The sequence below is a fragment of the Apodemus sylvaticus genome, chromosome 7 (assembly GCF_947179515.1).
Source record: "Apodemus sylvaticus chromosome 7, mApoSyl1.1, whole genome shotgun sequence".
NCBI classification, from domain to species: Eukaryota; Metazoa; Chordata; class Mammalia; order Rodentia; family Muridae; genus Apodemus; species Apodemus sylvaticus.
The window spans coordinates 105,916,621-106,060,176 of record NC_067478.1 but is presented as its reverse complement, the minus strand read 5'-3'; the positions used below and the strand labels follow the sequence as shown (position 1 = coordinate 106,060,176).

At 47.0% G+C, this 143,556-nt stretch overlaps 1 protein-coding gene across 1 annotated transcript; it reads left to right on the top strand.

Annotated features, from left to right (window-relative positions):
• The first annotated feature begins 61,359 nt into the window (after positions 1–61,359).
• On the top strand, positions 61,360–112,968 carry Igsf9b (immunoglobulin superfamily member 9B). The gene is made up of 20 exons (XM_052188776.1): positions 61,360–61,616; positions 71,637–71,834; positions 73,841–73,987; positions 78,904–79,055; positions 79,358–79,475; positions 80,442–80,583; positions 80,760–80,905; positions 83,358–83,500; positions 83,802–83,942; positions 84,022–84,138; positions 84,358–84,508; positions 85,359–85,470; positions 88,142–88,317; positions 89,738–89,964; positions 90,811–90,895; positions 92,936–93,097; positions 93,765–93,810; positions 94,332–95,987; positions 103,767–103,888; positions 107,012–112,968. Exons 1-20 carry the CDS (start codon positions 61,553–61,555, stop codon positions 107,218–107,220), a joined length of 4,314 nt encoding a protein of 1,437 aa, XP_052044736.1. The 5' UTR covers positions 61,360–61,552; the 3' UTR covers positions 107,221–112,968.
• Positions 112,969–143,556: the final 30,588 nt, after the last annotated feature.

The following is a 143,556-nucleotide window of genomic DNA, read 5'->3' as shown; positions in this document are numbered from 1 at the left end:
GCCATAAAATATTTGCATATTTGAATGTCAGATTTTCTAAGTGCTGGAAGCAACAGGCTTTGGTATATTCTTGAGTTATTTTGTATAGCAGCATCTGTCTCGTTTCAGCAGCCATCAGAGCTGTGAAGTGACCCAGGAGCAGCCTGGCAGGAAGAAAGAACGTTGGATCTTTGGAATACTCCTTACAACGCGGAGCCAGCAGAGGCCTGGAGGGGCCCATCAGTTCGCGGCAGCTTCAGGACACATTTCCCCCAGCTGATTTTTCAGAAGGCAGATTAGCAAAGGAAACAAATTCTGAGTGTTGACTACAGAATGTATCTTTGGAACTTGCTAGACTAATTACTGAAGCTCCAAAATCACTTTAAAAGCAACACATTTTGTTTTGCAATATACATTCTTGTTGCCAATTTTTTTTTTCCTAATTTCAATCAGAATCTTCCTCACACTGGAGAGATGATGGTGGTAGAACTGGAGCTTGGTAGAGAACACTCATATCAAAACATCATAGTTCAAAATACTTAACTTTTCTGTCTGTAGAATGATGTCAGGAACATCCCCCTAGGAAACGTTCTCAGAGTTTCAAACGGCTTCCTTCTGAAGTGATACCTTCTGGTTAAGTTACTATAGTAATAGATGTGTATTGTGTGCCAGGTAACAGGTTGCTAAATCCTCACAATTCCCTTCAGATCCGGGTGCTTCAATGACCTATATTTATAGAGGAATAACCTGATATGTTTTTATTGCAAGACATTATAAAGGGTGGACACTGGGTCTGAGTTGTGATATTTTTTTTTGGTATTTATGATGTGTATTATATTGCTAGTATTTATAAAGAGATAATAACAGCAAGCTTCCCTAATCCAGTGTTATAGTTAGTGTTAATTGCCAATATGACACAATCTTGAATAATCTGGAAGACAAGCCTCAAGGGATGCCTATGGCAGATTATCTTGGTTATTAGGAGCAGAAGGACTCATCCACTGTGGGTGACACCATTCCCTTGGCTGGGATCCTGGACTATGTAAGTAGAGAAGGAGTGCTGTGCAGTAGCACACATTCAACTCTCTGCGTCCTGATTATGTATGGGATACAACCAGCTGCTTTAATCTCCCACTGCCTTGAATTCCTGGCCATGATGGACTGTACCCTTCAACTGTCAGCTGGAATAAATCCATTCTCCCTGAAGTTACCTTTCCCATGACATTTTATCATAGCAACAAGAAAGGAAGCTAAGATAATGAATATCTTGATATTTGAATGCTCAGGCTCTGGCCTATCTATGTTTCACATTTTCTATTTTTCCTTTTTCTTTTTTTTTTAAGATTTATTTATTTGATATATGTGAGTACACTGTTGCTGTTGTTGTTTTAGACACACCAGAAGGGGGCATTGGATCCCATTGCAGATGGTTGTGAGCTACCATGTGGTTGCTGGGAATTGAACTCAGGACCTCTGGTAGTGCAGCCAGTGCTCTTAAATGCTGAGCCAGCTCTCTAACCCTATATCACATTTTCTGAGGAGCTTTCTGGTAATTTACAGACAATATTTTACCAACTCTTATTTGATAAAAGAGATGAAATTGTAGCCTAAATACAGAAACATGACTGCTTTGAGAGCATACCAACTGGAAACATTAATTTCACAAAATGTATTCTACTTTGAAGTGTGCCAGGGCAGTTGGTAGGGACCACATCATTGCAAAGAGTACACCTTTTCCTTTACATTGAGGTGGTGGCAACTATTTTTAAAATTTACCACGTGATACTGAGTAATCTAAGTAGACACAAGTCTTTTGCTCTTTTGTTTGTATTCTCCAAGATATTTGCCCTTGAACAAGTTATCTCAGAATCCAAATAGGGATCTTACTTAATTTAGGCATACTGCTTTCAAATCCTTCACTCATTCATTCATTCATTCAGTCAGCCACAGAATTGATTTATTTTGTATCTAGTATGTGCTAATGAATGTCATAAGTCTGGTATAGTTCCTGTTCCCTCTGGGTCTAAATGGAATATCAAACAATGATAAGTAAATACAGTCATGATTATCATTAATGCTAGCAGGACAGAATGGGGCAACGGGAGGCACACTATACAAGAGGCCTGGCTCCTGGTAGGTTATCACCGTGAGACAGTGTGCTATAGTCTGGATCTTAATTGTCTCCTAATGGACACATGCTTGGTGCTTTGGGGCAACCACAGTTGTAGAGAGAATCTCTTGTGCAATGTATGGAAGCATCACCTATCAATGAAAAGTCTATGGCCAATGAGCTGAGTCAGGATTAGAAGGTAGGACATCTGCAGAGAGAGAGGCGGGGGAAGCATTCTGGGATAGAGTGAGAAATCGGACATTTGCTGGGACACAGAGGAAGTCAGTTGCATGAAACTGAGGACCAGATAACCAGCCATGTGGCAGGACATAGAATAAATGGGATAATTAAGTTATGAGCTAGTTGGGGAATGGGCACATATTTATGGCTTAAGCATTTATTCATAACTATAATTAAGTCTCAGAAGTGTTATTTTAGGGAACAACAAAGAAGCCTGTTGGAAAAGCCCATGGTTATACACAGTAAAGACTTTTAAGAGGTTGGATTTATGTGAAAGACTTAGGTAGGATGGCAACAAAGTCAGCTCACAGGGTAATGGGTGAACTTATTTCTTCTCTCTCTTTAACACTCAGGTGCAGGGTGAATAGTCTTCCTCTATCTTATGCTCCCAACATATGTACCATTGTGTACAACAGAGACAACTGGACTGTGGGTCCATGTTCTGCCCTGACACTGGGGTGTGGGACATTTGGCAGAATGCAGAGGGGCCAGATGTGGGTTTGTGTTTCACCCTGCCACTGGGGTGTGAAGGGCTTGATTGTGTCTCCCTGCATCAACATCTTTGGGACGCTCTGAGACATTGCTCAGGGCTGGGAAAACACATCTGAGATGAGGGGCCAATGGGATTCCCTGACTCCCAGACACCCAGTTACCTCTGAGGTGCTGCACAGAGGAGTCAGGAAGGAAGGATCAGAGGCCAGGACAGTTAGGTGGCCGCTGACAACTAGCCTGGGGCCATGGGGAAATGGGAGACCCAGCTTTGTCCTTAGCTTGGCTTAGGCTGAGGCTGTAGGCTGAGGTTCTGTAGATGAAGGCCTTCTCTGTGATCCCCACAGCGGTTTCAATGGAAGACACAGTCTGTGTTTATCTGTACTGTTTATTGACCGTTCATCATGGGAAATGGATGTGCACCAACTTCTCAGAGATTCAATATCTTCCGCGGGGAGGAATGTCTGGGAGGGAAGTGTATGGGCTAAGACCTGGGCCTCTAGATGCCTCATTAGCATGGAGAACTCTGCCACAGGTCACAGTTCTTTATGGGGGAAGTGTGGCAGGCATTCCAGGCCAGGAATCTGGCAGGGAGCAGGGAGGTGCCTGCTGTCTCACATAGGTACGTGGGTACCGTCGTCTCAGGCCAACTTTACCTCATCAAGTTTCCTGGCATGGTCCACTGTACCACATTGGACATGAAATCTCCTAAATTGTGAGCGGAGTAAACCTCTTTTGAAGTTGACTAAGCACTTAGGTTTGTTAAAGTCACAGAAAGCTGACAGGCCATGACTAGATGGATGTCTAGTAAGAAGACACATGACTCTGAAGTTCAGCCTGAGGCTCTGGGATGCTGTCTGTTCCCTGGACACCAGGTGGTCATTATGGTCTTGACATCAGGACAGCTGTAATTACCTAATGAGACTGGGCCCGCTACCATTCTCTCCCGAGGAAAATAGAAGGTGGCTCAATGTAGTCATTGTGTTACAAGCCTTGGGCTCTTATATCCACATCTTTGCCTCTCTAGTATACTCAGATCCAACCCTGGTCGTCCCAGTAACTCATCCATAAACAGGGATCAATAGCATCTCTCCCAAGGCTTTAAACATTTCTTTTGTTTAAAAATCAGAGAGGGTGACACAGCTAAAGTCCATATGAGAATTCTTTTTCCACGCTCTCCGAGCACAGAAGTAATATTAGCCAAGATTTATAGGGCGTTTCTGAGAGCCAGACTTCCTAAGAGGCTGTCTTGTTTCTACACATCTAATCTGTGTGAGATTCTGTGGGCTTCCTCTCTGTGGATTCCTGTTTCCACAACACCAGAGCCGAGGTGGGGGGGGGGGGGAGCTCAGGGCCATGGTGCCCTAGCTCGTGAGAGGAGAAGGGAAGAAAAACCACAAGTCTCAGCCTGTGTGGACAGTTACCAACACTCTCCATCAAGGGATGTCCTTTACATTCAAAGCAAGGACTGTCACACATGCTTCCTGATTGCAGGAATTTGAGGGAGGCCACATTCCTACTGTTCGCCTTCTTCCTTGAGCGGTAGCAGGGTGTCATTTCCATTCTTAACACTGGGGTTACATACCCCTTCTCATGTGGCTGCTGAAAGCTTCCTTGACTTGGAAGAAGTCTGGAAAAAATGGAGCTTTAAAAGTGCTCACACTTCTATTATATTTTGGTATCTGTCGGGAGGAGCGCCGGTATTTAGAGACCTGCTGTGTTCATGCTGACAGCTCTGCAGGTAAAGTCTGTCTTGAAAGGTATTTCTTCTGGCTTCAGGCTGGGTTTAGTAGTCTAAAGTGAGGGCTCTGGAGGTGGCGACATCTGGGCCCTGTCCCAGTGACATCTGGCACTTCTCAGGTCCTTGGTACCTGCAGTTTGGTGTTTATCTGAACATGTGTGACACTTCCTCCTCATCTGGCCAGAAGATCCAGAGTCTTCCCGTCTACTGCTTAATGATGCTATTTTCATGAATAAAGTGAAATAGGCCAGAGGGAAGACTGAGCAGAGAACTTGGGTCTAAATGTAGTTCTGCTGTGACCTTGAATGGATTAGGTTCCTAGGAACTCACTAGGTTGAAGAGAGGATCAAAACAGACTCATGGGTGAGCACTTAGCAAAGCTTAGAAGGCTCTCAGACTTGAAGACAGCATGACGCCTCAGATACCATTTCTAATCCAGCAGTTCAGAGTCTTTGGGGTGGATGGCAGGGAGGGGAGGAGTCCTCTACTGGGTGGATATTGTCCCCAGAGGCACAAAAGATGGCAGACCCAGGAAGGGGTGTCTGTCTTGCTTTTGTGTCTAAATTAAATGTGTTTCTGTCAAAGCTGTCAGCAGGATGTCATCTCCTTCACAAGTACAGTGAGGGAGATAGGAACATGCAGAGCCCCAAGGGGGTAGAGTTTGGGGGGCTGGGCCCAGCTTTGTCAAAAAGTGGGTGGTATTTCATTAATGAAATGGCTCAGGGACTTTGTCTGGCTTTCCTCTACGTCTGGATTCTTTCTGCCTTCATCCCTCATCCCAGCTCAGCTTCTAGAAATACTAGCCCTGTCACACTACATCATTCTATGTCCAGCTTCTATGTCAGGGTAGCATGGGCCTGCCGTGGGAGGATAGTGAGAGGTGGAGGAGCTGGAGATTTTCTTGGCAGGTGGAGGGATTTGAGACCAGAAACTGGTTTAGAGCATGGTTGCCTGCCTTGTTGCTGAGCACACACAGCTGGGAGAGATTGAAAATTCATCCTAGTGTGTGTGTATGCAGTCCTGGATTTAGCCTTGGGTCCAGAGAACCCATGGCCCTTGGACACCAAGATGGACTATCACCTTAGAGGAGCCTTGCAAGGGGTTGGAGATGTACCTCAGTTGGTAGAGCACTTCCCTAGCATGTACAATGTCCTGACTTTAGTCCTCACTACCAAATAAACCAGGTATGGTTATACATGTCTGTAATTCTACTACCTGGGAGGTGTGGGTAGGAGAGTCAAAGATTCAAGATCATCTTGAATATGTATTGTAGTTGAGACAAACCTAGAACCCATAACACCCTGTCTCAAAAAAGAAAAAAAAAGGAGTGTGTGTGTATGTGTGTGAGTGGGGGGGTTGGGGAGGTGGTGGAGGAGAATGAGAGGGAGGAAGGAAGAGGAGGAGGAAGAGGAGGAAGAAGAGGAAGAGGAGGAGGAGGAAGAGAAGGAGGAAGAGGAGGAGGAAGAGGAGGAGGAAGTGGAGAAGGAAGAGAAGGAGAAAGAGGAGGAGGAAGAGGAGGTGGAGGAGGAGGAAGAGGAGGTGGAGGAAGAGGAGGAGGAGGAAGAGGAGGAGGAGGAAGAGGAGGAGGAAGAAGAGGAGGAGGAGGAAGAGAAGGAGGAAGAAGAGGAGGAGGAGGAAGAGGAGGAGGGAGGAAGAGGAGGAGGAGGAAGAGGAGGAGGAGGAAGAGGAGGAGGAAGAGGAGGAGGAAGAGGAGGAGGAGGAGGAGGAGGAGGAAGAGGAGCCTTAATGATAAAAGAGAATCTTCATAGAGGTGTAACATGGGGGTGCCCTCTTGCAAATCACCTTGATCATGAAATCTTATAATAAGACATCATCTTTCATGTGGGTGTCTGTGGTGCCCTCACCACTTCTACACATTTTCACAGTCTCCCAGCAAAACTTCTTACCAAGCAATAACACATGTACAGGCCTGTGCCCAGCTGCCCCCCACCCCCTGCCTCCTTCCCCTCCTCAAAATCTAGATCACTCCTGGTTTGAAAGACTGCCAAGAACTTCCAAGTAGTCCAGGAAACAGATAGTAAGGCCAGCTTGTGTACTTGGGTAAGTGGCCAATGTGTGTCTTGTTTCCCTTTTACCTGGCTGCATCCCTGAAAGACTTGTTAGCGCCTGCCTCTGTGTCCTCTGTGGGAGGAAGGGAACCTTCACCCACCACTCAGCAGCATTGCTGTCTTCCAGGTTCCTTCTCCATTGCCTTCAAGGTAATGTGGTTGGGGAAGGCACTCAGTGGGTTGATGGCAGAGCTGATGCTGGAAATGGATCTTCTGATTCCCAGCGGAAACTCTTCTTTCCAAAGACATGAAACCCTTTGGTGATTTGGCAACGTTACCATAGTAATTTCCAGGGCAGGACTTAAGAGGCTTGCTTGGGCTCAAATCCCCCAGGATGGTGTCCACACCTCTGCTCTCCCTCCTCTGACCATAAGGCTGCAGGGTCTTTCACTTCTCCATCCATGTTGTGCACCAGGGGCTCTGGCTTCTCCGTTAGCTAATCAGGTGCCCCATCTGTTGCTGTCCTCAGCTTTCACAGTCCCTTCTTCAGGTGTTGGCAACAGATTAGCAGTCTCCATTTTTGAAAAGAGGTCTCAGTCTGGCATGTAGAGATCCCAGGCAGCAGCAAATGGTCTGAAAAAACAAACAAACAAGCAAACAAATAAACCAAAAAACGCCAAAAACTCTAATCATATATTTTTAGAGTTCCAAAGGCAGCTTTGTCTCACCCATTGTTTAAAGTCTCCATGTCAAGACTTACATCGCCTGGAGACAGGTCACGAGAAGGCTGTAGCCAGATGACCTGGGCTACTGCAATGGGTGACCATATTTCTCTTGTAGTACCAGAGGGCAAACTTAAGCTTTGATTCAAGACTGCCCATCATTTGTTGAGCAACAAAGGATGTATTTATTCATATATGTATGGATATGGTATATATACCACAATATGTGTAAGCTTCTACCATGTGCAGGCATCTTTTCTATATGAGGCCATTTTTTTTTTACACAAAGCCTCCTAAGGTACCATCATGAAGCCCTCCATGAGTTCAATGTTCTAAACAAGTGCTCAGACAGAGGCAACTGTGAACTCTCTGTTTTTATGCTAACCAGGGGCCGCTTGCTTCCTTGTGGGGCTCAAAATGGGAGAGAGGAGGTGCTGTGAGGCAGAGGGACAGTTATGCTGAGAACCCCAGAAGGAACCAGGAAACCAATGAAGGTGGTGTTCGCTTCTACAGTTCCCCGAGGAGGGACTCTGGCATCTGGAGCCGGGAGTGCTGACAGTATTTCCCACCTTTGTTCCCCAGTATGAACCTCCACCTGACACCCAACATCTGTTCCACCCAGAAGGGCTCTGCAAGGCAGCCCTGAGTCAACAGTTGGAAGATCACAGCTGTAGCCTGGCAGCAGGGATGAGCAGGGAGAAGAGGAAGGTGATAGGCTGGGAGAGTCCCCTTGACTCCGCCCTCCCTCCCTCCCTCAGGTGTTACATACCCCTTCCCCCTTCCTGCTCCAGGTATTGGAAAGAGACAGGAAAAGAAGGTTCCTATCTTCATGGAGTTTTGTTACCGTTGGAAAAGACAAATACTAACCAGATCACTAAACTATCAAGTAGAGACAAAGGGACCGGATGGGGGTGAGAGTGTGGGGTACATGCTTGTCTCTAAGGTGCCATCCCTAAGGGCTTCCTGGGAGAAGTGTGTTTTTTGAGAATGTATTTTAGTAGAGACCTGAATGAAGCGCTGGAAGGAGCCAGGTGGAGCTGGGGGAAAGAGGACTGCAAAGGAAATGAGCAGGAGTCAGTGTGGAAGCCCTTGGATGAGCCCCGTGCTCTGCATGTTGAAGGGAGGGCAGGGAGGCTGGGTGACTTTAAAAGGAAGGCAGATAAGGAAGCCATCAGACCCCAGGGGACCCTTAGGGACTAACAAAGCCTTCCTTCTCTGTTCAGAGGAGGCTCCTGGCAGTCTTAGAGGATTATAGAGCACAAGCTGATTTCAGCTGGGGTTACATTTAAAAAGCTCCTCGCTGTAACATTTTCTATTTCTTCCTTCCAGAGGCCATTACTGCGCAGTGAGTGCTAGGGTCTGGATAAGTATCCTGTGAAGGCCCATATGTTTAATGGCCTTGTCCTAGTCCACAGCCCTGCTAGAAGGTGTGACATCTTTAAGGGATTTAAGAAGCCTAGGCAACCTTTCCTGTCACTAGAGGCAGCCTTCAGAGGGGATGTTGTGACCCAAATTACTTCCTCTTTTCTTTTTGCATTCTGGCTAGGAGGTGAATGACTGCCCGTCCACATTTCCCAGCCCGATATGCTGTCTCACCACAGGCCCCAGCTAACCATAGGCTGAAAGTCAGTTTGTCTGTACAAGTTGATGTTTGGTGTTTGTTGGATTATGGGTGGACTGGCTAGCAGTGAACACTGTCAGGGGACAATGCTTATGAGTGTCTGTACAGTGATTTGCCAAGGAAGTCGCTGTGTCCCAGGGAGCCACATCTGTGTTAGACCTATAACCTTTCCTATCTACTGGAAGGAAGAGCTTGCCACAGCTTATGTGTCAGTCTTCTGCCTTCTCTCACTTCTGTGGTTTCCGCTCATCAGACTGTTATTTCAGGAACTCGGGCTCTAGCTCAGTTGGTAAAGGACTCTGTGTAAAATTGGGTGTGGCGGCGTATACCTGTAGTACAAGATCTCAATGGAAGCTAGGAGTGCAGAGGTTCCAGGTTATCTTTAGCTCATATATCTCATATATCAGATCCAAGGCCATCCTGGTCTCCATGAGTCCCTGTCTGAAACAAAATAAAATAAAGCAAAAGATCATAACAACAACAACAACAACAACAACATGTCATTTCAAAAAGCAGTATAGTTTCTTGCTGGTTTCTGCCAAAATCCTGACCAATAAAGACTCCCAAGGAATACAAGCTGATCCCTGTGGTTGGGTGTCATGCTGAGAATCCCCAAATTGAATTCTTTTTCTCCTCCCTTTTTCCTACCTCTCCCTCTGTCTCCTCCTCATCCTCTTCTTCCTCTTCTCCCTCTGTCTCCTCCTCCTCCTCTTCCTCCTCCTCCTCCGTTGCCGGAGATTGAACCCAGGCCCCTTTATATGCTGCACAAGCACCCTACCATTGAACTGCAGTCTCAGTCCTACTTTCCTCATCTAGACTTTTATTTATTATCATTACATGTGTGCGACTGTAGGCACACATCTACTAAGACATCATGGATGGAGGTCAGAGGACAGCATTTGAGAGTCAGTCCTCTTCTTTCACCATGGGTTTTGGGGATGAAGTTGAGGTCTCCCGGCTTGTGTAGCAGTCACTTTTGCCTGCTGAGCCATCTTGCTGCTACTCCTTTTCTCCTTTTAAAGAGTCAGACTGTGCGTTTGACCACATGGGTCTTTGAGCAGAAAATTGAATTCCCACTTTCTGTACTGGCTTATCTAGGGTATTTGGGTAAGGTCTCCCTCCAGAGTACGGGTCAAATTTGTTGAGGTCCAAATATAATACTAAGCAATGTCAGGCAAGTTGACTGCCCATTATACAGGATGTGTGTTTCCTGGGTTTCCCATCCAGGCACCATTGCCTTTTCCTATTGTCTTGTGGAGACTTGGCTTCAGGAAATGTTGATCTTTGGCCACCGCTCTTGTTTCTAACCTGGGAGTCATGACTGTTTCCCTCATTCATAAAGCTAAAGCTATGGTGGTTGCCATGCTAGCTCATAATTGGAGCAAAACTGCAGACCTTTCATGATTCTTAACTGGAATTTCCCCTGTTTATGGCAGGTTCTTTAAATGCACTGCTACCATATTTTTTTAAACAATCTTTTTTATTGAAGATCATGGTTGTTCATCCCCCCATATCCTTCCTATCCACCCAACTCCATGCCCTTTCTTTCTCTCTCTCTCTCTCTCTCTTTAGAAAACAAATATCAGGAAAAATCAAATCAAATCAAACAAACCAGAATTGAAAACAACAAAATAAAGAAAAGAAACACAACATCACACACCACACACGCACGCGCGCACACACACACAAACACACACACACACGCGCGCGCGCGCGCGTGCGCGCGCGCGCGCACACACACCTAAAAATATAAAGTCAGAAACCAGTACAAGCAAATGACCAAGAAATAAAACCACATACCTCTGGACACTTGAGTTTTGACAAAGAAGCCAAAACCATACAATGGAAAAATGAAATCATCTTCAACAAAATGAAAGCTGGTCTAATTGGATGTATGCTTGTAGAAGAATGCAAATAGATCCATATTTATCACCCTGCATAAAACTCAAATACAAGTGGATCAAGGACCTCCACATAAAACCAAATATACTAAATCTAATATAACAAAAAGTAAGGAATAGCTTTGAACTCACACCCATAGCTCAGGTACTAAGATCAACAATTAAAAAAATTGGACCTCATGAAACTGAAAGCTTCTGTAAGGCACAGAATACTAGCAGTCAGATAATGACTGGGAAAAGACCTTCCCCAATCCTACATCTGACAGAAGGGTAATATCCAAAATACATTTAAAAAAAAAACCCTCAAGAAGTTAAACACCAACAATCCACATAGGCCATAGGTACAGAGCTAAACAGATTTCTCAATAGAGGAATCTCAAATGGCTGAGAAATACTTAAAGAAATGTACAATATCCTAGTTATTAGAGAAATGCAAATTAAAATGACTCTGAGATACCCCCTCACACCTATCAGAATGGCTAAGATAAAAATCCCAAGGGACACCACATGCTCTTTGAGGATATGGAGCAAGGGGAACACTCCTCCATTGCTGGTGGGAGTGTAAACCACTCTGAAAACCAATTTGGCACTTTCTCAGAAAACTGGGACTAGTTCTTCCTCAAGACCTAGCTATAGCACTCCTGGACATAAACACAAAGATATTCCACCATCCCGCAAGGACACTTGCTCAACTATATTCATAGCAACTTTATTGATAATAGCCAGAAACTGGAAACAACCTAGATGTCCCTCCGCTAGGGACATTTTAATGGATTAAAAAATGTGGTTCATTTACACAATGGAATACTATTCGGCTATTAAAAACAAGGACATCATTAATTTTGTAGGCAAGTGGATGGAACTAGAAAAGATCATCCTGAATGAGATGACCCATACCCAAAAGGACATGTATAGTCTGTATTCACGGATAAGTGGATATTAGTCATAAAGTACAGAATACCCAGATTACAACCCCCAGACCCAAAGAAACCAAATAACAAGGAGGGCCCAAGAGAGGATGCTTAGATCTTCCTCAGTAGGAGAAATAAGGCAGATTTTCGAGGGGGGACAGAATGGGAGAGGAGATGGGGAGGGGTACTGTGCAGAGAGGTGGAAATCAAGTGTAGAAAGAGCAGGGAAGGGGCTGGAGAGATGACTCAGTGGTTAAGACCGTTCTTCCAGAGGTCCTGAGTTCAATTCCTAGCAGCCACATGGTGCCATCTGTAATGAGATCCAATGCCCTCTTCTGGAGTGTCTGAAGACAGTAACAGTGTACTCACCCACATAAATAAATATTTAAAAAAGAAAGAAAAGAAAGAACAGGGAAGAGAGAATGGAAACCGGAGGGGAGCATGGACTGCATCTCCAGGATGAGACCTGGAACCTGGGATGGGGTGGTGGGAGTGGCCTTGAGAGGGGTGAAACTAGCTGAGTCTCCTAGCAGTAGGGGAGATGGAGCCTGAAATGGCCAATTCCCAGTAAGGATTCCCATAAGGACAGAATACCATCCACAAACCCTCCAACAACAACAGCAAAGAAAAAACACGTCCTGCTTACAAGAAGATGTGCAGGGATAGAGATGGCACTGAGAAGGAGGGAATAACTTATATATTCCCCAACCAAGAACCTGAGACCCATCCCATGGACAAGAACCAATCCCTCACACTATTAACAATACTCTGTTAGGCTTGCAGACAGGATCCTTGCATAACTGTCCTCTGAGAGGCTCCACCCAACAGCCCATGGAAACAGATGGAGAGACCCACAGCCAAACATTACCTGGAGCTTGGGGAGTCATGTAGGAGAGTTGGGGAAAGGAATGAAAACCCCAAAGAGGACAGGGCCTCCATAGGAAGACCAACATAGTCAACTAATCTGGACCCCCAAGGTCTCCCAGAGACTCAATCCCCAACCAAAGAGCTAGCATGGGTGGACTAGGTCCACCCTCCACACATGTATGTAGTAGATGTGCAGTTTGGTCTTCATGCTAGTCCCCCCAACAACTGGAAGGAGGGCTGTGCCTGAATTGGTTACCTGTCTGTGGATCCTGTTTCCCTAACTGGGCTGCCTTGTCCGGCCTCAGTGGGAGAAGATGCACCTAGACTTGCAGAGTCCTGATATGCTAGGGTGAAGTGATACCCCAGGAGGGTGGGAGAAGCTCTCCCTTCTCAGGAAAAGGGGAGGGGGAAATGGGTGAGAAGCTGTGGGAGAGGGCATTGGAAGGAGAGGTGGGCAGATATTGCGATATAAAGTGAATAAATTAATTAATGGGAAAAAAGACCAATATGACAAAAAATACCCAAACACAGTAATATGAGACATAGACTACAAAAAATACTGAGTTTGTATTGTGTTCACTATCTACTGCTAGGCACGGGGTCTAATCTTAAGTGTGACTAATATGCCCAGTGAGACTCCACCGGCAAAACCTAATTCTTTCTTTACACATGCTCCCATCTGTAATGCTGTATGTTCAAAACCAACCCCGCCCTTATTCGCACGGCTCCCTTACTATAGCATTCCTTTTGCATCAACAAACCTTTGTCACATTAACTTTTTCACAGGAAACAGTACCCATTCTCTGTCTCATCTCTTACCATGTCCAGTTCTTTAGCAAATTCATGGGTCACTTTCAAAATGTCAACCACCACCACATCTACTTTCCCAGGCTAGGCCCAACCTGCAGTATGTCCAAGCATGTGAACCATTACTGTCCCATCTGCCCACCAAACTGACCTGGCTCTAGGCTAGACTACACACCTTGTGTTCATAAGTGTTTTTCCTTTCTTTCTTTCTTTTTTTTTTTTTTTTAAGAATTTCATTTTGGGGCTGATGAAATGGCTCAGTACATAAAGGAGCTTGCCACCTGCTGGCCTAACTATGATAACCTAGGTTAGATTCCTGGGACCCACCCGATGCAAACCGGAAGCTGACTTGTGCTGGCTGGTTTTTGACCACACAGATGTGCATGCTCACAGGCACACATAGGCTCATAAGTACACACACACACACACACACATACACACACATACATAGACACACACATGTACACACATACATACACACAGGAAATAAGAAGTAAATACATGTAAAGATGAACAAAAGTGAGAATGTGTAGAGCAAATAAAAGCCTATATTGTCAGAAAATTCACTTAGAGTCCACAGTGTGATTTATTTATCTTAGCAGACAGTACTGCCTTTGCACCTGTAAGTTGCGTTCATAACATAATATCACAATAGGATATCTGAAGATTTAGTAAACATTTTTAAAAATTTAGATGTTTTGCTCAAATGTGTTAGGTGCACCGCAGGCATGCCTGCTGCCCACAGAGGCCAGGAGTGGGCACCAATTTCTTTGGAGCTGGAGTTAAATACCCTTGTGAGCTGCCATGTGGGTGCTGGGAATAGATCCAGACTTTTCTGCAAGAATGGTACTCTCAACTCTAACCCATCTCTCCTTCCCCTTGGCAATATTTTTATTGAACAGAAGCTTTAAATCCTATAGACACCCAGAAATTATTTCAGTAAGCAGAGCCATGCCTACTTGAAGAAGGTGATTTGACAGTCAACCCTAGATGTCACCTGCAAATTCAACTAACTATAGATAGAATATATGAGAAAGTTAACATACACGGAACATGTACTTTTTTTCCCTTGTTATTATTCTTTAAGCAATCTGGTGTAACAACTGCTTTTATAGCGTGTGTGTGTGTGTGTGTGTGTGTGTGTATGTACATGTAATTACGTTAGAGACCATTTAAAATCTAGAAGAGGATTGTGTAAGTTACCTGCAAATATCATACCTTTTTTATATGAGCCTTTTTATATACAAGGTTTTGGCACACACAGGATTCTTGCAGCCAGTTCCCCATGGATACTGACGATGGCTGTTTATGGCTTCTCATTGTGACTTTTGCCCCTTTTATTTTGAGAATTCTTTTTGAATAATTTCCACCGTGTATCATCTGATCTGAGACAAAAGCAAGAGTTCACCCTTTGCAGAGTTTAGGGATCAGATTAGCTTCCCTAAGGGGGAGGGTCTGACATCGGGTGCTTCCACTCTCAGAGAGCCAGGGCGCCCAGGCAGCTGACTGTGAAGGCAACCAGCTGGGACTAACATTTGGAGATCCCTTCTTGCATGGGGTGTTCTCCTCCAGAAAAAAATATCACAAAGGTGTGACTTGAGGTGAAACTCTAAAAGAAGAATCTTTGTTTCTAATACTTCTTTCCTTCCTTCCCCCCCCCCCCCCCATACTCTGCTCTGGCTCCTGTCTCCTCAGGTGTCTGATCTGTTAGCGTGATGAAACACTGCTGTGGCAATGCTGAGACTTCACCCCTCCCCAGCTGCATATTAATAAAAGCATTTACATTTTAAACAAAAAAAAGCTTCTGGAGATGGTGTCAGAATTAAAGGCAGGGGCTGGCGATGTGACACAGTGGTAAAGAATGTGTTTAGCATATGTAAAGCCTTGGGTTCAATCCCTGTGCTGAAAGATGATATAAAATGAAGAAAAAAAAAAAAGGACAAAACAAAACAAACCCCCCCCCCCACAAAACCCAACCCAAACCAAACCAAAAAAAAAAAACAAACAAACAAACAAACAAAAAAACCAAGCAAACAAACAAACAAAAAACAGAAAATAAAACCAAGCAGTAGATACCACAGGTTGACCCAAAAGGACTCTTAGGTGTGGAACTGACAGGTCTGTCACTGACATTTCTGAGTGTATGTTCATATTTTCTTCTTGTTATATTTGTGGTCTCAGGGTTCTTCAGATAGCCAAAGAACTCAGTTTCTAGATATCCCGTCATGTAAAAGACTTGCTGATGAGCTCGAGAGACTTGGGTGATCATGGAGCCAGTGTGCTGGACAGTTTTTGTCAATTTGAGACTAGTAGAGATACCTAAAAAGAGGAATTGCCTGTGGGCGTGTCTGTGGGACGTTGTCTTGATTGATGATGGATGTGGGAGGGTCAAGCCCACTGGTGGCAGTGCTACCCCTTGCCTTGTGGTCCTGAGCTGTGAAAGAAAGAAAACCGATCCATTGACATCAAGTTAGTGGACACTATTCCTCTAGGTTCCTGCCTCGGCTTTTTTCTATGATCAGCTCTAACCTGGAAGCACCTTTCTTTCCCAAGTTGCTTTTGCTTGGTGTTTTATTCACAGCAACAAAGAAGTAAACTAGGGCAGGTAGTAAGGAGACAATGTCTGGGGTCAAACTGACGGTCAGCCCACTCTGGAAACACTTTTCTTGTGGCAAGTCTTGGAGCAAGGCTGGTCAGTCCATCCGAAGCTAAGATGGTCTGAGCGCAAGACAGGCTGGGTCTGGAGACCTGATTTGTGGGGGGTCTTGAGAAGGTAAGGGGGCTAGTGAGCATGCTCCTGTTTAGTGCTACTGAGAGGTAGAGCAGTTCGAGGTTGCTCTGGAATGACAGTCACAAGAGGCTTGGGCTGATGGGACCTGACCTGCTGTGGTCACCAGTACAGTATCTGCCAGGGTTCTGGAGACAACCAGGGTCCAAAGGAGACAGGATCAAGCCTCAGGGGAAAGAGCCAATGACACAAGAGCAGATGGAGAGCTGTTTCTGATATGAAGGCTGGAGGTGCAGAGAGGCCTCCAACTCTGCTGAGAACAGAGGTAGGGGCCTGCCACAGACAACCTTGTGAAGGCTCTGAGAAAGAGCCCAGTGGTCTTTCTCAGAAATGCCAGGGCCGAGATGGCTTGGATAAATGTGTCCGAGAGTCTACCTCTCCCCTAATGTCGGATCCATCTGCTTGTTCTGCTTTGCGTCTTTAGATGCCCAGGACAACAGTAGGCACAGTATAGCTTCTTGATTTAGGTTTAATGGACAATTGCAGACTTCCCTCTGGGGATACAGAAATGGTGACTCAATGCACATTCTCATGGGGCTTACGTTCTAGGGTAGCAGAGGGATAACAATGAGGTCAGAAGCGAAGATCATCTTCTGGGGAACTGAATGCTCTGTGGAAGGGAAAAGAGAAGGATGGATTGATTCTGTGATGGGGGACTACTTTGAAATGAGTAGATCGGGTGGTGATGTTGGAGCTGAGGTCTGATTGAGAAAGAGAGAACCAACTGTCAACCTAACTATTGGGGCTAGAGGGTTGGGAAAGATAGCCCCAAGCAGTAAATGCTAAACCCTGGGCAGCAACTACTCGAGTGTTTGAGAAAAAGAAAAGCAATCAGGATTGCCATGTGGCTCTGGTAGGGTATACCGTGGCAGATGTGGAGGGCCCGAGCTTGGAGAAGATGGCAGAGGCTCCAGCCACACTGTTTTAGTGGGGCCCTGTTGACATTTTGGGTGAGACAGGCACAGATATTAGGTGATATTTAAGCATCTTTAGCCCTCGCCTACTAAATGTTAGTAGCACCTCCTCTCCCAATTCATTCTGACAACCAAGAAAAATCCCCATAACCGTTTCCATTCCCACACACTGCCTCACGAGGACCCTTTGAAGATTGCTGTATTAGTCATGGTGCTCTCAGAAAAACAGAACTGAGAGTGTGTGTATGTGTGTGTGTACTTACAGACCAAACACACACACACACACACACACACACACACACACACACACACACACACACACCACATATGGTCACAGCTTCCATGGTTTGACTTTATAAAGGTGTTAAAGCCATATGCATTTAGTAGAAGTGATTTTTCAATTTTTTCAGGGCTAGTGATATGCAGTAGAATACTCTTGAGATAGCTCCTAGTCAGCTACATAGTTGGAAAGGCCCTGTTGCTGAGCTGTGATGTGGAGCAGGTTATGTGTTTTAAATGTATTTTCAGCATACTACTTTTTACCTTACAATAGATTTATGAGACATAAGCCCATCGTAAGCAGAGAATCCCTCACATATCGTGTGTGTGTGTGTGTGTGTGTGTGTGTGTGTGTGTGTGAACAGATTAGTTGGTGCAATGTGCTGAGGCATCCAAAGATTTGCAGTCAGTGAGCTGGAAAGCTAACTGGTTAGTTCCCATCTGAAGGTCAATGGTGGACTGGCCAGAGGCTCAGAAATGGCTGCTGTTTCAAGTGTGAACATAGGAAAGAGACAGTGTCTCTTTGCTTTGAAGAAAGTCAGGTAGAGGAATTCTTTCCTATTTAAGTATAGTCAATCTAGTTCCTTTGTCTGGTTTGGAGAAAGTCAACAACACTGGGGCATGCAGCTTCCTTGACCTAGTCTGCAAGTTCAAATATTAAGCATGATCAGAGTCATATCAAGACTCAAGAAGAACAATGTGTCAATGCTTGACCTAATACGAGGTTCTTTAAAAATCATTACACTGATTGATTGTGTGTGTGTGTGTGTGTGTGTGTGTGTGCTACAGTGTGAGTGTGGAAGTCAGAGAATGGCTTACAGAAGTAGGTTTTCTTCTTCTACCATGTAGGTTCCAGGACTGAGCTCATGCTTGGCTACAAGAGCTTTTACCCTATAAGCCACATTGCCAGCCCCAAGCCAATCAAATTCATGCATACGTTTATGCTCATGGGAGGCCTTAAAGTTCTTCCTGTGAGGTTGAGCATTGCAGCCAGCTGGGAGTGACTCAGTTGAATCCCATGACAGAAGGCAGAAGACAGTCCTGGGTTATCAATAATTCTTCTATCTTAGTTTTATCATGACCAGTTTGGGGATAAGTTATAGTCTGAGTAATAACCATGGTAACATTATCTTAGACTCTTCCAGTACTGTTCAATTTGCAAAGCTGACATCTGTCATTCACATGGGCCAATTTCACCTCTAAGGCAGTCTTGCAGGCAGCCAGGTAGGCACAATGATTACTGTTCTCAAGAAGAGAAAAGCTGCTTGGACAGGTCAAGAGATCTGCCATGGTTATCCTCGTGGCTATGGCGAAAAGAGTGCTAGAGTGAATCATGTTTCCCAGGTGGTGGGGGCCTAGCAACAGAGAATGTGGGGCCACTGAGGGTAACCAGAGCTGCAGCAGATGGGCCAGCACAGCATACACTGTAGACAGATGAAACTCAAGGACACTGGGTGCTGCCTGGCTACAGTAATATATGGCAGAACTGTCACTTAGCGAGGAGATGGTGTGGCTGACAGAGCCTGCTGCGAGTGGCAGCTAGGGTCAGGGTGACTCAGAGGGAGCCAAGACCCAGTGCTGGCAGGGAGACAGCCAGACGGTGGGTTGGGAGGTGGCCAATCTGTCACCAAGTAAGGGGCAGGCTTTGACTCAGTAGGGAGGCTAAAGTGGCACACAGGCAGGCATCTCTGTCTCTTCAGCCTTTTCCTAGAGACTCCACAGGCTTCTGTCTGAGCCTGCTTTCCTGCTAGGTTGCCTGGCCTTTCTGTTATTGATGGAGAAGGGACAGAGAAGTCAAGCAGGCGACAGTTTGTGCATCTCTTGCTGAAGCAATCCATCAGCTAGGATCTGAATAGTTCACACTGGAATTCCTGAAACCAGTTGCTGTGCCGTGGAGACCCTTGGCATGTCTCACTGTGGAGGGGACTGGATCACCTTGAGGATAGACATGTATTTCCACAGGACTCATGAGATCACTGTGAGCGGGATGAAGGAAGCTAGGCGTCCCAAGAGAAAGAAGATAAAACCCTAAAGGAGACACATGTTATTGGAAAATAAAGACACAAAGAGAGAAGCATGTGGAATGGACAGGACTGCTCTCAAGGCCAGAGAATGGTCATCCAGGTCCTGCCTTTGGATGTGGTAAGGGGAGATGCAAAGACAACAGAGCTGAGGGCAGCAGCCTTGCAATACAGTCCATCTTCTCTCAAGAAAACATAGTCAAATTAGGTGTGGTAGCACATGCTAGTAATTCTAGCATGTAAGAGGTTGAGGCAGGAGGATTGTGAGCTTGAAACCAGCCTGGGGCAACATAGCAACACCATGTCTAAAGAAGCAGGGGGTCTGGGAAGGGTGGAAATGACAGCCCATTTTTCTTTGCAGATATTTGAAGTAGCCTGATAGATGGAGATTTTGAAGTCAAACTTAGACTTGAGTCAGGATGTTTAGATCTGAGCCCACTGTATGAGTTATGGATTTCCTGGGCACAGTGTGGTGGCAAGGTAGTTCTTCCCTGTCCTGTCTCTCTCGTCCCTACGCTGATGGTTTCCTCACTCTTGTCTGTGGCTCTGTAGCAACCTTGCATCTATTCCTGGCTTCTGTTCACAGATGGCATCCTGGTCTTCTAGTTCACTACCACCAGGTCCTGGGTGTTTAATGCCACTCTGGCTACTGTGATAGCCTTTGCCTTTCTTCCTTTTAGCTCAAAGACACTCACAATTGGGTTATGATTGACTCTAGACTCTTGGGGTTTTCAGGAGAGTGTTTACTGTTAGATAAATGCTTTGTTTTTAAATACTTTAGATGGATAAGATTGCCGGAAATCTCAGGTATATAATATCTGAGTTAGGACGACAGTCCATTTTGTCAAAGCTCATGGTTAAAAATTGGAAGGCTTACCATGCCTTTGAAAGAAAGGTGAAGCAGAAAAAAGGGGAAATGCATGTGTGTATGCATATTTGTACATGCACATGTGTATGCATATTTGTACACACATGCAGTTTATACAGGGCTCTACATGAACTTCAACATCAAATTTTGAGTAACATTTGAGTTCATTTCAGCAGTGAACTAAATATATCCCTTTTAAAACAAGAATATTAATTAATTAATTCTTGTTTTTCAAGAGAAAGTTTCTCTGTGTAGCCCTGGCTATACTGGAACTCACTCTGTAGACCAGGCTGGCCTTGAACTCACAGAGATCCATCTGCCTCTGCCTCCCAAGTGCTGGGATTAAAGGCATGCATCCCTACTGCCCAGCATAAGAATAGAAATGTAAAAGAATAGAACATACTCAGATTTTTAAAAAAGCAAAATCTCCTTTTGTTCTCAGATTCATTTTAGGATAATTGGCATATAGAAATGTATATATTTAAATTTTGCTACATGATAGAAGGTTATTAATTGTGAAGTGGTAACAACAACCAAGCTGATGGGCGTGTTCTCTTTGGGTTTCAGACAATGAAACTGGGTAAATGTGTACAGATGGTTTTCCTCCATGGACACCAAGCTCTGCACACTCTGCCCTACAGATGGAAATGATGGCTCAGATCTACTGAAGACCTGTAGGTTAGCTGAGTGCGGGCTTTCTTGTCAGTTTATTCTTGGGTTCCAGAGTCTTGGAGGTGAGTCAATTTAGTAGAGGCCTCAGGAAACATGAGCGAAATATAAGAAATGTGTAAGGTGGGATTTCTTAGGAGGACTTGGCACCACAAGTCCCACTGTTACCTGGAGGCTCAAGAAAGCCAATGGAATAGTTCCCCTCTAGGCACAACTCTCTGGCAGACTAGGGAGTGAATCGCAGCCCAAGGGCAGGAGATGAGAAGCAATGGGCCATCCTGGGCAGGCAGGCAGGAAAGGCCAAGTTTCTTTTCCTCTATTTTGTATTCTGTTCACATTCAGTGACCCAGAGAAGGCCTGCTCATATTGGAGAGGCATTTACATTACCAAATCCACGTAGTGCTAAACCCACTCAGAAACACCCTTCTTCCCAGGCCTGGGAGTAGGGTCCCAGTCGTACCTGTCATCTGAGGAGGACCCATCCTTGTAAACTGTCCTCGAAAGACCATTGTCAGAAGGGGCCAGTACTGGGCCTGACAAACAGGAGGCAGCAGGGACTTCAGCACTGCCTCCACTCTCCTCCTCTGTAGGGATCCTCAGCCTTGCAGGGGACACAGCTTGTTGGTGACAAAGCCTGTTAATTGTGTGCACCACTCAACAAGGGATACTTAAGGCTATTTCCCCTGATTCTTATGTTTAGGCTTTTTGGTTTTTTGTTTGTTTGGTTTGTTGTTTGAGTTTTTGTTGTCATTGGTAGTGATGGTGGAGGTTTTTTTTGTTTTTATTGTTGGTAGTGGTGTGTTTTGCTTTGTTTTGTTTTGTTTTTTGAGATAGGATATCACTATGTAGTCTTAGATGGCTTGGAATTTGCTGTGTAGACTAGGATGATCTTAAACTAACAGAGATCCTCTTGTTTTAGCCTACTAAATGCTGGGATTCAAGGCATCACCAAACCCAGCAATCATGTTCAGTTTTTGTTCTCTAAATAAGCATTTATTACCCACTCTCTGTCATTTCTATTGTAAATGTTGACTTGGTACGCATGTGAACTCTGATATCCTCAGAAGCAACAAAGACAGTTGCTAAAAATGGGCTTCCAGGCTTAGGTGTAGTTTGGTCCTAGAGCATTGGCCTGACATGAACAAGGATCAGCAAGGTCTCTCTCTGTAAGAAAAATTCAATCAGTAGATTGAGGTTTCCCTATCTTCTGAATTGTCCAGCACTTTAGACTGTCATGGACCTTGGGATACTCTAAAAATTAGAGAGGAGCCAGTTGGTTCTCAGCTCCACAGGAGAATACTCCACAAGGTCATATAGTTCCTGCAGGGACCATGTTCTCACTGTGTTCTGTCCCTGCCATCACCACTGTGTTTGAGCTTTGTGAGTCCGAGGCATTTTGCTCTACCTCCTTGCTCCTTTGGGACTGGAAGACAGTTTTCTATAGAACTGCCCAGCCTCAGAGCTGGTGCAAAGGCTCAACTGGTAAAGGTGTTTGTTGTCAAGATTGATGACCCGAGATCCTCGGTATCCACATGATAGAAGCAGAGAATTGACTCCTGCAAGATTTTCCACATGTGCTGTGGTAGACACTCACTCACACACACATGCACACACACACACACACACACACACACACCAGGAAGAGAGGAGAGAGAGAGAGAGAGAGAGAGAGAGAGAGAGAGAGAGAGAGAGAGAAGAGAGGAGAAGAAAAGGAGATGAGGAAAAAGAGAGCAAGAAGAATGAAGAGGAGGAGGAGGAGGAGGAGGAGGAGGAGAAGAAGAAGAAGAAGAAGAAGAAGAAGAAGAAGAAGAAGAAGAAGAAGAAGAAGAAGAAGAAGAAGAAGAAGAAGAAGAAGAAAAGAAGTCCTTAGTGTCAAAAATTATCCCTTGATAATAGCTTTGATAAGAGGCTAGCAGGACTCAGCAGTCCTCACAGGGAAGTGGACAGACTATACTTCTAGGCTGCAGTCCTGGCTTACAGTGCTAGCTCCCCTTGCCCCCTTCACTCACTGTCTTACTTTTTCTGCACATTAGCAGCTAGGGAGAGAGGAAAGACACCCTGGAAAGAGCCCAAAGTGTTCATTAGGTGATTGTTATTATGTTGGTGCCTGTTGCAATGATATAAGTCTGAGGTCTTAATAAAATCTAACGTTTTCCAATTAGCTGTTGCTTAATTAGTATCATGAATATTCAAAGTCCTTATGCCCTTTTGCATCCTTCCTCTCCAGTCTTTCCTCCCACCGGCTGCTACATCAGACTGCAGTAGTGTCATTCTTCAGGAGTGGGGGTATGAAGACCTCCATGTGCAGAGGACCACGGTGACTCTCCCGCGTCTCCTCTACTTCCTGGAGCAAGATGCTCAGGCTGTAAGATTTCTCCATTATCAAACATGTAAGACACACTGGGTTCCTTACTTGCCATGACGTCTATGAGAATGGCCACTTCTGGAAAGTGCTTGTCCTGAACAGTGAAAGATGGGGCGCTCTCAGCACAGATGAAGGGAGCAGTTAGAAGTCTGGTGCTTCCTCACTCCTTCCGACTTTTGTGCTCTCTCTTTCCTCCCTTTTCTTTCTCTCTTTTCTCTTCTTCCTTCAAGCCTCTTCTCCTTCTCCTTGAAGAAAAATTGTGTGTGTATGAGTGAGTGAGTGAGAGAGAGGAAGGGGGAGGGAATGTGTGTGTGAATGTAAGCATGCACATCACGCTAGTGTGTGTATGTAAATGCAAACATGCACGTGACATACATGACACTTGTCATAACATGCATGTGGACATCAAGAACAAGCACAGGTGTAGGTTTTCTCCTTCCATAGGATCTCTTGTTTTCCTGCTATGTATGCCAGGCTAGCTGTCCCTTGAGCTTCTGGAGGTTTTCCTTTGTCCCCGAAGGGAATTCTGGGATTACAGGCACACGCTTCCACTGCCTCCGACCTTGCACCAGTTTGTGAGATCTGAACTCGAGTCCTCACATTTGCGTGTCAAACACTTCACTCCATAGACTTTCTTTTTCTATGAGCAAAAACACCCTCTCCTTTGCAAACCATCCTTAGAGCCTCAGGTTTGTAACATGAAACAGCACAGCTCCAGTTTCTCTGGGGTTGACACCTGCTGCCCCCCCTCCCCCCACTCCCATCTCCTGTCACATCACCTCTGCAAACCTAGGCACACAGCTTGAACATCATTGATTCTAGCCTCTTGTACCCTAGGGAAGCACGTAGAGAGTCAGAAGGGGGAATGCGTTGCCCACTACAGAAGACCTCATCAGAGACAGAAGGAGGGATTTGAATTCAGACTTACTATCCCTGTCCAAGACATCTTCCAAGCCACTATACCTTCAGGAGAAATGATAACCTCAGGTTAGATCATGGAGGCTCTCTATTGGGACTAACATCCCCACCAGGCAATAGTACCTCGTTCCACTTCTGAGTGGAGACTGAGAGGGGAGAACGACATCCGTTATTTGCCCTCCAAGCTTCCCCTGGCTGCCTCTCCTCCACCGAGGCTGGAATATGTGGTACTGGCTGTAATTTAGGCTTTAGTTTGGAGGATTTCCCAGTAGTGCCTGCAGCTTCGTAATGCGGGCTGTCAAAATGATGCAGAATTGTGCTCTGCCAGCTGCCCGGCTGACTTCATTCAGATACATCTAATGTGACAATTTTGTCAAAGCTTGTTTTAAGGAGTTGTTTTGACTGGGTGTTAATGTGGCCTTCTTAATCAGCCAATTCCTGCATCTGATTCCTCCACACCAGCCACCAGATGATGAAGATTTCTCTGAGGTTCAAGTCTGGCCTGGTTTGCTCTGGGCCAGGGGTAGCCCATTTTGTCTGTGGGACAGTGGCTTCCCTGTCCTCTGCTTTGCTGTGACAGTGACAATGCTTGGTAGAAGGATAAGTCCTGAAGTTCGGGAAATGAGATGAGAAAAGCAAGCTTAAAGTGGAGAGGACACAAGAAAGGAACTTGGGTGGGCATAGTGTGTGTGTGTGTGTGTGCTAACAAGGAGGAGTATTGTGATCTCGAAAGAGCTTATTGAGATTGAGCTCAAACAGAGGAGGCTTTGGGAACTCTAGAGCACAGTGAGCTGGCAGGAGTGAAAGTTCTCAGCTGATTGATGGCTTCCTTACAGATGCAGAGACACACAGCCATGTGTGTGTGCAAGAGTTGGGTGACCAACAGAGGGACCCGCAGGGATAGGGACATCATAAGGAGGCCAACAGAGTCAACTAACCTACATCCTTGGGGGCTCCCAGAAACTGAACTGCCAACCAAAGAGCATACCTGGCTGGACCCTGCACACGTGTGCAGAAGTGTAGCTTGGTCTTCACACGGGTTCCCCAACAACTGGAGCAGTGGCTGTGCCTGACACTGTTGCCTTTCTGTGGATCCTGTTCCCCTAACTGGGCTGGCTTGTCTGGCTTCAGTGGGAGAGGATGTGTATAATCCTTCAGTCACTTGAGATACCCCAGGGTGTGTTGGTATGGGTGTGGGGGTTCCCCTTCTCACCGTGGGAGGGTAGGGTAGGAGAGGAGCTATGTGACAGGGGGCTGCAATCAGGATGTAAAGTGAATAAATAAATGAGAAAAGCACCCCCCAAACAAAACAAAACAAAACAAAACAAAACAAAACAAAACAAAACACTCTTAAGAATTCCCAATCCTACCATGGGATTCCCAATCCTCACTAATAAGTGGATATTAACCTAGAAAACTGGAATACCCAAAACATAACCCACACATCAAATGAGGTACAAGAAGAAAGGAGGAGTGGCCCCTGGTTCTGGAAAGACTCAGAGAAGCAGTATTCGGCAAAACCAGAACGGGGAAGTGGGAAGGGGTGGGTGGGAGGACAGGGGGAGAGAAGGGGACTTACGGGACTTTAGGGGAGTGGGGAGCTAGAAAAGGGGAAATCATTTGAAATGTAAATAAATTATATTGAATAAAAAAAAACAACAACTAAAAAAAACAACTAAAAAAAAAAAGAAGAATTCCCAATCCTGGTCAAGTTACCAAATCTGAGTTCTGATTGGTCCATCTAACAATGAGCAGTGGTCCTTGGAGGTGGTGGTGAGGATTGAACCCGCATCATATCTAGTCGGTGGCAGTTGGTTCTTCCTCTCCTATTTGTGCTTGCTTCCTGACAGATACAATCAAGGGAGCAATGCCTCCTGGGAACTCGTGCACACAGTCTCCGAGGACCACTTCGGTCACGCTCAGTGGATTGCTTACAAACACTCCTACTAGATTTTTACATTCTGTATGGATAGGAGTTGGAGTTTATTATTTCACGATCCAGTCATGTATCACTTACTGATGGGGACAGCTCATTGTTAAGTGATTCTGTTGCTTCACAAACTTGAGGGTACTAGATGTCCCAGATGACTCAGTGTGGCCTCTGGATTCAATCACATGACACAGTAGACAGTAGATTCACGAAGATGCTGCTACACCACAGCTTACTGAAAACTTTTAAAAAACAACAATAGAAAGTATAGTATAGGGGAGCACACACACACACACACATACACACACACACACACACACACACACACCACATCATGTGGTGATAAAAGAGGATATCTGGCATCAACCTTTGACCTCTGCACTTGCACATACACATGTGAAACACACACATACCAGCATGCATGCACACACATATACAAAGTATAGTGAATGACTACATAAGCTAGCAATGTAGTTCTTTATTATCATTAGCAAGCCCAGGCTGGCCTTGAACTCCTGATCCTCCTGTGTGCTGGGATTATAGGTATATGCTACCATTCTCAGCCTCATCCTTAGATTTCATACAGCTGGACATGAAGTTCATTAGCTTCATAAATTTGTGAGGAATCTCCTGCATGTGGCCTTACAACAGCTACATTACTAGGCAAGGGGAATTTTTTTTGGCTATTATAATTTTATGAGCCCAGTGTTGTGTTACGCATGTAGCCTGAGATCAACTAAAATGCAGCTAAATATGTCAAGGCTCACATATATACCCATAGAATTCTTGATGCCTACTGTGTACCTTTTTCTGGGGCTACATGAATAAACATTTAGTCACCCCAGATACAGCATTGATGACTGACTGACCAAAGAAAATTTCCCATCCAAGTGTAGTTGGTGAAATAATGTATTTATTGGGGGTTACATTTGGGAGCATGGATAACTCCTAGATGGCTGTATAATGGAAAGGGGTGACCTCAGCATGGAGATAACTCACAAAATACTTTATTCCTGCTTCCTGTTTATTTTGCAGGCAGCTCTGCTGCAAAGTCTCCTCCCCAGCAACAGTTTACTGCTTTTATAATTTGAGTGGGTGGATGGGTCGGCAGGGAGATGTGAATCTCAACTTTCTAAACTTCCTGAGTCTTGTAAGCTTCACAGTCTTCCTGAATCCTATGTGTTTCCAAGCCCTTCCCTTTCCTTCAAAGGGAATGTTTTGATTTGGAAGAAATAACTGAACAATATGCCTATTGAATAGTATGCTAAACGTATCTTACTTGATGTTTAATCAAGAATTGTACTGCCTGCGATCTAAATTAATTTATGTAAATATGTGAAATTTGTGTTTTGAGGAAAAATAGAAAATGAAGACCGGAAAACAACTTGGCTGAGTGGTACTGTGTCCTGGGTATCACTCAGGATTGATGTACCTTCATCCTATCATCTCACTGAGGTTCAGGAGGTGAGAAGGGATAACCCTTAGACTTGAACTCCTGTCTTCCACTCACAGTGCTTGTCCTTGAAGCCTGTACTATCTGTGGATGTCCCATATGTAACAAGCTCCTAGCCTGGAACAGGAACAGTTGCCATTACCTACCTGGTCCCAAGAGGTGTGAGGTCTGGGTTTGATGGCCAACAGCTCTGCAGACCATGTGTGCTGTGGGGCACTGGGATTAGTGAGTCTCCTGTCTGGCTTTGGGACTTCCTAGCTCATTTGCATTTCAAAATGTCACTCCTTCCCCCCCTGCTGCTGGTCATTCATGTTTATTTTTAACTTGCATGTGATTAAGATGAATCAGAGTTCTTTCCACCAGCTGCAGATGGGTCTAATCGGGATGTGGGGGTTCAGGTTTCTTTGTCTTCTTTAGGGGTTCTCCCTGCTCATGATTGGATGATGAATATCTTGGATATGTTCCTATTTTGTTTCTGGAACCTGGTGGCAGAGACTGGGGATTCTTGATATCTCATCTGAATGCCTTGCCCCTCCCTCTCTTTCTCTCCACCCTTGGGGACAGCTATGCATCTGAAGATACTTTACTTGTCTTCATGAAACAATAGTTAAAAATAAATACCAACAACCACCAGATTACCAAGAGAAGATTAATTCCACGTTTGTAAATGCTAATGAGATTTGGAACCCTTGACTATGGGGCAGGAGAGGCTTAGAGCCCTTCTGACTGGCTCTAGGAGGGCTTTAGGGGAGTGCTCCTGGAGGACTTGGTAGACACAGCTGGACTCTTCCACCTCTTTAGTCTGTGACTCCATCCTGCATCCTCTTTTGGTCCTCCATGGAGAGGCAAGTAAGAGACAATGGCCCTGCAGCACTGGGAGTCACAGTGACCTGATGGACCAAGTCTGACATGTCCTGAACAGTTCGTTTTTATTATTTCTCCCTAGCAGAGGCTGTAGCCTTGTCCTTCCTGGTACTTCTGCCCTGTGGGCTGCTCTTTTGAGTTCCAACCATGTTTGCTTGCTCTTCTGTAAGGGTTCTCTTTAATGCCCCCTTTTCTACAAGACCTTACCCTGGTGTTCCATTTCCAAACCACAGAACCTTTGATGCCCGAGTACCCTCTCTGTCTCCTCTGTAGCCTCTTAACACGACATGCTATTTGCATATTATAGAATTCCTGTCTCTTCCCACTAGAACTGAAGCTTCACAAATGATTGTTGTCTGTTTGGTTCAAATGCGCATCTTCAGTCTTGGAATTAGTGCCCAGTGCAAGGAAGGAGCTCCATAAACACTCACTTAATGAGGGAACGAGGAAAAACCAAGGTGCAGAGAAGAGGGGCCAAACTGAGAAGACGTAGGATATGTGAGATGGGCCAAAGGGCAGCAGAGAGAACTGAGGCCCATCTGGGGATACACAGGATACTGCTTAGTGGGGGAGCTGGGGTGGAGCAGAGATGATAAAGCCAGTTGCCTTAGGGAATGAAGCCAATTTCAAAAGATCACAAACTGCAGAACTCTACTTATTTGCTATTCTAAAAAGGATAGAATTATTCAGATGTAAACAGATCAGTGGTTGCTGAGAATTACGGATTCTGTGAGGGCTTGAGAATACATTAATAGCAATTTTAATTCATTAATTAGAAGGAGGATTTTTGGGGGACTATTACCTATCCTGATCTTTGGAGTACTTTCATAACCCTGTGTAGCTGTAAAAATCCATAGAACTAGAGAAAAAGAGGATAGTTAATTTTTCTGTATGATTTGGAAATTCAAAGTAAAATGTGCCTTTGGAAATTAATAAAAAATCTTTTAATTGAAATTCCTCTCACTCTAGACAAAATGGCTATCATCAAGAAATCTAATGCTGAAGGATGGGGAAGGAAAGAAACCCCTCTATGCTGTTGGTAAGAATATAAATTAGTACAACCTCTACGGAAATCATGTGGGGATTTCTTAAACAACTAAAAATAGAACCACCACATGATCTGTACATCATCCATGGGTACATGCCCAAAGGGATATAGTTCGGGATAGCACAGAGACACCATACACCCATATTTATTGCAACATTTGTTCATAATGGCCAAAATGGAATCGGCCTCAATAAGCTTCAACAGACAAGTGGATATAAACTGTGAGGGCTAGAGAGGTGGCTCAGAGGCTGAGACTGCTCGCTGGGCAAGATTGATCATGGGAACCCCAGCACTCCTGTAAAGGCTGTTGTGATCCTGTGCACAACTGCAGTCCCAACATGGAGGGAAACAAAGGCAGGATGGTTGCTGGGTTTGCTGGTCATCAGCCTAGGCAAAATAAACAGTTTCAGGTTAAGGTAGAAACCTTGCCTTAAAGGAAGAGGGAGAGCAAGAGTGGACACCCTCCTCTGGCTTCTGCAGGAGTTCATGTGTGTGAGTACACACACGTGTGCGCACACACGCGCATGTGCACACACACGTACAATGCAATATGTATCTGTATATGTGTGTATATATACATGTATAAGCATGTATATATATATATGTATGTATGTATGTGTATACACACACATACACACACACACACACACACACACACAATCAGTGAAATTTTACTCCTCATTCATAAAGAGGGATGAGATTATGTCACCTGCAGGGATATGGATGGGCTGGAGATTATCATGAAAACAAAAAAAAATTTAAAAAGCCAGATTTAGACAGATTTCATATATTTTCTCTCAAATGCAGAACCTATATTCAAGGACAGAGATGAGAATAAACAGAAGGAGATGAGGATCAGTTTGGGGGAGGAAGAAAGGCAAGGGGTGAATATGATCACAGCCTTAATGATGCTGTCTTGGTAAAATTCATTATTTGGTAGAAGTAATGTGCGCGGATAAGAAAATTGAAAATAAAAATAAAAACAAAGCTCTTGAAAAGGAGGTGACTGAGTTTGTATAGAACCCAACATCTCAGGATAGCGTTTAAGAGGGCCCAGCTATCCTGACGAGGGAGGCTTTCCTGAGGAATCAAACATCCTCACCTTGGAGCAAGGGGCCCTGTGTCCTGAAGAGGAGGGCTGGCTGTGTTTCTCTCTATGTACACAGGACAGATAGGCCTTGGAGTCTGCACAATTATGGAGGGACAGCAGGTTTCTACCACAGCAACACTACTCTGTGGACCATTTATTCCAACAGGAAGGAAAAGGGCTTGAAATAAAATTTTCTTTGCAAATCCCTTTTCTCGGCCTCATACCCAGTTATGGATTTCCTGCTGTTAACAGATTTCAGTTCGTTCACTGTGCCCTCTTGGAGCTCAGCGCCTGCCTCCTGACGGCCCTCATTCCGCAGTCGGGACTGCCCTTCTCACTCGCCCACTCAGCACTGGGGCCTTGCCTTCCGTTTAGCTGGAAAGCAAAACCGAGCAGGCATAAATGGCAAGACCCCTGCAACAAAACATTTTCTTTTTTGGTGCCAAGTGCCCTGTCTGCAGCCAGTCCTTCCTATGTGTCAGTGCCCTTTAGGAAATGCTGCAGGGCAAACCACAGACATGCTGCTGTCACCTCCAGCAGGGCAACACATTGGGTTCTATTGCTTTCCCTGTCTGCCATAGTGTTAGTCAGCTTTGGGTCACTGTGACAGAATACCAGACACCAATAACATGGTCTTAGACCATGTTATTTGACTGTATTGTTTCTGGGCCTATGGTATGGCAGAAAGTCGTGGTAAGATGCTATGATAACATGGCTGTTGACCTCAAGGCCATCAGCAAGCAGGAAGAGTGAGATGAGAAAGGACCAGGAACAAGATACCTTTCAAAGACACAAGTCCAGTGACCTACTTCCTTAGCCAGGTGCCAATCCCTGCTACCTCCTCACAATGCTGTCAGACCATGAACCCATCAACCAATAGATGGATGGACCCATTGGGGAAAGCAATGCCCTTATGATGTAGATACTTCTCAATCATTGATCCGATAGCTGGGAGCCACACCTTCCACACCAAAAGGAGCATGTGTGAAGCACATCCGATCCATAACAAGCACTTCACATTCTTACCCTGATCACATATTATCAAACATCTCCCGTATGGTACTCTATGAAAGGTGATGGTGAGTTCACCATAGCCACTGCCTTCCCAGGAGTTGTGTTCTGAGTTTTCTCCTTCAAACATGCTCCTTCACCCTCCAAATAAGACAGAAGCCTAAGATCTTTGCCTTAACACCCACCCTCTCTGGCTGCACTAGGTCACTGGTATTCTATCATAGACTTTGTTTACATCTTTGCTCTCATCTGCAAGCCTTGCTGCGTTGCCTCCGTGGGTGTTGGCAACGCCTGGCAACCTGTACCATTGATCTAGACTCCAAATGTCTAAATTCCCTCTTCATAGTCTTTCTCTGCCATAATCTACCCTTACCCAACTCTGATGTATTAGTGGCTCCTGTTGTTCTGACAAAATGCCAGTCAAAACAGTTTAAAGAAGGGTTTAGTTAGGGTCACAGTTAGAAGGTGCCATCCACCATGGTCACAGCAGCTACTCACATTGTAGCCAGTCAGGAAAGCAAAACAGGGGAATGATGGTTAGATGTTTCTCCCTTTTTATTGTATTCTTTTAGTCCCAGACCCCACCCCATGAGATGATGCCTATTCATGGTGGTTCTTCCTTCTCAGTCAAATTCAAAGGTGTGTTTCCATGGTGATTCTAAAAACGAGTCAAGTTGATAATGAAGACTGACCATTACACCTGCTGATGGCAGGGTGGTTTTGCTCAGAATCTGTAGGCATATATATATATATATATATATATATATATATATATATATATATATATATATATATATATAAAGTCCCAGCTTATGAATTTTTAAAGTGGGGAGTGTGTAAGGTCTAAGCTCTGGTCCCAGACAAGAAGGAGGAATGTGAGAAGAGCTAGGAGATTTCAAGGAATCATAGGCAGATGAGAAATATTTTTTTTTTCTCTCTGGGCAGAGGCCACTAGGCAGGGAGACACTCGCAAGCACAAAGGTACATACCGGCACATATGGACACAAGGCACAGGCACACGTGCAGATCAGGACACAGGCTGGACAGAATTAGGCATACAGGTGTACAGATAAACGCATAGGACAGGCTGACAGAAACAAAGGACTCTGACCTCAAAGCCCTTTCTATACCAAACCCACACAGATGTGCCACTCTTCTAGAGACAGTTACATAACAGATTATTTTTCTATTTACATTTGGAGCTTCTAGACATCTGGGGACAGCCATTTCCTGCTGATTCATGGCACCTCTGGACATCCAGTTTAGTCACATTTTAGCTGACTCATGTTTCGTGTCAACACTATGGCCACTAATCGTAAACCTTCATGACTTTATGTTCCCAACCGTATGATGCTGTAACTCCATAATCTCAAACTTGAGACGTGGAGGCAGGAGGATCAAAGTTCCAAGTCAGTCTGGGCTATGTGAGAGACTGTCTCACAGGGGAAGAAAATAAAGGTTAAAAACGACTTAGAATGAGATGCAAGCTTTTCTATAGAGTCTTCAGCGGGGACGCATGAGCCCAATTCCTAACCTCATTTGAACCCAGTTTTCTCACCATGGCCTGTCCCTGACAGCTCCATGGACTGCCCTCCGAACACACACTGTGTATCCTACTGTGCCTGCTGGCTCTGTGCACTGTCCCCCATCCGTCTTCATTACTATTCTCTTGCTGTGAAGAGGCATCACGACCTAGGCTGTTTATAAAACAAATAGTTCAACTGGAGGCTTGCTTATAGTTTCAGAGCATGAGTCCATGACCATTTTGGTGGGGAATACGGAAGCAGACAGGTGAAATAGTGCTGGAGCACTAGTTAAGAGCTTATTATATCCTTGTCCAAAAATTGTGAAGTAGAGAAACACTGGGCCTAGTATACATTTTTGAAACCTCAAAGCCCACCCTCAGTGACACACCTCCAACAAGGACACACCTCCTAATCCTTCCCAAAATGGTTCTGGAAACTAGTGACCAAATATTGAACTGTTTAAGCCTATGGGGGCATTCTCATTCAAACAACCATACCATCTCAAGATCACTTGCTGCTTTTTAAGGGCTATATACTCCTCCATTCTAGGTTCACCAAGTAGCAATGTTCTTTTATAACTCTGAGTACCAGTAGAGTTGAAATGGTCCCATCATAAACTTGGCTATGCTTCTAGAGAGCATTAATTGTACTTTATTCTATTGACCTTTCTAGCATCTTCCAGTCATAGTACCTGGCATACAGGAAAATGCTTGGTGCATACACTTGCCAAGTTGAATTGATTTTAATTTCCCAGATGCTGTCTAAGTTACATTTCTGTTGTTGTGAAGGAATACCATAACCAAAGCAACTTATAAAAGGAAGAATTTAATTTGGGGCTCATAGTTTCAGAGCATAGTAGAGTACATGACTAAATCCACCAGCATCCCAAAATCACCAGTAGGGAGAGAGTAGGGAGGGGAGAGGGAAAGAGTTAGCTGGATTGTCATGGACTTTTGAAATCTTAAAGCCCTCCCCAGTGACACACACCTCCTCCAACAAGGCCATAATCCTTCCCAAACAGTTCCTCCAACTGTGGACCTAGTACTCAAATATATGAACCTATGAGGCCATCCTCATTCAAACCACCACTCTATCTTCTCTGGAGGTGTGCATGTGCATGTGTTGGATATGGAGTACCAGACAATTAAGAGAGGTAAAAGACAAAAGACAGAAACAAGGTTTCTTTCTCACTATTTCTCTTTCGGGAGCTGGTCTGTTCTTCAGGGTTGTTGTTTTTAGGAATGATGTTGAGTGCCACCATGAGCTTCCATTCAAATTGTCCATCTTTAAGTTTAGAACAGCACAGTCATACAGAGGTCAGTGCCCAACACTAACTCTCTTGGAGACAAATCACCATGGCCTCACATTTCTCTGAAATTAGCTCCCAGAAGCCTCCCTGTTAGCTTCCATGGGTCCAAATATAGGCTGGGATCAGGGGGCAGTAGTGGTGCCAGGATGGGAGCTCTGGTGAGTAGATAGGTAGTCTCTTGCTTTATGCACTCTGATTGGCCAACCCATTTTGGACTGCTTGCAGAAGGGAAAATCTTATGGCCAAGGTGAGGAGTCTCATAGTTTTTGTCTGGAAATGAATGTAACGTCCTAAGTCAAGAAGTTCTGAAAATGATGAGATGGTTCCCATTTCCCCTCTTGTTCTTTTTCTCACCCCCTCACATTTCTGAAGACTCCCCACCATTGGGAATGGGGATTGCCCTTTCTGAGGCCCTTTGTGTTTCTTAAAAATTAGCATTTCTGCAGAAGCCACCAGATCCTCTTTCTGTATTCATCTACTTAGAGTGTTGAGCTTTGTGAAACCCCAAGAGAAGTAGCTTACAGAGAGTCTTCCATCCTGGCTTTTGTTTCTAAAGTCTGGGCTCTTTGGAGAGCTGGGGGAGGGGGTTAGAAAAGGCGGAAGGAAACTTTCCAGTAGCCAGTGATGCCCTAATGAGAAATGGGGCAGCTTGGGAGTCATGCCAGAGCCCCAGCCGTCTGGAGAACATTCTTTGCATTTGCTATTTGCTCGGTCTCAGATGTTTCTCCCTAGGATATTCAGAAGGCTTGCTTCTTTGATACATTCAGCTCTCTGTTCCATAGATGTTACCTTTTCAGGCTAACTTATATAACATAGCAGCCTTCATTATTTCCTTCTTTTCATCAGTGAGTGTGTGTGTGTGTGTGTGTTGTACATATTCATATACACACTGGCTCACACAGTTGAAACAGTAAGTCCAAAGTCCTCGGCAGCATACATTCAATCAATCACACTGCTTCATGTAGTCGAAACATCAAGTTCAAAGTCATAGGCAGCACAGAGTAGGGACCCAGGTAAGCCGTGATGTTACGGTCTATCAGCAGAATTCCCTCTTCTTCAGAGGAGGTAAGTTTTTCCTTTTTATCTACAACTTTTGATTAGATGAAAGCAGCTTTCAGTATGGAAGGTTTAACAGTGTGGATCTTGAAAGTCCTAAAAAGTCACATGCATGCCGTGGCTTGCATTTGGGGGTTAGAGGGCAGCCTTGGGTGTTAGTTTTCACCTTCCGCCTTGTTTGAAGCATGATCTCTCCCTGTTCACTGTTGAATCACTGGGATAGCTGACCTGTAAATTTCCAGACATTCTCTTGTCTCTGTCTCCCACTTCTTGGAGGCTTGGTATTACAGATGTGTATTACTGTTCCTGGATTTACATGGGTTCTGGGGATTTGAACTCAGGTTGTTACACTTGTGTGACAAGTGCTTTACATACAAAAGTATCTCTCTAGCCTTCGTTACTTTTTTTTTCTGATTTATATTTCATCTCATCCTCAGTACTACTAACATACTATATCTATATGATTGTGTGTGATTATTTTCCTGCAGCTAGACTATAGATGCTTTAGTAGATCAAAGGCTTTCGTGCATCTATGTCCCCTTTTGAGTCTCCATGTCCAGGACTGACTGATGACAGTGTACAGCAAGTTGTGCAATAACTTGGATAGGCCACAATGCATAGTAAAAGGTAATATGGATGTTACCATTAAGCTATTTTTAAGACAATATAAATATTTAAATAAGTAAGCTTTAAGTAAAGCTGTTACTCTCTGTGCAAGTCAGATTTTTATCACAGTGACAAAATACTTGAGATAATCAGCTTGATAATAGGGAATGTTGGGCTGGAGAGATGGCTCAGTAGTTAAGAGCACTGGTTGTTCTTCCAGAGGTCCTGAGTTCAAATCCTAACAACCACATGGTGGCTCACAACCATCTGTAATGGGGATCCAATGCCCTCTTCTAGTGTGTCTGAAGACAGCTACAGTATACTAATATGCATAAGGTAAATAAATAAATCTTAAAAAATAATTAAAAAGGAATAGCAAATGTTTCCATTGTTTCTGAAACTTCCTTTGGTTTTAGACTGATTTGGTCCTGCTGCTTTGGGACTGTGACAATTGCAGTACATCATGTAAGGAAGGGCTCATTTCATGACAACTAAGAAAAAAAGAGGGGTAGGGAGGACAAGATGCAAATTTCTCTTCAATGGTGGCTCTCAGTGATACAACTGCCTTCCAGTTGACCTCTATTCTTAAAGGTTCCATATCCTAGAGTACTTGGTACAAGCTGATGACCAACCTTCAATACATGGGCCTTTTGGGGCACATTCAAGATCCAAACTGTAGCACTCTCCACAATGTGGGTCTTATCTAATCAAGTGGATAACTGAAGAGAAAAGAGACAGCAGGGCATGGTAGCCCATTCCATTCATCCAGCACTCCACTCTGATGACAGAGATAGGTAGATCTTTGTGAAGTCAAGGCAAGCCTGGTTTACATAGTGAGTTACAGGACAGCCAGAGCTATGTAGAGAGATTCTGCCAATTTTTTTTTATTTAGAGAGAGAGAGAGAGAGAGAGAGAGAGAGAGGAGAGGGATAGGGAGAGCAGGAAGGGGAGGGGGAGGGGCAGGGGAAGAGGCAGGGGGAGAGAGAGAGAAAGAGAGAGAGAGAGAGAGAGAGAGAGAGAGAGAGAGAGAGAGAGAGAGAGAGAGGGAGGGAGAGGGAGAGAGAGAGTACTTATTTATTCTAAAGATGATGGGATTCTTCTGTCAGACTGGAGATACAGCATGATGTCTTCCTTGAGTCTCTAGTCAGCTGGCCTGTGCTTTGGACTTTGGACTTGCTATTTCTATTGCATGAACCAGTTCCTTAAAAATCAGTCAACCTGGGCTGGAGAGATGGCTCAGCGGTTAAGAGCACTGATTCCTCTTCCAGAGGCCATGAGTTCAAATCCCAGCACCCACATGGTGGCTCACAACTGTCCTTAAAGAGATCTGATGCCCTCTTCTGGTGTCTGAAGACAGCTAGAGTGTACCTACATATAATAAATAAATAAATCTTTAAAAAAAAAGTCAGTCAACCAACCAATCATTCAATTAGTCAATTAATTTCTCCTTCCTTCCTTCCTTCCCTTCTCCATCCCCTCCCCACATATGTGCAGGCATACATGTGTGCCCCCCACTTATTATATTTGTATAGCATGCCCCCACTAACACTTCATAAATGGTTCTGAATGAAGAATTAAATTTCTTGATGACTGAAGTTTTTATATTAAGTCTGGCTTCCTTCCCAGTTTTGAGTGTTATGGCTGTACTCTCTTTCTCATCAGTAGTCAGAACGTTTGACTTGTCCTGCTAGAAACCCTAGTCATTCCCCATTCACCCAATATTTTATGAACATATCCTGTGTTCCAGAAACTGTTCCCTGCTGTTATCTCTGCTGTATAGCATGTTTCCTCAAACCTAGTAGTTTAGTTTAGTTTGCTCATTCGTTCATCCATTCTTTATTTTTTCTTCTTCATTTTTTAGACAGGGTTTCTCTGTATAGCCCTGGCTGTCCTAGAATTTGCTCTCTAGACCAGGCTGGCTTCAAACTCAGAGATCTGCCTGCCTCTGCCTCCCAAGTGCTGGGATTAAAGGTGTGCACCACTACTGCCCAGCTCAAATCTGGTAGTTTAAAACTATCACACCATTGTCTTCCTTTAAAACAACGATATCATTTATTACTTCTTAGTATCCATGAGTTAGAAGTCCTAGAGCTGTAAGATTAGACAGCTCTGGTCTGGGGGTGCCTCATGATCCTGTAATCGGATGTCAACCTGGACCACCAGGGTCTAAAAGCCGGCCTGGGCTAGGGACACTGGTCTAGAATTGTGTACTCACACAGCTCAGGAGCATGGCTTCCAACGTAAGTCATTCATACCCTGACAAGTTAGGTCTGACTCTCAGTGGTAGTAGGTATTAGTCCCCATGCACACGGACCCTTCTAGAGTTCTACTGTAGTGTCTTCATGATTTGGTGATTTTTTCCCCCTCAAATGAGCAGACCAGGAAACTAAGGCAGAAGCCATGATGCCTTTGTGTAAGCACTGGGAGTTATAGTCCATCACTTTTCTGTTGGTTAGCTCTGGGGAAGGATACTCTTTAAAAGCCATCTAGACCAGTAGTCACATTGTAGAGTTCCTGGCTGGGGGAACACGGATGAGCAGGGCAAACAAAATCCTGCTATGCTTATGTCTTGCAAATAAACTGGCATGGCTTGGGCTAAGTATATGAGCAGTGACCCATTCTCCTGTCTTGAAGCATCTTATCTTCAGCATTTTCATCATCAATTGTCTGCTTCTTCTCGTCACAGAAGCACAGGACTTTATATGTACCATATAGAGAGGTGTATTCTATGTGTTGGTTGGATTGTAGATTTGTGACATAGAAGGGCTCTTGCAGAAATGTCCAGGCCTGCAAGGGCACAACCAGAAACCACAGATGAAAGTTTGACCCCTCGGACAGATGCAGACACACTCAGAGACATGGCCTATGGCTCTGTAAGCACCCCTACAGTGCACACCTTTTACTGGTTCAACTGTGTGCTTCTCCTATAAGACCCTACCTTCCTTATGACCAGAAAGGGGCTTTCTCTCTCAGGGTTATTGTTCTTTCCTTTTAAGTAATTTCCTACTGGGATCTCCGATTTCCCCTTCAATGTTGTATCTTTGAAGCCTGGCATTAAGCCTCAGGAATAAAGTTTGATGAAATTAGAGGCTTGGTCTACTTTGTTCTTGTTGTCTGACTTAGTATTTACCAAGTAAAGGCCTAACAAATATTTATTAAGTGAATAAATGCCTGACCCCAAGTCATGCTCAGAATTTATATGATTTAATAAGCCCAAGATGACCATTGTGCAAGCTTCACTTTCTTCTGTGTGTGTGTGTGTGTGTGTGTATGTGTGCACCGATGTGTGCGTGTGTGTGTATAATTATACATATACACATATAATACAAATACACATACGTATACTGTCTCATTATAAAGTCCAGGTTAGTCTAGAACTTACTATGCAGCACGCAGAAGTATGACCATCCTACCCTTTCTTGTCAGATGCTAGGATTAAAGGACTGTTCTGCAGCCCTTCTGGACTTCACTTCCCCTCCTACACTTTGTCATTTAATGATGAGGAAGAGGAACTAGGCAGGAGAAAATGAACCTCTTCCATAGAAGGCGGTGCTTAAGACTGCTCTGGTCCCTGAGAGCAGGATTGGGTATAGGTAGGTGTAAGGAGAAGCAGCAGCAGCAGCAGCAGAAGCTAGGTGGAAACGTGCAGACTAAGGAGAGAAAGAGGGTGAGTGTGTATCATTAGCCTATGATTAATATATAATAATATAGTAATCACCAGGCAGAGCTATGTTCATACAACATTAGTCTGGGAATAATACCCACAGGAAGCACCATTTGCAGCCTCCCACGGCATCAGCAATTTGGCCCTCTTTTATTGTTAGCTCAGGGGAGAGTAAGAGGACCCTGAAGATGGGGCATCTAGGCAGTCTTACACGTTTGTGTGCAGGGAGTGCCGCACAGCCCACTGACCCAGCTTGACTCAGCTTTTCTCTGTAAGGAAGCCTCAAGGTTCCTCTGCCCCCCCAACCCTCCCACCCCGTCATCTTCTCATTTCACCAGCCTGCAGAATGTAGATGGGGTTCTGTGGGCCAGCGGCAAGGAAGACTTAAACTGAAGCATGGTCTCTGTCCTTGAGAAGTTGGTGGCCTACAACTTTTTTTTTTCCTTACTGGGGAGTTGTCCTGACCTATGGATTCATACCAGGAGCCTCTAGGCTCTGAGCTTGAGGAAGAAATGGTTCTGCTTCCCTGAGGCACGCTGATGTGGATTTCCTCTCCTCAAATGGGTTTAGACCTGGAGAGAGGCATGGAGGGACAACAATGTCTAGTCAGTTCTAGCTGAAAAATACCTGTTCATGGGGGACCATTGTGGGGTGTGTTAGCAGCACAGACCTTCAGACTGTACCATGGCCTGGCTTTGTAAGCCTGAATATACATGTGCAGGGGCTGAATGCAGCCTGAGAGTGGTGGGAGGATTTAGACGTTCTGGGCTTTGGGTCTTTGGGTCTTTGATTAGCATTATCTTCTATGCTAACGTGACTCATTCATGGGCTAAGGAGATGGTTCGCTGTTCTGGATGTGTAAGTCTCTAGAGATGAGGACATGGGCATCTTGGTTTCTATGAGAAACCAAGTCAGGCAAGGTTTTAAAACAGCACCTTCTGAAGTCTTTGGAGTGGGGAGGGGTAAGAACGAGTTTGCTGCGAGAGGGGCGGTGTCTCAAGGAACTTCCTGGTGCACCTGAGGAACGCTAGAAGAAATCAAGGCAGTTTTTTACCCTAAGCTACTGATCAGGGACGGCCATTGGAGCCAGTCAGACTGCCTGCTCGCAGCTGCTTCGTACTCCTCCCTCCTTCTTGGCAGGCTTCCTGCCATCGTGTGTCTCTCTCGTCCCTGGTGCCTGAGACCTGTTTTCCCAGCAAGAGGAAACAACACCACAGTGACCTGTTGCCCTGGATCCTCTCCTCCCTTTCTTTCCTGGCTCTGGGTCTTCACGTATAGTGGCTTCCCTATGAGAATGCTCCTAGTTGTTTTATAACCCTTTCTTACCGATCAAGATCCATGGTCTCCATGTAAATAGCAGTCAATTTAGCTGTCACGTACGCAGCAACTTAAAAAGCCAGTGGGGGTGAACAGGGAGCCACCAGTGTCTTGTCTTTTCAGGACAGGAGTGGGACACCTGCCAGAACCTCGGGACCAGGACCAGACATTTATTTTGCTGATGTGGTACAAGGTATCCAAAAAGAGACAGATTCTCTCTGGACCTTGTTGCTGTCCCTTACTCTTCTTGGCCAGAGGAGATGCTCTCATGGGCCTAATTCCACGCTAAGAGTCCTCCCCTGCTTATTTCTGTCTAGAGGGTAAATGGCCGGGATGGCAAACTGAGGAGAGAGAAACTAAGACGTTTGCAGAATGGCCCAAATGTCTGTTTTCCTGGTGTGTCAATTCTGGTGTCTCAGAGGTATGCTGTGAGTAGAGAGCTGGGATTCAGGATGTGTCTGCCTTGGAGTTGACTTTTATAGAACCAAGATTGGTGCCCCACAACCAGACACACAGCGCATGGATATGATGCCATTTCCCTGGAAAGATAATCCAGGGCAGCAGGTCACTGTGGCATTGTTCTCTGTGGCTAGGCTGCCTGGAATCCAGGGCTCTCTGCAGGTTGCTAGCATGGCTTTTTTTCTTCCTGGCACTGGGTCCTCACTAGGCTGCCCTGCTGGGATCTCAGGCACAGACCTTTTCTTGCCCATCACTGCCTTCTGGGGGAAGACAGTGCTGCCTTCCGGAATGGGATCCAGAAAGTCTCCTCACAGGCTGCTCAAAAAGAGGGAGTGAGGGCTGCAAATGTAGCTTAGAGGTATAGCTCCTGAGTAGCATGTGCAAGGACCTAAGTTCAATTCCCGGCACCAACAAACAAACAAACCAACAAACCAATGAACAAACAGAAAGAGAGAAAGAAAGAAAAGAAAGGGTGCCAGGCATTTCTGGCTCCTGGGAGATCTAAATAGATACAATTCTGGCCCTTATGGGTGCTGAGCTCTTGTATTGTTAATATAGGAGTTCTCTCTACCGTGCCCCCTTGCCTGTCAATCCTGGGCCTGTCAGTGGCTCATGGGTCCCATGCCTGGTTCAGAATTCATGGCCGGCCGCCTAAACAACATCTCTGTTTGTGGCACACAATAAAAAACACCCAACAGCGATATGTTGCTTAATTAATAAGCTGATTATTAATCCCCAAACACCTGCATGCAGAGCACATTCTCCGGTTTTGACCGTGTGGCACGCTGCTGGGAGTCGGCTCGCCCTCAGCTCTGGCTCAGCTAATGGGGGCAGAAAGGCAGCCAGATTAGGAACCCGCTCTTTGCCTTGACCCCATTCTGTCCAGTTCTCATTCCCCAGCAATCCCGTAGCACATTTGCTATTTTATATTTGTCGCCGCTGTCAGGCTTCCCTTGCCCCTCCCCCCAGGCTTCTTTACTGGGTCCTCTCCCCTCCCCCAGTGGCTCTGAGAGTACTGGGCTACTGCTTACAGCTGTGGCCTTCCCAGGAGGGAAATGCCAAGAACTTACACCCGCCCAAGTGCCCCCTAGGCATGGCTGACTGCTGCGGGTACTAAAGGCCCTTTCTTCAGTTCCAGACACGTCTGTGGGGCCATTCACGCTTCAGAATTCTAGAGGAAAGCACGATGAAGACAGCATATGAAACTCCATTCCTCCTTGCTCCCTTCCCTCCCATCCTTCTTTCCTTACATCTGTAAGTGCTTCCCGAGAGCACCCCATATCCCACAATGAGTTCCTGACCCAGGAACCCTTACTTTGGGTTCTGCCTTTGGGAAAACTGAACGGAGACAAATAACAGGCAGTCCTCAACAGCAGTGGTATGACATATGATTTTTTTTAAATTTTATTTTACGATGAGGCAAAAGCTGTGAGTAGCAATGGTATTTTGCATTTTGAACTTTGATCTTTCCCAGGATAGCAGAACACAATGTGGTACTGTTTTGAGATTCTGGGAGTTGCAGTGATTTTAAGGATATAAATCTACAGATTGCAACCTGTTGCTTAACTGTGCAACTGGGTAGGCTAGGTGTATTAAATACAATTATTTTTTGGAGACAGGGTTGGTATATGGCCCAGGTAAGCCTTGAACTCAGAGTCTTCCTTCTCAGCTTCCTGAGTTAAAGGATTGTAGCAATGCATCTTCATGCTGTGTTAGGTGCAGTTTTGATTCATGACATTCTTCTCCTTCTCCTTCTCCTTCTCCTTCTCCTTCTCCTTCTCCTTCTCCTTCTCCTTCTCCTTCTCCTTCTCCTTCTCCTTCTCCTTCTCCTTCTCCTTCTCCTTCTCCTTCTCCTTCTCCTTCTCCTCCTTCTCCTCCTCCTTCTCCCTCCTCCTCCTCCTCCTCCTCCTCCTCCTCCTCCTCCTCCTCCTCCTCCTCCTCCTCCTCCTCCTCCTCCTCCTCCTCCTCCTCCTTCTTCTTCTTCTTCTTCTTCTTCTTCTTCTTCTTCTTCTTCCTCCTCCTCCTCCTCCTCCTCCGCCTCCACCTTCTTCTTCTTCTTCTTCTTCTTCTTCTTCTTCTTCTTCTTCTTCTTCTTCTTCTTCTTCTTCTTCTTCTTCTTCTTCCTCTTCTTCCTCCTCCTCCTCCTCCTCCTCCTTCTCCTCCTCCTCCTTCATCTTCTTCTTCTTCCTCCTCCTCCTTCTTCTTCCTCCTCCTCCTTCTTCTTTTTCTCCTCCTCCTCCTTCTCTTCCTCCTTCTCTTCCTTCTCCTCCTTTCCCCCCCCTGCTCCTCCTCCTGCTCCTCCTCCTTCTCACCCTCCTGCCCCTCCTCCTTCTCCCCTTCCTCCTGCTCCTCCTCCTTCTCTTCTTCCTGATTATTATTATTATATTACAGTCCATTTTACTGAAATGTAACTATTGTAAGAGGGGGGCTATCTGCAGTTTATTCTGATATTGTGCTTCTCTCTGATTCTCTTTCTCTCTCTTTCTCATCTCTCTGTATATCTTCCCCTCCAAACTGTGTGAGGACATCAATTGCCTGCTACAGAGACTATTTTTCCATATCGTCACTATAGCTACAGCACCTGGCTACATGCTTAGCACTCGCTAAATATCTGCTGAGTGGGGTTGACACCATAAACTGTTCTTAGCTCAGTTTGCACCTTGTATGTCAAGGTTCACAGTGAAGGAGAAGACTCTAGGTAGCTCTAGCAAAAAGAGGCCTAACACAGAATTGTCAGACTTAAGCAATCATCACTGGAACAAAAAGTAGGTCAAGGGTTGAGACTGTGAGGCTCTCTTCCAAAATGACAGAGGACTGGTGAAACTGTAACTCCTCATGCCAATGGGGCTATGCCCATTTGGATCAGAGCTGCCACTGGCTATTGAGAATCCTTTCCTGGAGATGTGGAAATGGGAGAAAGGCAGTAGAATTTAAGGAATAGGCAGTTAGATCAAGAGGCCGCTATGAGCTTATTTTGATACTTACAAAACAAAGAGTGTCCTAAAAGACTGTTAAAACCTTGAAAACCATCATCACCAGCTTGCCCAAGCTACAGGAAGCATTTCTTCACCTCTACCTGTTTGACTTTCAGATCTTGTGTATACAATTAATTGAATCAAATTCACTGAAGAAATATGGCTGCCAGGTGGTTTGGGAATGCTTTCAAGGTTTTCCATACAAATGATAGGGTAGTGGTGATGACACGTGGATGTTAGAACCCCATGCCTCTTCTCCATGAGTGATCTTGTTTGCAAAGGACTGATGAATGGCAAGAAAACTCATTCTAAGCACTTACAACTGGTAGGGTATGAGAGCTTCCATTCGGCTATCTGATGTTCTTCAGCTTTCAAGGTTGGGTTGCAAAGTTCTGTGTGAATGAGGGCTGAGAATGGATTCCCCAGAGAGCAATTGAGTGACACACAAGGGTGTCACAAGGTCAGAGATCTTCATTTTTTATGTGGGAGTCAAGGTTTAGGGGTGTTCCTAGGACAGTGGTTCTCAACTTTCCTAATGCTGTTACTTTTTGATACAGCTCCTCCTGTTTTGGTGGATCCCAACCATAAAATGTTGCTACTTCATAACTGTAATTTTACTAGTGCTATGAATGCAAATGTCTGATATGCAGGGTACTGGACATGTGACTTCCAAACAGTCTTGTCCCACAGGATGAAAACCACTGCCCTAGGAGAAGAGATATCAATGGAGAATTCTTCCATAGACCGGAAGTTATCTCAGACTTTTTCAAGACCTTCCTTGTATGTACAGGAGGCTACAATCACCTCCACAGCATTGCCTCACCCCCAAGACATCACTAATAGGGTAGTGTTAAAAAACATACATCTTTAAGCAGCTCCAGCAGCTTCAGCAAGATGACTCACCGTTTAGAACTCTACAACGGACTCCCTTTACTTTGTGACAACTGGTATACCCCAGGCAAAGGAAACTAACTTTGTTTTGAGAGTTTTCTGACATTGCTCAGCCGGAGAACTAACTACTTGACAAATGTCTCCACTGTTGGGGCTGGAGAGATGGCTCAGTGGTTAAGAGTGCTTACTGCTTTTGCAGAAGAAGGAGTTTGGTTCCCAGCATCCTCATGGTAGCTCACAACCTCCTATATATACAATGCCAGGGGATTTGATGCCCTCTTCTGGGCTCTATGGAATCCTGCACACATATGATGGCTATAAACTCATGTTGGCTCACACTCATACACACAAATTTTTAAAATGGAAAAAAATTGCCATCCTCTGTGGTGTCAGTGAACATGTTCATTGAGATAGAAATTATTTTTGGAGAGAGTCCTTAAGGATACTTACATATTGAGAGTGTGTGTGTGACAAGGAAGGGCTAAGTAATCTCCAAGAGATTTCCAGTGTATGGTATTCTTTATTTCTGTAACTATGGAGTCAAAGGAGGCCGATGTGTGTGCATGTACACGTGTGCGTGCATGTGGTAAGAGTAACAAAACTGACCACAGGGCATAAGCAATTTAGCCAAAAGCCACAGGCAACATCCTGGCCAGCATTGAGTATATTCAGCTTTCTCTCTATGCTTGAGTTCCATGTCTGTGCTGGATGGGAGTGGGCTGGGGGTTGCTGACCTGAGTTGGCATCTGCAAGGTTGGCTACTGATCTCCAACTATTGGAGGTGTTTTTCAAGGATCTCTTATCTTGGAACTTATAATGTTTCTGCCTGGTGCAGAAGTGTCTGGGCATATGTCCAACATCCACAAAGAGATGAGCAGGCAAGATATATTCCAAGAAGAGGAAGACCAGAGTCTACCACATCTTGCAGAAAAGCTTCTGGTCGGAGTTCAGCACAGAACGCTGGGCTCATTCTACCCGTGACCTGACAAATATTGTGTATGCCTGAGCGTGAGGCTAGTAGAGTAGCCAGACAGCAGACTAGGGTGTATCTGTGCATCTCTTGGCTAGGGCATGCTTCCTGTGGCTCCAAAGTGCCTTTTCTTCCAGTTAACAACATGTGTATGCATGCTTTCTGGATATCTAATGTAGGTAGACATGAGGGTGCTCATGGTGTATATTGAATTATATATTTGTCTACATGTGGTTAGCCTGTAATGGAGATCCAGAGCTGTTGATGCACATATTCATCCAAGTGTTGGTGTGCATCTAGGGGCAAGCGTGAGTGCACATGTATGTGTGCGTATGTGCACTGTGTGCGGGGCAGGCCTCTTTGCTGGGCTTTGCCTTGGGCTGTTTGCTTCTCGGAGGTTGAATTTGGGTTTGTCCTCTCTGTTCCAGGTCGATGGTATTGATCTGGGAGGAGTGAAGAATCAATTGTAATTTGGTTGGAGGGCCTGGCGCCAGAGTGCATAAAGAGTAATTAGTGGGAGAGGAGCTGATGCAAAGGGCTGGGACCACTCACTTTGATGGGGGCTGCTGGCCTCTGGGAAGAATGGGACATAGATGTAGGAGAACCTTGTTCCAAGAAGTCCAAGGGCCCCTTATCTTAGTACATGGCATCTACTCTGAGAATGAAGCTCAGAGAGGATTCCCCGCATGGAGTGCTGGGGACTGAAGGCCAAGATCCTTGCTTCTTTTTACCATTGCTGCTTTATAGTGTGTTAGTGAGATCTCTGACGCAGTCCATGTCTTGCTCTCATGAACCCCTTACATAATACTCAATATGTGTCATTCATTCCAATCTGCCTTTTGATAATGTTTTCACTTTTGCTGTCTTGTTTGGATCTTACATCATAAATAGGAGGCGAGAAGACACAGGGGGCAAGCGTGCAAGATGATTTGCCAGAATCTCTGTGGTAGGTTCTTAGCAGCGGTGGGCTCAAGTCCAGCTCTAAATTCTAAACTGTAATGGGCAACCTCACTCCAGTGATTCTCAAATAAGTTGCAGAGCTTGTGTGTTTCCTAGGGTCTTTATTTATCTGGAAGAATGATGAAACAGGAAGTAATCTAGGTGGCTTTAAAAGGATGAGTCCTGCTGGCTGGTGTTATGGCAGTTCTGCATCAAGCTGCTACACACCAGAGTCACAGGGAGGTTTGCAGAGAGCAGAGGTTGAGGTCCGAATACCCCTGGCCAAGTTCTCACTCAGCTGTTCCGGGGTTTCTCTTCGGAGACTGAGGTACTACGCTGTGTTGTGTGTATCTGTCCTCATGTAGGTGGTTCATAACCCATGTTTGGAGACACAGCATCAGGGAGTGGAAGACGAGATGATCATGAAGCAGGAGTGCACGCGGGAGGCAAAGGATAGCTAAGAAGGAAGGGCGCATGGTGATGGGTCCTGTGTGTATCCCATATGTGGGGGAAGCAAAGGATGCTCAGAAGAGAAGGCCTGTCTAAACTATGAGTGAAGAGGGAAGGACAGAGTCACAACAAGCCCAGGCTGGTCTGAGGGTTCATGGGAAGCCCTCCTGCCCATTATTTCTGGCCTCCTTTGGTTTTACGGAGGCTCATTAAGACTCCGTTCCTTTGAGACTTATGTCTTCCTTAAGATGTAGGGGTCCTGACTATATTGGAGAGCAGTGTGAGAGGAGCTGGAACCGAGCAAGAGCCACATTGCATGGTTGGTGCCTTCACTGCTCTGCTAACGCTGACAGATTCACAGGCATCGCCACTAAATGCCTGAGATCGCTTTGCCAGCTTGAGAAGCACAAGAAAAGAACTCCGCGCTAATGGCTTCATCATCAGGGAGGGGAGGGAAGAGGAGGGGCAGCCCGTGGAAGGGGAAGGTTTCCAGGGATTTCGGAGAGTAAGGCGTGTGTGTGTGGGGGGGGACACAAGAAGTGAGGGGGTGCAGTGTAGCATCCACCCTCCCCGATCAGTGACCTTTCTGCCCTTTGTGCCAGTCACCTTACGATGAGAGGTGTGTGGTCTAAAGAGATGGAGTTTACCCTTGTGTACAGCACGTGATTGTCTTCTGAGAATTAGGCAACCTCCTTCAGGAACCTGTAGGTCACACTGGGATGAAAGAGCTTTGGAACCAAGAACGGAGTCCATAGCTTTCCTTTCTCTCATGAAATTAGCAAAAGCATTCCTGGGCTCCGTGCCCTGATCTTTGGAGCATTAGAGACACTGCCTCTAGTTCTTTGAAGCCTCTTGACTATCCTTCTGAGAGCTGTCCCGGGACTATTGTGTTCTAGGTAATAGTGTTGGAAAGTATGGTGGCAGGGCATGCATCAGGGAAAGGAGACCATTGAGACCAGTGGTTATAATTAGGAGGAGGATTTTAGGGTGACTTGAAATTGATCTTTTTAATAGAAAAATAGTTTGGCCTCCTAGCAGGTTGGCTGAAGAGGCAGGAGCTGCACAGGCATTCGTGGGCCCCTTTTGGCCCATCCTCTGCCCACTTCTCTCTTCTTGGTGTGATCGATGTGCCTGTCATAGAGGGTCCTCATCTTTATCTGGTTTCCTGCATTCTGGGTGGTTCTCACTCTTTATGCAGTTACTCATCTGTAAGTCAGGGTGGGGTGCATAACAATATATCTTCACATTTGTAGAATGCTCTGCAGTCTTCAAAGAACTTCTATACCCATGATGTCATTCGATGCACATGGCACGCCACCAAGGAGATAATGCAGTGTCATCTTTAAGAACACGGATTCTGTTGATGGCTGGGTGGGATCATCTCCGACTATGCGTCTGATTCTGGACAGGCACTGTCATGCAAAGCAGGGAGAATAATAGATCATTTCTCTTAGTGCCATGGGGATTCAAAGACTCATTTTGTGTGTGTGTGTGTGTGAAGTATTTATGACATAGTTTAACATGTGGAAAGCTCAACTCCAGTAAGTGCTATTACTGTGACTAATTGAGTCTTTAAAGGGGAAACTGATGCTCAGATGGGGAAGGTGATTTTCCTGGATCACAGTGCTTGGCAAGGTTGGTGTGAGAAGCCAGGTCTCAGGGCTGACAGCCCTGAAATGTAAAATGCTGTGTCACCAAATTATTTAGTGTGCTTTGCACAGACAGTTTTCCCCTGGTCCGGGAGTTGCTGGTGACAGAAGTCTGAGGTGTTACCACCCCTGTGGAGAGCCCAGGCATCACTCTGGGTACTCTGTGACTCACAGCAGCCGTGGGAGGTATATACTTTTTGTGGCTTGTTTAGAAGCCTCCCTAATCAAAGGGGTTGGATTGGTTCTGACTGCAGATACCCTGGATCTGCATTGAGGGGATTCAGACTCCACTTATGAGGAAATGCCAGGGGGCTCTCCTGTCTCTGATGGAGAACCTGGAAGGACAAGGGGACAGGACACGCAGAAGACTGTCTCTTTCTGTCCCTTCCCTCTTTCCTCAGGCCAGGAGTCTTTCTGTTTGTACATTTCTCATGTCCCATTATGATACTGCACAAAATGGGAGAATCTCTTCTCTTGAAATTTCTCCAGGGTGTGAGGGCATGGGAATTTACAGATACTGAGAGTCAAATGTGTGAGAGTACACACCTGCGTGTGCACACGCAGAGCTGTGCGAGTCTCTGCGGCAATTCTATGTATTCCTATGGTTCTCTCTGAGGCTGTATATATGTGTGAAAGTGTGTGGGCGAGCAGGTCTGTATGTGGCAACACAGCACCTGTCTGCGTGGGTGTTGTGATCGTGTGTATGTGTGTGTGTGTGTCCCTGGAGTGTGTGGGCTGGGGTGTATGTTGGTAGAGGCTAACAACTGTGGTCTGTGCCTTGCTGATGGTGTGGCTATGAGAGTGTTAGCTTGTTTGGTTTCATCTTCATAGCATCACTTGCCAAAGTGTGTCCATGCCCCACCCTTCCATCCTCAAGCTTTTACACACCTACTTTACCCACACCCACTGACATTCACGTGACTGCCTAGTATCATATCGAGGTACTCAGTAGCACTCATGAAGAGTTAACATGTGTGCACAGGTATCCAGTTCCAACTGGCTCTCCTGATCCCTCCTTCTGGGTTGGTTTTATTTTTGTTTTTGTTTGTTTGCTTGTTTGCATCCTCTCTCTTTCTCCTGGGAGTGGTCATCCTTGGCTTGAATTCATTTTCAATGTTTGGCCTGGCACAGTAAAGAGGGATTTCTCCCTCCTAGCATGACCAAATTTCCTTCTAGAAATGTAATCTGTCCTCGTTAATCCCACTCCTGGTTCTAAGAGGCTCCTGATGGCGCCACCTGCTGGTGGATGTTCCCTAGACTCTGTAGCTAGGGAAGATGGGTACCCTATATAACAGAATTAAGGTGAAGTACGCTCAGCCTGGATGACAGGTACTATGCGACCATGAAAAAGCTGCATTTTGTGTGTGGAAGTATCCTTGGGACAAGGCGAGAAAGGCAAGAGTGTTCCTGAGACACCCATGCTGAGAGTTCTGTTGTGGCTGACCACAGATAACCCATATGTTGTGGTTTAGTGTATGTCAGCCTCATGATACTGGAAGGACTGCCGCACCTGCCTACAGAGTGGCCGTAGAGCAGATGGACTTCATAGTTCTGCACATGTGGTAACCGAAAGGATTCTGGGTACCAATCTATGTGCAGAATGTCCTGCACTGATATGTTGTGGGTTTTCATTCATGTGCTCGGTCACATACACACATGTATGTCCTCTGAACTAGTGTTTGTGTGGTTGTTGCTTTGGATGTTGATGTGGAGACATGGGTTTGGGTTGTATTAACGTCATACAATAAGAGCCTGGCATTTCTGTTCATGCCAAACCCTTCACCCTAGAACACAAGTCCCCAGAGTACGGTCATTTTCTCCTGCGGTGTAGACTTCTTGTTTCCCTGCCTCAAACATTGCTTCCTCTTCTCTTCCTGTTCCCTTCGTGCTCTTGTAAAAATGTCCATGTCTTATGTAGTGGATGTTGTTGACTATGTACATAGGTGTCCTAACGGCTGTCATCTCTGGGTCCACAGACAGTTGTACTAGACCCCAGTCTGCCTGCCAACAATGGATTGTCTTCTTGGACAATGGATGGGATGGCCCACCACGAAACCCACCGTGAGTCTTGTAGGACTCATTCTTCACAGAGCCTCCAGAAGCGATGGCAGCCCAGGGCAGAGAAAGGCCCCTTCTCCGCACGGTAACAGCGCAACCCGCCTCCCTAGTGTTGGAATGTCTCCGAGTCTGCTTGGTGCCCCTCGATTAACCTTGGGGAGTTGCCAGGCAAGCAGCGCTCGTGGCAGCCTGCCCCTCGGTCCTTTTCTCTCCACATTCCTCCTTCTATCAGCTCATTGTGCTGGGTTTCCCATGAAACTCTCTTTTCAGAGCCTCAAATGGCCTCCCCTCCGTCTCCTACTAGGCAGCTGTGCCCACACAAATCTGCGGGCTTTCACTTTTTAAACTTGGTTTCCTAGAAAGGGATCGAGTTTCTCTGTTTCTCTCCGTCTCTGTCTCTGTTTCTCTCTCCCTTTTCCCTCCCTCCCTCTCTCCCTCCCTCCCTCCCTCCCTCCCTCCCTCCCTCCCTCCCTCCCTCCCTCCCTTTGAACATACAGGCATCTACCTTCTGATCTCTCAGGAGTCAGGGCTCTGGATAAAATTCTTTCCTTTTTCTAAATCTATTGCACCACTATTTCTCTTTCCCTTCATCCCACCCCCAGGAATACGCCTCACACGCACCAATGTGTCCACAGGTAGGCTTTTAGGGGTCCAGCAAACTGTCTCCTAGGTGGATGAGTCTGCACTCTGCTGTTGTCCCTTATTTCTAATTACCCAGAATAGATATCGCCTGTAGGCAAGCTTTGGGATTTAGCACCATCTTCTTACTTTCAACTGGAGTTGCAACAATGACATTCCATGGAGCATTTGGAACCCACATTGGGTCTTTCTTTCCGCGGAATCTGATATAGTTTGGGAGCATAGCAGTCCTTGAATTCTGAACCTGGACTGGTTTTCTGTTAACGTCTGAATTCGCACCATCTTCTGAGCTGCCCTATGGCTATTACCTGCAAGTTGTGTGAGGGCGGGGACCATGCGGAGGGTAGTGTACCACAGGTTCTCTGTGTGTTCTTGGTGCGTACGCTGCTGAACGGGCATCACACATTTCAGTGATGGTAACTGAATGATTGGTCACTGACAGAATTCTCAGCATGGCTTTGGGAGCCTAAGAGTCTTATTTAAAGATATCTAGTTGATGGGGTGAGGCGGGATGAGACTCAGGGCACACAACTCTGAGGCCAGCAGTCTCTCCCTAGACCTCATTTGCCTTGTGTCCAAGCACCATGGAAACTTGTTGCTGTGGTATGTTTTGTCCTGGACGTTTGCCAAGATTAAATCGGTCTCTGTCTCTAGGTTCCACTGACTCTGCAGCCCAGCAAGGGAAGGACAGAGAGGGAGAGAAGGAAGGAAGGGCCACAGAAGGGGAGCATGGAGAGAGGAGTAGGATCAGGCAGGAGGGTGCTGAGGGGAGGGTTGGCGGAAAGGCATGGGGGAGAGAGGGCTGCTGCTTCCCTCTGCTCTCTGGCTCCTGTCCGGTGCCCAGCCCCTCCCTTCCTGTCTCCCGCACCTGGTAGAGCTCTGTTCATGCCAAGGCTTTGGGGAGGGGAGGGGAGGCAATGGTATAAAGATGCATTGCATCCACTGGCACTCCCACACAAGGCCCTTTTGTGTGGAGTTGAGAGCTAAGCGTGGAGGGCTCCGGGAATGAGAGGTCTGGGGTCGAATGGGTGCCAAAAATAGACCCCTGAAAACTCTCCAGCTGTGGCTTCAGGGCCTTTTCTACACCCCCCCATCCCCAGCCCGTCCATCTGTGGGCCCACAGCAAAATGACAGACTCATCCTCACACCATTGCAGGGGCCTCTTTGACTCCCAGCTTCTGTGCCTTTGGTTTCATTGGAACCAAAAGTGACACTGTCTTCTGTGCCCTTGCAGAGGACCAGACCTTATTTGTCATTTCTATTAACCTCTACTTGTCCGTGTTATTCTCATCTGCCTACTCCTTGGTCTCACCCTGCCCAGATGGCCAGGTTTGTCATTTCCTCAACGCATGCTCTATTCATAACATGGAGGCTTTTTCATGTTATAACTGGCTAGACAGGTCAGTGTATTATGACCGCTACCCATTCGCTTGCCATGAACACCCACTGAATATCCACTCTGAGATGGAGAGTAAGGATGCTCACCATATGCGCGCTTGTCCCCCACAGGCCACAGACTTACTCTCTGGTGGATTCTTCTTTCTCTTTCTCTCTTTACTGAAGACTGAGCTCAGACCTTGACTGCTTGTGCTGCACATTCTTGGGGCTCTATGGCTGTCTGAACTTGTTGTGTGGATGTGGCTTGTTCTTGAAAGGTTCATGTGTTGAAGCCAGGCCACTGCTGTGAAGTGCTGAGAGCTGGCAGGACCTTTAAGGTGACACACACGTGAGTGGAGCCAGATCATTGAGTGAGCTGACCTTGGAAGGGACGAAGGTAGTTCCTGCAGGAACCCCGGGGCTTTCACGATAGTGAGTTGTGACAGGGATCCCAAACGTTGACTTGTTCTCTGGCCTCTTGACTTGCAATGTGACTATGATGCTATCCAGATCTTGCAGGCCTTCACCAAAAAGCCACTGGGGTTTTAGATTTATATCTCTAAGTCAGAGCTAAACAAACCTCCTTTTCAAACAAATTTATTATTATTATTATGATGATGATGATGATGTTTATTATGTTTATTATTATGTTTATTTATATGGATGTGTGTGTGTGTGTGTGCCATGTGTGTGCCATGCCAGAAGACATTAGAAGAGTGTCAGATGCCCTGGAGCTGGTGCTACAGGTGTCTGTGAGCCATCTGACATAGGTGCTACAGCTTGGTCTCTACAAGAGCAGTAAGAGCTACTGAACCATCTCTCGGGCCCCAAACCTCGCATACCAGGCAAGATTGAACAGGGGGTAAAAGTGATTGTCTACACGCTGATGACCGAGTTCAAGTTCTAGACTTCATGAGGGTGGGAGAGAGTTGACTCCCGGAGGTTGTCCACTATTCTCCACACATATGTGGTAGCATATGTGCTCATACTAACACACACCACACATATATGCTCTCCATAATAATAATAATAATAATGATGATGATGATGATGACGATGATAATAAGTAATATAAAGCAAAACCATTACCCACATTTGAATATTTTGTTATAGTAAGCAAAATGGACCAGGCCTCTACCTTTGTTGTGGTAAGACTCTAGTGCCTGGATGCCAAATGGTTTGCCCCTGCTGTTTCCTCCTTATTGCCTGGCATGGTGCTGATGGGAGATCAGTGTTCAGGGTCTACTTGGCCACTGGGAAGTTATTTCTGCTGATGCTTCCTGAGCCCAGGTCCTTGGCCTCTCTGTTGCTGGCACTAACCATGACCTCATGATTTCATTTACTTTTCTGATCTTGGGCTTCTAGAAACCTTTTGTTGGTTTCATGGTACCAAGTTCTCGAGTCCATGACCCAATGTACTTCTGGGAAAATGTGTTTGTTTTGCTTGAATCCCTTGCTTTGCAATCCTTTAGGGGGAAAACTCCAGATCCCTTTTGCTTCCAGTACAGTATCACATGGGAATGGGATTGGGTTACTGGGAAGTCTGTAACAATGCTCAAGTCCTCTCCTGCAGGCTTCAGTACCTTCTACTGTCCCTTTTCTGGTTGGAAGAATGACGGCGTAAATGAAAGGGGGAATCCAAACCCACAACTTGTTGTAGCCCCAGATTGAGCATTCCAGTAGACACTGTGTTTTTCGACTTCTCCATACCAGGGTGTGGAAGTAGGCCATCTGTGCCAGCACCTTACCACTGAATCCTTTAACCCCGAGCAGGCACAGAACACCAGAGTGTGCCAGAGTTGTCCCTGGGGGGGGGGGTGTCACGAATTCTTGAACACACTCCCACTAATGCAGTCTTTGGCAAGAGGAGAAATGATTGAGGGGTGATAGTGACATATTCTGGGGGATAGTCCTCAGAGAAGGCTGCCACTCAGATCGTGAGTTTTGTGGGACAAACATCATGCAGAGCAGCAAACCTCCTTTTTGTGTTCCTGAATGAAGCCAGTATGGCATGGGTCTTCCTTGAGGGTGTTTGAAGCTGGCTTGTAACACTGAGAGAGAAGAGGGGAAGCATTAGTGCGGTTGACGATGCTAGAAACGCATGTTATAGACACCTGATTTCTCTCTCCTTCCTTCCTTCCTCCCTCCCTCCCTCCCTTCTTTCCTTCTTTCTTTCTTTCCTTCCTTCCTTCCTTCCTTCCTTCCTTCCTTCCTTCCTTCCTTCCTTCCTTCCTTCCTTCCTTCCTTCCTTCCTTCCTTCCTCCTCCTCCTCCTCCTTCTCTGTCTCTGTCACTGTCTCTCTCTCCTTCTCTTTTCCTGAAACAGACAAGGTGTCACTATATAGCCCTGGTTGGCTTCCAACTGACAGAAATCTACCTGTCTTTGCCTCCCAAATGCTGGAATTAAAGACACTCTCCACCAGCCTTTGGTACCAAGTCTTCTAAAACATTCTCTCTGTTGTATTTCAAAAACAAAAAACAAACAAACAAACAAACAAACAAAAAACCAAGGAAGCACCTTTGGCTTCTCAAACTGGCTAGCTTTTTGAAAGTATCAAGGCTATGTCCCTGGGATTAAGAAACATTGTAGCAGCTTGAATTAAAATGAGAACATTCTTAGACCCAGATATTGTATGCCAAACCCTTTTGTGATGGTTTATTTTAGGTGTCAGCTCTATTGGGCTAAAGCAGTGGTTCTCAGTCTTTGTAATGCTGCAGCCCTTTACTATAGCTCCTCATGTTGTGGTGGCCCCCAGCCATAATATTATTTCATTGCAAGTTCATAATTAATTTAGCCACAGTTATGAATCATAATGTAAATATCTGATATGAAGGCTATCTGATATGCAACCCCCAAAGCAGACATGGCCTACAGGTTGAGGACTGCTGGGTTAAAGGCTACTCAGATAGCTAGTAGAGTGTCCGTGAAGGTATTTCCCAAAGAAATAAGTACTGGAGCTGACGGCTGGGTGAATGTTTGCCTGCTCCAATTTGAGTTGGCATCATATGATCTGTTGAGAGCAAGACCGAAGAACCAGGCTGAATTGCCTTTTTCTTGAGCTGGATTACCTCCTGCCCTCCAGCGTGGGAATCCGAGGCTCTCAGGGCTCCAGAGTCCATAATTCACACCTGCTTTTCGACTCATGCTGAATCACGTCACCAGCCTCTCCAGTTCTCCGGCTTTTAGACAACATATTGTTAGACTTCTCAGCTTCCATAATTGCATGAGACAATTTCCATAATATAATTTTTCCAAGAGATTTTTTTCTAGAGTTCATTTTTTTCTGCTTTTATTTTGAAGACTGTTTTCACAGCAAATTGTACCATTCTGAAAATGGCTGCAGTGCTACCTCCATTCCACAAACTCGTCTCAGAGTGTGGTGCAGACGTTATTACGTGGAGAGGCGGAGTTCTGCATGGTTTCCTTTTTTAGCTGGATAGGTAGCCCACACTGGTGGGCATGAAGCTGTGTTATCCAGGACAGGGGGACTATTGAGGGTATTTTTACTTGGTTCTGTTGGGACACTGGCTCTTGGAACCCAGCCACCAAGCTGTGAGAAAGCCCAGGCTAGTCCATAGAGAAGTCTGTATGACGAGACAGGAAACTTTACCGACAGGCCTGGCTAACAACCAGCTAAGAGGCAGGTGTGTGAGCCATCTTGAAAGTAGACTGTCCACACTTCTTAGGAGCTGATGCTTGGTCTTCCCACCAAGCACTGCTCACATAAGTGACTCTTGTTATTTTAAAACACTGTTTCATTTTGGAATTTTTTTTTTTAAATATGGCAAGATAATTAGAACAGTTTTCAAACTGTATAAACACCAAACACTTTCAAACTTATTTTGAATAAATTCCTTTGGTTTAGAGCCTCTCTTCTTCCTTGTAAGGAGATGTTCCAGCCATCATCCTACCCCCAGATCCTACCAAGAGCCCTGAAGACGGTAAACACAAGCTGCTGTTTTCAGTTTGCTCAATGTAAAGAGAAACCTTGACTGCCACTGGCTACCCTTTTATGTGTCCTCTGAGGGCTTCTGGGAATGTCAGAGTAAGTAGCTAGTGTGTTTTTTTCTTGGAAGAACAGAGAAGAGTAGAATGATATTGTTTCCAAAAGTGAAGCTTTTGATGAAGCTAAAAGATGACAGACGTTCTGATACCCAATGTGCATAGTGTCAGATAGCTATATTCATTGGGGGTATCCACAGCGAACCAGGTCCACCAATTCAAGGGGATTGCTTTGTGTTCCTCTTTCATATGCCTCTTGGAAGCGGTCCATGCTGCCTCCGAGTATTCAGCTCTCTGTCTCTGCTAGGGATGGAGGGGTTGCCATTTGTTCTGAATCAAGCGCTCAGCCATATGTCAAGAGGAAAAGATCTCACTGGCCTCATTCCTCTCTGCCAGTTGCTACAACACGTGTCTCTTGAGCTGATCTGAACTGAACCGGCACAAGTCGTATGATAATGGTCATGATGCTAATTTTCCCCTCTTCAATTCCCTTTCCTTCCCTTTCCTCTCTGTCCTCACTCTTGTGTCCTGTATTTCCAGTAGAGTTCTCCAGAAGAAATAGTCTTTTTAGTTTCCTTTGAACATCTCTCCAGTTCGGTTTATTCTTTTAAGTTCTGATTTTTTTTTTCCTTTCTGATCTGAGTTTTAACTTCCTAGAAGAAACCATCATCCTCCTGAAGACAAGCTGGGTGGCCAAGTAACATAGCAGGGATGATGGTGGGAGCTCCTTTATCTTTTCCTCAACTTCTGGGAAGAAAGTTTCTCAACGTAGATGCTCCATAGATGTTACATAGATATATCTCTTCTACCTCAAGGATTCAAGGATCTGGGGCTAGACTAGGGACTCAACATTGCCTATACCCCAGCCTCAGAAGACAAAGAATATCATTCCACAGGTGTCAAAATGGCTGCTAGGAGCTAATGAAAGGGCATGGATCCTGGAGTCATACAATTGTATCAACCAGGTCTTTTGTTTGTTTGTTTTGTTATCATGAAATAGTCAAGGAGGTAGACTCACAAAGAAAAGACAGACTTACTTAGCATACAATTCTGCACACTCACAGCTGTGGTCCCTTCACTGGTTTATTTCTGTTCAAAGCCCCAAGACAGAAGAAGACGGCAATAGCGTTAGCATGTGCTGGCAAGTGGCTGCATTTCAAGCCAGGTAGCAGGGAGAGAGGAGGAGGGGCCAGTCCTTCTCCCTCCATAACAGCACTCTCCCCTTTGTTTTCTTTTCTTTTTTGAGATAGGGTCTCTTGTAGCTCAGGGCGACCTTCAGTTTTGTGTGTAGCTGAGGATGATCTTTGACTCCTGACCTTCCAAATGCTCAGATAATTGATATAGGCCACGAAGTCCAGCTCTGCTCATGATAGCTTCCTTATGAGAACTACCAGGGAGATCCCAGGAGGATTACCTTGCAATGACATGCCTCCCAGTGACTTAAGGAGGTCTCAGTAGAACTCAGGTCTTTATTTTTTTTTAAATCTTTTTTTATGTATATGAACACAGTGTCACTGACACAGCAGAAGAAGGCACTGGATTCAATTACAGATGGTTGTGAGCTGAACTCATGAACTCTGGAAGAGAAGCCAGTGCTCTTAACCCCTGAACTCTCCAGCTCCAAAACTTATGTCTTTATATTAAACTATGTCTATATGTGTTTGTGTGTATGTGTTTGTGTATGTTTGTGTGTTTGTGTTTGTGTATGTTTGTGTGTGTTTGTATGTGTATGTGTGTGTGTGTATGTGTGTGTGTGTATGTGTTTGTGTGCATGTGTTTGTGTGTGTGTTTGTGTGTGTGTGTGTGTGTGTGTGTGCACATGAGTGCAGTGCCTGTAAAGGGGTGTTAGATCCTTTAAAGCTGTAGTTACAGGTCATGGAGAGCTACCTCATAAAGGACTTTGGAAACCACACTCTGCAAGAGTTGTGCATGTTCTAAACTGCCAAGTGTCTGTCCAGTCCCTAGGACTTACCTCTTGAAGGTTCCATTCTCTCAATACTGCCACCTTGGGGATCAGGTTTCCAACAACATGAACCTTTTCCAGGTCAAAATTAAACCCTAACCTAGCCACATCACCCTTTCTGCAAATGGATCCCAGGAAGTCTTGGTAGACCTAGGACCCAGAGGATGTGTGCACGGGTGTATGTAAATGTATGCAAACCTGTTTATGGGTAGGCGTGCATATGTGTGTGTTGGAGGTAGAATTGGCGCATGTTGCCTGAGAATTGATGTATCAATGAGATCTAGATCTCGTAGCTTTCACCAAAGCCTCAGGAAAGGAATGTCAGCCCAGAAAGAACCTAGACCAGTGGCCTGTGGGAATATACCTGCAGAGTGATAAATCATGAGTGTGTTCGATTGAGCAGAACGAGTGGGCAAGCAGGAGATATTCAGAGGTCCAGTTCTCCAGGATGATAAAAGTTGACCAGTGTGCCGGCTTCTCTGCTTAGGCTCCTTAGCTTTTCTCCTCCTGGATGGCAAGGAGAGTGGAGTTCTCCAAAAAGAGTGGCCCTCCTTCACTTAAGGCCACTTTCTCTATGTGAGATGCCCGCGTCTACATGCATACGTTGACTTTTCCAGGAACAAGCTGTTGGTCTATGGCAGGCTTTACGCTCTGCGCTATTGAGAGCTTCCCTTCATTGCCCCTTCATTTCTTCCCTGGCCAGCCTCCTAGGGAACCGTGTCTCCCAGCACTGCTTGGGAAGCCTGAAAGAATAAACACCTCTGCAGCATTCTCAGAACGCTGATGTGAGATGCTCATAGAGGGTTTCGGGATGCTCGTTTATTCCTTGTGTAAACACAAGTGTTTTAGGGGCAGGAGATGTGATGCTGGAGTAGGGAGCCTGGGATATAGGAAGCTCTTTCAGCTTCCTTACTTACTATCTTCTGCAGGAATGAGAAGGACCTTTCACCTTTCCTTGGTTCCCACCCCACCCCCTGATAGCTCACCAACTCCACTTTGACTTTATGTTGCTGCTATGAGGCTGGGTTCTCAGTAAGGTAGGAGGGAAAGCAGCATTTTGTGCAGGAGAAGCAGCATTTATTTAGAAAGACTGGGAAAGTTTAATTGCTTTAGTAATCATGAGCAAAGATGACCAGCAGTGGGGGTGGCAGTACGTGTGCACATGTGTTCCAGAGGGGTCTGTGACTCGCCGCAGCTGAGCCAATGACTCATTCCAAATTTAGCGACTTTTAGAGGTCATTTTAGTCATCCTCCTGGCTTTGGGCTGGATGGAGCCTAACTTAACATAACGTTTGGTGGAGGTAGTGGATTCTGAGCGAAGAGTGTGCAAAGGAGTGGGGGGTGGTGGGGAGGTATCACGTGGTCTCTTTGAACCGTTCTCCAGAAAAGGACGTTCCCTAGTTTCCCCAGGATGCTTGGGTTTCCCAATTCCTGTGTCAGCGTGGTCCTCCCGGGAACTGCTTTTTTTTTTTTTCTTGATAGAAACCGGATGTTGGATTCTTAAGGTGGGCGGGGGCTCCATCCCCTTGGACCTGTCAAGGGTTATTGAGATTCTTAGGGTCCCATTAGCCAGTACGAGAAGCTACCATTTATTTAATCAGAAACTTGCCATGCAGTCTGAGCTGAGAACAGAATAGAGCAAAGACGTTACAACGCCTTTTCCCAGGCAATGCGCATGATTCTGCGGCTCTGTGCTCGCTACACTTCAACGCACCTTGAAATGGGCTCGCCTCCTTCGCGCAGCGACGGACAAAGAGTTAAGCCAATCACTGTCTAGACTCATGGGCAATGTCCAATCATCACGCGGTAGGGGCGGGCCACTAGGACAGGCCCTGCTAGGCTTCACCGTGGACCTGGCTGCGCTCTGCCTCCGTTGGCAGTGCAGGTGCCGCTGCGCCGGGGCCCGGGAGGCTGCGCGCGCCGAGACAAGCAGACCCAGGGAGGGATGGAGAGCGGGCCGCCCGGGCTACAGGAGCACCGGCAAGGGGCGTAGGCGGGCGAGAAGCGGGCACTGAGGCACGAGAAGTGTGCAGACGCCGGAGCACTTTGCGATAGGATGAGGCTCTTGGCTGGTGCGCGGTAGTACTATGATTTGGTATGTGGCCACTTTGATAGCAAGTGTGATCAGCACCCGAGGTCTTGTGGCTCAAGGTGAGTGAAAGTGCAGCATCCCTCCTCCAACCCTCCTGGCGTTCTCAGACCTTTGCTCCAGGCTCTGGCTCCAGAACTCTGGGGGCGAGGCTCCGCGGCTCCAGCCAGGCGCACCTCCGGGCACTGGCCCGGGCAAGGGCCGGGGAACTGCGGGTGGGAGGAACTCGGCGGGAAGGTGCAGGAGCCCTTGGGCTGCGAACGCCGTGGAATCTAAGTGGACTTGGTCTACCTTGGGCCCCTTGATCCACAACCACACGTCGAATCTGAGCTTTAGGGAACCCCTAGTGCTCTAACTGACTGCTGGGGACTTTGATGGTCTTTAGGCAGGATTCCGCGCGTCCCAGCCCCGCACGGCACCGCTGGATGGAGGAACCCTTGAAGGGAGGCGCGATTAAGAGCTTGGGAGTCCCGGCAGCGGTCTCTAAAGGACCGGATTCTCCGCCCCGCGCCCTTCCTTTCCATACGTCTTGGCCGCGGAGGTCGGATCTCCTTGGCAGGTGACAAGCAGAATTGACCTAGAGGCTCCGAGCAGCATCTGCTCCTTCTTGGTCCTGTCTGCCGCCCGCGCCCACCCTGGCAGCATCTGGGCCCCCTACCAGGCAAAAGTTCCCGGGGAGGCGCCATCGCTGTGCTCCTGGCTGCCCGGCCCTGCGGCCTGGGGGCGAGGGCCGCAAGGGAGGGGTCTGCCCCGCTGCGTCTCAGAGTCGAGCGGGATTTTCGTTTCTGCCATCTCGGTTCTGAGCCCATGAAAACGCTAGGGAGAAACCAAGGCGCGGGGCGCATACTTGAACGCGAGGGCTTTCGCTTTGGAGATGGCAGAGCTCTGGGTGGCACCCGGCTCTCGGCCCTTGTATGGAAGTCAGAGCCGAGCCTGGAAGCTGCCAGGACTCTGAGCTCACGGTTTCTGCGCGCGGAGCCGACCCGGCTGCGGGCAAGTTCGCAAAGCAGGGAGGAGATGGCGGCGGGAGAGGAATGGTCTGTGGGTGGAAGGCTACAGGGTGGCGAGGATCTGCGGACTAGGGAGCCTTTTAGAAGGGCTCTGCTGGAGGCGCGGGCTTCCCCGGCTTCTTTGCACCTTGCCTCGGGGCGTGTGGGGGGGAGTGGTTTGAGAAAGTTTCCGGATTGGAATGTATCTCCTCTGCTACATGAGAGGGGGATCTGAAACCAGAGAGGAGAAGGGAAGGGCAGTTTTCCAGCAAGCACTGCGATGGTGGGAATGGTTACAAAGGTTTCCACTTGTCAGGTGGGAAAACCAAGACAGGGTGACCTCAGAAGCTTATGGAAAAAAGGTGGATCTTGCTGTGCCTTCCCCTCCCCCTTTCCATGCAGTCTTTCAGTGACCTCTTCCTCCTCCCCTCTAGGTTTTGGTATATTCTGCTGTGGGGCTGTCTCTAAAAGCACAAAAGGCTGTGCTAGGATCCGAATTGAAGAGACATTGAAGGAGGGCTCTTGAACTAGCTTCCCAACTTCAGCATAGGGACAGTTTTTTGTTTTTGTTTTTGTTTTTTTTTTTTTTTTAAATTTAAACACATACTAAAGGGAATTGAATTTATATTGCAGAGATACACAGAATGGCTAGACTGAAGGAGGAACTTCCCAATGTCGAAGGTTGTTGGACTTGAAGGTTATTGGTCCTTCTGTCTGGAACTCCTACTCTTCTGTCTGAGAGCAAGGGTGACCTGATTGGTCTTGGGCTCTTTTTAGTCTAAAATGGCTCAACGAGGCAATTACAGACATAGGCTTACTGATAAATGGACAGGATTCAAATCCTGGCTGTGTCACTTGCTGACCCTGTGACCTTGGACATATTTCTCAGTTTCTCTAAATGCCACTTCCTCAGTGGAAAGTCGGTTGGCTGTAGGAATCTGTAGAGGCTTGGAGTGCGTGAACAGTTCTGTGATGAAGTTGCCGGGTGCCTGTAGTGAAATATGTGTTCACCAGACATCAATGTTAGTATTTCAGTATCTATGGGATTCCTAGCTCCTGATCAGTTTTTTCAGGGAGTGGAGGGTTAGGAGTGTGCTGGGGGACATACAGAAGATTGCCTCTGAGGAAGCTAGACCCCCATCATGGGCTGACCTTGTCTGGTAGAACCTCTCTTCTGCGTCCCAGGGAAGTGTGGGTGGGGCATGCAGAATTGCTTGGAAGTCCTTTACAAGGTCTGCAGAGCTGAAGTATTGGTGGCTGCCAGATGCTACAGGAAGGATGCAGAGCCCAGCCTGCAGAGGGGGAAGGGCACCTGCTTGCCTGTGAGGCCAGGGTTGCTGGTGCTGATGAGGGGCCTTATGGGATCCAGATGTTCTGAGAGTGGCAGAGGTGACTTTGGAGAAATCCTTCAACCTCAGGGACTGTGAGATGCTTTTTTCTATTATTGTCTGAAGCAGGAGTCCACTCTAGGTGAAAAGGATCAGGCCCATCAAATTGTCAGCTGGCAAGTCTGAGACAGAGGTAGGCATTGACTCCTCCTTTTGACTCTGGTCAGGCATCTTGGAAGTAACTGAGATCTGTGATACAGTTGGGAGGGTAAAGAAAAGAGAAAGGCAGAGGCAGGTGGATCTCTGTTGTACAAAGAGAGCTTCAGGAGAGCTATGGTTACCTGGAGAAACCCTGTCTTACAGAGAGAGAGAAGAGAGAGAGAGAGAGAGAGAGAGAGAGAGAGAGAGAGAGAGAGAGAGAGAGAGAGGAGGAGGAGGAAGAGGAGGAAGGCTATTGGTGTAGTAGTCTGCATCACAGACATCTGCCCAGCAATCTTGGGGAGTTTCCACACTATGTGGAAATCCTGAGTGAGGTATAATTGACATTCAGCCTCCTTTAAGGGAGGGAAGTCTGTTCTTCATGCCCAGTGCTACCTCCCCTGCCTACCACAGAGTCTGTTGCTGGACTCCCTGACTCCCATGTGCCCAGGCAAATTAAGGTCTGATTCAGATTCTGCTTGTGGTTGGAGCAGTGCCCTCTGTGCCCTCTGGCTTTGTCCACCCAGCCTCCCATAGATGATGGAGATGGGAAGGAGTATGTTCAAACCCCAGGACAGTCTCTCAGCTGGGAAGGACTTGGTGCAGGAAGTGGGCAGTGAGGGCCGTTGCGGGACATTTACAAGGAGGCGGGGGTGTGTCTGGTAGGAGGCCCCCTCTGCAAGAAGCTGGAATAAGTATGTGTGGGAGGAGGTATGACGCTGTGTCCTGGAAAGAGTCATCTGGAAGCGGTAGGCCCGTGGCCCGGCACACGCCAGTCTCTGGACTTGTCAGGTCCCAGGTTCAGGTGGTCTCATGTTTATATCTGAGTCAGAAAGCTGGGATCTGGTTTCTCAAAGAGTAAAGGTTGCTTGGTTAGAGCTGGTATTCCTCCCTTCTTTGCTGTGCCTGGCACTTTCCAGGGGCTAAGCCTCCTCTCTGTCCTCAGCAGGGCAGTATCTAGCTCTCAGAGTTGGCCAGCATGTACGTTTTTTTGCTTTTCTCTCCGTTCTGCTGGGTGCTCATTAGGTTTCCCTACAGCCCTCCGGGTTTGCACTGAGAATGCGGGGGTGGAGGTGAGGCCCAGTTAGGAAAGCATCAGGAGCAGTGAGATTTAACTGATTCTTGTCTCCACGAGGGCAGCTCCCTTCTGGAGGCTTCTCAGCTGCCCTCCACACCCCTACCCCCGGAGTGACCCCTCCCCTTCCCTCTGCTTCCAGGGATGGGTTGAGTGGTTTGTGTGAAGAGTGGATCTTGAGGAGCTGTGATTGGTAAGAACTTTTAGCTTCTTAGAAGAGGGTGCATGTGTATGTGTGTGCATGTGTAATATACATATGCACCCCAGGCTGTGTTATGTATATTCCTGTATATTAAATGTGTGCACACACATGTGTATCCCTGTATGTATGTATACATGCCTCTGTAACTGGTGTTTCCACTTAGTTAGATGTGTACCATGCGCCTGGAAGCACTTGTTTGTGTGCTTGTGTGCACTTGCGTGGAGCCCATCAGGATGGGAGCATTTATGTACAAGTTTGAGGTAGGAGCCCCTCTTTTGAGTACTTTGGGATGCAGCGAGACTGCTCAGCAAGCCGCTTGCCTCACGCTCTGCACCTGCATCCGCGTAGCCCAGATGTTCTTAGAGCAAGCTGGGGGGGGGGGCGGTGAAGAACTGCCCCAGGCTCAATGGAGAAAGCCTGAGTAACAGGGTAGAGGCTTGGCTCACAGGGAAGCCGACTGCCTCTCTGGCTCGAGGCATCGTTGCCATCAGTCTGGCGCAGTGCGGGGTAGATAAAGAAAGCTCTGGGTACCTGGGGAGATGGGAGAGGATTGGGGTTGGAGGAGCAGCTTGCAGTCAGGCTTTTGCCCCAGGGGCACTGCCCATGGGTGTGGTTTGGTCTGCCGGAGGCAACTGACCTATTTTTCTTAGAAATCCTCCCGCTTCCTATTCGCTCTTGCATGAGTAACCAGGAGAGGTGAGTGGGGCCTCTCGGAGGGTTTTGTAAGTTCCCTGGGGTCAGGGCTGTGACCTGCCTGCCTGACCTTCTTACAAAGAGGAGACTGATAACCTACCTGGTCTTCTGCCTTCTAGGCTGCTCCCTTCCCTTCTTCCTGGTACCTGTACCCTAGATGTGGGGATGTGGCATAAAACTTGTTCATGGGCACAGATTGTACCAGCTCTTCATTGCCCTCATCCTGGTTCGGAGCAGGCATACTGTTGCTCTACCAGGAGTGACCTCTCACTCATTTCCTGTGCCTGTCTGATCTATGGTGCCCTCACTGGTGAGCCTTGCAGTGTACATACCAGGATGCTTGCTGTGTGGGGTACACAGGCTATGTGAGGACAGGATTCTTTCTAGGTGGTAGGGCTAGGTTGTGGGTGTAGGGGGCGGGTATGGCTTCATTTTCTGCTGAGAAGCTATGGACTGAGATTGAATTACAGACTTCCTTCCTGCCTGTGGCTTCTGGGGAAAGGGCTCTTGGAAATATAATCTAGCCCAGCAAATTAAGGTCACTAATAGCACTGGCACCGTTGGAGGTGGTGGTGGTGGTGGGGCAGTCCAGTCAGAAGGGTTGGAGGTGGGGCCTCAGTCCACCTAGTACCTTGCTGTTCTTAAAGTTGGAGCTTATCCAACTTTATTCCTTGGCCTCTTGGGAGGGGTGCAGAAAGGCTGTGAGGAGATTGGTCAGGAGCCACAGCAAGGTGGGGGGCTTTTCTGGAATATGAGAGTCCTTTCTAGGTAGAAGGATAGATGCCATAGAGGGCCTCAAACCCACCCAACCTGTGTGTGCAGAGAATGGGACTCCCTTATGTCCTGGGTACCGGTGTCCGCTCCAGGCTAGACTCTCTGTGCTCCTTACCTGCTGCTGTCCTCAGGTCCTCCTCTGGGTGTGTGCCTCCCACGTGGTGAGAGCCCAAGTCTGCTGGCTTCCTGGAATCTCCTGGAGCCTCCTGGCCTGCCGAGGAGGAGGGATTGGGGGACTATTGGGGGCTGTGTCTTTTTTGGACTCAGCAGGGATTATTTTTAGGCTGGCAGATGGAGGTGGCGGTGGCTGTCGCTGGTATTATTAGCCAACAGGCCTGTGGTTTGAGAGTCTGGTGCCCAGAGGAGGAGGAAGAGGAGGCTGCTACAAGGAGCCATGGAGGCTGGTAGTCAGCCTGTGTCTCCACACTTCTTAGCCATGGTCCAGCCCAGCAGGGCCTTCAGAACCAGAAAGAGTCACCTTTACCAGAATCAGCCAGTGATGTTGCATCTGAGCTCAATGCTTCTAGGAGGAAGGCCTATCCTGTAATCCATCTGTGGTCTTGGGATGTGAAGTCTGGACTCTGAGAACCTATGCTGACTATTGATGGAAGCTCTGACTCTATATAGGGGACAGAGGCTTTGGTCACCTGGCTTCTGGAAGGACTCTTGATCTACTATTTGTTACGTAGGTAACTTTTGGGACGCCCATTTGCAAGACAGAAATAGCAGAACTGTGTCAGGGGTCACACTTGTAGACAGGTAGCATCATACTCCCAGTACAGACCCCGTGTGTGGCAGAGCTGGGTAGTGTGTTCTGCTTGTCTCCCAGCTGCAGTGAGGGTTTCTGCACCTGCCTCCTGTCTCTTTTCCTGGTACTTGGAAGTAGTTTGCTATCCTCGGGACCCTTCCTCCCTTGCCCTTTCCTGGTTCCAGGTCGTAGGGCTGTGCCAAGCCTTGGATGCTTTGTAGTTCCAGGCACACAGGGTATCTGCTGGCAGCTTTGGACTCAGCTACCCACCGGGTACCACCTGGCCCAGGGAATGGGAGATTTGTATCCTATGGGCTTCCCAAAAGGTCAGCCAACCTGGAGGGGCCTGTTCCATCCACCTGCCCTCTTGCTTTCTCTTTCCTGCCAGGGTGGTATAGCCCTAAAGTGGGCTGGGCAGCCGCTCAGGATTCAGATTTGTTAGGCATACAAGACCACACTCTGCCCTCTTGAAAAGTGCTGTGTGAGGCTCAGGGAGTTTCCTAGCCTTTTTGATATGCCCACCCCCTGCCAAAGCCAAAGGGGGCTCAGTATTTCTAAGCATTGTCTTTCCCCTCCTCCTTCCCCTGCCTTCCAGTTGTTCTCTGTGGCCCTGCTGGGGGACAAACTGTCTGCCTTGTGTAGGCTCTGTTCTGATTCTAGGTTTTTTTTTTTTTTCTTGAGTTCCAATGCCTTTTGTTATGGGAATTGCCCAAGTTGGGTTGGGCATGCAACCGGCTTGCTTGAGATACCTTTGTGCCCCTCCCCCTCTAATTCCCTGACCTGAGTTTCTTTTACTCCTGGATGGGGATTTGCTTGCCCTTGTGTTTGATTTCTCAGTTTCTCCTTTTTCAAGCCCCTCATTAGCCAGGCTAACCTCCTCCCCCCATTGAGCTTTTCTGGAGAAATGTTTATTAGACATATTTTGGCTCAGAGAATATGAGGCCTAGAGAGAAGTATCTGTGGGTGATAGAGTGAAGGAACATACCCAGTGTGTGTGTATATGTGTGTGTGTAAGGTGTGTAAGAATAGAAAGAGACCATGACTGTTTTCAGATCCAGAAACCCAGGAGAGCTTGTGTAGAGTGTGGAGGCTGAGACATGGCTTCCCCCTTGTCTTCCTTGTGGAGAAACCTGTCTCATTTTGTCTTGTGTGTCATCTTTGGGATGCATCCGCATTGCCGTCACTTGCCTGTGTTTGGAATACCCCGGAGAAGAGATGCTGGTGGGAGAGCGCTTGTCCTGTGATGGATTTGGGGGCGTGCTTCATGCTTAGGGCCCAGGGCCCAGTCCAGGGGCTGGCTGAGGCCAGGCGTGTGAACCTGCAGCCTTCCTTCCAGGGCTGGGAAGGGAGGTGTGAAGAGGCAGCCTTATTGAGATGCAGTGAGAACCAGCCAGTGCAGGTGCAAATGAGCAGCTGGCACTGTGGGGACCCATGCCAAAGGTGACCTACCTCTGGGCATTGCCCTCCAGAGCCTTGCTCTTGGCAGCCTGTTGTCCAGAGCAGAAGCTCACTATGAGAGCTTCCTGATGCTCTCTAGCTCTCTGCCTTCTGCCTAGACTGGAGGGGCAAAGCGGCTACCTGCAGCGAGCCTCTTTGCCCACCTCCAGGTAATCTGGCCCTGGGGGAGGAAAATCCACTTTGCTTTCCCAGGTTTTTATAGTTTGTGTCCTCATCTCCCCACAGGCTGCGCTGCAGATAGTTTTGCATGTGTGCACATACATACACATAAACACATGACTGCCCCCCCCTCTTACCCCCACCCCATCATTCTGGCTCCTGAATTCTGCTGGGAATTCATTCCTTTTGGTCCAGTTTTGCTCTCTGTGTGCCTGGATTCAGTAGGCTTTTTTGTTTTGCCCATGTGTCCTATGGGATGTGGAGGACGCTGGGAGGCCGTTCAGCTGGGCTCTCTTCTTTTCTGGAGGGCCTGGGCTGCAAACAGCCTGCAGCCAGGCTGGGGGAGGGGAGGCTAGGAAACCTGCCTGGGCCTCAGGCAGGTGAGCGCAACACTCTGCTTTGCTCCAAAAATACTCAGTGATCTTAGCTCTTTCTCTAGAAAACAGTGATGTCACCGAGAGCCAATAGGCTTCTGCAAGGGCTTGCTTCCCTCTCTGCCTCCTCCTTCCGCAAGTTACAGAGAAGGGGTGGGGTGGGGGGGAGACACAGGCGACACACACCGACTCCTTGGAGAGGTACAGACAAGAAACACACATGCACATAGAAAAGATCCCCATTTCTGACAATTAGGCAAAGCCCCTTTTCCTGTCATAGGGCAGCAGAAATCCACAGGCCTCATTCACAACGCACACATTCACACACACACACACACACACACACACACAGAGAGAGAGAGAGAGAGAGAGAGAGAGAGAGAGAGAGAGAGAGTTGGGGGAGGGGAAGTTGAGAGAGTGGGAGTAAGAGAAAGAAACAGAGATGGAGGCTTGACAGAGACATGAGGAAGGAGCAGAGAGAGAGAGAGAGAGAGAGAGAGAGAGAGAGAGAGAGAGAGAGAGAGAGAGAGAGAGAGAGGACACACACACACTCACACATGCCAGAAAGAGACAAAGACAGACACCCAGAGAAGGAATCAGAAAGAGACCTAGAGAAAAGAGAGCTGGTACAGAGGATACAGAGGTAGACAGTGATCAGGAAAACACACACACACACACACACACACACACACACACACACACACACGAGAAGGCAGACAGAGGTATGAGCTCACAAGGTCAGAGGTGAAGAAAGAGCAGAGGTGGCACCACAAAGCTCTCCTGCTCTCCTGCAGGCATCTTTGGGTGGGAGGGCCCAACAGGCTTCTGGCTCGGAGCCGCCCAGTGGAGGCTGTGGAGGCTGCTGTCCTTGGTACTGCCCTGGAGAGCGGGGCTGGGAGGGTGATAAAGGGGAAAGGGTATTGTTAACGTGGGGGAGTGGTGGGCCGCTGAAGGAAGGCAGGGGTGAGGCTGTCCTTCTCAGAGGGAGAAATGACCAAGGTCACCTTGCCATCTCACTCTCCCTTTCTGATGATGTAAGGAGGGTGTGCGGCTGGAGATGCTCTTCAGGTTCTGTTTGCTCTGATGTGTGGACAGTGTCCCCAGAGATAGCCTCTTACCTGGCTCCTTCAAGCTTGCAGTTTGGATAGAGTGAGTGGAGGCCTCTCCTGCCAGCCTCCCTCCCTTACCCTCTTACCCATACGGGTGTGCCCGCCCTCGCTAGCTCCCTGATTCTGATGTCCTCTGCAAAGATCCCGGGAATGTTCCAATTCCCAACCCCCCGCCCCCCCCCCCCATTTGTCACCACCATCTTCCTCCCTCAGCAGCGATGTCTGGGGCTACTGTGAGAGTCTAATAGATTCAAAGCCTGGAAATTGCAGGGCTGCAGTGCCTCCTGCTCCCCTCTGCAGCAAGGCTGGCGCAGTGGGTTGGAGGAGGGGCTGGAGAGACCGCTCAGGCCCACGGGGCTTTCCCTCTGGTGTTGCCAAGCAGCCTCCGTAGCTTGTAGCTTGTTAGGGATTCCCCGCTCCTGTACGGAGCCCTCTTGTTTAGAGCTTTAACACCGGGCTGAGCTGGGGGTGGGGTGGAGGAGGAGGAGGAGGAGGAGGAGGAGGAGGAGGAGGAGGAGGCAGGCTCTGCCTTCGCCCACCAGGCTCCAGTGGGAAGTGCCCTGCTTTGGAAAGATTGCAAAACGTTCGCAGGGACTACAGCTGGGCAGGATCCCAAGGGCCAAAAGCCCTTCATCCCCGGTGTCTGTAGCTCCTGGTGCTTCTCACAAGTGCGGGAGATGTCTGGGGAAGACAGGCCAGGCATATTATGCCTGCTGCTTTTTGGATCTTTGGGTGGGAAGTCTTGCTTGCAAGATTAGAGAAAATGGGACACCCCCTCTTCTCATGCCATACACGAAGCTTCGCTGTCCTCAGGGAGATACGCTTAAGAGATGGGTGTCCTGGGTGTACTAGGGACCTTCGGGGAGGGAAGGGGTAGGTCCAGAAGTGGGGAGGGAGGGCTGGGCATCAGCATAAACTGTAGGAGCGGGACCTTTTTGCCAGTTCCTCATGTGTCACCTTGGCTGTCCTTGTTAGGTGCCCACGGCCTGCGAGAGGAACCCGAGTTTGTGACCGCTCGAGCCGGTGAAGGTGTGGTTCTGCGATGCGACGTAATCCACCCAGTGACAGGACAGCCCCCGCCCTATGTTGTAGAGTGGTTCAAGTTTGGGGTCCCCATCCCTATCTTCATCAAGTTTGGCTACTATCCCCCACATGTGGACCCTGAGTATGCAGGTAAGCTGTGAGCGATGACAGCTGTCCCCTTCCTCTCCACCCCCGCCCCCAGGTTTTGGCTGCGTTACACCTCCCTTTCAGGGCTCAGCGGCGTCCACCGAGGCCCAGCTACTCTTCATTTCTCTCTGTCACTTCTGATCTTTCTCTTGACTGGGCCTATTATCTCTCTTCTTCATGGTCTTTGCCTTTCCCCTTCCCTCTTCGCCCTCTCGTGGGTTTTCGCCCTAAGTAGGAGAGGAAGTCGAAGAGGCAGACAGGAAGCCTGTGTCTTCATCCTGCAGATGTGCTGAGGGCCAGGACTCCAGGGCAAGCGAGAAAGAGGTCCCCCTTGGAGGAGGCAAGGGGCGGAGGGGGAAAGGGAGTCAGACCCCTCCACCTTCCCTAGGTGTGATACAGCTCTGGTTGCAGGACCAGCTGTCTGTATGCCCCCACTCTCCTGGCTCTGAAGTTGGGGTGTCCTATGCAGAGCCTGGTATACATCTTCACTTTTTGCTGTCTGTGGTCCTGGCAGACATCTGACCTCACCTCCTCTGCCACCGTCCCCCCCTCCTCCCTTCCCTGGCCCCATTTATGTCTTGCTCTGTAATTATCCTACCAGCGTGGTCTCCCTGTGACTCACTGCTGCTGCCCCGCCAGCTTGCCAGGGAAGAGGGCGCGTTGTTTGTGTGTGTGTGTGTGTGTGTGTGTGTGTGTGTGTGTGCGCGTGTGCGTGCGCATGTGTGTGCGTGTGTGCGTGTGTGTGTGCACGCGCGCGTGTGTGTGTGTGTGTGTGTGTGTGTGTGTGTGTGTGTGTGTGTGAGTGTAGATGTGTGCTGGAGCCAAAAGGAAGTCAGGAGATAGGCAGGACCCTGCTTTTACCTTTCTTTTCCCTATGGCTTCTGAAGTCTGAATTACCTTCTCTGAGCATGCATGCATTCTTTTCCCTTTCCATTCTTCCCTCCCTCCCTCTCTCCCTCCCTCCCTTCTCTCTCTCTCTCCTCATTCTTTCCCTCCCTCCTTCTCTCCCATGCTCTTTCCCTTCAGCACTGAAGGTGGAACCCAAAGCTTTGCACTTTCCACACCATTGCTGTATCTTTGAGTTGCACCCCAGCCTCTAGGACTCGGGGTACCCCCTAAATTGTCCTCTCCAGCTCTGTGCCAGGCCCTTTCCTGTTTGGTTTTCTTCTGAGTGTGTATCCCCCCCCTCCCTTTGGCCAAGATTAACTTTGATCGTCTTTTGAGGCTGACGTCAGCGTTCCTCCAAGGAAGGCTTGAGTCTGAGGCAGGGAGACAAACAGAGGAAGAAGAGGTTTGGGTTTGGATGAATGCGGGCTAGACCGGAAGGGGTCTCTGGATTGCTTGGTCCACCACAGTGCAGGCAGGACTCTGCTCTGCCCTACATCCGCACTGCGGTGCTAAAGGGTAAGGAAGGACCACCAACTAGGCCTTGCCTGACCCTTCCAGGCTGGTCTTTGGGTGGATATGTTATCCTGGTATTAGTAGCAGGAGTGGGAGGGGCGGAGCATATGGCCCTGGCCTGTCTTAGCTCTGCCTGTTCAGGGAAGCCAGACAAGGAAGTTGAGTCAGATAAGTCCTTGGCACCTAGCTGAGACAAGGGTATTCTGGGTCCTGCTGGGCTCCCCCACTCGAACCTTTTCTATAGCTTTCTCTCTCTTCTCTCTGCACCCATCATGCCTTTCTTTTGCCCTAGATTTCCAAAAGAATGGACATTTTTGAAGGAGCAGAGGCTATTGTTAATGCCACACACAGCAAGCTACACTTGTAGGCTGGTGTAGGGCCACCTGGGAACAGTGTGTGTGGGGGAGTGTTGTGACTCCGTGGTTGAGGAAGTTTGCCTTCACTTTTTGTCTATGGTGGGTTGCTGAGTGCATTTGGTGACCCAGCCATGGGAAGCGTTCTGACGGTTATGATGGATCCCTTGGTCTTTGGCTGGGGGAGTAAGAATGCTGATAGATTTGGTTTGGCCTGATGGCTCACTGGGCTCTCTGTCCACTGTGTTCTCCCAGGCCGGGCCAGTCTTCATGACAAAGCATCTCTGCGGCTGGAGCAGGTGCGCTCTGAGGACCAGGGTTGGTACGAGTGCAAGGTACTCATGCTGGACCAGCAGTATGACACGTTCCACAACGGCAGTTGGGTCCATCTCACCATTAATGGTACGTACATCTTCCTGGGAATGGCCAAATAAGATGACATCCGCAGCCTACTTTGCAGGAGACCCCTCTACTGAGAGGAGCCCCAGTAAGCCCTGGTCCCATAAGATCTTGGTTAGTGTCTCCTTTACACCCCTTCGATGATATGTTCCTGGAATTCATGGGCCAGCAGAGTGTGTGGAAGCAGCAGGTCCCCCATGTACAGGGTCACATCCGAGTTCTTCTGGGGAAGGCTCGAATCTGCTTCTGGGAACCAGGAGGTTTGGATTGGTCAGTGTGGGTGTCATTTTCTAGCCTCGGATGACTCTGCTAGGCCAGAATGTGCCTCTTCTCAGGTGAAGTTCCTTGAATATCCTCATGAATCTTTCTAGGTTGCTCACTTAGTTTCTCATTGACTACATTTATTTGGGTAATAAGCACCAAGGGTCTGCTAACTTCCTAGCCCTACCCCAGCAGCTGGGTAAACACTGTTGAGTAAACTCAGACCCATTTCCTGCTTGAACAGGGTTTACCAGCTAATAAAACGTGAGAATCCTGGGAAGAGGAACTGTTTTAATGGCTGTCAGTTATTTATAGCGCATGTTAAATGGATTGTGCGATGCACAGATACTTTTCAAGGGTCTGACTGGGGCAGGGAGGCCTGGGTGAGCTTGCTGAGCCCCAGGCTCTGTCTAGGCTGGCGTGCCCAGGGTCCACAGTGGCAGTGCTCTGAGGGTCTTCAATAGGGCGAGGTTTTAATCACATATATACTGAGATGTGCTTCATCCAGTGGAAGTCTGGGGTGAAAGATGCTGTAGCCAGAAAAGAGATTTGCTGCTCCTAGACTAGAAATGTCTCTCGAGACTGGTTTACCCTGAGAAATGGTTCTGTCTCCCCTTTCCAGTGGGCTTGGGTGAGACTCATGTTCTCTCTGCGTCTGGGAGCCTGTCTAGAATTTGGCGAGAACAGCGTATTTTCGTTTTTTCTTTTATAGATTTATTTATTATGTATACAGTGTTGTTATGCATGTGTGCATGCCTGCAGATCAGAAGAGGGCATCAGATATCATTATAGGCGTCATGAGCTACCATGTGGTTGCTGGGAACCGAACTCAGGACCTCTGGAAGTGCTCTTAAGCTCTGAGCTATCTCTCTAGCCCATATTTTTTTTCTTAAAAAAACAAACAAACAAACAAACAAACATATTTTTTCAGAGTTGGGAAATCATATCCAGGGTTCTGTGCAGGTCAGGCACATCCCGGAGTGACATTTTCAGCCCCAGGAAAGATTATTTTATCAAGAGTGTTGGCCTATAGTGCAGGACACTTTGAAGTCAGTGGCCCGAGGGGCGGTCACTACGTGCTTGTTGGTGCTCCTGTTGAAGGCAGATCTTAAATCTTGTGTGGATTTTCTCCAGCAGCAGCCAGCTTTCGAGGGACCGTTTGAGGCAGTTGTGTGCTCAGGGAAAACTCCTGTCACCAGGAACCCAAACACATCATAACTTAGAAGGGAGATTTGCTGCTCAGAGTGCTCCTGATGGAGCACCAAGAGCCAGGAGATCCTGCATTCTCCTCCTCCTTCTCTCTCTCTCTCTCTCTCTCTCTTTCTCTCTCTCTCTCTCTTTACCTTTGTGCCTTTTCTTATTGCCTGAAACTGCCTTGAGGTGTGGCCTATCTCTCATATCATCCTGATTGATAGTATCTATTTCGGGAAACCCAGACACCAGCTCTGCAGCCGAGAATCATGTCCAGGGAGGTTGGGAACTTGCGTTCTATTGGCTATTGTCTTCGTTTACACGAGTTGATTCCTTAGGCATTTTAAATTTCTTACAGTGGACTAGATGTGGACCAAGACCTGCCAATTATGTGGCTTATTTCTTGAACCCGTTGCATATTAAGTTACTGGACGGGGGACAGTTAAACTGAAACTCTCAATTTCAGTTTCCTCAGAAAGAGCCTGTTTGTAGGGTGTTGCAAGGTTCCACAGACTGCTGCGTGAGATCATGTCTTGAGTACTAATTATCTGAGAATAGTTATGGCTGATATAGTAGCCACATTTTTCACAGCAGGGCGAAAAGTCACAAGCCTTCTAAGGACTTTGGTCCTTTAAAAGTCCTCATGAACCTAACCAAATTTATCCATGTAAGACATATTTGCCCATGTCCTCTCCTTGGCAGGCTCTGGGTATCAGGCAGGGGCCAGGACCCAGTCTTGGTGTTTACCTCTTCAAACCATGTCAAGAAATGATTGCCGTGTATCTTTGGGAGCACAAAGGAAGAAGCATATCTCTGAGGACATGGCCTCCTTCCAGAATCCCGAGTGGGTGGGGAGGAGGACTTAGGTGAGAGCAGGGAGTGAGGTGGCAAGGCTCCTTTGCGAGAGGCACCTGAAAATCTGGGAGCCCAAAGGAGGAGAACACCTTAGTTAGGGGGTGCAGGTAGGCTGTGGACACGCAAGGGCTGGGCGGAGCACTGGGGCCGAGCAGTCACCTGCTCCATGCTTGAGGATGAGACCTTCGCTGGGTGCAGGCCGCCATTACCTAGGAGCAGACGTGGGAGATGCGGAACAGAATCCTGCAAGAGAGAGCGCTCCCTCTCACCCAACTCTGTTTCTACTCTTTCCTAATTTCTTCCTGTGTAAATACTTCCATTCTGGACAGAAAGGGGCAAGTGCTAGCCTTTTGTCAGTCAGAGCAGGATGTATAGTGTTGGGCATTTTGTGACAGGGGAACCTTTTGGAAATAGAAAGGGCAGCACCAAAACAAGAGTTATAACAGATTATCTCATTCTTCTCCTGTGTTTTCTTTGAAGACTGGTTGGGCAGAAACAATCCCAGTTATTCCTCTATCGTGTGTAAAATACCTCCAAAGTCCAAGCCAAGTCTCGCTTTAGGTCTGCTGTGTGGCTTAGAGGACAGGCCAGCTTATTTCTAACCTGCGCTATTAATTATAGGGCGCTGGCAAGAGGAATTGCGCCTGGAAATGCAGCTGGCAAGCTAACACCTAATTCAGTAAATAATTGAGAGTCAAACCATTATTTTCCTGAAAACTTGAAATTGTTCAAAGTACATTCCTGATTAGCACCTAAATAATAAAGTAATTATGTAATTAGTAATTAATTTGTCACTTCAGGACATAATTTAATTTATTATCTTTTCTTTTAAGCTTGACACCGAGGTAATAGAGGCTGTGGTTGAGTTAACTGACTTTTCGGGGGCAGGGCGGGTGAGTGTGGGCTCTGACGTGAGTCTACATTCTCAGTGCCTGGAGGCTGGAGTCCCAGGACACCTTTACAAAGACTTGGGAGGGCTTGTCATCATTGTGCTTAGTGTCTTTCTGATCACTGGCTTTCTTGAGGATGTGTGCTCTATGTGAAGACGTCTACTTCTTTATTTATCCTGCAGTTCCAAATGTCCTTGTATACCCACCAGCTATGGGCGTTGGAGATTAGAGACCAAGGTGGCCCTACATGGTCTAGCCTCTAAGAGGACGTATGTACTTGTATTTGTATTGGACTGTAGATGTGTATGTTGTAGGCCTTCATTCAGTTGTTTATTCCACTCATTCTTCCATTCAGGAAATGTTTGAGTGTTCCGTGGCACTAGGGAAAGCCACCTGCTCACATGAAGCACAGGAATAGGATCTGGATGGAGTGTTCCAGGCCGAGCGAGAGCTCTGCCAAGAGATGCTGTCAAGGTTGGGAGCTCTTGCTGCAGGGAGACGCAGAAGGGCAGTGTTGTTAGAGGCAGCAGGAGCAAGCATCTGGGAGATGGAGCTGGTGCGCAGGCGCAACCCTCTGACTTGACTCTGGAAGCATGGCTACATGGAGGGGGAAGGAGCCCTTCTGAGGCTTTTCCTTAGTCTTCAGACCGAAGCTCCCAGGGATGACAACGACTGTAACGGAATGGCAGAAAATCAGAGTTTGCTGTGAGCGGTAGTTTGTGCATTTCACAAGATTTTTCATAAACCTTATCTCATTTACTACCTACATCCGTTCTAGACGACAGAGATTTAGATACAGTCCAGGGAGTCTGAGGAACCTGCCTGAGATTATATACCAGGCTAGTACTTGGACATGGGCCCTTGGGCAGAACCCTGAATAGGCTATCCTGGTAGTATTGGCTTTGGTACTGATATTCAGAGTAGCCATTTTGGAAGACCGCGGAACCGATTAGTCCAAGAGGTTAAAGTTGACCAGTCTCTACCAGCACCTCAGCAAAGGCAAGGAGTTTCCTAAAAGCCGATTATCCAAACAGGATAGAATGTTAATCACACCTCAGTGCTTGGGAGAGGATAACCTCTCACGTAATCAGGGGAGAATTAAGAAAGTAGAAGTCCGTAGAATTCACTACTCTCCCCTTGATCCATAGAAGCCTAAGCGGAGGCAGGCAGGTGGGAGATTATTTTTTCCCTGTCTGTAGAATGTGGTAAAAGTGAGACTGTAAGGTCTTAGCCTGGGACCTGTGTTAGGCCTTGATGAGACTGTGAGGAAATCTGCAAATGACTGGGCTTGGTGGAACTGGGCTATAGGAAGAGGGAGGCTCTGTGAAGTGTGATAATCCTGAAGGGAGGTGGAAAGTTCTTCAGCCTTCCTAGCACTGAGTGTCGCAGCTTCCCAACAGTGGGAAGCGTCCCTGGGTAGGAGCTAAGTTCAGTATAGAATCCGGAGCTAGCCAGATGCAGAGAAAGTCCAAAGTTGACCAGATCATCTCTGTGAGCAGCTCTGGCACAGGGTGCTGATTGTTTTAAAAGCCGATCATCCAAACAGTATGGGCAAGGGGTCAAACCTCAGTGCATGGGAGAGGCTCATCCGTAGGCTCTAGGTCTCCCCATCTCCAGGTAGGAGGTTCTGTGCTCTTGTTGTTGGCCCTTGGCCCTTGCATATGGCAGAGTTCTACACAAGTAGGTGGAGCCCACCTCTCATTTTCCTGCTGTCCTTTGCAGCCCCTCCCACCTTTACAGAAACACCCCCCCAGTACATTGAGGCCAAGGAAGGTGGAAGTATCACCATGACTTGTACTGCTTTTGGGAACCCTAAGCCCATCGTCACCTGGCTCAAGGAAGGGACCCTCCTCGGTGCTAGTGCAAAGTATCAGGTGAGTCGGCTCTCACCTGGGTGCCACAGTCACTCTTCCTCATCCTCTCTGCCTGCCCATCTCCCATGGGATGCAGCTGGCCACTGATGGTATGCGCACAGGCCCAGGGTGGAGACAAGGCATCCTCATGGCCTGACTTGACGACAGACATTCTGCTGCCTCTGAGAGGGAGGCTCTTGTCCTCCCTGTCCCTGTCCACCAGTCCCCGAGGCCATGTCCAGCTTCTCAGAGCTCATCGTCTTGTCTGAGGGGCATCCCGGTGAGGCCTGCAGGTTGATATTGAGTTCTTTCTGTGCCTCCAGGTGAGTGACGGTAGCCTGACGGTGACGTCAGTCAGTCGGGAGGACAGAGGCGCCTATACCTGTCGAGCATATAGCATCCAGGGCGAGGCTGTGCACACGACCCATCTGCTCGTTCAAGGTAGGGGACCATTTTGGCCTCTTTTTCCCCTGGAACTCTGCAGGAGGCTTCCAGGCCTTCCGAGTCATGGAGAACATTTTTTTCTCATGGCACAGCCTGACCAATTGGGGGAGTAGAGGACTGGTGGGGACGGTCTCACATGTGTCACACTTACCATGTCTCTCACCTTGGTCAGCTGGGAAAAAGGGTATCTCATGGTGTGGCAGGGAGCCAGGGAGCACGCTGAGCCATTTTTGATTTCCCCTTGAGAGAGCATGTCTACCGTGTCTCCATCCTCCTCAGAGAGGAAACACCCTTGGGTCATCTGTCCATCAGTGATGGCGTCTGTTTGTAAAGACAGGACTATAATCCAAGCATCTGACTTTATTTTTCATATTTTTTTTAAACTTGTTTTTTATGTTCATTGGTGTTTTGCCTGCATGTGTGTCTATCTGTGTGAGGGTGTCAGAAGTTTCAAAACTTGAGTTACAGACACATGTGAGCTATCGTATGGATGCTGGGAATTGAACCCAGGTCCTCTGGAAGGGCAATCAGTGCTCTTAACCGTGGAGCCGTCTCTCCAGCCCCCCTGACATTTAAACAGTATCGGGGACATTGACTAGAACTGGCTTCTGTCGTCAGCTGTGAGATGTTGGCCTGTTCCGTCTGGTGCCAGAGTGTCCTAAAAAGAGCTGAGGGTTCACTGCCCGGGATGGGTAGGGTCTCTGTCTCCTCACCCTCTGCATTCTGGAGTGACAGTGGGAGTGAAGGTGTATGGAGGTTATAGATGGCTAGTCTGCAGATCATGGAGCAGTTACAGATGTGGTACAGAGGGTCCCTGAGCCGCACAGCAGCTGGAAGCATCTCTGTAATGACTGCCCGGGCCCTGCTGCCTGGACACCCCATCTTGAGCATGCCAGAGCTACCAGGCCTGGCATGGTAGCCCTCCCAGTCAGGAGAGGTGATGTTCATTCCTCTTCTCCCCAGGGCCTCCCTTCATTGTTTCCCCTCCTGAGAACATCACCGTCAACATCTCCCAGGATGCTCTGCTTACCTGCAGAGCAGAGGCGTATCCCGGCAACCTCACCTACACCTGGTACTGGCAGGATGAGAACGTCTACTTCCAGAAGTGAGCAGCACCCTGCTCCAACCCTCTCACACGGGTCCCCACAGGCCCCTGCCTTGAGAGAGGTGCCCTGGCAGTGTCTGGGAGCCCTCTAGGGGAGGTGAAGGGATGCATTGATGCCCTGCTTGTATTTCTACCAACATCCCTCTTGCCCCTGTCTACTTGTCACTGTTTTGCAGTGACCTGAAGCTAAGGGTGCGGATCCTGATTGATGGGACATTGATCATCTTCCGAGTGAAGCCAGAAGATGCTGGGAAATATACCTGTGTCCCTAGCAACAGCCTGGGGCGCTCCCCCTCTGCCTCAGCCTACCTGACTGTGCAGTGTGAGTAGGGGTGAGGGAAGAGGGTTCTGGGCAATCAAGCTGTACAAACTAGATTTGAGGTTGAAGACCCAACATGTTTGTGAGGCCTAGAGGAACGCTTGAGGGAGGAACGGATGACTCCAGAGGAAGCCATGATCTGCCTGGCCAATAGAGTTAATTGTCCTCGGCGGAGGTCTTCTGTGGGCTGGTCGTCACTGGGTGTTAGCCAGTCCATTGACTCAAGCTTAGACCAGGTTCAAGGATAAACAGACCTTAGCTCTGAACACTTACCGTTCGGAATGGTGGTCCTCATGTTACTGAGTCCTGGTTTATACCTGGACCTTCAGCTAGTTGCTGCTGGGCACTTTTTCCTTTGTGTCTGAGGAAGCAGGCTTAGTTTCTCTCCCTGTTGTACTCTACCTTTGCACACGTGAACGCTGTGCACTGAATGGACTAGGACCTTTCTGGGTGGTTCGTTCTGCTTCTATACTTGGCTCCTTCTGGCTACCTAGTCCCTCTGCTCTGGGGCTGAGTGACTCAGATGAATAAGTTGTTCAACCAGACCCATAGAGGGCTTCTGGGTGAGCTCGAGATTCTACCCAGTATTAATTCTTGGGTGCCGTTTGTGGCTTTCCCACCCACCCTGACAAGTTGGACATTGTGACAGAGTCAGATAGGAAGATGGGTAATAAAGATTAATGCCGCCCTTGTGATTTATGGATGGCCCCGTCACTCAGGCAGTGAAGGCTGCAGGTTGTTGCTATAGCTGACAGACCTCCACTATTAGAAGGCTGGTGTGGGAGAATGACATACGCCCGAGGTCATGGAGTGGCAGGAGTGAACAACGTAGCACGGGGATCTAAACCAGGCTCTGAGCTGAGGACACGCGGAGGAACAGTTGGCGGCCGTGGGGATGCTCCCTGATGGCTGTACAGGTCTGAGTGTCTGCAAGGGTCTTCTGTGTATAGGCAAGGTCCCAGTGGGGAAGCTGAGTCAGGCTTACTGTGTCCTGCCTCACTCCTCACGCTGCGTGCTTTCTCCTTCCAGTGGCAATACTTTGCTGGTGGGAGCAAAGGCCTCATTTCTCTTGCACTGCTGATAACTCACAAGGATTTGTAGCACATTATGGTGCAAGCTCCTGACTTTTATGAGCTGGGAAGCCGAGCATACTGGGTGTATCCTATCTGTAGTAGGAAAGCAGGAGGCTGGACGTGCTTATGCGGGCGCTGGAGCGGAAGGGCTACAGGGAGGGGCAGCTTCACCGTGCAGGTGTGCCTCTGCCTCTGGGTTGGGTGCAGGCGGCGCCATACCAGCTAGAAGGTGGCAAGGATGCAGGAGGGATCAAGCCAGCGGGGATCAGCCTTCAGAAGGATGGCAGGCCAACCAAGACAAAGGCTTCCTCCTTGGAGCTGTGGGGACTGTTCTCTTGCTGAGGCGATTTGGTTTGTCTGACTCTCCTTAGCACCAGCACCCACTCCAGCTTGTCCCTTTTTACCCCCCACCCCCTTTTCCTTCAAAGAGAATCCAGGGAGTTGAGATTTATAGGTGGGTGAGACAAGGATCTTTATCTCTGCTAAAGAGCAGTGTTCAGAGTATTTCCCATTCATAAACCCTTTGAAAACCTTGGAGGAATTTAAAAAAAAGAGAGAGAGAGACTATCATACAAAAGTAGGAAGCTACATCTAAATATATAACTCAGCCTGGTATTTATGTAAGGCTGTTCTCTGAAGAGCTCGGAATGCTTGAAAGGTACCAACCAGCTCATTCATCACAGCCTTCCTAGCTCTAGATCTTTCTCCTTTGTAGCCCTAGGAGTCCTGGGGAGAAATGAGAAGACATGACTTAACTTGCCGCACAGGGCTACAGGGCCTCTCCCATCTGTTCTGGGGCCCTGATAGATTTTTAACTTTTAACTGCAGAGACGGGTGGAACACTGAGGCCAAGGGAGGCCAGACATCCAGCACAAGGAATACCTCCCGTTGGGCTTGGAACATCAGCGTGCATAGAACTGATGTTGCGGTTTTGGTTTAGGATACAAAGTAGTTGGAGAAGTGCGTGGTCACTGTTGGCTTGGCAGGGTTGGGGTAAAGACTGCAGTGAGAGCTGTTTGTTTCTGAATTCTGAAGACCAGGGCAGTTTAAAATACGCCTCTGAATGTCTCCAAGCGTTCTTCAACATCCTAAGGTTCTTAAAAGCATAGTCAATTGGACAGAAGAACGTGCACAGCCTACCTGAGCCTGCTGTGTGTGCTGATAGAGAGCTGGGATCGGCGCTCTTATTTACTGCGGTGGCCCTGGCTTCCCCAACACCGTGTTGAACATTGAGAATCTCCACTAGTAGGCGTAAAGGTTCCTTTGCAGAGGAATGGGGTTTGTGCACAGGCTCACCTTCTGCCTTGATTGGCAGAAGGCCACCTTGATTGTGCACAGGCTCACCTGGCTTCTCACGTTTTCCCACGCTCTCCCTCTCACAGACCCAGCCCGTGTCCTCAACATGCCCCCTGTCATTTATGTGCCCGTGGGAATCCATGGCTATATCCGCTGTCCTGTGGATGCAGAGCCACCTGCTACTGTGGTGAAGTGGAATAAGGATGGCCGGCCCCTGCAGGTAGAGAAGGTATGAGCGAGGTGCATGATGGGATTCTGTATGAAGAGCATCCTTCTGACAATAAAGATGCTGCCTCTGGGCTCTGGTTCTCTGCCAGCCCCACTCCTCCCAAAAACCCTAGGCAAACAAAGGGCAGCGATCTGTCAGGAGTTTGGCTGTGCTCCATGCCCGCAGGGGATGCCAGCGCCTGCTGAGCTGCTATTCTGTCCTATGCTTGGCCTAGCCCAGCTCAAACCCTGCCTGGGAGTGGCTGGGATGTAGTGTCTGTGTCCTGACCGTGCCTCCCTGCTCTTTCATCCATGTCTGGCAGAACTTGGGTTGGACCTTGATGGAGGATGGCTCTATCCGCATTGAGGAGGCCACAGAGGAGGCTCTTGGCACTTACACCTGTGTGCCTTACAACACCCTGGGGACCATGGGCCAGTCTGCCCCTGCACGGCTTGTCCTGAAGGTGAGTCCTGTGCACGGCCCCTGTGGTGGGCAGTGTTCCTGTGGCCAACCTTTTATACCCATCTCTGTGCTTCCATTAGGATCCCCCGTATTTCACGGTGCTACCCGGCTGGGAGTACAGGCAGGAGGCTGGCCGGGAGCTGCTCATCCCCTGTGCAGCTGCAGGGGACCCCTTCCCTGTCATCACCTGGAGGAAGGTACCTGGGCTTTGACGCTCTTGCACTGTGCGGGAGGCAGGGAGAGAGAGCCATTGGTGGTTCTTCCAGGCCGGATGTTAGGAGGGGAGGCGACTTTAGTGGATAGTGGGGGGCTTTAGCAATGGGCTCAGGGATTGCCCCACCATCTCCATCGTCCTCAGGCCCCTGAGAGTGAGCACTTGTTCCCTAAACTGAATCCCTGCTCCTTGTCTGGCTAAGGTAGGGAAGCCCAGCAGAAGCAAGCACAACGTCCTGCCCAGCGGGAGTCTCCAGTTTCGTGCCCTGAGTAAGGAGGACCACGGGGAGTGGGAATGCGTTGCCACCAATGTGGTCACAAGCATCACTGCCAGCACCCACCTCACTGTCATCGGTACGTGGTTGAGTAGGCCGGCCGACTGGGGTGATTTTTCTCACTCTGCGGGTGTTTTTCCTAAGTCACACCGGGGATGACCACTTGAAACCCTTGACCTCAGGAGGCTCTGGCAGGGAGGGTCAGGGTCAGGGTCCAGGCTTGTCCTATCCTGGGGAAGTCAGGCGTGGGAACTGGAAGGAGTAGAATGAGTGACAGTCAGGCTGTGTGGCACATTAGCCAGGCACTGAGCTGCCTGAGGGTCAGGCCAGCGTCCATAGCCTGGGGCGTGCGGAAGTGACTAGTACTCCTTGTTCTATTACTCAGGACTTGTCAGCCTGCCTTCTTGTAGCCTGTCCCTTTGGGGCTTGTCAGCCACAGTTGTACACAAGGCCACACTGAGTATTTTACTGCCAGCTTAGGCTGTGAATAAAGTAGTCTGTACCTTGTCACAATCTATGAGGGGAGCTCCTGGCTATCCTGCCCAGGCATATCCTTTATACCCAGTAGGGGCTAGCCTCATACCTAAGCCTACTGCTGTCTGCTGTGTGGAACATGGCTGTCCCAGGACCTCAAGGGAATGCTTTTAGCTCAACGATGCATGGGAGTCAGCGTGCGGAGGGTTCTGGTTTTTCCTCTGACCTGTGTTCTGCTGGCGACACTCGCCTGTGCAGAGGGTGGGCTCTTCTCTCTGACTCCATCAGGACTGGGCTGGGCCTGGGACTCTGCCCTCTCTGCTGCCACCTCCTGGGATACATCTTGGTATGCCATGCTTGCTTTGTCCTCTCCTGGATCTCCAGCAAGGAGACGGAGGGGACCAAGCAAACAGGCTGGGCTCTGATTGGCCTGAGCTGTCTTCCTTGTTCTCCAGGCACCAGTCCCCATGCCCCAGGCAGTGTTCGGGTCCATGTCTCCATGACAACTGCCAACGTGTCCTGGGAGCCAGGCTATGATGGAGGCTACGAGCAGACATTCTCAGTTTGGTACGGACCTCTGTGAGTCAGCCCCGCATGCTTTGCAATCGGCTTCTCCCTCCCTCGCCCCACGCAGGGCAGCCCGTCTGCCCCATCCTTTGCCAGCCTAGGGTGGGTGGCGGGCCCAAGGAGCCTAGGATCTGTACTCATCAGCTCTGCAGATGGCAGAGCAGGTCAGGCAGTGATTGTGTTCTTAAGGATGTTAGGTGTGCCTAGAAGCCGGTCAGGGCATCTTTGTGTTACCGCCCTGGAGGTTAACATGCTCATTTGTATTGAAATTATCCCCCTTCCTCTCTTCCTTTGGCTTCTCTCAGAGTGTAGTGAATAGCATCCAAAGTGCAGGGCCTACCTTTTAATTCTGTTCCTTGCCCAGAGGCTCCAGGGGCCAGGTGCTCCTACCCTGGCCAGCCCTTGCCTCCCTGGTCTGGATTTTCTCTCTAGGATCTTGTGCATGCATTTTTCATGTCTGCTTTTGACCAGATCAGTCACTTAGGACACTTACCAAACCTCAGGGTAGGTAGCACTCACAAGTGTAAGGAACAGGATGAGGACCCAAGGCTTAGAATGGCAGGAAGAGAAGCCGAGCGCTCCTTGGCTCCCCACCTCCCGAGCGAGGCTTTGCATTCCTGATGTTTCTTCCTGTCTTGAGCTGGGAACTGCAGCCTGGGATCCACAGACAGCATCCTCAAGTGAGGAAGATGCACATTTATTTCCTTCTCCTTTCTTGGTTCGCTCTGAGTCTGGGGTGGAGGAACAAGCAGACTGTAGACCTCAGAGAGAGAGAGAGAGAGAGAGAGAGAGAGAGAGAGAGAGAGAGAGAGCGCCTTCAGCCACGGGGGGTCGAGGGGGGCTTCCATTTCCCTAGCCATTCTCAGACTGAATGCATCTCCTGGGTGTTGGGTTCTCTATGGGTGGAGTGTACCTAGATAGTGGGAGATAGAGTCAGAACAGTCTCCCAAGCCTTGTCTGCGTTCCTCTGAATGGGGGAGGGTCCCATGCCCACTGCCTGGGGGATATAAGACGCACGGGTCAGGCAGTGACCTCTGCTGTTGCCCTACACTGCCTGCCACTCATCTGCATTGCTCGTGGCACACTCTGCCCACTTGCGTTGGGAGGGAAGGGCAGTTGCCATGCTAGAAGAGGCCTTCCCTTCTTCCCCAATGACCCTAACTCACTGTACTTACATGGACATTTGGTTCTTGCACCCTTCTTCTTCTTCTTCTTCTTCTTCTTCTTCTTCTTCTTCTTCTTCTTCTTCTTCTTCTTCTTCTTCTTCTTCTTCTTCTTCTTCTTCTTCTTCTTCTTCTTCTTCTTCTTCTTCTTCTTTTCTTCTTCTTCTTCTTCTTCTTCTTCTTCTTCTTCTTCTTCTTCTTCTTCTTCTTCTTCTTCTTCTTCTTTTCTTCTTCTTCTTCTTCTTCTTCTTCTTCTTCTTCTTCTTCTTCTTCTTCTTCTTCTTCTTCTTCTTCTTCTTCTTCTTCTTCTCTTCTTCTTCTTCTTCTTCTTCTTCTTCTTCTTCTTCTTCTTCTTCTTCTTCTTCTTTCTTCTTCTTCTTCTTCCTCTTCCTCTTCTTCTTCCTCTTCTCCTCCTCCTTCTCCTTCTCCTCCTTCTCCTTTTTCTCTTTCTTTTCCTCCTTGTTCTCCTTCTTCCTCCTCCTCTTCCTCCTCTTCCTCTTCCTAATCTTCCTCCTCTTCCTCCTCCTCCTCTTCCTCCTTCTTTTCCTCTTCTTCCTTCTCTTCCTCTTCCCCTTCTATTTTTCCTCCTCCTTCTCTTCTTCCTCCTCCTCTTTTTCTCTTTCTCTTCCTCTTTCTCTTCTTCACTTTCTTTTGCCTCAGCTCACATATGGGCATTACCTGGTAGCGGTGATGAGTCCTAGAACCTAGGCTGGAACCTGTGGGTATCAGTTGAGTACAGCTCAGGGGCCGATAGAGTGGTCCAGTCACCCAGGACAATGTCTCCTCCCTGTGGTATCATCTGGAACTGCACCTGTGGCAGGTGGCTTCCTTGCCTATTCAAGATGAAGAAGAGGGTGGCTTTAGAAGGGAAACCTCACCCCTAGATTCTTTACTTTCCATCATGATAACTTTCGCTTTGGGTGTCACTCCTAGCCTTCAAGGCATTAGGAGCCCTGGTCCTGCCATGGGAGAAAACCCCTGGTCAATTTTGTTACATGCTTCAGCTATCCTCAGATGACCCAGGCTGGACTGGATTGAATGGAATATCCTGTGATACTCAGGACCCTACTTTTGCCTCTCCCTGGTAGGGCAGATAGCCAAGGTCATCTGGGTTCCTTCCCTGGTCATGGCACTGCCCAGTTCTCATCCTCATTTCCAGTGTCCCTATTCTAGCAAGGCAGAGCCCATTTATACAGTAGACCATGGAGTGGGATTCTCTCACAGTGCTCATGGTAACTGACCAGTGTCCTCAGCATGATTTACACCTGAGGACCCCTTTCACTGGGAGGTACCCCAATGGGGTGTGCCCTAGTGCCATGAAGGTTGGCATAGGCAGAGCCGGGCAGGTAACCCCACCTTGGCTCTCCCTCTTCCCGCCCTGGAACCCGGGGATGCCTGTACTTTTAACTGCCTTTCCTTTGAAGACCTTGCATGCTTACTGTTCTCTCCAGTGTGACCCACCCCACCCCTTCTCCCCCATCCTCTCTCTCTATCTCTCTTTTGGCCAGGATGAAGCGGGCTCAGTTTGGGCCCCACGACTGGCTGTCCTTGTCAGTGCCACCGGGCCCCAGCTGGTTGCTGGTAGACAGCCTGGAGCCTGAGACTGCATACCAGTTCAGTGTCCTGGCCCAGAACAGGCTGGGAACCAGCGCCTTCAGTGAGGTGGTCACTGTGAACACTTTAGGTGAGGCCCTGCGCTGCTGTGTGTTGGGGGCTATTTCTTAGCAGATCTTAGCTAGACAGAGATGAAAGTCGGGATGGAGCTAACATCAGGGATTAGTGGGTGCCAGCACCTTACAAAGTGGTCTGTCTCTGTTGTGGTTTCTTTTATTTCCCAGTAAGGATTTACCATGTACTTCTGTAGGGTTTGTCTGCTCCCATATCATGGCATTTTGGCTATATTTCTTTTGCACCCTTGGGTGGAATGGAGAGGTTCAGGAATATGTATGAATGTTTAGCAGTTTTACAAGGGGCCAGGGAGTCTTCTGCACTATCTACCTATAGTTGCATGTCTTCTGGGGTCCAAGAACAGCCTTGGCAAACAGACACCCCCCCAGGTGGACTGGAGGTTGTGGCTTCAGCTCCCTTCCTGCAGATGTAAAATGCCCACCACAAACTTCAAAGTTCCTCTGATTAGGGTATCGTCTATTCAAATAGCCGCACCTGGCTTAGCATTCACTTTGTAGACCAAAGCTGACCTTGAACTTGAAAAGATCTGCCTGTCTCTTCCTCCCGAGTGTTGGGATTAAAGGTATATGCCACCAAGCCTGGGCTCAGCCTCATTCTGAGCTCAAGGGCCCCAAATGGAATCAAAAGTATGACTCATGTGTTGTGAGAAGATCTCACCAGTTCTTGGGATTGGAGCATAAGATGTAGTCAACACACCTGAGAAGTGTGTCATTAGTCAGTGAGGTCATTGTGTAGATGGTGTGGCATTTCGAGAAAATGATGTAACCAAGAAATACCGTGAACTTTAGATCAATGGCACTGATGCTTCCGGAGCAGGGTGGGGGCTATTTTCATGAGAAATCTTTTCTGTTGCTGGAGTATGCTCTAGCCATAAAAAAAAAAAAAAAAGATAGTGGAGTAGATACATGACCTGTAGCGTGGTTGGGTGTTCCCATTGCCATATAGTCTGCACCATACATAGCTGCACTTTATGTGACAGGCAGAGTGCAGATTTGTTCATACCAGTGCTACCTTAGCTGTTTGAGGAATGTGCTTTTCTGTGTTATAATGAATCCTCTCTTAAGGTCGATAGGACGTTTTCAGCTCCATAATTTCGTGGGGCATCAGGAATGTGGCTGACAGAGATACTCTGTGACACATGACCTGTATCCTTCACTAGATTCTTCTCTCTCCTCATGGTAGCTGCCCCTTCTTCCCCTTTGAGGAGGTGCTTGGCCATCATGCCATTGTTTTATTCTGAAAAGAGTTACACAGCTCTGGGTCACCAGCCCTGACTTCTCTTTCCTAGGACTGTGAGGATTGCTGGAGGGATGCCCTCTCACTGCTCCGAAAACAATTCTTTCCTTGTTAGGTTTTGCTTCCCACATTGGGTCGGAGTCTGTGACCATCATCTTCCGTCTCCCTTTTCCTTCTAGCATTCCCTGTTACAACTCCAGAACCCCTGGTGCTGGTGACCCCACCAAGGTGCCTCACAGCCAACCGGACCCAGCAGGGTGTGCTCCTGTCCTGGCTCCCTCCTGCCAACCACAGCTTCCCCATCGACCGCTATATCATGGAGTTCCGAGTTGGGGAGCGCTGGGAGATGCTAGATGATGCCATCCCAGGCACTGACGGAGACTTTTTTGCCAAGGATCTGTCCCAGGTGGGGACTTTAATTTTATTTATTTATTTATTTATTTATTTATTTATTTATTTATTTATGCCTCTTATTTTCTGTTTTTGAAATTTGTCATGACAATTTGTAAAGCCACTGATATTGAGAGACTCACCTCATGGGCATAGAATCAAGCCTTGAACTGGTCTTATCTGCAAGTCTTAGACTCTCCTTAGTTTGCTACCAAAGGTTACAATTGGTCTCCAGACCACAGCTAGCTTAAAGGCATGGGGGATCAGTGCCTCACAGATGGTTTTCCTCAAATACAAATACTTGCTAGGCTAAGACAAGGAGAAGCCTGGATCATCAGACTCAAGGCCCAAGTTTCTTGGGTTCCAATCAGGGTAGACTGAAGAGGCTTTTGAAAGGTTGTCTTCTAGGCTGGCCAGAAGGACTCTTATTTTAATAATTCAGAGTCCTGAGAGAAAACACATTCCTTCTTTATTTTCTAGTGGACATTTTTTAAGCAGGAACACTTCTTTTTCTTGAGAGAGAGAAAACAGCTTGTTTCGTAGCTAGAAGAGATCTGATATATCCTTCGATCTCCCCTTCCCAAGATGCTTTTTATAGCCAGCTGGAATTGCTTCACGATGCCATTTGAGGTCTCACTGTGCATCTTTCTTTGTAGTCTTTCTAGGTGCATAGCTTGTAGCCCATTGCTTGAATACAGGTGAATACAGGTGGGAATATGTCTACTATCACATCACCCAATGTGAGCAGTCACCAGTAAACACTTCCTAGGACCAGTGCTCTGGGTACCCTGTGGGCATCATATACAGGGTCAGAGGTGCTCCTCAGCCCCTCAGCTGACTGGGTGTTGTCCCCGGATTATAGGATACCTGGTATGAGTTCCGGGTTCTGGCTGTCATGCAGGATCTGATCAGCGAGCCCAGCAACATCGCCGGTGTCTCCAGCACAGGTACCTTGGGTTCCAAAATTGTCTAACAACATCCAGAAAGCAAGCCTCAGACCCACGCCAGAGTCCTTTTGTGAAGCAGCTAATCTGGGAGGTCAGACTGGGTTGAAAGATTAAGTAGTAGTCGAGTGGAAACCTTGTGCGTCCTACCATTTCTGAAGGCCATCGGGTCTGTGTTTCTATGATACATGATGTTGGAGCCCTCTGCGGAGCTGGTGGTGCTTCTGATGCGTCCACGAGATAGCCGAGGAAGGAAATCTATTGGATCTTGTCGGAGTGTGCTGGGTGCGGCACGTGTTGTGTTTGCGCTCTAGCTATGCTGTGTAATGGGGCAGGCACCGTGAATTAGAGGGAATACAGCAGGTCAACAAGTGTTTGTTGGTTGCCTATTATAGGCTTCCTTATAATTATGTGGGTTTTATTTGGAAAATTGTTGTTTGGTGTTGTTTTCCTTCCTTCCTTCCTCTCCCTAGATTTTTTTTTCCCCTAGACTAAATAAAGCCAACTCCCTAGCATTTTCCCCATTTATCTTTCTTTTTCTTGGCATTGGTCCCATTTCCACAAGTCTTCTCTCCATTCCAGAGTTCCTGAAACCCAGCAGAGACCCCCTCCAGGACAGTGGTGTCCTCTGTATGGACTTGCTTACTAAGCCTCCCAAGGCACCATTTCCTTGGGTGCAGCATGTTCTGAGACCCCCTGAGATCAGTTTATGAGAGTCTTGGCCAGAAAGCTCTTGCAGGGAGCCTCTTGGAGTTTCGGAAGCATTGGTGTGTGCAGAGGGCAGAAGAGGGACTGAGAGGAGAAGAAGAAGAGATGGTGATTTTTTTTTTTAATCTTATATGTTAGGCACCCTGGGGCGTTTGTGTAAAATCAAGTTGTCTCCCATAGGCAGCAAAACTCAGCTGCTTCTGTCTTGGCTCCTCTCCAGGGAAGAGACACAGAGAGATGGAAGAACATAGAAAAAAATATTCCAGCCAGAGCCAAAGTAGACGACGACTTGAGTGTTTTGTGCGCTCAGTTCCGTGGACTGTTCTCAGTCGTAGCCTTGTGCTTCCTTCCAAGAGTAGAAGGAAGCACGCCTACTCAGGCAGTCCTGCATGGCCGAGCGAGCTGCAGCCGCCGCTGCCGCAGTCCCCGCACTTACCCCCCTGAGCCCGTGGTCCCATCCGTGTACTATGGATTTTGTTTTTATCCATTACCATTATCCATGTGGCCTTGGCCTCTGGACAGCCATATCACACTGTGTTGGCTTATTCTTCGATGTTCTTTAAGAGCAGGCAATTAATGGATCTCACTGCCCTGTGTGTACAGTACAGTGGGCTGAGCTCTGCTCCTGCCACTCACTGGCCGGTGGATCTGTCACAAGGTGAAGCTTTTTCTCTAATGGTGGAAGGGAGAACTGAACCTTCTCCTTTCTACAGCTCTAGTCTGCTTCTAGAGCCTGCTTGCCCTGGGAAGCTGCCAGCCTGTCTGTCCTGTAAGGAGTTAGAAGATGGATGTGCCTGGATTCTAGTCTGATAGTTCCTCCTCCTGAGTTAGAATTTTATCCCTTAGGTGTCTTCGCTGTATAGATGGCATAGGAGAAGGCAGAGAATCCTGACTGGAAATCAGAACAACTGTGCTTCTGTGAGGGTACCAGGAGTAGAGTGAGACAGTCTCTGGAGTCTTCATTTAGAGGAGATTGGTCTGTGTGTAGCTAGCTCACAGGGAGTGCCTGATAATATGCATGGAAGTGCTTCTCCCATCTTGCAGTGATAGACAAGACAGCTCCTGAGAATGACTGGTGATTATCCTCGCTGGACAATGCAGATATCGTAAGCTATAAGGAAGTTACTGGCTCTCGTACACTGTCCCTTCCTTACACTCACACTGCTTCACCAAGCTCACTATACTTCTTTAAAGGCTCGGGTTGGAACTGAGCATGGAGGCCAGGCCCCAGCCTTGTCCGGTGGAGAGAAAAGTCCCTAGGGTCCAAGTGTCAGAGGAGGTGGGGAAAACGTTGGCAAGCACGAGACCCATGGGTCCTCCTGGCCTTCCTTGCAGACATCTTCCCGCAGCCGGACCTGACCGACGATGGGCTGGCCCGGCCAGTGTTGGCTGGGATCGTGGCCACCATCTGCTTCCTGGCGGCCGCCATCCTCTTTAGCACTCTGGCTGCCTGCTTTGTCAACAAGCAGCGCAAGCGCAAACTCAAGCGGAAGAAAGGTAGGTGTTTGTCTCCTCTCCCTGCCTGGCCAAGGTCAGATGCTCTCTTCCGGGAGGTGGGCAGACCACTGATGGTTTTTCTCCCCTGGAAACAGACACACTGGGATTTTGCAGGCAGAGCTGCCAGTGGGATTGGATTTCATCCTTAAAATATTTTTGTTCATTTCTGGAAAGTTCCATACATGTATACAAAGTGTCTCGAACTCTCTTCAGAACCCACCAACCCCAGCCTCCTTCCCACTTCATGTCCTCTTTGTAATTTACGACTACAACAACAACAACAGAGAGGATCTTGCTCTATTTATAGACCAGGCGTGCTTTAAACTCAAGATTCTCTTGCCTCAGCCTCCCAAGTGCTTATACTAGAGTCATGTGCCTCCGTATCCAAAGGGACTTGATTTGAAAGGGAGAAAGAGAGAGCAAGGGTGATGGAGGGAAGGGGATGGGCCAGGGATACAGGGAAAGAGGGCCTGGTGGTTGCGTGGCCTCTTAGCTGGGCATAGAGTTGCCAGGCAACTGAAGCCTTTTCCTCTGAGACTTTATATCAGGTCTCTGTGTTGATCTTGTGCTAGGGAGACCTAGTGTGTGTATGTGTGTGTGTTTGTGTGTGTGTGTGTGTGTGTGTGTAGGGGCTCAGGCCTCTCCTTTGTTTCTTTTTCCCTTTCAGACCCTCCGCTCTCCATCACTCACTGTAGGAAGAGTCTTGAGTCTCCGTAAGTGTCTCTGACTGTTGGGGTCTGCAGGTAGAAGTGTGTGTGTGTGTGGGGGGGCTGGATATCAGTAAACTGTTAGCTTTAGCTGACCGCATCTCCCCGGGATATTTTATACCTGCTGATTTGGCTTGTCCGTTTTAAGTTGCCCACAGGCATCGAGGGTGTGTAGTAGACAGATGATTCAAGCTTGTGGCTCGTTCGTTTAGCCTTGCACTGTTATATCTGTGATGCTTTTTGGTCCTTTGCTAGAGCTGGCATTAATATTAGCTTGCATCTCCGAACAACTGGAGAATAAAATCGGAGCTGGGCAGAGGCAGGATGTACCAAATTTAGGGGCAAGCCAGTAGAAAAGCAGCAGTGTAGATGTTCATTCCAAAAACGGTGATAGTGTCTAGACAATCGAGAGAGGGTCAGACCAAAATGTTCCGCCCATCCATGCCTGCTTCCCTTAGAGTCACTGTACGGGAAGAAGCTGAAAGCAGCGTGTATCACCTCGTGTCACCTGTTTGTTTCACCTACAGCTTGTCCTCTGGCAAGGTGAGTCCTGAAAGCATTCGCACACTCCGTGCCCCGTCCGAATCCTCTGACGACCAGGGCCAGCCTGCGGCCAAGAGGATGCTGAGCCCTACGAGGGAGAAAGAGCTGTCCCTGTACAAAAAAACCAAGAGGGCTATCAGCAGCAGGAAGTATAGTGTGGCCAAGGCTGAGGCCGAAGCTGAGGCCACCACACCCATTGAACTGATCAGCAGAGGCCCGGATGGCCGCTTTGTCATGGGCCCATCAGAGATGGAGCCCTCTGTGAAGGGCCGGCGAATCGAGGGCTTCCCCTTCGCTGAGGAGACGGACATGTACCCTGAGTTCCGGCAGTCAGATGAGGAGAATGAAGACCCACTGGTGCCCACATCTGTGGCTGCGCTGAAGCCTCAGCTGACCCCTATGTCTTCCAGCCAGGACTCTTACCTGCCACCACCAGCATACAGCCCTCGGTTCCAGCCTCGAGGGATTGAGGGCCCAAGCGGACTGGGAGGACGACTCCAGGCTACCGGTCAAGCGAGGCCTCCAGCCCCTCGGCCCTTCCAGCACGGCCAGTATTATGGGTACCTCAGCAGCAGCAGCCCGGGGGAGGTGGAGCCTCCACCCTTCTATATGCCAGAAGTGGGCAGCCCCTTGAGTTCAGTCATGTCGTCCCCACCCCTGCACACCGAGGGGCCTTTTGGCCACCCCACCATCCCTGAGGAAAACGGAGAGAATGCTTCCAACAGCACTCTGCCCTTGACTCAGACACCTACAGGAGGGCGCTCTCCTGAGCCCTGGGGCCGGCCAGAATTTCCCTTTGGGGGACTGGAGACCCCAGCTATGATGTTCCCCCACCAGCTGCACCCCTGTGATGTGGCGGAGAGTTTGCAGCCCAAGGCCTGCCTGCCCCGAGGACTGCCCCCAACCCCCCTCCAGGTGCCTGCGGCCTATCCAGGCATGCTGTCTCTGGAGGCACCAAAGGGCTGGGTCACCAAGTCACCTGGCAGGGGTCCCATCCCGGCGCCCCCTGCCACCAAGTGGCAGGAAAGACCTATGCAACCTCTGGTCAGCCAAGGACAGCTAAGACATACCAGCCAAGGTATGGGGATACCGGTGTTGCCTTACCCGGAGCCAGCCGAGCCCGGGGGACACGGTGGCCCCAGCACATTTGGCCTGGACACCCGGTGGTATGAGCCCCAGCCCCGGCCCCGGCCCAGCCCCCGGCAGGCCCGGCGTGCCGAGCCCAGTTTACATCAAGTGGTGCTACAGCCCTCTCGGCTCTCACCTCTGACCCAAAGCCCCCTTAGTTCCCGCACTGGCTCCCCCGAGCTCGCTGCTCGTGCCCGACCTCGACCAGGCCTCCTGCAGCAGGCAGAGATGTCAGAGATCACCCTGCAGCCGCCAGCCGCCGTCAGCTTCTCTCGCAAGTCGACTCCATCATCCACGGGATCTCCTTCACAGAGCAGCCGCAGTGGGAGCCCCAGCTACAGGCCCACAATGGGCTTCACCACTCTGGCCACAGGCTACCCTTCTCCTCCACCTGGCCCTGCCCCTCCGGCACCAGGGGACAACTTGGATGTGTTTGGACAGACGCCTTCCCCTCGGAGGATGGGGGAGGAGCCACTCCGGCCAGAGCCGCCAACAACCTTACCTACTTCAGGGTGAGTGTAAGCCACTGTCTCTAGCCCACTTCTGGGCAGTCACCCCATGCCTTACCCTGTCCTCTACCTCTCCAACATCCCAATAATGGAGCTTGTTTGGGACACACTGCGGCACCCCGGGAGAGGAAATCTGGCCACACATTGGCAGAGCGTCTTCGCTGGGACGGATGGGCTCACAGGCTGGCACCCTGCCAGGGACTTCAGGAGTCTCTTCACCCAGCCCAGAGTTCTGTGAAGGCTCCCCATGTACCAGGAATGTGGGGCAGGGGGAGGGTCAGCGTAGAAGGCAGTGAACCCCGTGAAAACTGCCCACGATGTGGAGGCTGGCCACAGCCTGGTGATCCTGGTGTTGGATAGTGCTGCTTCCCTGCAGCTGCCTACGGATCGTGTGTCTCCGCCTGTGTAACCACTCCACGCCAAGCAGGACCACTGATCTGAGGCCCCGTGTACTCAAATATCTACCTGCTCTTTAGCATGTCTAGTAAGTGCTGGACTCCAGGCCCTGCCCTTAGGCTCTCCAGGAAGGTGTCCCTGGAGTCTGAAAATAAGCTCAGACCTGTGTGTGGGGAGCCATATCCCCGCCCACCTATGTGCCTCACAGGAAGCTACAGAGAGACAGATAGACAAGCTCCCGAGATCTGCCCGTCTGGGAGAGCACACACTGTACTGTAGCAGCTGGTATTCCAGGTACCAGTCGGCCTGGACGCCTGTCTGTGCCTCTTCTGTCCACCTGCACCCCCCTTTCCTCCTAGCGTTTGTTCCTTTCTAAGTCAGTCCGTCTTCCTCTTTTTCTTCTCCATCGCCTTGAGGTTGACCCGGTGTGCTCTGAAGAGCCCGCCTGGCCTCTGTGGTGCGCACCCTACCCTATTTCCTGGCCTTTGCCCTCTTCCTTTAACCCTTCTCTTTCTCAGTCTTTCTTTTGGGTTCAGTACCTTGTACCTTGGCCTCTCGTCTTGATGTGGCCAGTGGAGGGGAGCAGGGTTCCAGAGGAGGCTGTCCTAGTGGTGGGGGGTGTGGGGGATGGGACGCAGATGGAGAGGAGGGAACCCAGCCCTCCCCTTCCCACCACCGTGGTCACCGGAAACTGCAAGCTTACTCCTTGCCAAGGTGGGCGCTCTTGGAGGACAGGCTGTGTGGGGATCCAAGAGTTAAGCTTAAGCCTCCCGCCTCTGTCTGCAGATGTCATGGCGTCCTGTCTGAGCCTTATACAGCCTGCTCTCCTCTGTTCCGTCTATGCCTTTGGCTCTCTGGTTCTCTTTTCCCTCACCCGTTCTCTGACCTTGCCTGTGGGTCTCTGCTCACTCTGTCCCTCCTCCCCTCTGGGTGTGCGTGGGTGGTTCATCTGGCCGGTGTTGGTAACTACTTTGTTTCTGATTATCTCAGCTATCTGGGCAGTGTTGTCGAGACAAGCCTCTCCTCAGCTCAATAGGTAAGGGAGCTCTTCGGTGGGGCGGGGCGGGGTGGGCAGGCGGATGGGGCTTCGGCAGGGCCATTGCTTCCAAAGTAAGGGATCCAGAACATAGCTCCTCATTGCCCCGCCCCGGGCAGCTGCTGCTCCCGGGTTCCCATCGCTTCTGGATTCCTCGCATCGCATTGCTCTGCCGCTCCGGCTGCCCAGCTGGCCATGCTGGGGCACCGCCTAGCTGTAGCTTTTCACCTCCAAGCCCATACCAACCCCTCCAGGATGGGTCGCAGTTGTTCTCACTCAGACCCTTGCCATCCTGCTGCCAACACTCTCATAGACCTCCGAAGCATCTACAGGACCCTGCATGAGTCCCAGGGGAGCCAGACTTTCCATGATCAGCCTTGCATCTCCGCCCTCGGGGACCTGTTTGGGTCCGTGGGGAGATCAGGGGTCTCTCGTCCTCCCTGCTCCAGAGCTATTTCCTTAGCAGACTCAGGGTAATGTCCTCCCCGCCAACCCCTCCCCCTAAACTCAGATCTCTTCCCGGGATCATTTTTTCCCTTCTCGGGGATCTTACATCCATCTGGGGCCTCAGGCTCAGGTGGCTTTCAGCTCTTCGAAGGCGGGAGTGCAGCCGCCCTCCGATGGTCCCTGTCTTCGGCAGCCCTTCTGTGATTGTTGTAGGACTGAAATGTGGCCTCGTCCTTAGAGCCACTTTGCTTTTAGCATCCCTGCAGTAGCTGGCCCCCTTAGGTCTCGTTCTTGGGGACAGGCCTTGGGAGGAGAATTCATGCCGGGAAGAGGAAGTTGAGTTGGCAGGAAGCTTAAAACCCTAGACGTCAGCACTGCCCTTCCCCAGCTGTGGGCTGCTCCTCCAGCATCCCTCCAGGTGGAATACAGAAGAGGGGGCTCCCAGTGAGGGCGCCAGGGGTCTTGTAAAGATGTTTGGGGCACTCAGAGCTCCCCCTCTGGCAAGGCAAAATAAAGAGACGCTTGTGTTTGCCATGTGCTCCTTCGTCCATGCTTCAGGGCTGGCAAACTGCCCCAGCCTCCCCTGGATGGGAGAGTGGGAGATTTTGTGTTGGTGTTCTAGCTTCTAGCTTCTTGAGTAAGAAGAAGCTGCGTGCCTTCCCCCTCCCCTCCCCCCCCCCCCCCATATGACATGAGAGGCCGTTCTTCCTAACTCAGGGCTATAAATCTCATTGTGTCATAAGAGAGGCTTCTCATGAGGAGACTGCAGGGACATTTTTGTATGACCTGCAGCTATAAAAGTGTCACTATTCAGGAGGCCCTAGCATTGTGTGCGAGGCTGACTGAGTGTCAGCCTGCAGCTGCCTGTGTTGGCAGGATCATACAGTACTTGGGAGCTCACCTGCTTCTGGGCCTCTTGTGGCTCCTTGGATGGATGTTACAGAGCCGGGAGAATGATGAACTTCCCTGCCCTATGCCTGTCTTCCCCACTGGTCACTGGCATACCTCCTTTGTTGCCCTCAGAGGTTTGGTAGGTGTGGTACAGCTCTTACTCAGTGCCTGGAAAGTGGCCAACTCTAATGTCCTTTGTGATTTCTGTTTTCCCCCAGCTCCACTGACTCTGTCTTTCCCAATGCCTTTCCCATATCAGATCTGAGAGAACCAAGCCGCATTATCACTGTGGCAAACCCAGAAACCAGGGACAGCAGTGAGGGACAATTGTTCCTCTCCTAGGCTTGGATACATCCCTAGCCCAGAAGAATGAAGTCCTCTACATTGTCCACGTTAGGTCTTTGTGGTGCTAGGCAACAGGGATCTCTGCTCATTCTCCTGCTTGCTCAGAGATTCCTTGGGGCACAGGAGCTGCTGCCCGGGCCCTGGGGCAGCTGTGGCCCCTCTGTAGATGCTGTCTCCATGCTGCACCTTTGCATGTGTGCCCTGGTCTTGCTTGGAGAAGCTGTGATGCGGCTTGTCTGCGTTTGTCCTTGCTTCGTTTCTTCCCCTTCATTTTCTCTCCTTTCCTCCTGCTCATTCCCTTGGTCCTTCCCCCACCCTGTCTTCTTTCTCTCTCTTCTCTTTTTATCTTCTCCCAGCTTCCATGTCAGCGTGGGGAGTTGCAGTATGTGGATCTATTCTGTGGGTGCCTGGGGGCCCGGCCACTCAGCGCTCCTCCGATGCCCACAGTACTCTGTTGACTCTATTTCCCCTTCTAACCTTCTGTGCCCTCTGTGCTTCAGGGGCCTGGAAAGCCTAACTCAATCCCCTTTGATTAGGATTACTGTAGGAGGGAAATCCCTATTTGGGCACAAGCCTTTCCTGAGGCTGGAGGTAAAACACTGAGTCTGCATCCTGCCCCTGTGAGAGAGGAACCTTTGTGACTGGACTGGTTTAATGTGAGCTTGTGAATTCCTGGCTGTCTGTGGGGCATGTAGCGCGCTCACCTTTTCCCTGGCTATGATATGGATTTGAATAGATTTCCCCACTCTTTGACCCATGGTGAGGGAGGCAGCCTCCAAGGTAACTTCTTTCTACTACCTGGGGGGAGGAAGGAGAACCGTATTGTTCTGGTTGGCTTTTCTGTTGCTAATAATAAACACCGTAACCAAAAGCAACTGTGAGGAGGAAAGGGTGTATTTGGCTTACAGCTTATAGTACATCCTTTCCGGATGTCAGGTCAAAAGCTCAAGGGAGGAACCTGGAGGCAGAACAGAAGCAGAGACTATGGAAGGATGCTGCTTACTGACTTGCTCTCAGGGTCATGTTCAGTGGCTTTTCTTATAAAAGCCAGGCCTACCTGCATAGGAATTGTGCTATCCACAGTGGACTGTGCCCACCTTAGTCATCAAGAAAATGTCCTACAGACAAGCCTACAGGTAGTCTAATAGAGGCAGTTCTTCAGTCCAGGTTCCTTCTTCCCTGATGGGTCAGGAATTGCTGTCACATGTGTCTTTATGGCTAGTTCTTAGGGCACAGAAGCAAGGTAATGGGCAGCTGAATTTTGACTTTCCTGCCCCAAGTTGTAAGTCTGCCACCTCTTCCCTCACCAGGGAGCAGGGTACCAGGCAGATAAGACTGAGGGGGTTGAGTGAGCAGGCTGGGAATTGTGTGTGGACTGGCCTGAGAAGGGATTTTAAAGTAAATGTTGGCAATTTTTGGTAATTCTGAGCTTCAAGGAACACCACTGGACCACAGAACTGGGATTTACATGAAATGAGAGACCAGGAAAGCTTATAGGCTTGGTGATCTCTGTCTGTCAGTAACATACCTGGGCCATCTCCTGAGAGAAGGGAACTGAAGTTTGCAGCATTCCTGTATGTGGTGGAGACAAGAGGAGACTGGCCAGTCAGAGAACTGAGTCTCACCGTGGGAGACCAGGGTTGGAGCCTCTTGTGACCACCTCACCTACAGCTCAAGTTCAGGTTTACTGGAGAGCTTTATTGCACAGTGCCAAGTTCTTCACCTGCTTCCTATCCCAAACACCAATACCGAAGGTTTCAAAGCTGGAACAGTGCAGATAGACCTAGTATTGACATGGGACACAGTTATCCTCCCTAAAAATGGAAGGCGGGCTACCAGAGGGCTCTTGTTGCTGTTCATAAAGACTCCTGAACAATACTTCATGTCTTTTCTGTATGGCCTACTCAAAACAGACCCGTTGTGTCTTCCCTCTCTTCCCACCTGTCCTTCTAGAGACTTGTTTTTATCTTTGCCTATGGCCTTACGCAAGTATACCCTGGTGCCTCCAGGAAACATGGTGTGCTGTGTTGTACTGCCATGAGTCCTGAGCCAGAAGCTCAGGCAGGTGGACAGTGGGGATTGTGGAAGGGCTGGAGCTTGGCTGCCTCTCAAGTGAAAAGTTTTCTCTTCCTCTGTGCATCGTTGTTTGGGAGTGTGTGCCTGAAGACTAAACTTGAACAGTTTGCCTCATGCTTGGTCTGTCTTATTCTGCCTGACACTGGGGCAGAGAGCGTCTGTCAGGGAAGGTTGTTTGTCTGTAATAGCCTCTGGACCTATTTTACTTAAAGAGCAGTTTAGCCTAATACTGAAGAGTCTGTCTGATTATACCTGGCTAAGTTGCTCTCCTCACTAAAGTTGAGTGTCTCCATCTGCAATATGGCTAGTGTAGTCTCTACCTCTTAGGCCCATTACAGACATGTGCCTGGCATGGTAAGTGGTGAGCACATGTTATATAATATAAATGATAGTAGTAATAATATGTCAATTGTGTTGTTGGTATCACACCCCCTGAAAATTTCATCTGCCTTGAAGAATCTTTTGGAATTTTCAGGAGTGCTCTGTACCAGCTCCTTGTATAGCCTGTGCCCTGTCCCCACTGCAGAGGAATCCCTTTGTGGCTGGCTGGATTGGCACAGGCTTTTGAACTCATAGCGGTTCTATGGAACATGTAGAAAGAGGTTTCACCTTTTCCCATCCTGCCATCCACAGTAAAGGAGAGGCAGCCCCACCACTGCTTCTACTTCTGCCTGTTGGCTAGGGAATGAGGAAGAACTGTGCTGGAACTGTGGGGTGTCAAGGGTTGTGTTGGCTGTGGCATGTCTCCTTTGGCTACATATATCACCTCACATGGCCTTCCCAGATGCTGGCCAGGATCTGGAGCAGAGATGGCAAATGGTGGTGAATTCACGTCCTTGGTTTTCTTTTCAGGCATCACAAAGAACATTTTCCAGATTAAGAAGAGGGTGATTTGGGCTCCCTCAAAAATTTCGTCTAGCTGATGCTTTTGGAGAAAATCTCTGGGTAGAGCTGGGTTAGGGGAAGAGAAGGGGATTGGACAATGGCATATTGGGTTGTTGAGGGGACTTGTTTACAGTGTGAACTATACTTCTTCCATGGGACATGGGTATTTGTGTGTAGAGATGCTGTGGGGTCTGTGAAATATCAAAGAGTGGCCTCTGACGTGAACTTGAGAGGGTTTTCTGATATTTAGTGCACTAAAAGACTTTTGGAGCAATTGGTATCCTTCAAGGAGGATGGAGGTTCCTTTCTCTGTCAGTTACTTCCAGAGACCAGAGGCTTACTAACCACGAGTCCCTACGTTCCCTCCTCCCCATGCTTGCAGAGACCTTCAGTGCTGGAGAAATGCTGAGTCTTTTCATTCCTGTCTCTTTGCTCCACCCCCTTCGGATAGCTTGTGGACCTCTGGGGACTTCTTTGACTCTCAAAGGACTATCAGAGTATCTTTTTTTTTTTAAAACTAGGATTTGCTAAAACCTCACTGTGATTGACATGGGGAAGGGAGATGAGCAGCTCTGGGCCAGAAGAGAGTCACCTTTGTCTACCATGGTCCTAGAATGTCCTACCTTACCTGGTTTCATCCCAATACCAACCAGTGTTTGTGAGAAGAAAATATGCCCTTCCTGTCTCTTGCCCTCTTTGTTCCTCAGGCTCCACATTGTCTTACTTTGAGGAAAACTGAGATGGATCACGTCTTCTCCTTTTTCTTCTGTTATGACTCTTGAAAGCTCTCGCTATAGGCACAGTGTCACATACCACGCTCTTCTCAGTTCATTTTGGTTCCCATTGTGACCTAGGTGACACAGGCTCTGGTTAAATGGGCAGACTCCATCCATTCCGATAACTGGGGTGGAGAAAGAAGGGTCAACATTTAGGAGTCTCCTCTCCCAACAATCTCAACATTTAGGTTGAATCTTAAGATACAGAACTTGCTGGAGACCATTGACCCACAGCAAGGACTTTGTGGGGCCATAAGATTTGAACACTTGGCCCTGTCATGATCTACCTCTACTCTCTTCTGTTTCCTTATGAGACTGAGGAACTCCAAGCCTTGTCTGCAGAGTGTTATGCAGACATGCCTGCTGGTGTTGATGTGTCACAGCAGTTAGCTGTGAGGTTCTAGATGAATCTTGTAGATGGAGGGAGTGGCTCTGTGAGGTTGGGTTCTTCAGAGCCCACACCTCACTGGGCATTAGCTCCTCACTTGCTCCTTTCCGTCTCTGGACATGGGAGGCAGCTTTCTGGGGCTGGAACTGCTTGCCTCCCATTTTAATCTGCTCTTTGGTTTTTACTTTAAGGTCTTGATGATGGTGAGTTGTAGGAACTGACTCTTCTTTGGCACTTGCTTGTCCCAGCCAAAGCGATGTGTGGTGGGCTTACATTAAAGTCTCTCTCTCCTTTCCTAGGGTCTTCTGATTGTTCCCCAGGTTGGTTCCCACCTGAGATAGGCCTCCTGCTGCTGGAGCTCTCTCTTGGGTTTCTCCTTTCAGGAGCAATAGGAAAGCAAGTGTCCAGGAATGATCGTGGACACCCCGGACTCCATCCCTGGCCTCCCATTCTTCTATGGGCAGTCCTTTGGCTTTCTTCCAGCCCTCTTCAAAGGCTCCTTTCTGGGAGCTGACCTGTGCCTCTCTAATTGTTCCTTGCAGAATACTTCCACCTGCACCCGGGAACGCTGCTGTGCCTGAGAGGCTGGAGGCTCTGAGATACCAGCGGATAAAGAAGCCCAAAAAGTCACCCAAGGGCTCTTCGAAGTCAAAGAAACGATCCGGTAAATGGTGGGAAGTGGCGCCCGTCCTTCCACCGTGCTGTCCCGCTGACGAGGACTGTGGGCCCAGGATCCCAACCTTGGGTGTTCTCTAGAAGCACCACCAGCTTCTCTTGGTCTTGATTTCCATTTAAACATTCGTTTTCAATAGCGCACAGACGGTTTTCATGTAAAAAACACAAGAAAGATATCTGATTGCCTTCCCTTCCCAGTTCATCTCCTCCCACCTGGGGAGCCATTGCTCTGAGGGTACGTGTGCCTGTCGAGTCTTTTCTGTTACTCTCAACTTTAGAAAGTACACCATAATGTTTCAGCATGTTTTTTTTGAGCGACGGAAGGAGTATCCTATTCCTTTCCATTCTGCAGCACACCTTGCTGTTACCCCTGTCTCCTTGTGTGATTCTCCTTCACCATTCCAAGCCCTCTAGGTGATCACAAGGCAGGCATGGGCTCATGTGGCATGGGCCAGGCCAGTCTCTGCACTGACTAAGCTTTTCTAAGGAGAGAGACTGAGCTCTCCTTGTCTCTTAAAGGGTACTTCCATTGCATATATCTGATGCATGGAGTGATGGGTGGGCTTATGAAACAGTGCAAGAAGAATTGAGCATTCCTTTAAAAAAGCAGCCAATGTTTGTCAGACATTCTTTTCCTGCCAGTGTTTGTAGGAATGTTACCAGAGCCTGTCCAGGAAGAGTGTTCAGCAGTTTCTTTGCAGATCTTTGGTGACTACTGCCGAGCAACTGTCTTAATAAGCCAGGTGGTGAAAAAGCCTTCACAGAGGCTAAGCTCATGAGCTAATGGATGACTTTGGTTTCCTGGCAGTTTGTGGATGACAATACAAAGGCAGAGAAAAAGAAAATTATCTCGTTGTTGTTTTGAGACAGGGCCTGGCTAGATAGCTTAGGCTGGCCTGAAACTATCTGTTAAGTTAGGCTGGCCCTGAGCTTTTGATCTTCTTACTTCTACATCCTTTTGATGGCTAGGATTATAGGCGGATGCTGCCATGCTCAGCAAAAATTAATTTTCTGAGGCTTGGGTCAGGATGGAATTCAAAGCTCAATTTAAACTCATTCAATTTAAACATACATAATACATCATACATACATACTTACACATTTCTTTTGTGTATGCATGTGTGTCATTTAATGAAAGGAACACATTCTGAGAATTGTACCATTAGATGATTTTGGTACTGTGTGAACATTGCAGACAGTGCTTGCATTAGCCAGGACAGTCACTGTGGGACCATCATTGAATATATGAGCCTTCCTTGGTTAAAATACTGTTATGTCGTGCATAACTGTGAATTTTAATAACTACAGTTCATCTAATTACTGTAGAATAGGCCACATCAGCTCCACATGTGTTCTCCTGTGCCCGTTCTGTGTTCCTAGCTCCCAGGTGTCTGCCTTTTGCCCATGTATTCTCCTTGAGTTCAAGTCTTGTATTTCCAGTTGACCATTGGCTCGGACTGGCATGCTTTCTAACTCTTAAACTGTCTTTTATTTTCCTCTCCCACCGATCTTCCATTCTATAAATGGTGTTGCTTCCTTTGCGCTCAGCGTCATATCTCCTGTCTTTCGTTCTCGTGACTCACGCCAGATCCTCTTAGGGAGGTGTGGTGGCTCAACCTTTGCAATAGACCTTGCCTTCTTTGGTTGTCCTTACTGTAAACATTGAAGCTCTGGTCCCTTTCTGTCCCTTTGGATTGTTGCAGTGGCTTGCAGCTGCCCTCCTGCCCCGTCTACAATCTTACAGTATCCCAAAGAGGTAACAGCCTGGTCCTTCCCTAGAGAAACAGCAATCACTGACCGCTTAGCCTTTGAGGATGACTGCTTTGCTGTGAGTCTGTGAGTGGGAATATTGAGGCAGGAAAGCAGAAGATTATTTTGTTATTGTTTGGAGACAAGGTCTTGCTGTGTCGCTCAGACTGACCTGAAGCTAGCCATAAACACTCTGTCCTGTTGGTTCTACCCCTTGACCACTAGGAGAGCAGTCTGAGTGAGCTGTAGAGACTTTGCAGCTCTTTTCTCCCCATACATGTTTATATACACATATGCACAAACACATATATACATTCTCACGCAAAAATCTTGTAGAAGCTCTTTCTTGCAACACGTTTTAAACTCTGTTGACATAACTGTCATCTCTCTGTCATACTCTGCTTGCTCTCCTCCCCTCCCCTTCTCTCTCTTCCCCTCCCTTCCCTTTCCTTCCCTTCCCTTCCCCTGCCCTCCTCTCCTCTTCTCTCTTTCTTTTTTTTTTAAAGGCAGGGTCCAGTATATACCCCAGGCTATCCTCAAACTCAATCCTATTGTTTCAGTCTTCCACATATGAGGATTACAGGCATGTATCGCCGTAGAGGCTTACACCTGTTCTTAACTCAGGGTTTCTACACTTGCTGTTCTTATTGATGGTAGTCATTTTCATTCAGCTCTGGGGAGTAATCCTGGTTCAAGATTCCAGACAGATATTAACACTTGGGGAGGTGGAGGCAGGCCCCTGACCATTAGTACATTGGTATTTCATCTTTTTTTTTGTGACTGTACTTGCAATGCCTGAGAATCCAGTTTCTGTATCTTTCAAATCTTGACAGTTTGTCTCTTCCTGCCTACCTCCATGTGAAGTATAATCTAGAAAACAAAACCCTCCCACCATATCCCTAGAAGGTACATGAGGCAGAGGCCTGGCTCTGGCAGCGGAAGATATGTGCAGGCCTGACTGTCGCTTATGATTGAAGTCTTGTGTCATGTCTGTCATTGCTTTGAGTAGATGAGAGAGATACAGTGAAGCTCTGCTTCCTGCCACTTAGAGTACCACCTGGTATCCAAGAGGCACAACACAGCAAGTATTGGTAGACTGGTTGCTAAAACGGAGTGATCATTGAGATCCGTGAATTCATAGAAGAGAAAATACCTCCGTTGACTCCAGGCTGGGTTTTTGGTTGTTCCAGTGGGGAAAGAGCAGGTTCTCTGCAGAAGTTTGGCCTTGGAGCCCATACATACAGATGCTCCCTTGGTTGCAATGGCAACTTGGACTTCCTGCCCTGGGAGATGCATGGAGCGTGTGAGGCTCTGAGTCCCCTTTTCACTCGTTTCCTCTGTGTGTCTGTCTCCTTCTCTGTAGACGGTTCTGCCTCCCAGGCTCAGCAGCTTCCCAACTCTCAGGTTCTGTGGCCCGACGAAGCTGTCTGTCTCCGGAAGAAGAAGAGACACTCTCGTCCTGATCCCTTTGCCCGGCTGTCAGACTTGTGCCACCGTCAGCTTCCAGAAGACCAGACAGCGATCCTCAACAGCGTGGATCACGATGACCCAGGCCACGCTACTCTGCTATGACGTGACATCACTCTAAATGTCTTCAGGGTGGGGTGCTAGGCTAAAGGGTTGGAGAGGGACCATTGTACAGGGCGGTGTCCTCCTCTACCCATCATGGGATGGCTCAGGCTCTTGTCCTATGTGGATTCCCTCATGCCAGTAGGGGCCTCTCCCCCCACTATCTAGCCAGCTAGCCTTGCCCATGGGACAGAGGACTGGGGGAAGAGCTTTTGACTGTGGGTCAGAGTTGGGAGTATATGGGGGTTGGAAAACATCTGTCTCTACGCCACCTCTCTCTCCCACTTTGCTAGATTGATTCTTCTCACCTCTTTAAATGTCTTAGGAAGTGAGGAAGTAGAAAGCAATGGCTTTTAGTACCCTGCATTTGTTTCAGTTTTCCAAGTCCTGGGAGGGGGTTAGAGTTATATCCTGCCCTCCTAACTCCACATATATATAGATATAGATACAAATGCACTTGTGTGTAGTTGGTGGGTTTCTCTATGTGTATATATATGTACATTGAAGCAAAGTGCTTTTTCTCCCTGTGGTCAGTGAGGGCTTGGTGAATAGGGCCTGCTAGGAACTGGTGGGTGTCCTCACGTCTGTCTTGGGAGATCGTTCCGGCTGAAACAGGATTCATGCTTCCCAGCTGATTCTCCATCGTTCTATCTAGCCTCTCCCATCTGGAGCAGAAATGGGGATCCCCCCATGATTCCTAACTCCCTGCTTGGTGGGTTAGCAACAAGTTAACACCTAAACTAAACTGTTGCCTGCTTGCTAAGTGAAGAAAGCATGGCCAGGCCTATGGCCTGACTGTTGTCTTTCTTTCTTCTGCAGTTGCACTCACCACAGATGCAGTGCTTGTTTAGCACCAGGGCTGACTGGCAGGCCTGGTGTACAAGCCCCTGCTCATGTGGTCATGCTTCAGTCTCTTCTGGCCCAGCCAGGGCTGGGAGCCCTGCAACCAGAGGCCCTCTTGTTCTGTAGCCACCTGTGCTGAACACCAAGCTGCCACAAGCTCTGTTTATACCCATCTCTGCGCAGCACTCTGAGCTCTGCTCCCCTGCTGCCGATTGGCTCCTCCTTTTCTTTTGTGTCTGCTAATTCCCCAGATTGATTAATTGCCTTTTGTGGGAGCTGCCTGTGGCTCCTTGGCATGCTCTCTATGTGCTGCCTGCCAACTCTGCTCTGCCCTGGGGGTCCTTCTCCACCCCCTGGACCTAATCTCTAGTGCATGAGATGAAGAGATGGGGGTACCCCTTATTGTTGAGTTCTGGGGTGCTCTTTCCTCACTGCTCCTGTGTGGAACTGCCTGAGGCACAGGGATGAAGATGGAAGGGGCAGTGGGCAGGCACCAGGGCTTTTCTCTGTCCAAATCTTGTCCTGGTTCAAACTGTTAGCACTCAAAAGTTCTCCTAATGCTATTTGTAAATTCAGATGCTTGTCTTGCTTCTTAAAAGGTTATGGTGTTACTCGAGAGTAGAAAAGGGGGAGCATGAGTGGGCCCACCCTCTCCTTCCCTCTGGCTTAGCCTGAGGTAGTGGGAATGGCCAGCTTCCGGAAGCGTTCCTTCTTGGTGCTGTTGTGCCCATCTCTCTCCTGTGACTGCCTTGAGCAGTAGCTGTGCCTACTGGGAGGTTTCTGCTGGTCTCACAGAAGCTGCCGGTCACACAGCCTAGTGACTTTGATGATGTCCCAGGGGCTGGGAAACTGTTCCTTTTAGAGCTTCCATCTGGGAGGATTGACTGCATCTCTGCAGCCAGGCCTCGGTGCTCCCTTCTCTCTCCTAGCGAGCTGGGGATGTACTCCACACTTAAGGCTTTACCATGTAAGCCACACCACCACAGCTTTCTTCTGGACATGGGACAAAGAGGTGCTGAGGGCAGAGTTTCTTTTGCTCTGAGATTAGGGCCACATACCTTAGACCCTCCAACTGGTTTGATTCTCAAAGACGTTGGAGACCACTGGCCCCTGGACCTTAACTCTGACGAAGAACAAGGGCTGAGTTGGAAGACTCATGCTCTTTGTCAGAAGTGGCGCACTGCTTCTTCCACTGTGACACCATGGGCTGCTAACTCAGTGTCTCTGGGACTACTGAGACAAGGCTACCTGAAATACTGGGGTAGTATTTGGAGACTCGTACTGGTCTAGCCTGTAGTGTTGCTTGCTGTCTCACATCATGTGACTCCTGAACCATGGAATGTAAAGGTAGGATGTCAGGACTGGTAGACTTTGTATTGAACTTGGACAACTGTTCTGAGGACCCTCCTGGGAATTTTGGCCACTGTCTGGGCCTTGAAGTTACGGCTGAGAAGAACTTGCCGTCCAAGACTTTGCTTCTTTGGGATGTTGTAGGGCCGAGAGCCTCAGTCCATGGCTGGGCTTACAAAGGTGCTGACTCTTTCTTTCTCTTCTTGCCTCTGGCAGGGCCTCTTACCTCTGCCTTGCTGACCAAATGGTGGAAACTGCTTTTGACTGGCCACATGGGTGACAGCTGTGCTCTTGTGTCCCCTGGGCTCAGAAGGGGCACAAGGTCTACCCGTTCCAAAGTGGCCTCTCATATAGTCTTCTCCTAAGAGGTCTTCCTTCTCGTGACCTTTCTTAGAGGCCGGCAGCATTCCTGAAATTCAGGAAACTGTTTCAGCCCTTCCTTTGATGACTGCAAAGCAAACTGGCAGGCACCCTAATCCCCATGGTCAGTGACTGGCCAGTGTGTCTGTCATAGGAGCCATCTCAATCACTAGATGTGAGCACGTGCTTGACAGTCTGTTTAGAAACGTGTGATGTTGGGGTGTATCTAGTTCTAGGGACCGATCACCTTTACACTCTTCCTCTGAACTTAGCAGTGACCACTACTGAGCCTCCTAGGGCTTTTGCTTTTCTTGCTATGGGGAATCATGTCTTCCAGATCCTCCCCTTTGGGTCTGGTAGCCTTGCAGAAGTAACTCAGTTCCAAACCTATTCCTGCACTCAGTATTTTTTTTTTGTGTGTGTGTGTCTTTCCTTCTGTACCGTACCTGGAAATGCTATCCCAGTGTTTTAAGCCACCAGCCAAGAAGAAGCGTAAACTGGTTCTCTAAGAGCCCAGAAAGATTGCAATTATTTGATGGAAAGAAGATGAAAATTAAGAAGTGACTCTTGTTTCTTGACTTGATGGCTGACCACACAGATCTTGCTTTCAGTCTCTGAGTAAAGTTCAATGTGTCCCTGATTATTGGTGACTATTAGTCCAATGTCTATGCTGGCCCCTATCTAATAGCCAGCCTATCTCCTTCCCAGTTTTCTTAGAGGAACTAGGGCAGGAGAGAAGAGACCTTCTGAGATTCTTTCTCAGCAGGAAAGGTGCCACATCACACAGTGTGAGCAAGATCTGTACTCTGTCTCTAGGGGCCTGGGTTATATATTTGGGGGAGATTACAGCAGGGTGGGCTAGAGCAATTACTTACTGGTATTTCTTTCAGTGTGTTCTCTATTATTTTTTTCACAGTGATCTAACCTATTTGAGGTTGAGCAGATTTTATTTGCTCATTCTTCTGCCCTTTTTATGCAGAGGAAGCTGGGTGAGGGTGAGACCCCTGTGCTTCTTCCTCCTGGTGAGACCAGCAGGCACACAGTCGTTTCTGGGGGGAGGCATCCCAGAATATTAGAGCATCATAGTTGCTTCCTAGGATCTGAGTCTGAGGCCATTTTTTTTTTTTTCTGATTTTGCTAGAAAAACCCTTTAAGAAGGCTTGGGGTGGACTGGGAAAATTATAGATAAGTACATTTTGTTAGTATATAGAGAACTCTAGGAAGTGAGCAGTTAATGGTTTGGATTTGCTTTGCTTGAATGTAAAAGCACTTTGGGGGGCTCTGCAGACACTTGGGTGGGAGGATGGAATTAAGAGCAGAGATGGAATCAAGGGCAGGTACTACTACTAATACTGTCTCTGGGATCCTGAGCATTTTCACTAGTGTTCCTTGGTTGGGCCCTGCCCTTTGTGCAAGCCCCAGTACAATGGGAGCTCAGAGCTATGCTGATTGTCTTTGTCTCTTTGGGAACAGGATCAGGATGTGGCATAGCAGCCATTCTGCATTGAACACAGTCGTTGATAGGACAGGTGTGATTGAGGAAGGGAAGTTAGACTGCTAGAGTTGGAAGGAAGGCCTGACATGAGGGATGGAATCACAATTCAGTTGTATAAATCAAGGGATCCTGGGATGACAAAGTTAAGGACTCACACAGGGCACCAAGTTTCTGGTTCTCTTTGGAGACTCTACCAGCCCAGACAGTACAGATGATGGAGGCTGGTCACAAGGAAGTGAGTGACTGCTAGAGAGGGCAGCAAGATGCAGGTGCCCCTGGTGTGGGAGGGATGTAGCCACTGAGAACAGGTGGGCAGACTGGATCTTAGAAGAAAGCCTGTTTAAGGCAGTGCTTTTCTGCTCATAGAACTAGTCCCTAACCCTGACTGCTGAACACAGATTTCTTCAGTTTTGTTTTTCTTTCTGTTTATGGAGCTTCTTGGTGAAAAGTGGGACTAGTCTTCAAATGCCCACAGTAGCTCCTTGTTGGTGGAGAGGGAAAGGTTGTGCTCGAAGCTTGGCTCTCATTCTCATGGCTGCTGTTGGGCTGTGTCTGAAAGAGTCTAGTGGGCACTGGTGCTGATGGTAGAGTGGAGGTGGGCCTCGAGTCTTGTCAGTTTTCTTCTTGAGCTATTGAGAATGCCTTCATCCTGGAGGCTGACAGTGGCCTCATGACTAGAGGCTTGTTTTCAATTTCTCTTCCTTTGATAGGTTAAAGATACCACCACACTGTAGCTATGGCAGTAAAATAATTGCATCTGAAACCAGGGACCATCTATTGTGTTCTTGCTCTATAGCACTTCCTCTTGGATCAAGAGGAAGAACTGAAGATCTCTTTAAGAGAAGTCAATAAACTGAGAACCAAAGCTCTGGTTGGACTCTAAGAACTCTTCCCAACTCCTGCAGCGTGGTGTTTGCATGGAGCTGGCTTATGACTCCTTCACCTTTAATGCTGAATCAGCATGGGTCCAGAGCCTTATGTCTGGGCCCCTGTCTATACTTCCAAATAAACTTACAGGAAAAATACATTGTCTGCACCAGATGTTTGGTGTCTTGGATTGCCAAGAGGGTAGAAGTTGTTTCATGACCCCATTTAAAATAATAATAATAATAATCCTTAATCAATTGAGTCTGGTCTAAAAACACTCCTAGATCATTGGGAATTCTTTGTAGATTAAAAAAAAATGTATTAGTGCAAATCTTTCATAACTCGTCATGTCTTAGGAGGGGGAAGAGTTGGGGTATTGTAACTGTTAAATATTTGGGTAGATCAGTAGTGGGCCATTGAACCACTTAGACATTCTCTTCTGCAGTGCGTCAGCTGCAGCAGGTAGAGATTCTTAGGAGTGCCAGTGAGGCGTGATCAGCTTTGCACCACTGGCTAGGGAACTCAACCAAAGCAGCAGAGGAGACTCAGCTCACAGCCAGGGCCTCTACCATCTACCTTTTGCACCCACCTTAACTACATGACAACATGAATGAGTGGGCTTGCTGTTCTTTTGGGTCTTGAAGAAATGTGCTCCGCCAATCCCGTCTCCCACCGGCATTGATTCCCTGGATCTGTTTTAAGGAAGTGAGTGCAGAGCCAGCTCTCCCTTCACCCACATTCCTATCACCCAGGCTCTCTTTCCTTCTTGCCCCCACTTGTGCGTGGTTCCAGGACCCCTGGCTTGTGCATGGTTTACACTAGGGAGGTGGTTGGGTTAGGGAGAGAATTGGGGAGGGTGTCGGGGTTGGACTGGGGAAGGGGATTTGCATTTTCAACCTTAAACTACTGAAAGCATGCTTTGGGGTGACCCCTGGGATTTTTACATAAACTATGGTTAGGGAAAATGCCTGTTGCTCCTCATATGGGAGGTGGGGACTTGGGGGACTTTTGCCTTCCTTTTGGCTTAGGAATCTATTCTATTTGGTAAAGGAGAATAAACCTCCTCACAGTTACCTTGTAAACCCTGGAAGGGGAACCTACTTATTCTATCACTGAGTATTTATATTGCCTACTGAGAACAACTGAGCAGTCTGGCGTGGGTTGACATTGCCCTGGCTGGGCCAGAGAAATGGAATGACACCTGTTTCTCTGCAGGTGTCAGGTTATCTGCCTGGTCCTGAAGCCCTAAGCCAACTGATTAGTCCAGTGTTCCAGAATGAAGTGTATTAGATGGGTGTGAGTATCTGTGATGAGTGTGATGTAGGCATGTGTGTGCTGTGCGTGCAGTGTATGTGTGTATTGTATGGGTATGTTGTGTATGTGTGTTGATGAGAGTGTCGTTGGTGTGAGGGAATTGTAGAGACACCACTTTGCCTGGGTAGCATCAGGCCTAGTTATGGCTGACTCTTTCTTTGCTAGACAAACTTCTGCTTTGGCAGGAGGGTCATACTCATAATATACCACCTTGAGTGTATTTTTTATGGAGATTGTATATAAAATTATATAAATATATATAACTTGTTCTATTTTAAGGCAAGAGGAGACTTACTGGGGAGGGGGGCAAGACTCAGATGCAATAGTGGTGGCTAACCGTGGGAGCTTCAGGTAAGTTGTCCACATGGGGAGTGGGAGGTGTATGGGGGGGCAATGTAAGCCGGGCAGGAGTGGGGCTCATGCCCTCTGCACATATATATAAATATAAAGAAAACTTATATAAAGCTATCTATCTAGCATATCTATATATCTATATATCTATATGATGTCATAGTTTGCTTTATTTTTGTACCTGTGCTTAGAGACACTTCGAGCAGTATCGCCTCCCCCAGGTGGTCCGGGGTGCTAGCTCATGCCTTGATCCCACCGATTTCTCCATCCTCCTGGAGACAGACCGTGTTGGAAGCTGCTTGAGTCTTTCTGGAAGATATATGTATATATGATAAAAAAAAAAAAAAACAATAAACTAAAGTCATTTGTAGAAAGGACAAGCGAGCCAAAGGCACAGAGCTGCCGGGTCTGCATGTCTCCTGTCAGGAGGGTTCCCTAACTCATGCTTTTTATGTAGTTGTGCTCAGTGTAGATAGGACGACGGAGAGCCCAGCATACCGCTATGGCTAAAGGCTGGTGCTCAGTTCCCTGGATCGATCTAGCTCAGCCTGTTGGACAGAGGGAGCTCAGATTCTCTCACTCTTCTGGTAACACCTGCCCTGCTTCGTAGCACCTAGGCTTAAGCAGCCCCCGTGGAAGGTGGTAGTGAGGTTTTGGAAGCTGACTTGCGTGGGCTCAGTCTTGGAGAAGATACACCCTGGTAATTATTGCTGCAGAGTCTTGGAACCAGTGTGAATGTGATATCTAGTATAAATATAGCATCCCTGCTTTTTCATTTATTTTTAATTGGAAATAAACTGTTGTCAGAAATGGGGCAGTCTAGTCCCAGAGTGGAAGATCGGGAATTGGGGACTGACATTGGCTAGGATGTGAGGGATGAGTCCCATTGCTATCTTCTTTGCCTGGGACTCTGAAACTAAATAATTTATTGGAAGAATGTGGTGTGGATGGAAATTTTGAGAGGAGTTCACTTGTATTTGGGAAGGAAACTGTGTGCTCTGAAGAATAATACCTCCTTGAGAATCAAGACCTCACACTCACTGTATGGGCCACCGGCCCTGCAATCTTAGCTGGCATCTCCTGGTGCTAGCTCTTTCTTCTCATGTGCCAAGTGATCAGAGTGATGCGCTTGAAGCTGATGCTAAGGCCAGGGAAGACTCAAGGCTGTGGCCTCTCTAGTCTTCCTGTTTCTCACTTAAGAAAAGGCAAAAGTATCTCCCTCTGTCCAAACAAAACATGATGCTGGCTAGCCAAGAGCTCTTATTCCAGATGCCTCAACTGTGGGAAGGGCTTTTTTTGGAGGGTGGGGGTGGGGGAGGGGAGTGACGGGCAGAGTACGCTGGAGAGGAGCTTGAATCCAACTCCTGACCCTTAAGGAGACCTTACGATTCCTTTGATGATCTGTTTAGAATATTCAGAAATGTCCAAGGATGTAGTGAGAAGATGGGCTCTCCTGCCAAATGGACTCCTGCAGCCCCTGTAGTACTAGATGGACTCCAGCACTGGCTCTAACTTAGGAGGCCAAGGGAGGATAGTCAGGTGTTTGTTGTAGATTTCCTGAGAGATTGGACACGAGGAAGAACAGCAAATTCTTTGTCCCTTCTGGCTTGAGTTCCCTCCTCACTTACCAAAGAGAGGATTCCGTTGATACATTGATATTTTTTTTGGCTCTTAGAGCCCACCTTTTTTTTTTTTTTTTTTTTTTTTTGGCTTCACTTCCAGTCATAAGATACCTACCAGCAGAGCAGATCACGTCAGCATCTCAGGGCTCATACTCCATGAAGCCCAGGTTTGCTCTGAATCTACTCTTTCCACATTGAGCCAAAGGCTTGGTTCTTAGAAACCTCAGCAGCATCAAGGTACATGAGATTGTCCTCCTATTTCATGGTGTCTAACTGGACTCCTCTCTGGAAGTGGGAAGATGGGCCTATCCTTGACCTTGAAGTTTTCCGGCTTGGGGAATGTGTTGCTGTTACCCTTCCTATAACCTCAGTAAGACGGTACAGGGTGTGCACCGGAGGAGAAAGGAGTGGAGACCCAGCATCCTTCACCTCGTCTACAGAAGAGTCAGCTTTCCATAAGGGAAGACAGAGCTAAGGAGGCCAGGGTGTGATTGTGTATGCAAACAGCAAGCTGTCTTAACTTTGAGGCTCTCAGTTCATGGACTGCTGTTTGGGAAGGCCGCTCTGAGAAAGCCACTGCGAGGATCTGTTTCACATACTGTGACTCACCTTGGTCCCTAGGTCACAGGAGGTTTGTTGACTTGTGATGCTCTTTCTTTTTGGTAGGAGACAGGGGAAATCTAAGGAGATTTAGTTTGGCTGTCTCTGTCTGGTATATGAAATGACTGTGGAAACAGATGTGGAAACTGCTCTCCCAAGGGTCGATACAGCTCTGTCCTTTCCCTACTGTCCTTAACCAGGAGCCTTGGGGAAAGGGACGCCTCTACCACTCATCAGTTTGCATGGGCCTCACCTTGTACCGGAGCTACTCTGTGGAACCATTTGGGCAATGGAAGAGCATGGGGCAAGGTACAGCACACAGCCCCTGCCTGTGGGTGAGGGTGTGGATTGCGATGCTGGAGGAGGGGGGTTGTTCTGTGTTGTCGAGGAAGTGACTGAAAGGAGTTGCTCTGTGGAACGACCTAGATGCCGGAACTTGAGACTGAGGTATTACAAAGGGAGCAGCTGACCAGTGTTCTCTTCACGGAGTCCTGTATGCACTGTCAGAAAAGTCTTAACGCTCCATTCGGATTTAATTTCCTAACTGCCATTTGTGGGGCCGGAGACTGAGGGCAGGAGTGGGATGTGCTTTCCCGAGTTACCTGTCCTTATACAGTCCTTGACCGAGCAGAGGGTGTCCTGCTTTGGTCAGCAACTCTGGGGCCCCCTTCATCACCACCTTTTCTCTCTTTCATGGGGAGGCACTGTATCATCTTGCACACAGTTCTTCCCTCGTGCCGTGAAAGGGAGTTCTCTGTATGAATTCTCTCCCTCCTGCTGCCCCATGAGTGTGTAGACACACAGTAGTGGGGAGGGGAAGGATCCTGGTGTTCCCTGCCAGGCTCCCTCACAGACTGCACGCTTCTCACCCCTGACAGCCTCCTGACTGTTAGTCTTAGCATATCTGGACACGACTCTCAAGAGCGTCATGAGATTTCTTGCTCTCATTTCAGACCTTTCTTCTTCCTTTGGCTTTCGTTGGGGCTCTCCCCCCAATGCCTAGTCTTCTCATGAAGATGGTTCAGACCTCATTTCTAGTTCTTGAATGTTGAGTATTACATCACCACGCTAGTGTGCTTCATGGTGCTGCTCCTGAAGAGACCAGCTGGGCGGGGTCAGTCCTCTTCCTCCCGCTGGTTCCTGAGAGCTCGCTGTATTTCGTCTCTATTAGGTGTTTTTCCTTAGTGGGTTGGGGTGGGAGATTTTAGGGGTAGCTTTTATGTTCTCTCTCTCTCTCTCTCTCTCTCTCTCTCTCTCTCTCTCTCTCTCTCTTTCTCTCCTCTCATCCTTTCTGTATGTATGTATGGATTGGTTAAAGTCAGTTACCAAGGGCAGCTGACTTTGATTCCAAATTAAAGTTAAACTACACATTGTACAGCTGCACACAGAACACCTTTGAGTGTGAATTTGGATGGCAACTAGAGGCATACTTTTTGAACTTCAGGTATGTAACCGAAAAGTAAATAAAAACACTATTTTTTCAGTAACCTTTTTTTTTTCCTTCTAAAAGATAACTTAAAAATCAAACTATACGAACATTAAATTGGTGCTCTACCAAAGCCTTATGACATATTCTACACTCTGTATATCCTGTCTCCGGGGAGCCCCCTGATTATTACTCTTTTCAAAAGCCTGGGAATGCCAGGGTATGTCAAGCCTGGGTCTGGGTGCTGGGGACCTGTGGGCCGAGGGGACTCTTGGGAGAAGAAGATGTTGGTGGAGGTGGGGTACCCATCTTCTGCCTGAACAGATACCGAAGGGAAGGCAGGTGTTGGTATGTGTGGGGCATGTGTGTGCGTGCATGTGTGTGTGCGTGCATGCACGTGTGCATGAACTCACCAGTGCATAGTGCGGAAGTGCATGCGCTACCCGGGACTGAAAGGAAGACCCAGGTTGGCCTGGGTGTGGGTTGGCTGTGGGAGTGAGGGGCATGCCCCTTCCCTTTTCCCATTTCCCTTCTTGTAGGTTAGTAATGGAGGTGTATCAGAAACAGCTACACTCTCAAACAGGTGCTTTTCCCCCTTCGAAAATCTCCAAACTAAGTATCTGTCTGTGAAGAGCCTGTCCACGGGGCAGGCGCCTCAGCTACCAAATCCTAACCGCCTACGGCTGAGAGGAACCCTTTTTCTCTCTAGCCCTTGCCTAGTTTCTTGGGGGTACAAAGGTTCCTCCGGGGATCTCTGCATCTCCTGTTCCTCGGCCTGGGTGGGCTTCTTAGCCCATTGAGAAGGCCTCACTGTGGCTGACCCATAGCTGTACCTGCTCCGTGGTCCTATTCAATAATGCCTGCCCTGGCTGCTGAGGACAGTGGTTCCTTTGGCCTCAGACTGGTCAGTGTAAAGTTGAGCACCAGCCCGGATTTATTCGGGAGGAACTCTGCAGTCGGCCTTGACCTAGACTGTGACTCTAGGCTCCACCTGCTGGTGCTTTCAGGCTTGCCAAAACTCACCAACTCATCACCAGTAACACTGCACGTCCATATGCGCAAACAGCAGTCCATAAGCAAACACAGGAAAAGAGAGAGAAAGAAGACACATCCAGCAACGAGATGTGTAGTCAGTGAGGGTACCCCTGGGAACATTGCAAGCTAAGCTGACTTCAAAACGTTTAGTATTTAATTACTCATGTAACATTACTCTGCTTCAGAAATGTTTTGTATTTTGATATAAATAAAAATTTGCTTAAAAAGGTTTTGTTTCCTATGGTTTTTTTCCCCCCACACCTAGAAGTATTTGCTAGGGGTATCTAATTTCAAAGTGGGCGGGCCCTAGCTCATTCTGACATCTCAACCATCTCAACGTGACTCTGAACTAGCTGCTCTCCACGAGTCAGGGGTGTTCTGAGGAGATGTGCTGTATGAGTCATTGCTGCTTGGACCTGGGAACCACCAGGGGTAAAAATAGATAAGCCCCTCCTCCTCCCCCCCCCCCCATCGTCCAGGTTGAGGAAGTTAACTTGCAGTGGCACACAGGCAGCGGCAATGGCCATAAGAACTGCATGGGCGTCATAATGTAGTTAGTGACTGGGAAAAAAATGGGGTAGACATCAGTGGAGCAAGTGTAGAAGGAGAGAGTCACTTGCCGCCCAGAAAGATGTTCGGAGGTTTCATAAGGAAGATGACATTTGAACAAGACCGAAAAGGGAGCTTTATCTCTACCCAAGGCTTAAAAACCTCTTTCACTTTTGTCTGAAGTCCTATGTGCCAATGGTCACATAGGTTTGGTTTGACTCAACCTTCAAAAGTCTACAGTCATAATGAGCTGGGTCTCAGCCTATTATCAGAGTCTCATTTATGAAAGTTAAGGACTCAGGAATCAGAAGGCTTGGACATTTACACTCCTTTCCAGGGCTATTTTGGTGTGTGTGTGTATGGGTCCCTTCTAGGCAATGTCCCTTCCTTATTGTGTCAACTGTATGCATATGGAGTTTTGTTTTTGTCTCTTGAGACAGAAACTTGCTCTGTAGACTAGGTTAGTCATGAACTCAAAATTGTCCTGCCCTTTAAACTTTATTTGGGAGTTAGAGGACAACAAATAACAAAATATGAGCCTTAAAAAAATCTGCTCCTTGTTCTGGGTAGAGACAGTAAACAACTAACTGAGTCAGGCACCATTCCAACACTGTAACAAAATGACCACAAAGATGAAAAGTAAAGAAGGTGTACTTTTTACTCATGATTTCAGCTATTTCAGCCTATGGCTGGGAAACATTTCAATATTCTCTTAAGTTTTATCGCTTAAAGGATCTCTTGTGTCCCAATAATATGCAGGTTGGGGATAAAGCTGTTAGAGTGTACAACCTTTAAGGGCTTCTTCCAAGCCTCAGCATGGGCCACCCAGTCCCCACACTTAAGTTCATCTACAAATTCAAAACCTTCAGTACAGTTTTAAAAGTTGACATGTAAGCTGTGAAGTCGGGCTGTGGCATCCAGACAGCTGTTCTTTGTCTCCACGATCTGCTGCAGTTCTCGTGCCCACTTGGTTTCCAAGTCCTCTGTCATCTCTCTTTTTGTTGGCAGGGTTTGGTGAAAATGTTTTGATATTTTTATATGCATTGGTTTTAATTTTTAAAACAGAGACATAGTTATTTTTTGCCTTTTTATATATATAAGAGCCAAGAAGACTTTTTCTATGTCAAATAGTGTTTATGAGATTTTTTTTTAACCCTTAAAACACTTATGTATAAGTGTTTGCCTGCATGTATACCATGTGAATGGAGATCAGAAGAGGGTGTCAGATGCCCTGGAACTGGAGTTAACAGGCAGCTGTGAGCTTCTATGTGGATTCTAGAAACCCACCTTGAGTCGTCTCTTCTGGTTGAACCATCTTTCCAGCTCCTTAGCCTATACTTCTTGTTGTAAGTTCCACTAACTCTATACTTTACAAAACTTTTCAGATTTATTTTATTTTTTTGAGCTCACAGTAACCTCACATGCTAAGCAAAATGTATCTTTATCCTCTCTCTATCAACCAGTAAAGGATCTTGTCAGTGGCCTCTCATTCCATTTTCCCCTGTTCCTTTGTCTGCCCCTTTAGCTTTGTTTCACATCAGCTTTGATGTCTGCAAAAGAGAAATGAGATTCTAGCACTGTTTTGCTTGGTTGTCCTTCATACAGACATGACTCTGTCTAAGGACACCTATGTTTCCCAAATTAGGTCATGGAGCCTCAGGAAACCCAACAATATTGAGCAATGTAATACTTCAATTCATGGAAATTCAGATTAGTTATTGTGATAAAGAGAGGGCTAGATGAAGATTATGTTACAGAAAATGTCGTGGGTTTTACCAACCTAGAGATTTTTGCTTTGGGGCTAGATTATTTGCTAATCTAGAGGAGGCCAGTGAAAAGATCACCAATAAAGTCCCGAGTTAAGAACATAGCTTTTAAATGAAGAATCGATAGTGGAGATAAAGACAGCTCAGACCAATGCAGACACGCTTCTAAGAGAGTGCTGCCGCACTTGCTGAGAGATTTGCCATCAGAGGTGCACAAAAGGGAACCAGGGGAACAAAGAAAAGCCCAGGGGAAATACCACTGACTCCCAGCCTGGAGGTCCAGTGGGAACCTGAAGGTGGTATTAAAAAACCCAGGTAGAGAGGCAGGATACGAAAGGGTGGGCGAGGTTAAAAACTCCTAGTGAAGGACAGAGAAGTGTCCATCTATGTGGGCTTTGCAGAGGAGAGGGTCGTTGCTGTGACAAGGGGCGTCTCAGTGAAACAGTGACGATAGCAATTCCAGCTGGAATGGGTCGAGAACATTGAGACAATAACTAAATGCAGGACTGAAAGGTGTCTGCCCTGAAGAGGGACTTTGCAGACCAGAGTAGACATTTCTAGTGACACTGCTTTAGGGGTTAGGGGTACGGGTAGGTTCATCGGCAGCTCGCTGGGTCCCCTTTCTTGGGTATGCCACATTTCCAAGTCCTTTGGATCCTAGTGGCTAATGTCTCACAGGTTCCACTGCTGACAGGTATACTCCATTGACACAGCCTCTTTGCCTAAGAGGGCTTGGCTAATGGGCTGCTCCATTGTGACATTCTGGCTCAGGAACAAAAGCCACATATTGGTGTTAGTGGAAGGCACCTTGATAATGATTTTCTGAATCAGGCCATGACTCAAGTTTACCCGAGACAACATTGTTATCCACTTCTCTATATCCTGTCTACCTTTCCATAATCCCTTTAAGTCCTTTTTCCTAGAGGAACAGGCCCACAATGTGGCACATTCCCAACTGCCCATCCCCAGCCTTTGCATATAAGGAACCCCTTCTAAGAAGTGCTGGCAGAGGACCCTGAGGATGGAATCCTGAAGACTGGTTTCACAGAAGCCAGCTGGCAATGTCACAATGTCACAGTGCTATATCCAATACCAGTTGCTCCTGACATGCCTTAACAATGCAATTGCTGAGATTGTCACCTCTGTGGAACTGAAGCAGGGTACAGGTAAAGGTATATACCTTAGAGATACTAGAGAAAGAGAACTCTAGGAAGAAAAGAGTGTGACGGCTGTGACTGATGAGAGCAGCAGGTAAGTCCTCCTGGATCAAGGAACTGGATTGTTAAGCTCCAGAGGGAGATTTTGCTCAGCTGGAGGCATCTTCCCATGACACACGGTTTGTCAATCTTGTCTCTGGAAGGCAGCTCCAATAATGGCTAGAAGGCTCTGTAAATCTTGATGAGACAGATTGCCCAAGGTAAACAGATGTTAGAATTCCAATACATTCTCTGAATAGGGGTAATCAAAAGGTGCAGAGAAGTAGGCACAATAAAAGTGAATCTGTCCTAAAACCAATTCAGAAAAACTCAACAACTTCCCAGGTTTTCGAGTCTGGATAGTGTATCATCCATTCACCAAGGAAGGGGTGAATCAGAAGATGCTTGAAGCCTAATTGAGAAGCTTAGCAGTGATTATCTTCCAGAGGTCGAGGCCAGTGGGTTAACATGCTATTTAATCTGGGCATGTATTAAATCTTACAAGGTATCATTGTCAGTGGTGAGATGAGCAGTATTCCCTTTAAAGTCCAAAGCAAGAAGAAAAAAAAAAGACAACTCCATCATGAAATCTTGTTCTAAAGAGTCTAATGGCTATTGTTGATGTTCAAAATAACCTGTCACCAAAGGAAAGATTTGAAATTTGGAAAGTAAAACAAAACTTTCATTATCTTCAGATGATATGAATATAAATGTAAAAATAATCTCTAAGATCTTCTCTAATTTTTTGTTGCTATGAGAAACACCATGACCGAAATCAGTTTAAGAGAGCAAAAGATAATTTGGGTTATACTTCTAGGTCATAGTTCATCATTGAAGAATGTCAAGATAAGGAAGTCAAGGCAGGCATGCTTACCATTCCATACACAATTACCTCTATATTAGTTACTTTCCGTTGCTGTGATAAAACACCATGATCTGAAGCAAACTGCAGAAGGAAGAGCTTCTTTGAGCTAATGGATTTAGAGCGGTAGAAGTCTACCAGGTAGGGGAGGAGGCAAGGCAGCTGGAACAGGAGCCCGAGAGCCACAGTGTGAAATGCAGAGAATGAACTGGAAGGGCATTAGGCTTTATCTCTCAAATCCCATCCTGAGTGACATACTTCCTTTGGCAAAGCCATCCTTCCTGTGATGGTTTGTACATGCTTGGGCCAGGGAGTTGGTGTGGCCTTGTTGGAGTAGGCGTGCTACTGTGGGAGTGGGCTTTTAATACTCTAGTCCTGGCTGCCAGGAAGCCATTCTCTTAGATGAAGATGTAGACCGCTCAGTTCCTCCTGCACCATGCCTGCCTGGAGGCTACCATGCTTCCACCTTGATGATAATGGACTGAATCTCTGAACCTGTAAGCCAGCCCCAATTAAATGTTGTCCTTATAAGCGTTTCCTTGGTTATGGTGTCTGTTCACGACAGTAAACCCTAACCAAGACACATCCTAAACCTTCCCAGGGAGTGTCATTAATTGGAGACCACATGATTAAATTCATAAAACTATGGGGTGGGGGGATATTTTTCTTTCAAATCACAACCATCTTAAGTCAAGGAATTCACTTCGTAGTGAGGAAGTGCAGCCAGAACTGTGGAGGAACAATGTTTGCTGGTTCACTCCAGGCTCATGGTTATCTAACTTCCCTGTACAGCCCAGGACCACTTGACCAGGAATGGATTTGCCCACAGTGGGCTGAACTATCCTGCTTCAATTAGCAATCAAGATAATTTCCCCCAAACATACCTACTAGTCAATTTGATCTGAGCAATTCCTCAGTAGAGGTTTTGCTCTCAGATGATGACTCTAGACTGTGTCGGATTAATAGTTAAAGCTAGAATGGACAGAAGCTATAAGGAACTATTAGAAATGGTAAGAGATCAAGGGAAGTCTGCAGAGCTTGAGACAGTAATGTGTCTATTAGTAATGGTCCAGGTCTTCTGTTTATTTTTCTGTCTGTGTTTGTTTGTATTCATGTGTACATAGGTGTATTTGTGTGAGTGAGCATGTGGAGGTCAAAGGACAGTATTGATGCCATTCCTCAGGGTCTCTCAGTAGCCTGAGATGCTCAAAGCAGGGTAGGTTAGATGACTAGCAGAGCACAGGCATCAGCCTGACTTTACCTACCCATCGGTGGGATTGCAAACATGTGTCACTGTGCTCAGATTAAAAAATGTTTATTTTTAGAGGTAAATTTAGCCTTTTATCCCAACACTTGGGAGGCTAAGGAGGTTGATTAGTTCTAGGTTAGCCTGGGCTACCAAATGAGATACTGTCTCAAAAACAAACACCAAGAATGAGAACAACAGGGCATGCACACACACATACACCCCAATGACACTTGGTAATAGCAAAGACAACAAATTATAAAAAAGGGTACATGGGAGGCTGGAGAGATGGCTCAGCAGTTAAGAGCACTGACTGCTCTTCCAGAGTTCCTGAGTTCAAATCCCAGCAACCACATGGTGGCTCACAACCATCTGTAAGAAGATCAGATGCCTCTTCTGGTGTGTCTGAAGACAGCTACAGTGTACTTACATATAATAAATAAATAAATCTTTTTTTTAAAGGGTACATGGTAGAATTTTAGGGACAAATGTAAGAAAAGACATAAGCATTGAGGTGAGATCAAAGTTAAGCAGAAGAAACATCTCTTCCTCCCTGTCTTATTCTTCTGTTAGATTGCGATCTTCATATGGGTCTATCAGGAACAATAGCCTGCCTTGTACAAGCCTTTGTGTTTAACATCCGTTTGCAGATACCAAAGCCAGAAATCTTACTTATAGGCTTAGACCTTCCTCTTTCTCCTGCTTTTCCCCTCCGAAACTGAAGGATCAGCTCCCTCTTATTTTTGGTAAAGTCAATTAACAAACCCAGCTCTGCATTCAGAAGTCTGTCATAGCTCACTCAGCCTTCAGAATCAGGAGGCTTTTTAATGTTGTTACTGGCTTGTTACCATCACTAGAAGCCTCTAACCTTTCTTTGTCTTCAAAGCATGCTTTTGTTTGGTTGTTTCATGTTTTAAAAATATCTGTCTGTCTGTCTATTGGTTCACTGTCCATCTATCTATCTATCTATCTATCTATCTATCTATCTATCTATCTATCTCTCTATCTATCATCTGTCTATGTGTGTACCTGGGTGTATATATGGGTACCCCATGTATGTAGCAACCCGTGGAAATCAGAAGGCATCAGATCCCCTGAATCCGCAGGTACAGATGGTTATAAGCTGCCATATGGGTGCTGGGAACTGAACCTGGGTCTTCTGCAAGAGCAACAAGTGCTCTTAAGTTCAGAGCCATCTCTTCAGGCCCGTTTTATGTTTTGAAAAGATAGGATCTTGCTATGTAGTAGAGTCTGTCCTGGAACCCTTAACCCTCTTGCTTCATTGTTCCAGTACTGAGAGTACAGATATGAGTAAGACCCAACACAGTCTTCTTAACATGAAGTGGTGTCTGTTTTGCAAAGGGGGGATTCAGTTGGCTCACTCTGAGTAAACTGTCACGCCCTGCACAATGCTTAAGCTTACTTTTTATTTTCTATCTCGCTTTATTTTAAAGTTTGTTGGGTTTTCGCTTTTTATATTTTTTTCTGATTTGTGCAGTTTATTTTCAACTATTATTTATTGCTTATTTATTCTTTATTAAATTTGGGAGCTTAACTATCATTTTCATTCCAATAATGATTATGTTTCATTTCCAAGCAGCCAGTGAGTACCATATGTCCTTTGCCACTATTAAATGACAACACACGCCAACTCTTCTTCTACTGGGACACTAGTAGCTGACTATTTCCTCTCCCCACAATATGATAGGGTCCTCCTTTTTCTTTCTTAACTTGAATTATACCTTTGACCAAGTTTACTTTACCTCTCTATTTTAACCCCAGCTTGGGTGAGTATTTAGGGTATTTATTTAAAGCTATGATTAAAATGAAACTTTATTTTCTTTTACATATTTATTTTTATTCTATGTTTCTGAGTGTTTTGAATGCATGTATATAGGTGCACCATGTGTGTGCCTCATGACTGTGGAGGACAGAAGAAGGTTTCAGGTCCCCTAGGACTGAAGTTACGGGAGGTTGTGATCTGCCATAGAGTCCTGGGACCTGAACCCAAGTCCTCTGCAAGAGCAGCAAGTACTCTTAACTGCTGAGCCTTCTCTCCATCCATAGGAATTATGTCTTAGATTACCCATCCTTAGATGCACATTTTCAGCATGTAGTCAAATGTGTATAAAATGGTCTCCATGACTACAAACACACAAGCATGGATCTCCACATACTCATTACTCACTGTCTGGTTTTCCATCTTCATCGACCTTAAATTCTGTGGTTGTTTTCTGCGTCACGGTCTTTAGTAGCAAAGAGCCTGAGCTTCTGCAGTAAGCGCTTAGACCCCTTAGGTTAGCAATCGTAGCAGCAGAAGGTTTTTGGCCATCTTCCACGTCACCAGGGGAAGCCCATCTCCCTTGCTTAGCTCTCCTCTACTACTTGGAGTACTGAGAAAGCAGATCTAGCACCATGGAGTATAATTGTCTTTCCTGGGGTTCAGTATCTCCACACATTAAGACTTCTTCTGGATTTCTTGTGTTCCTTGTTTGGCCCTTGGGCTTTCCAAACTGTTTTTGCTCATCCAATATGCTACAGAGAAAGAACAGATGGAGACTCTGGTTAAGGCATGAACCAAGTTATGTTTGCTTATGAGAATGTAGAGAAAGAGATAGAAGATGGCCAAGAATAGAATCTTGGGGGATGCTGGTGTCTAAAGGGCAGGTAGAGGAAAGGGTACTGAAGAAAGATGAATCAGAAAGATGAGAGTCAGGGAGAACTGGCAGTGGCCAGCAGGGTCAAATTTGATGAGAGACCTGTAAATGTCATTGTGTCTTTAGCTGGGATGACATTGATTAAATATTAATGGAACCTTCATGTTTCAATGTCCTGGCATCTTGTTTGCTAAATATAAGGTACCATTTTCCTAAGGCTCCTCATTCTCTCACTCCTTAGACTCATGGCAAGGTTTCCCTGAGTTATAGAAGCAATCCTGCAGTGGCTTGTTGGTGACAGTGCAAGTTCAATGTCCCCATCCAGCTCAAAGGCTCTACAATGCGTCTCAGGATTCCTCCTGCCCATGCTATATTGCCAGTGCAATAAAGATCAGCACATCCAAATGTGGATGGATGTGAATGTTAGCGTGGTGATGTGTAGGTTACAGAAAACTACAAGCTGCTTACACAGCATCCTAGAGCTTCCTGTGTGATGTGCCTATGCTTGCTGACTGTCAGGGAATTCAACTTCTAGACTCTCAGAGCAACTCTTTCCATTTTTCTCCCATCGGCTTTGGTGTTCCGTGTTGGACTTGATTAGATGTCTAAGAGGAATAAGATTCAAATTCAAGTACAAATGGATACACTAGGCTAAATGACATCATACTGGGTAAGTTGGGGTTTTGATAGGAAACAAATAACCATAGGAAGACTTATTTGTAAAGAGACTGTTTTCATAAATGTGGCAAGGTGTAGGAAGACTGTATTGTTAGAGAAAGAATCCAGGGTAATTACTGCCTAGACGCTGTCATTGTTCTCAGTTTCTTTTCCTGTTGCTGTCAGAGAATACCCTGACAAAGGCAACTTCATTGAGAAAAAAATTATTATAGGTTATTGTTCAGGATTACAGCCTATCATTGTAGAGAACCCAACAGTGGCAAGAGCTGCCTACAGGCAGTCACATTGCATTCAAAATCAGGAATCAGAAAGCAGCAAATGCAAGTTCGATGCTCAGTTTACTTTCTCTATACATTCCAGGATCCCTTGCCCAGGGAACGGTCCCACCCATAACTGAGATGAGTCTTCTTAACAGGTTAACCTAACAAGATGATAATCCCTCAAAGGCCTTCCCAGAGCCTCAGTTCACAGGTGATTCTAGTTCTGTCAGATTTGTACAAGTACTAACACTACACCACGATAGGCTTGAAGATTAAAAGGGGAGGAAACCCTGCCACAATTGGGAAAGAAAAGGTCTCTGTATTGCAGGACGCATTGAGAGGAGTAATATGCAGGATAGCCCCAGCTGACCTCATGGATACTGACAAGCACTGAGATCTCATTGCCCTTTCCCCTTCCAAGGTCCTGCCCAGGATTTCTGCAGGTGGATGCCTACGAAAAGCTACAAAGCAAGGATTCCAGAGATGTGTCCCATGTAATGGGAGAAAGCATGGAAGAAAACCATCCTTGCATCCTTGAGATGCAACAAGAAAGATAACGGCATAAACATAGCCTTTCTAGGGGACATCTGACTTAGCTTTATGCTCAATTGCCATATTAGTCACAAAAATATGAGTGACATACTGGATGTTCGATGTTGGTTTAGAAGAATAGGTAACCTTATTGAAGCTGATCTGTGTGGAAAGGGAGCCAAATTATAGTGACCTAGGCAACAGGGTAGATGAAGCAATAGAGATTGCAATGAAAAGAAGTATAAGATATCAAGGAGAAACATAGTGGGTGGCAGAAGGCATGGTGTATTACAAAGATGGCTTTATCTATTCAAACCCTTACACAGCTTCTGAGAGCCTTCCTGCTTTGCTAGCATGGTCGGGGCTTGTGAGCAGATGTGACACAGGCAGAAGCTCTGCTTTAGGGATTGCTCTATTGGGCTTCTGCTACTGCTGTGACAAAGTGTCCATGGCAGCCTGCAGGAAGACTACTAAAAGAGGGAGGAGTAGAGCCACATTGCTGTAGCTGCTCAAGTTAGAGCTGGATGAGAAGCCAGGGTAGGTTAGCTGATCCCCAGCTGTAAAAGTGACACTCGGCAGAACCAAGACTGGCAGGATGGTGAAGGCAGGATTTCATTTCCAAGTGTTTGTGATCCCAAGCATTTATAGCAATAAATACTATTCTATTCCATTGATGAGTAAATGTTTCTGAAACAGAGTCTCATGAATCCCAGGCTGAGAATGACCTTGAACTTCTGATCTTCCTGCCTTTACCTTTTAAGTGCTTGGATTATAGGTGTTCACCACGACACCCGATTTATGCAGTTCTGGGGTTAAATCTAGGGCAAGCTCATTTACAGAAGTGAAAACGCGCAGTTTGTACAAGGCCAGGCAATAACAAGAACAGTCCCCAGCATTCAGCAAAGTTATGTCTTTGGGCAAGTGGGGCTTATAGGTTAGCTATTGTTTTATATCTTTCTTAAGTACAGCAATTTTTTGGGGGGGGTGTTTGGATTTGGTTTTTTGAGACAGGGTTTCTCTGTATAGCCCTGGCTGTCCTGGAACTCACTCTGAAGACCAGGCTGACCTCGAACTCAGAAATCCGCCTGCCTCTGCCTCCCAGAGTGCTGGGATTACAGGCGTGTGCCACCATGGCCCGGCCAAGTACAGTAATTTTAAACCATAAACATAATGCTCACCATTACAAACAGTGTGAGAAAAAAAGTCTTACTATAACTCAAAATCCTGTTATAATTCTGAAACAATCCTTTTACTTACAAAATGTTAAAAAAAACTTTTCTGTATCAAAACATCATAAGCAAAGCAAAACATGTTAGATTTCTGAGCCAGCAGGAAGAGATGGGATTCTGGCCTTCGACAGCTAGGACTGTGTTTATCAGCTCATATAGAGAGGGGCAGCCTCGTCCCCATGAGAAATGAAGGGGTCTGCCAGTAGATAAAGCTGGCTTTGGACTTTTATAGGGGGAGATGAGGAGGGACTTGGGAATGGGGAAATTGTTGCAGCCATGTGTGCTATATGCAGGTCTGTAGTTTCTCTTTCCTAGAATTGTCTCCTTCAATCAGGACAGATTATCTTGGGACATAGGTGATCTCTACAAACATTCCTTTCTGGACTGACTGAGCAAGGTCATGTGTAACCTTGTCAGAAGATGATTTTATAATCTAGGTCCTCTGTCAAAAAAGAAAAAATTAGAAAATGGTGGAAAATATTTGTACCATATAGAACAGATATAGGACACCTCCAGATCCCTCCCTTCTCCATCCTACCACACCCCTGACTTTCCTTCTCCAGTTCCTCCCTATTTTCCCTAACTTTCCTTTAGACCCTCCTGGTCTCCCCAACATTCCTGCCCAATTTAACACTCTCTTTAAAAACCAGCACCTTGGACCCTTGCTGCTGTGTCCCGAGTACTGATTTCCTCAAAACTAACATGTTGAAACTTGAGTGCCAATGTAATAACGCTAAGCCCTTGTAGTGCTTGCAGGGGTATGCAGGCTGTTGAAGGGGAGTTGCCACCAGTACTCTTACTCAGTTAAGAACTTGGTATGCTGCCACAGGCCACGCTGGTGTCCTGGAGGATGTGTTGATGTTGTTACTGCTGCAGCTGGTGGCCATGTTGGTGTCCATGATCCCAGCTGCCACCAGAAAGCATGTTGAAGTCCACAGTCCATGCTGCTGAGGGGTGCTATGGGCAAGGAAGCTTCTTTTGCAGTGGTATTGATGACTGTAGACTCATCATTGAGAATGAGAGTTATTGATGGTTTCTGTGACCCCCTCCACCACACAACGGAATAGTCCAGACAGAAAGCTATTGAAGAGAGTACTTAAAAACTGTGATAAACTTCCAGAAGATCCTGCTATACCACTCCTGGGCATATACCCAGAGGATTCCCCACCATGTAATAAGGATACATGCTCTACTATGTTCATAGCAGCCCTATTTATAATTGCCAGATGCTGGAAAGAACCCAGGTATCCCTCAACAGAAGAGTGGATACAAAAAATGTGGTATATCTACACAATGGAGTACTATTCAGCCATTAGAAACAATGAATTCATGAAATTCTTAGGCAAATGGATGGAGCTAGAGAACATCATACTAAGTGAGGTAACCCAGACTCAAAAGGTGAATCATGGTATGCACTCACTAATAAGTGGTTATTAACCTAGAAAACTGGAATACCCAAAACATAATCCACACATCAAATGAGATACAAGAAGAAAGCAGGAGTGGTCCCTGGTTCTGGAAAGACTCAGTGAAACAGTATTTGGCAAAACCAGAACGGGGAACTGGGAAGGGGTGGGAGGGAGGACAGGGGAAGAGAAGGGGGCTTACGGGACTTTCGGGGAGTGGGGGGGGGGCTAGAAAAGGGGAAATCATTTGAAATGTAAATAAATTATATCAAATAAAAAAAAAAGACAAAAAAAAAAACTGTGATAAAGATGCTAAAGTCTCCTCATCACAGTTGTTGACTTCTGGTAGTGGTATAGGTGGGGGTGGGGGTACGGGTTGCAGGAGGTGGGCAGGTGGGAAAGGATTAAATTTTCTTTAAGGAGTTGTCCACTGAGAGTTTGACCATGCCCCAATGAGTATATGGGCAACACAAATTGAACTTGGTATTTATTTATTTATTTATTTATTTATTTACTTATTTATTTATTTATTTATTTATTTCTGTGGGGGGAAACACAGGGGTAGAAGGGTCAACCTGCGAGTGAGTGAAAACAGGGTGTATCATCCAGAATTCCCAATTAATAAAAAATATTATGTTAGGGATAAAAAAGAATTTGGCATGCAACAACACCAACTGACCAGGAGAGGTTTAGCCCACTGGTGCCATAGTTACAAGTTTATAATGGCAATAACCATTGCTTTTCTGACTGCATAAAAATTCCATATCTGTTCCATAGGAAGGATTCATGTCTTTACTGTAAATCCAGTCAAAAGCCATGATTGGAGAGGTCATAGGCCCCAGTTAGGGAATGGTTGTTTTGCTAAATAGACATGATGTGCCCATCAAATCACCCTCTAAATAACTATGTTCATGTCTATAGGTTAGTGTTGTTGTCAGCTCTGGTCAGAGAAGCTTTTTTCCATAGTGGTCAGGACTGGCTGCATGGCTGGTAAATGTGCTGAGAATAAAGGATTGTTGAATGTCTGCCTCCCTATCCAAGTCCCAGGAGACACCGTGGAAGAAGGGGCAGAGAGAATGTGAGAGACAGAGGAAAAGTGGGGATTGGTGTGGAACAGTGACTTCTGGTCATGACATGGTCACTTTACTCTTGAATTAAAAATATTTGTGATTGCTAGGACAAGGTCTGTACAAGATGAGAACTATCAATACCTTGCCATAGATTGGCTTATGGGACACCACCCTTTCTGAGAATTTATACACAGTTAATGGAGGATGGAAGAGGGGGGGGTGACCTTTTTTTAGTGGTATAACAATAAGATGGACATAGTCCTCAGTCACACTCTTATAAACAACCCTAATAAAACTCACTGAGTCACAAAAAGAAAAAAAAGTAACTGTCTTAGTTACTTTTTAGGTTAGTTTAGTTAAGGTTTTATTGCTATGAAGAGACATCACAACCAAGGCAACTCTTATAAAGGAAAACATTTAATTGGGGCTGGCTTACAGTTTCAGAGGTTCAGTCCATTATCATCATGATAGGAAGCATGGCAGTGTGCAGGTAGACATGGTACTAGAAGAGCAGAGAGTTCTACATCTTGATCTGAAGGCAGATAGAAGGAGACTATCTTCTTCAGTAGGCAGCTAGGAGGGGGAGTTTCTTCCACACTGTGTGGAGCTTGAGCATAGGAACCCCAAAGCCCACTCCCACAGTGACATACTTCCTCCAACAAGGCCACACCTATTCCAACAAGACCATACCTCCTAATAGCGCCACTCCCTGGACCAAGTATATTCAAAGCACCATAGTATACATGAAGTTAGAAAGGAGGCTAGGTGGGAAGAGGAAAGGGATGGGCATAGGCATTAGAGTGGGGGTGGGGGGCAGGGATGTGGACAGGAGAGGTTGACTGGAGTGAGTACAACTAAAAGACATTGCGTCCATGTATGAAAACACAACAGTAAAACCACTACTGTGTGTCTTAGCCAGGGTGTCATTGGTGGAAGAGACCACAGCAACTCTTATAAAGGAAAGCTTGTAATTGGGGATGGCTTACAGTTTCAGAAATCAAGTTCATTATTGTCATGGCTGGAAGTGTGGTGGCATGCAGGGCAGACATGGTGCTGGAAAAGTGTCTGAGAGTTCAGCAGGCAACAGAAAGAGAGAGTGACACTGGGCCTAGCTTGCCTGTCTGAAACCCCAAGGTCTACCCCCAGTGACATACTTCCTCCAGCAAGGCCATACTTACTCCAATCAGGCCACACCTCCCAATAGCACCACTCCCTACAGGCCTAGGGAGGCCATTTTCATTCAAATACCCATAATATGGATAATCAGCATATGCTAATAAAACCTTCAAACACAAAATAACTCTGTATTTGCACTCACCACAAAGCTTCTATTCTTGTCATCATCTACTAAGGATAACAACTGTTTACAAGTTACAGGCCTTATAAATAATCTAGAGGTACTTTAAAGTGTATAGGTTATATGAAAATACTGTATCATGTTATATAAGGAATGAGCATCTGTGGACAGCAGTATTCATAGGGGAATTTTGGATCACTGAGGGAAGAGTGTATTATTGAAAGTGATGAAAGAAAAAGTAGTCAAGCATGAATCTTGTGTTCTGCAAAAACAACAACAACAACAACAACAACAGCAGCAGCAGTTCTTTAGGAAAGGTAGCATACAGGTGCTTTCCAACAAATAATGGTGTGATAACTTTCCTGTTGCTGTGTTAGATTACCCTGACAAAGGCAACTAATGGAAACAGGAGTTCAACTTGGCTCACATACAGGGCGCAGTCCACGAAGAGAGTGCAGTCCAGACAGCAGGAGCTTGAAGCATCCAGTCATTTGCATCTGTAGTCGAAAATGTATCCTGTTACTCAGTTCCCCCTTTCTATTATACACGATCCAGGATCACAGCCAGGTGCTTAGCACAGTGGGTGTGTCTTCTGAGCACAGCATAATCAAGATAACCCCACACAAGCATGCCAACGTAAACGCACATCTCCCAAGTGAGTTTACGTTGTTTCAAATTGAAACACTATCACAGTTCTGCTCCTCTTCAATATTATACAGAAACACATTACTTTTAATTCATATCCTTCCACTACTTGTCCACATAGGTTCAAGACCATCTTATAATATCAAATACACTCACTGTAACATTGAAACTGCCTACAATCATTAACAGTTCTGACACCTTAAAAGTCCAAAGTCCCTTAACTGCCAACTCTTATTAAAAATACAAAAAAAAAAAAAACCAACAAAAAAACAACCTACATTCTCCCAATACATAATGCCAGTGAATATTCCTATTCAAAAGTATGAATATCAATCTTACTTTCTCTCTCTTTTTTTTAATGACAGAGAGTTTTGTTAGGGATGGTTATAAGAAAATATTCAGGACTGTGTCCTTCTTATTGTTAAACTGCTGAAGAACGTATGAGAAGACAAAAGGCATAGCAAGAAATGACTGGATCAAAACAAGACTAAAATCCAGCAGGACAAATACCAAATCCTGAAGCTCCATATCCAACATCTGGGGCTCATGATGAAATTAGCTGGACACTAGAAGTCTCCAGCTGTGTTCTCTGAAATACACATGGAGTCCTTCTTAGGTTGCCGTCACTCTAAGCTTTGCAGTACTCCTTGGAGGCTGTCCCATGGTTCCAGCATCTCGAGTATTCCAGGGTATACTCTGTAGCACTGGCTTCACCTTCACAACTTTTCATATGCAAGAACCTCTCCAGGCTTCCTTAACGGACTCTGACCTGCTTCCGGTTCAAGATGGCCACCTAGGCTCTGTATCCGCCCCTGTGTGGTGACCCTGCGCTCACACTCTTCCATGCAGTTGCTTTTAACTCCTTTAGATTAATTAGACTTTCTTCCTTGAAATGAATTTAGATTTTTCACAAGATGGAGTCTTCAAAGGGTGGGATCGTTGCTCATAGAACACTTTTTTTGTCTGTTGTACCAGGGCAGCTTAAGCGTTTGCTCCTCACACCGTCTCCTTAACAGTTATAGCTGCTTTCTCAGCACCAGCTCAGACTTTCTCCGTCTCTTTAGTATTAGAGTTGTAAACGTATACATAAAAAAAGAACTGATGGGAAATCGTATTCTAAGGCTCTAAAAAAGAAGAATAAGCTGAACATAAAACTGTAGAAAAGAAGTAAAAGATGGATTATACCAGAGATGTTGTTTCCTAACAAAATAATAGAGAAAACAAAGTTAAAAATAACTTTTTAGAAAAGATCAGCAAAACTGACATTCTTTTAACTACACAATGTTTAAAAATAAGATGACTCAAAAATAAGATGACTCAAGTGTTAAAATTAGACACTGAACTGAGAACTCCACAACAATTTAATCAAAATTAATAGGATTATAAGACAATATTATGAACAATTGGATCCCAACAGACTTCATAATTTGGAAGAAAAAAATCTTAAAATATAATCTATCAAGCCTGAATCTGAGTCTTTAATAGGAATCTAAGCAGACTTAAAATTATTAAAGAAATTGAGTGAATGAACAAAAACAGTTCCCAATATAGAAAAGCCCAGAGGCAGACGGATCAATTTACGGACTGTACCACATATGTAACTCCTAAATTAAAAAAAAAAAGAGGTCTTAACAGAAAAGAAGGTGTTTAAACTCATTCTCCTAGATCAGTACTGCCAAGGGTACCAGAAGAGAGGAAGTCTATCCAGAGATAAATATACTTTATGGGGCTGGTGAGATGGCTCAGCAGTTAAGAGCACTAACTGCTCTTCCGAACATTCTGAGTTCAAATCCCAGAAACTACATGGTGGTTCACAACCATCAGTAATGAGATCTGATGCCCTCTTCTGGTGTGTCTGAAGACAGTTTCAGTGTACTTACATATAATAGTAAGTAAATCTTTAAAAAAATGAATAAATAAACTAAATCAAATATACTTTATGAATACTTATGTCAAATCCTTAATAAGATGTAGCAAGCTGAATGTATCAATATATTGAAGAGATTAAATATCACAAACAAGAGGTATTTGCTTATGGAACGAAAAGGTGCTTCAACATCTGGGAGTCAATATAATTAACACTGCATATTAACAGAAGAAAGAACAGAGTCTATTGCAGTTTTGATTGACATTGTTCTGAAGCTGGAGATCTACTTAGCTGATCTGTCTGATTTTCTGGTATGGTAATTCATAACTTCCATAGAAACTTCTCTTAGGAAGTTGCTGGTGCCAATATCCTTCTTTCAATACTGATTTTGACTTTTAAAATGAGCCTTTCTTTTTGTCTGTTTATTCTCGTTAATTATTTATTTTAATTAATTTCAAAGATCATTCTTGTTGGGACCGAAATTCTCTATTTTCCCTCCATTGTTTTCCCAATCTCTAATTAACTTAATTCTATTTTTTCATTCATTTTCTTTTGCTTTCCTTGACTTTAATTGTTCGTTGGCAATTGAGATGAAAACTTGGCATGTAGCTCATGCACAAAGCCTTGGATTCAACCTTCAGTACTGTATAGATTGTCACAGTGACATGTGCCTATAATCTCAGCATTCTGGAGGTAGAGGCAGGAGAATCAGAAATTCAAAGTTATCTTCAGCTGTATTGTAAGGGTCCATGATTCACCAAAGAATGATACCCCAGACTTAAATAGTATGTAAAAGTAAAGAACGTTTTATTCTCCGGAAGCAGTATGTTGGGGTCTACAGTTTACCAAGATGGAGACTCCAAATGAGCTTACAGGCTCAATTTAAAGCACATCAGGGAAATTCCAGGGAGGAGTAGGTGACTTTTATCTTCATTAATTGACATCCCAGAATCCTTGTTGGGGGCTCAGGGGGTTGGAAACTGTTGCTGGGGAAGCCTGGAAACTGTTGCTGACCCATTGTCCTTGCCTCAGGCCAGGTGGCAGGGCAGATACTGTTAGAAGGGAAGTTTCTGATTGGCTGCCTGAGGCCTGTTTTTTTTTTTTTTTCCAATAACTGACTTGTCTGTATTTGCCAAGTTCTTAGAGAAAGAGATAGTCTCCTGAACTGCTTATTTGAATCCTGTCACGGAGACAGCCTGTTTCAGTCCTTTCAGTATAGCAAGTTCAAAGCCAGACTGGGCTATATGAGAACATTTCAAAAACAAAACAAAACGCCAGAAAAATGAATTCATTCAAGTGGAAAATTACATTATTGATTTGAGATCACTAATTTTTCTACTGCAGGCATACACATAAACTTACCTTTGTCATTTTTCTTCTCCTCCTCTTTCTCCTCCTCATCTACCTCCTCTTCTTATTGCTTCTCCTCCCTTCCTCCTCCTCCTTCCTTTTTTTGTGGTACTGGGAGAATGAATGGAGGCATTGCACAAGCCAGGGAAGTGCTATTTTCCCAGCTCTGTTTGCACTTTTGTATTTACCCTACAGATAGTTCATGTGAATTTATTTCAGGACATCGATACCCCACTCCCATGTTAAGCCTGCCAGGAGAGATGATCTAGTAGTCCCATTGAAGGAGACTTCCAGGTGAACTACCACATGAATGATGGAATGTCACCCCACACTCTGTCGATTTGCTGAAATTCTGACTCTAGTACTCCTGATTCTGCTTGCTTGCTGCTCCATACCAAAGAAATCAAATCCTAGTTTTAAGAAGTTGTATGTTCTCTCTTTGTGAAAGTTGGCATTATCCAGGGTTGAGAATTTGCCATTGGACAGGGCCAGGAAGCCTCAGAGTTATATTCACTGGTCACCTACATCTTCCAACTTTGGGGACCTTAAGCCTAAGGTTGGTGACAGTATTTTCCCACAGTCAAAGACAATGAAAATATAGAGGAGATGGTTGGATTCTTTGCTTTTGATTCTTTAAGCTTTTTCTGAAGTAAGGGTCTGCTTGAACACTGTAGACATGTGTGATAGGATCTGCAGGAGAAAAGGAGCCATTATGGGGGTAGGGACTGAGTAAAGGCTCAAAGTGTCTGTCTGGGCATAAATCTGAAGTAAGAAAAAATAATAAAGTCTAAACAAATTTTTCTAGTACTGAAATAGGAGCTCAGCAACGGCATAGCCCATATTCCAAAGGGTATTATTTTGTTTATTTGTGAGTTTAAGACACAGGGTGGTAGTGGCACATGACTTTAATATCATCACTCAGGAGGCAAAGGCAGGTGGATCTCTGACGAGTTTTAGGCTAATCTGGTCTACAGAATGAGTTCCAGGACAGCCAGGGCTACACAGAGAAACCCTGTCTCAAAATACAACAAAACAAAACCAAATAAAAAACAAGCCCCCCAAAACAAAAAGCAAAGTAAAGTAAAACAAAACAAAACAAGAGGCCAAAACAAACAACCCAAACCACAGCAGGATCAAAGCAAGACAGTTCTGGTCATCAACTCATGACTATCTCACCCCTCACTCTGTCCTCCTGACAATAAGCCCCATTAGCACCCCTACTTTGGTGGATAAGAACCACATTCCTGGCAGATCTGTTGGGAGAATAATTAAGAAACCAGGTTAGGGACTTCTTCCTCCAATAAATAGTGACTTAGAATTACAGAAACAAGCACTAAAATTCCTCATTATTTTCCCTGGTCTGAAAGGAAAGGGAAATGCCAGGAAAATTATTCCTCATTATTATAAGACATATAATAGTTTGATACAAAATTTAAAGACGCCAAAGCCTCAACCAAACCAAAACAGAAAACCCCATGGTGTTTCCTGAGAACCAGGTGAAAGCAAGGCAGCAGTGGATTTTCAGATGTTTTCATCCCCAAGAGTTGGTAGAGCTTTGGGTAAACCCAAAGAAAGACCTCCTGTTGCTGTTTTCTGAGGTTTCCATATTACCTGGTGGCATCAAGCAAGAGGTGCCTATTGTGACTCTTCTGGAGGCCAGAAATCTCTAACAAAGATGCTTGTTGATGGGTTCATCCTCATTCTGAAAGTTCTTAGACTTCTTTTAGCTTCTGTTGACTCCATGTTTTATATGGCCTGTGGATGCATAATTCCAGTTCATGTGCTTTCTTCTGCTTGTCTCTGTATGTTCTTTCTACGTCATGTAAAGAAGGATTTTCTGAATTGAGGGCTCATGCTAATCTACCATGAGGTCAGTCTGCAGTCTCAGACCTTCAAAGGATCTCTTTCCTAGGGCTAGGGAGTTGGCTCCGTGAGTACCAACACTTGAAATGCAAGCACTAGGACATATGTTTGGGTCACTGGGACACCCTGAAAAGCCTTGTAGAAAATCCTGGCATGGCTGCCAACTGTTACTTCCAGCCCTGACTGGGACACCCTGAAAAGCCTTGTAGAAAATCCTGGCATGGCTGCCAACTGTTACTTCCAGCCCTGAACTATGTATAGGATAGAGACAGAGAGATCCTGAGCTCATTGGCCAGTTAGTGTAGCAAAATCAGCAAGCCCAGGCTCAAGGAGAGACCTTGTCTCAAGGAAATAAGAAAGAAAGGGATAGAGCATGACACAGATGTCCTCATCTGGTCCCCACATTAAATACACACACACACAGAGACACACACACCCAGAGTGAGAGACAGAGACACACAGATGGACAGACAGAGGCAGAGAGACAGAGAAAGACACTTTCCTAATAAGGTCTCATTTTGAGGTTTTAATTAATAAGAATCTTACAGGGACACTCTTCTTCCCACTATAAAGACAGTGGTGAGGGAAATTATGACTCACCAGTTTGAAAACGGATTGTTTTTCAAAGCATGGTAGTGTACTTTGGGTTCAAATCTCATAGGGCAGGAATCAGAGTGTTGGCTGACTCGGGTACTTTTTTGAGGTTGTGTGGGTAATCCGCTTTCACATCACACACACTGTGGCCACATTCAGGTACAAGTGTTTGCAGGACTTGATACTCTATTATTGTGTTAGTTCTTATCCAGGCATAGTCTTAGTTTCTAAAGATTTCCTGTATTTTTGTTTCTGATTTCCTTCCTCCCTCTTTAGAACTAACACTATCGAGCTAGATTCCTCTCACACCTTGAATCTCTCTAATGATAGTTTCCGCTTTTGCCTGCTCTATCCAGGTTTCTTTTATACCATATGTTTCTGCTTCCTCTTTTTAAAAAAAGTTTATTCAATTATTTACTTGTTTCATTTTAAAAATTATGTATGGTGTGTGTGTGTGTGTGTGTGTGTGTGTGTGTGTGTGTGTTAGTACTGTGCTCAGGGAACCCAGAAGAGGGACTCAGATCCCCTGAATCTGGAGTTATAGACTGCCTGACTTGGGTTCTGAGAACCAAATGGGTGTCCTTTCCACAAGCCGTGCATGGTCTTCCCTACTAAGCCACCTCTCCAGCCCCATTTGTTTTCCTTTCTCATCACACATTTCTCTTCCTTTGGCTAGAGAGAGTGCTCTCCTTTTTAGGATTTATGTTACTGGGCTGAGATTAGATTCACTCTATATGCAGCACACCTAATAACCCCACCTCTCTCTCTGCATGTGTGCATGCACGTGTGTGGAAGCTAGCTAACTTCAGATGTTGATTCTTAGGTGCCTTTTGTTGTTGTTGCTGTTGTTGTTGTTGTGGTGGTGGTTTTGTTTGTGTAGCAGTGTCTCACATCTCTCTTCTGCTTGGAGCTCACCCGGCCGGCTCTGCTGGCTGCCCAGTGCATTCAGGAACCTGCCTGCCTTTGTCTCCCTAGTGCTAGGACTACAAGCATGTACCACCATGCCCAGATTTTTTTAAAATTTTTTTTTATTCGATATATTTTTTATTTACATTTCAAATGATTTCCCCTTTTCTAGCCCCCCCCCCCACTCCCCAAAAGTCCCGTAAGCCCCCTTCTCTCCCCCTGTCCTCCCACCCACCCCTTCCCACTTCCCCATTCTGGTTTTGCCGAATACTGCTTCACTGAGTCTTTCCAGAACAAGGGGCCACTCCTCCTTTCTTCTTGTACCTCATTTGATGTGTGGATTATGTTTTGGGTATTCCAGTTTTCTAGGTTAATAACCACTTATTAGTGAGTGCATACCATGATTCACCTTTTGAGTCTGGGTTACTTCACTTAGTATGATGTTCTCTAGCTCCATCCATTTGCCTAAGAATTTCATGAATTCATTGTTTCTAATGGCTGAATAGTACTCCATTGTGTAGATATACCACATTTTTTGCATCCACTCTTCTGTTGAGGGATACCTGGGTTCTTTCCAGCATCTGGCAATTATAAATAGGGCTGCTATGAACATAGTAGAGCATGTATCCTTATTACATGGTGGGGAATGCTCTGGGTATATGCCCAGGAGTGGTATAGCAGGATCTTCTGGAAGTGAGGTGCCCAGTTTTTGGAGGAACCGCCAGACTGATTTCCAGAGTGGTTGTACCAATTTGCAACCCCACCAGCAGTGGAGGAGTGTTCCTCTTTCTCCACACCCTCTCCAACACCTGCTGTCTCCTGAATTTTTAATCTTAGCCATTCTGACTGGTGTAAGGTGAAATCTCAGGGTTGTTTTGATTTGCATTTCCCTAATGACTGATGAAGTTGAGCATTTTTTAAGATGCTTCTCCGCCATCCGAAGTTCTTCAGGTGAGAATTCTTTGTTTAACTCTGTACCCCATTTTTTAATAGGGTTGTTTGGTTTTCTGGAGTCTAACTTCTTGAGTTCTTTATATATATTGGATATTAGCCCTCTATCTGATGTAGGATTGGTGAAGATCTTTCCCCAATTTGTTGGTTGCTGATTTGTCCTCTTGATGGTGTCCTTTGCCTTACAGAAACTTTGTAATTTTATGAGGTCCCATTTGTCAATTCTTGATCTTAGAGCATACGCTATTGGTGTTCTGTTCAGAAACTTTCTCCCTGTATCGATGTCCTCAAGGGTCTTCCCCAGTTTCTTTTCTATTAGCTTCAGAGTGTCTGGCTTTATGTGGAGGTCCTTGATCCATTTGGATTTGAGCTTAGTACAAGGAGACAAGGATGGATCAATTCGCATTCTTCTGTATGCTGACCTCCAGTTGAAACAGCACCATTTGTTGAAAAGGCTATCTTTTTTCCATTGGATGTTTTCAGCCTCTTTGTCGAGGATCAAGTGGCCATAGGTGTGTGGGTTCATTTCTGGATCTTCAATCCTGTTCCACTGATCCTCCTGCCTGTCACTGTACCAATACCATGCAGTTTTTAACACTATTGCTCTGTAGTATTGCTTGAGGTCAGGGATACTGATTCCCCCAGAATCTTTTGTTGCTGAGAATAGTTTTAGCTATCCTGGGTTTTTTGTTATTCCAGATGAATTTGATAATTGCTCTTTCTAACTCTGTGAAGAATTGAGTTGGGATTTTGATGGGTATTGCATTGAATCTGTATATTGCTTTTGGCAAAATGGCCATTTTAACTATATTGATTCTACCGATCCATGAGCATGGGAGGTTTTCCCATTTTTTGAGGTCTTCTTCCATTTCCTTCTTCAGAGTCTTGAAGTTCTTGTCATACAGATCTTTCACATGTTTGGTAAGAGTCACCCCAAGATACTTTATACTGTTTGTAGCTATTGTGAAGGGGGTCATTTCCCTAATTTCTTTCTCAGCCTGCTTATCCTTTGAGTATAGGAAGGCAACTGATTTGCTTGAGTTGATTTTATAACCTGCCACTTTGCTGAATTTGTTTATCAGCTGTAGGAGTTCTCTAGTGGAGTTTTTTGGGTCACTTAGGTAGACTATCATGTCATCTGCAAATAATGATAGTTTGACTTCTTCTTTTCCAATTTGTATCCCTTTGACCTCCTTATGCTGTCGAATTGCTCGAGCTAGTACCTCAAGTACAATATTGAAAAGATAAGGAGAAAGGTGCAGTCCTATCTAGTCCCTGATTTTAGTGGGATTGCTTCAAGTTTCTCTCCATTTAGTTTGATGCTGGCTACCGGTTTGCTGTATATTGCTTTTCCTATGTTTAGGTATGGGCCTTGAATTCCTGTTCTTTCCAAGACTTTAAGCATGAAAGGATGCTGAATTTTGTCAAATGTTTTTTCAGCATCCAATGAAATGACCATGTGATTTTTTTTCTTTGAGTTTGTTTATGTAGTGGATTGCATTGATGGATTTCCGTATATTGAACCAACCCTGCATTCCCGGGATAAAGCCTACTTGATCATGGTGGATGATCATTTTGATGTGTTCTTGGATTTGGTTGGCAAGAATTTTATTGAGTATTTTTGCATCGATGTTCATAAGGGAAATTGGTCTGAAGTTCTCTTTCTTTGTTAGATCTTTGTGTAGTTTTGGTATCAGTGTAATTGTGGCTTCATAGAAGGAATTGGGTAGTGTTCCTTCTGTTTCTATTTTGTGGAATAGTTTGTTGAGGTCTGTCTTGTGACCAATTATATGGTCGATTTTGGAGAAGGTACCATGAGGTGCTGAGAAAAAAAGTATATTCTTTTGCTTTAGGATAGAATGTTCTATATATATCTGTTAAATCTAATTGGTCCAAAGCTTCAATTAGTTTCATTGTGTCCCTGTTTAGTTTCTGTTTTCCTGATAGGTCCATTGAGGAAAGTGCAGTGTTGAAGTCACCCACAATTATTGTGTTAGGTGCAATGTGTGCTTTGAGCTTTAATAAAGTTTCTATTACGAAAGAGGGTGCCCTTGCATTTGGAGCATAGATGTTCAGGATTGAGAGTTCTTCTTGTTGTAATTTTCCTTTGACCAGCAAGAAGTGTCCCTCAGAGTCTCTTTTGATGACTTTGG

Excerpts from the sequence above, each read along its gene's own strand:
- Igsf9b (XM_052188776.1), top strand. The coding sequence starts at position 61,553 with ATGATTTGGTATGTGGCCACTTTGATAGCAAGTGTGATCAGCACCCGA. Across the intron at positions 79,056-79,357 it reads GTGCTAGTGCAAAGTATCAG|GTGAGTGACGGTAGCCTGAC; the intron begins GTGAGTCGGCTC and ends CTGTGCCTCCAG. Across the intron at positions 93,811-94,331 it reads AGGAAGAGTCTTGAGTCTCC|CTTGTCCTCTGGCAAGGTGA; the intron begins GTAAGTGTCTCT and ends TTTCACCTACAG.